This window comes from Melanotaenia boesemani, chromosome 6 (assembly GCF_017639745.1).
Source record: "Melanotaenia boesemani isolate fMelBoe1 chromosome 6, fMelBoe1.pri, whole genome shotgun sequence".
In the NCBI taxonomy this organism is placed as follows: Eukaryota; Metazoa; Chordata; class Actinopteri; order Atheriniformes; family Melanotaeniidae; genus Melanotaenia; species Melanotaenia boesemani.
In genome coordinates this window covers 2,236,350-2,343,202 of record NC_055687.1, presented here as the reverse complement: position 1 = coordinate 2,343,202, position 106,853 = coordinate 2,236,350, and the positions used below count along the sequence as shown (strand labels likewise).

The window sequence follows — 106,853 nt, the reverse complement described above, 5'->3', positions numbered from 1 at the left end:
ACTACTAAATATTTAAATTCTCATTATTTTCTCTTTATTTGTTGTTTTCAGTAGTGAAACAAATACAAGAGAAAACATATTGTTGATGTAAATTGGTGCTTTTTCAGGTTTTAGCTGCTCCAGAGTTTCTGGTGGAACAATTTAGTCTAAAAACACGTCAAACTGAAGTTTTATAACCAGAGAAAAGTTTTTCAGAAAGCCGAGAGACACATGAATTCTACATTTCATATTCTAAAACATCTAAAACTGACTTCATATGTTCAGAAAACCTCCTTCCTGTCAGAGGAATAATGTCAGTGGGCTTCATTCACAAATATCTTCTTCTGAATCTTCATAAATTTGTTCGTGTAAAGTTTTTTTTTTTACGAAAACATGAACATGGTTGTAAATTGTTTGCATATTTCCTCTTAGATTAGTGAACAACAATCTCTCATAAGTTGAAAGGACGGACCTGAGGCCTCATTTCTAAAGCTGGCGTAGGTACAAAAACCTGCAAACGCCAATTATAGTCAACTTTTGGGATAATATAAACCAAACTTGACAGGAAAGTGTTCCTACCCCCACACAAACTCTGACCCAGGTGTACTCACAAAACCTGGGAAAATGGTGGCGGGGATGATTAACGTTCTCGTGGATTTTACTTTAAACCAGAGGTGTTGAACACATTTTATTTCAGGCTCCACGTTCATAACAAGCTGGCCTCTGGTGGGTCGGATCAGTAAAAAAAAATCAGCTTTATAACCTTTAAATAATGTCTGAGTTCATTATCAACATCTTTATATTTAATGAATTATCCTTTTAGAAAAGACCGTGGACATCCTGACGTTTCTGGAGAAAAATATTATGTCTCAATTACACGTTTACATAATTTCGTTTTTATTTTAATTCATATTTATATCGTATATATTGTGTTAATCATGTACAAATGTATTTATATAAACATATAGATACATTTATAAAATAAATAATTTTTTATTTCATGATTTTTAAATGACATCTAAATATAAAAATCTTTCTAAATATTATAATAATTATAATTTATAATTTATTTCATTTACTATCTGGAATCTGGATACTATCAGGTATCTTGGGCCTCATTTCTAAAGCTGTCGTAGGAACAAAAACTGGTGTACGCCAATTATAATCAACTTTAGGGATTTATAAAAACCAAACTTACCAGGAGAATGTTCCTACCTCCACGGCAACTCTGACCCAGGTACGCACAAAATCTGGTAAAACAAGAAACAGCGACACCAACGGTCCAGAATAAAACCAAGGAGATGATGAGGTGGAGAGTCTGCTGCCAACATTTACAGTCAGTAAAAGAAGATGTGAAAAGTAAACTTTGGTTATTTATTCTGAGATCCAGCAGAGTGGGACAGACTGGAGGTCTAGAAGTGATGCAACGCTTATAAAACACACAAGAGGAGGATTTCCTTTATTTATTTATTTATTTATTTATTTATTTATTTATTTATTTATTTATTTATTTATTTATTTATTCTAACACAATCCTTTTGTATCAAATTAAATCAAATTTATTTATTTGATAGGGACAAGTATGTTTCATGAGTCCTGTCACACACCTGTGACGGGACCAGGCGTTTGTAATTGTTGTCCCAATTTCCGTGAAGACCGTCTCCATTTCCTGCAGCTCCTTGTCCACCTGGTTAATAGTGATGGTGTCCCTCTGCACCTGCAGGACGTCCTCTGAGGACACGGCTGCTCTCCGACCACAGCTGCAGCACCGCCCACCCAGCTGGAGCACCCAGGAACTAGAAAGAGATATTATTTAACACTAATTAACTGCTACCAATCTTACATCTGTACATGTTTATTTTATACATTAAAACAAAAGACTACATCAGGGATGGCCAGTGTCGGTCAGGTTTAAGTCAGGCGTGTTGGAGCAGGGAAATTTGGAAAACCTGCTGGATTGTGGCTCTCGAGCACCAACATTGGCCACCTCTGGACTACATTACCGGCATCATTACTGTCATTTAGCAGCTTTTCTCCAGAATGATTTACTGTGGGCTGCAGCGTCCTGCCGAAGGCCCCGACTGGAAGGTGTTACTGTTCACTCCTGTGGGATTCGAACTTCAGTCTCCTACGTGGACGACGGATTTATACCGACTGAGATATCCAGCCGCAATGTCCGACTCCTCTGGTGTGTCTTCCCTTCTGACACTGTGATGACAGCATCTCCACCTGCTGCCACTATTCTGTCTTTCTGACAGCAGTGATGTCCATGCCGTGCCCACCAGTTAACCCTTTAAGCCCGAGGGCTTTTGGAGGTGTGGTTTGCCTGAACAGACCTACCCAAATTAAATCAACAATAAGTCTGTCATTTTTAGGTCAATGTACATAAGCGTGGTCTCAATGGATAAATAAGACCCTGTGGAATATAAATTCAGTGTCAGAAACATTGTGAATGTTAATATGCTTGTGCAAATTGTCATAAACCCTAGGTAAAAAAAAATATCCTCGGCATTTTTTTGTTTTGTTTTTTTGTACACAGATGAAAACATCATGACAGAAATCATTCTGTGCATAAAAATACTTCTGCATGGATTCAGTAACTCCTTGACAACAACTGTACAAAGTTTAATGAGAACATAACAAAGCTCGTAGCTTTTATGCAGGTTTTAGTGTGGATAGAACCAGGCGGACTTTCTATTTGGCCACTTGGCCACTGTGCCAAATTGTGCTGTGTCTGTATTTCCTCCAGGACTTCCAACACTTGGTTCTTTGTAATTTCTTGGACATGTTCATGGCTTTTATCCTTCGTTCTAAATGGATAAAAGTTATAATGAAGCAAAGAAATGAAGCTGTTGGATATCCGCTCTTTCCACGTGCGTAACTGCAGCAAAATGGCAACGATGCTCCTTTGTTTACGCGCACGTATTTATACCTGACAGATAAAGTGACGTTCAAGGGTAAGATATCGTTGGAAAGCTTGTAAGATGTAGAATTCGACCAAACTTTACTTACACTACCAACACCCACAACAAGACAACAAAATGGCTGTGAATGGGAGCATATGACATGTTAGAGCATGGCACAGTTTCACCATTATGGATTACTACGCTGTGGGTTTAGGTTAAAGAACAATGTGGATAGACTGAAAATGACCACAAAAAGGTAAGGAAATAAAACATGCGGCTGTTTGTGAGAATATCTTTGGGATTTGGTGTATTTGGTGATAAACATGCTGTCTGTTAAGGCTGCTGTGATATGCAACGGTTAGCTTTGTGTTTGTTTTGAGACTGACGTGAGGTGCTTGGCAAATATCTTTATATGCTTGGTATCATATGAAAGTGCAGCTTCTCTAGTTTCATTTGATACCAAATAAGTTTGGGTGGAGTGAACGGATCACGCGTTGTGTTGCATTTTGTTTCGGGTGTTACTGGTTATAGTGGCGCTGTTGTTAGTGGCATACGTATTTTAAAGTTGTTGTTAAACAAATTCTTTGTTGACTAAATGCACTTGAAGAGTTGATTTAGTGGCATTAGGTATTCTTCTTTAAGACACATTATAAATAAAATATCCTAACATCACTAAAGTAACTTTTTTACACACATGAACTTGTGTTTACACCTGTTGGACCCACCGGTGGGTCCGTTAACAGGTTAAACACTTTTTTGTTTTCCAACGTGGTTCATCAGGATCTGTCTCACAACTCGAAAAATTCCACTTCTTAACTCCTTTCCCTCCTGAGCCATCATGCAAATGATGTGATGAATATTTTTTACAGGTATCCACCTGACCATTTATAGCCACCATGTGGGCGGGGCAAGGTGTTCCCTCACCTTTAGAGTTGATTCTGATTAATAAATGGAAACAGGCAGGGGGCGTGTGTGCGCACGCTTTAATAAATCTGAAAGTTGAAATGCGCAGGATTTCCTTCTTGCGCCGCAGATGCCATCTGTAGTTTGCTTGACTACGCACAGTTTGATAAACGAGGGCCATGGTCCTATTTTGCAGGTTAACGCCCTGGACTCTGGTGGAGATCCATGTGTGGAAACGATGTCTCCTGTTCCATGAACCACTCTTTCACAGTCTGAGCCCCATGAATCCTGGTACCGTGTCCTCAGGGAAGCTGGAATAACCTGCTCATTCAGGATATTCAGGAGTCAGCTGATCTCATTCTTTGGACACATAACGTTGCTGAACCTAGACCTGAACCTAGACCTGACCCACTGCAGCAACCCCAGAACATAGACTTCCCCCACAGGCTTGTACAGTAGCTCTAGACATGATCCTGCATCCCTTCATCCTCCTCTCTTCTTACCCTGATGCTCCATCACTCTGGACCAGGGTAGATCTGGACTCATCAGACCACATGACCTTCTTCCATGGCTCCAGAGTCCAGTCTTTATGCTCCCTAGCAACCTGAAGCCTTTTTCTCCGGTTAGCTTCACTGGTTCGTGGTTTTCTTCTGGCTCCACAGCTGTTCAGTCCCTTGAGTTCCTTCACATCGTTCATGTGGAAAAGTTCCAACTTTCACTATTAAACATGGTCCTGAGCTCTACTGCTGTTTTTCTTCCATCTGGTTTCACCAAACCTTTAATTAATCACCATCATTCAGGAAGTTTTTCTGACCACGTTTCTTCCTGGAAGACGATGGTTCCCACCATCCTTCCAGTTTTTAATGATGTGTTGGACAGTTCTGGACCCAGTTCTAGTTTCTGCTTCTCCTGAGATGTTTTCTCTGCTTGATGCCGACGATCTGACCCGTCTTAAACAGACTAACATCTTCTCCACCAACACAGATGCGTGTTTGTGGTTGTTTAGAAATGAGAAGCTGCTCATTGCATCAGTTGGAGTTGAATAGCTAGTTGCACCAACAGTCTCAAAGTAAACACAACAAACCACCACATGAATCAACATCCTCGATTTCCCGTCAGAAGACGTCAACTGTGCAATAATGCTGATATGATGTCACATGATACCACTTCCTCTGTTATTTATATGTCCTAATCTCATTAGAGGTGATAAAAACAGAGAAGATAAAAATTCTACCAGATATAAAAATAATTTCATCTCTTCTTTCTTAACTCATTTGTGTCTTTCTGAGCAGACAGCATTAAACCTAAAGATGTCCTCCTCCTTCTGATAGAAGGCTGAGGAAATACGTACTTCCTGAAATTTGAAGAGGAAGTTAAGAAATAAGTGAAGAAGTGTTAAGCAGTCTAATTCGGTTTGACAGTCTTTATGTTTACAGAATAAAATAGTTAAACCTAAAGATGTCCTCCTCCTTCTGATAGAAGGCTGAGGAAATACGTACTTCCTGAAATTTGAAGAGGAAGTTAAGAAATAAGTGAAGAAGTGTTAAACAGTCTAAATCGGTTTGACAGTCTTTATGTTTACAGAATAAAATAGTTAAACCTAAAGATGGCCTGGTGGGACAAAAAGACTTTCTGGGCTCTACTGGCACTCCTGACAGTAGCAGGTACGTCACAACCTTCATCTCGGTTATTTTTCTACTCAGTCTAGAAGATTTTTGGGTGGGAAGGGAGCGGCAGGTGGTCGAGGCACAGATGTGAAAATCTTCTTCATGTAAAATGAGTCAAAAGATGTTTTAAACAAAATACCACATGCTTATTTTGTCCATATGTAAAACCTCCCAGTTCATCTTTTAGCTCTATAATCTGCTGTAATTTCCTACCAAGAAGTTTTCAAACATGAGTTTCTGATCTACTGTTAATCATTTTCTTAGTGCTCACGAGTTATAAATAATGAATCTGTTCTCAGTAATAACTGCTGTGTTTCCAGGTGCTGAAGTTCCATCAGTGATTCATCCTTTTATAAGAACCTGTGCTGTAAGAGGGTCGACCGTCACCCTCCCCTGCACCTTCACACCTCTGAAGTCTTTCATTCAGAATGGAAGAGAGGTTCCTCTGAGGATCATCAGAGTCGGCTGGTGTGTGAAACATGAGATCTGCCACAACCTCCAACCCCATTCTGTGTATGACAGCAACTCTACAAAGAACGACCCTCGCTATCAGTACCTGGGAGACATGAAGGGAAACTGTACTTTACAGATCAGAGACATCCAGATGAAGGATAATGAAACCTTTCGCTTCAAAATGGAAGCAGATAATCCTGCTGGACATTTTACCAACCGAACAGGAGTGTCCATCAGAGTTGTTGGTAAGAATGACACACATCCTAAAATCTGATGACTGTGCCTGAAATACGCTCGTTTCTACTGTATCAACGGAAAGAGCTGAAGCTTATGGTTATTTAAAGTTAACTGACCTTCACTTGGGTCAACATCAGATGTCCAAGCATCAGTAAATGTGATAATTTACCATGGTGATGATATCTCACATAAAAGCAGCAGATGTGATGACTGACGTTAAACTGATGAAGAAACTCTGATAAAACTGGTGATCTGGATAAAAACAGTTTTTCCTTTTATCATTGAAGTGTGAGTGTTTGTCCAGTAGTGATGAAAGTCCTACAGCAGCATCACCCAAAGTAAACACCAGCTGGTTAAATAGATTTTATTCACTTTTCTACATTACTGAGCTGCTGCTGTCATCAACAGCTTTCAGTCTTCAGCTTCAGGTGATGTTGGGTCTGATTGACAGACTGCTAAAACACTTTGGGGTAAATATGTGCCGGTGTGAACCATGAACTGCTGGTTTCCTCCTTCTCAGCTGAACCATAAACAAAAGCAACGAGATAAAACTGCAGGGAAAGCTTTTGTTTGCATCCCTGCTCATTAGGTTCCATTTTGCCTCTTAACACGTTATTTTTGACATTCTTAATATTAATCATCAACATCAACGAGCTTAAATAAAACAAATGTTTATTTTTATTTTAGATGGAGAAAAAATGTCAATAAAAAGCTCCAGAGATGACGGACAGTTCAGACGTGGTGAAACAGTCTCCCTGCAGTGCACCTCTTCAGCCTGCACCACCCACCAACTAAACATCGCCTGGTTCAGAGATGGCCACGCCCTCTCAGAGACTGGCTCCACCCTCCAGCTCGGCCCTCTGGCTGAAGGGCATTCTGGGAACTACTCATGTGGTCTGGGGACCTACAAGAAGACCCTCTCTAAACCGTACAGCCTGCAGGTGGAGGCTGCAGAGGAAGGTTGGTCTAAACATTTTCCTGTAAAGTTTCCTGTTAAACTGTACGAGGTCAGGCTGTTTTCTGTCTTATGGCAGCATGATGCCCACTGCTCGTCCTCAGAGTATCACTTCATGCTCATGTCAGCACAAGCTGCTTTTCTCACATGGACAAAGAGCAGCTCTGGAGACAGTAAAAGACGAGTTCAGCATCACTTCACCTCCAGGGTTTCACATTTTTTCAGGCTTTAGTCATCAGAACTGTCGAACGTAAACTAAAAGTCTCCGTGTAAAATGTAAATAAAACAGAAATGCAATGATTTCCAAATCTCACCAACTCATATTTTATTCCCAGTAGAAGTTAAACAACATGTCAGGCGATGAAACTGAGACATTTCACCATCTGATGATGAAATATGAGCTGATAGTGAATCTGATGCAGCAACACGTCTGGAAAAAAGTAGTTCCAGGGTGATGTTCAGCATGGTGTAAAAAGTAGATCCAGGGTGATGTTCAGCATGGTGTAAAAAGTAGATCCAGGGTGATGTTCAGCACGGTGTAAAAATTAGTTCCAGGGTGACGTTCAGCATGGTGTAAAAAGTAGATCCAGGGTGATGTTCAGCATGGTGTAAAAAGTAGATCCAGGGTGATGTTCAGCACGGTGTAAAAAGTAGTTCCAGGGTGACGTTCAGCATGGTGTAAAAAGTAGTTCCAGGGTGATGTTCAGCACGGTGTAAAAAGTAGTTCCAGGGTGATGTTCAGCACGGTGTAAAAAGTAGTTCCAGGGTGATGTTCAGCACGGTGTAAAAAGTAGTTCCAGGGTGATGTTCAGCACGGTGTAAAAAGTAGTTCCAGGGTGGTGTTCAGCATGGTGTAAAAAGTAGTTCCAGGGTGACGTTCAGCATGGTGTAAAAAGTAGTTCCAGGGTGATGTTCAGCATGGTGTAAAAAGTAGTTCCAGGGTGACGTTCAGCATGGTGTAAAAAGCAGTTCCAGGGTGGTGTTCAGCACGGTGTAAAAAGTAGTTCCAGGGTGGTGTTCATCATGGTGTAAAAAGTAGTTCCAGGGTGGTGTTCAGCACGGTGTAAAAAGCAGTTCCAGGGTGGTGTTCAGCACGGTGTAAAAAGTAGTTCCAGGGTGGTGTTCAGCACGGTGTAAAAAGTAGTTCCACGGTGGTGTTAAGCACGGTGTAAAAAGTAGTTCCAGGGTGGTGTTCAGCACGGTGTAAAAAGTAGTTCCAGGGTGGTGTTCAGCACGATGTAAAAAGTAGTTCCAGGGTGGTGTTCAGCACGGTGTAAAAAGTAGTTCCAGGGTGGTGTTCAGCACAGTGTAAAAAGTAGTTCCAGGGTGATGTTCAGCATGGTGTAAAAAGTAGTTCCAGGGTGACGTTCAGCATGGTGTAAAAAGCAGTTCCAGGGTGGTGTTCAGCACGGTGTAAAAAATAGTTCCAGGGTGGTGTTAAGCATGGTGTAAAAAGTAGTTCCAGGGTGGTGTTCAGCATGGTGTAAAAAGTAGTTCCAGGGTGACGTTCAGCATGGTGTAAAAAGTAGTTCCAGGGTGATGTTCAGCATGGTGTAAAAAGCAGTTCCAGGGTGGTGTTCAGCACGGTGTAAAAAGTAGTTCCAGGGTGATGTTCATCATGGTGTAAAAAGTAGTTCCAGGGTGGTGTTCAGCACGGTGTAAAAAGTAGTTCCAGGGTGGTGTTCAGCACGGTGTAAAAAGCAGTTCCAGGGTGGTGTTGTTCAGCATGGTGTAAAAAGTAGTTCCAGGGTGATGTTCAGCACGGTGGGAAAAGTAGTTCCAGGGTGATGTTCAGCACGGTGGAAAAAGTAGTTCCAGGGTGGTGTTCAGCATGGTGTGAAAAGTAGTTCCAGGGTGATGTTCAGCACGGTGTAAAAAGTAGTTCCAGGGTGGTGTTCAGCACGGTGTAAAAAGTAGTTCCAGGGTGGTGTTCAGCATGGTGTGAAAAGTAGTTCCAGGGTGATGTTCAGCATGGTGTAAAAAGTAGTTCCAGGGTGGTGTTCAGCACGGTGTAAAAAGTAGTTCCAGGGTGGTGTTCAGCACGGTGTGAAAAGTAGTTCCAGGGTGATGTTCAGCACGGTGTAAAAAGTAGTTCCAGGGTGGTGTTCAGCACGGTGTAAAAAGTAGTTCCAGGGTGGTGTTCAGCATGGTGTGAAAAGTAGTTCCAGGGTGATGTTCAGCATGGTGTAAAAAGTAGTTCCAGGGTGGTGTTCAGCACGGTGTAAAAAGTAGTTCCAGGGTGGTGTTCATCATGGTGCAAAAAGTAGTTCCAGGGTGATGTTCAGCATGGTGTAAAAAGTAGTTCCAGGGTGATGTTCAGCATGGTGTAAAAAGTAGTTCCAGGGTGGTGTTCAGCATGGTGTAAAAAGTAGTTCCAGGGTGGTGTTCATCATGTTGCAAAAAGTAGTTCCAGGGTGATGTTCAGCATGGTGTAAAAAGTAGTTCCAGGGTGGTGTTCAGCACGGTGTAAAAAGTAGTTCCAGGGTGGTGTTCAGCATGGTGTAGCATCTCTTCTTCTAACGTGTCTGGAAACATCTGGGAAGTGAGGAGACCAGTTGCTGGAGTTTTAGGAGAGGAATGTCGTCCCATTCTGGTCTGATGCAGGATTCTAGCTGCTCTACAGTCCTGGACCTTGGTTGCTGGATTTCTGCTTCCATGATGCTCCAGATGTTGTGTACTGGTGAAAGGTCTGGACTGCAGGCAGGCCAGTTCAGCAGCCGGACTCTTCTCCTGTGAAGCCATGCTGCTGTGATGGATGCAGGATGTGGTTCAGCATCATCTTGCTGAAATCTGCAAGGTCTTCCCTGAAAGAGACGTTGTCTGGATGGAGCAGATGTTGCTCTAAAACCTCCATGTACTTTTCAGCATTGATGGAGCTTCACAGATGTGGAAGCTGCCCACGCCATAGACACTAATGCAGCCCCATCCCATCAGAGATGCAGCTTTTCACCTGTCCACTGATAACAAGCTGGATGCTCCCTCTCCTCTTTAGTCTGCAGGACACGCCGTCCATGCTTTCCACAAACTAGTTCACATCTTCATCCAGGTTTCCACTTTGCCTCAGACCGTTTCAAATGAGCTTTGGTCCAGAGAAGATGGAAGAAGCTAGTTCTGGATCTTGTTCACATCTGGCTTCTTCTCTGCATGATGGAGCTTTAACCTGCATTTGTGGGTTTCAGGGTGAACTGTGTTCACAGACAGTGGTTTCTGGAAGTCTTCCTGAGTCCATGCAGTGGTTTCCAGTACACTTCCTGCTTTGCTGCTGTACAGACTCTCCCTGCTTTTGCTCTCCCTTCTGCTGCATTCTTCCTCTTTTTTCCTTGATTTGTATACCGATTTTTCCTCTTTTTTACCTACAAACCCACCCACAGTAGTTTTTTTACAGTAGTAGCGGTTTAAAAGTTCCCATCCAAGCTGAAAGCCAGCCGAATACCAGCCCAGTTCCATTCCAGTTCCAGCCAGCTGCCTTCCAACTTCCAGCCGCCAGAGAGGCCCCCTCCTTCTCCTGGGAGTGTCGATGTTTTAATCAAACTCCACCCATTCCTTGTAATATAGGGTAGACCCAGAAGATGGCGCTTCTCTCACAGACTTCTCATCGCCCGTAGTCTGTCAGATTTTATCTGAATTTACACTGACCGGCAGAGGCGCCACTCAAAGCACCTCTGATGGCCAGTCACAATTCATAAAAATGCATAAAACTTAATACATAATCATCGTTTGACGTGGAATGTGAAATTGTAACATGCTTGTGCGCTGCCAATTGTTTTATTCAGAAATGAATGCTAGTAGGTTAATAAAACCTTTCAAATACTGGATCACAGCCCCTAGCTCTATTCTCAATAGGATGTATTTATCATACTGATTAATCTTTTAATATTAGCATTATTAACATAGACAAATCAGATTTGGATCAAGCAACACAGAATGTGTTTGAGGTAGCTAGGAAGGGTTATTTTATTCTCATATTATTTATTTCACCTCCATAAGAAGACAGGGCAACAGATAAAAGCCCCACGCAGGATCGGAGATAATTTCTTCCACTTCAATGTGTCTAATCGCGGGGGGACATCCAACACTCGCTGTGCTGCGACTTCCTGCTCGCCGGGAATCCCGATTACGTCACCCCTCCAGGTGGGCTATTCCCCGACACGCTCTGATTACCATTCCAAAAGGTACTGTATGCAGCCCCCAACTTGAACATGCGCCTTCTTCAACATTCGCACTTGCTCCAGAAAATTACCATCTCTTAGGCTCCTCCACCACCACTTTGACTGTGAATTGATACGTAAATGAGCCGCAATGAGGCAGCTGAACAAGTGACCCAGTTTTGTGATTGTTGCACATTGGGTAAGAGTGGTCAAACGAGTCCAGTTTGTGTTGTCATGCTACCAGAAATTCAGTAGGCTAGTCGGTCCTAATGCAGTGAATTTCCATGTTAATGTTGCCAAATTCAATAGCATAGCAAGAGATGAAAAAAGAAACAACGATATTTCTTCAACATGTTAACCAAAATATTTACCTCTTAAAGCATAAACCAAGTATTTACAACAAGCAGTGTGCTTTTTAACGTTAACGTGTGCCATAGCCTACTGCACCGCTGTTCCTCCTTCCAAGTCTTCTTTTTTATTATATTGTTGTTTTATCATCTGAATATACTACAACAACACAGAGAAAATATATGAAAGTTTATTTTACGCTGGTATTTGCGCAGCAGAGTTTTCTGCCGCCGGATTTAGGCTATAATAATGGAAAAGAAGCGGTGCAGCATGGCAATGATGCGTTAATGGCTCGGGTCGCGGGTTAAACATCAGTCTGGTTCGGATTTAAATGGAATAAATACATTGGTGACGAGTCGGGTTCGGGAGTCATTCTAACGGGTTAGAGCAGGTATGCGTAGCAAAACAGAACCTTGCAGGACTCTGCTCTAAGCAGTTCGGACTTGGTTGACCTGGAACCATTTGACAATAAAATCTGGAGCCATCCTGCAACGCGCTCGCTTAGGCGTCCAGTTAAACCGTGTTTATTCAACCAGTCCCTACTTCATTGCATTCATTCTTTCCTCATAGCCTACGTGCACATTTTTTTTCAAGATTGTTTATGTCAGTTTTGTTTTGGAAAATGAAAAAGGAGTCTTTGCGCAGAACTTATAACATTATTCTAATCTTGCCACTTGCCTATTTTATTATTGTGTATTTTTGTAATAACATGTAAATTCACTGCATAGGAACCAACTAGTCTACTGAATTTTGTGTGACAACACTAACAGAACTGTTTTGACAATGCAACAATTACAAAACTGCGGCTCATTTACTTATCAATCCATAGTCAAAGTGGTGGTGGAGGAGCCTTGGAGATGGTAATTTTATGGAGCAAGTGCGAATGTTGAGGAATTTAGCCTTTGTTCAAGTTGTGGGCTGCATAACTTGGTATACCTTTCAGAATGATAATAAACAGAACAAGACACACCAAACCAGGAGCTAAGACCACGAAGTTCAGCATCATGCTTATCTATCTTTGGCGTTTTTACACCAACATTTTTATACACTGGATAATGATAATAATTATCGATTAAAGTCACGGATAAAACTGCTGTTGTTAAAACACACCCATCTCTTACAAAATCTAAAATGTAAAACAAAAAAAACAACAAACAAAAAATCTGGATCACTGTAGAAATATCTTTATTCATTGCTGATCATCTGGCCATTGAAGCGTTTTTATTTGGAATTGGGAACAAATATTTTCCACCCTGTTATATTCTGTTCCACTCTGTTATGTTCCATTCCACCCTGTTAGTAAGGTGTTTTTTAATTTTTTAATTTTTTTACTAAAAACATTGAGGACTGTGAACCTTGTTGCACCATATTAGGAAGTGAGGAACATTAAATTGATTTTGCTTTTCTGTTCCCAGGTCAAAAGGAATGTAATTATCTCTCATTTGAAATACTTGATTATGCTTTCCTTCTTGCCTTTGTGGAAACAGAAACGTGATAATCTCTCACTTGAAAGCAAGCTGGGCGTACAATAGTGTGATGACGATGAAAACTCACATGACCAATGCTCAATAAAGGGTACATGAAAATGTGAGAAATGGTCAAAAGCACAAATACCGTTTGTGGTGAGTGAAACTATACAGCACAGTCCCTAGCTCTTTTCAAGCACACTCCTCCCCCCAAGGAGTATGCTTGAACAGCTAAGGGCAGGTAATGGCTGTGTTTACAAATGTAAAGGTGCTAATTGTTGGCCATTGAATTGTTAATTTCAAACCGGGCAGCCTTTTGGTTGTACTCTGGGCATGGTAGAGGGATAAGAAATCTCTGGGTTTTCTAGTGTTAAACACTGGAAGCGTCGCCAGCGGTCTTTTGATGACCGCCAGTCACGCTACCATGCTTATAGTGTATTAAAAACTAAACGGCTGAACCTGGTATTTTAGGACTTTTATTATATAGTTGTTGTCTATAGTTTTACCTGCTTACTTGTTTGGAAAAGTAAACACATCAATATTTACGAGCAGTTTAGCACGTCTAAACTTCCACAGAGCCGCTCAGGGAGACTCTTTCTCAGCCAAACTGTCGTATATCACGGCTATGGAGTTGTAATAAATGGCCGCCCTACTCTGCTTCTGATTGGCTGTAAGATCACAAACCCTGTGTGATGATAGGCTGCTGGTTCCTGTCGTTCCTACCAGCCTTTGCGCATGTGCCTGCTTCAGACAGCGGGCAGGCAGCTGTCCCACCGCTGAGACACAGTTGTATGACGTTTTATCACGTTTTATCACTAGATCGCTATGAATAAAATCCAGGGACACTTCATTTCACAGTATAAACCATTTATTTACTTATCTACTTAGGATAATAGCACTTTGAGGCCTAATTCAGAATATAGGTTGGGCTGGGTCCGGACTTTTGTGATCCCTGCTTTACACATTATCAGTATTATGTTATTTTTACCTGCCGATATTACGTTATGATTTTGTCAATATTCAGTTATGCAGCAGCTGTATCAACCCCCACTGTGAATAACTTACGTTGCAGTCAAATGACCGCTGGCGGCGCTCCTCGGGATGTTTAGAAAGCTCGCTGCTAGTGACATTCACCACTTAGCCGACTTGAGGAGGTTGTGCTTTGCCTCATAACACCATTAGCTACACATGTCGGCTTTTTTGATACATTTATTTGACGCCATTTTCAAATCAAATCATTTTTTAAATGTTGGCAAAAATGCAACAAATGAGCGACACAGCTCATTATAAACTGTTTAGAGAGCAGCAAGATCAAATCACTGCTCCTCCCCGTGGACAAAAGAGGGATTGCAGCTGTTTTTTTACTTGGGCTGCTTAGGGGCAGAGCCTCGCTGACGACGTCATTGCGGGGGATTACATTACCCCCACAGACCTGTGAAGGATCGGCCAAGGATCAGTCAAGGACCAGTCAAGGACCAGTCAAGAACCAGTCAAGGACCCATCATGGAAACAGGGGAACTTTTAAACCGCTACTACTGTATACCTACAAGTCGCTGGGACTAAAGAACTTTAACCAGAAACCACAACATTTTTCATAGCCCTTTTATCTGCAGCGCTCCGTGGCCTACACACAGCTAGGCCTGCAAGTAGCACTCAGGTAAAGTTAAGTAGCCTGGAAAGGTGCTAACGCTAGGCTAACAAGCAGCAAGATGCCTTCCTTCACCACAGACGACTACTTGTGCAAAGCCAAAAAGTAAATCATGCCTTCTGGAAAAGGGAGGACAACGTATCACAGGCCGGGTGCAGCCAGCTGAAGTCTATGATGAGGCTGACTGGCCTCCTCTCCCTACAAAACAAAGGTCCACTTTTACCCTCTACATGGTAGGAAACAGGACTGGACACCCCAGACTGGAAAGGTTAACAACAAACATCCAAAGCGCCTGAATGTGGAACTACAGAACAGATTTGCTCCACTATCAGATGACTCGGGATCTTCATTGGATGGACTAAAAGCCGGTCAGAAAGGAAAAGGCCACGGGGAAAGCTAAAGGCTGGACCTGAAACTCTGATTATTGGTGATTCTACTGTAAATGATGTTCAGTGGATGTGTGGAAAGAACACCAAAGTCCTCTGCTTTCCTAAAGATATGATCAGTGACCTGCAGGAGAGAATTCTGGAAGCCGTGGTTGATCACCCAGATGTGAGAACCATGGTTCTACATACAGGGTCACATGATGTGTCCAAGCAACAATCTGAGGTTCTGAAGCAGGACGTTACTGGACTGTTAAACACAGCGAGCTGTTTTTATCAGTGGACCTGTGCCCCCCATCAGAAGAGGAAAGATTCAGTAGATTACTGGCACTAAATAATTGGCTTATTTCGGCATGTGATCAAAACAAACTGCATTTTATTAATAATTCTTACATCTTTTGGGAACACAGACATCTTTTTTTTTATAACATATGTTTATTGAATTTTGAATTTTCACAACACACACAACAAGAGAGAAGAAAAAAAAAAAAACAAAAAAAAAACACAGAACATATGATTGGCTCACATATCTAAATTGAAATCCATACAGGCTAGAGATTCAGAGGTCATCCTATCTTAATAGGACAGGCAAATTAAAAGGTACATCAAATACACCACTATACAAGACACATTAGCAAGGTCCGATGATGGTTTATGGGTTAAAAAAAAAAAAAAAAAAAAAAAAATAGAAGTGTCAAACAGTAAAGTGTTACAAGGCAGGGCATCCACAGTTGCTATGCAAGCCCTCTTAGAAGTATGGAAGAGATATTCAAACCAATATTACATAGAAACGGTTCCCATGTTTTATGGAAAACATCCTCTTTGCTATGTAGTTTACATGTCAGATAGTCCAAAGCAACATAGTCAAGTATCACCCTTTGCCATTGAGCCCTAGTGGGAACCTTATCTGTTGTCCAGTTCAAGAGAATGCATTTTCTAGCACAGAAGGCAAGTATTTGATGAAGCTTTCTTTTACATTTATTGGTGATAGATAAGTCAGAGACGCCAATTAGCAAGTGTAAGGGATTATTACTTATATTAGAAGATAGAATCCTGTTAATTTCCTGCCCAACGACCCACCAAAACTGCTGTATTTTTCCACACTGCCAGAGGCAATGTGTAAGACTACCAATTTCTATTTTACATTTGGGACATAGTGGGGATGAATTGGGATTGAATTTATGATGTTGGGAGGGGGATATGTGGGCTCTGTGTAGGACCTTTAATTGCAGGGCTCTCACTCGACTGCACACACTCAGCATCTTTGCATTCTTCCATGCATCCTCCCAGTCTTCATCTGCCACCTTAACATTAAGTTGTTTTTCCCATACGCTCCTCAGAGAGAGAGTGTCGGTGGTTTTATATTCCTTAAGGATGTCATAGAAAAGGCTAATGGACACGGCAGATTTCTGTACAAAGAGCTGTCTTTCGACACGTGAAACATCTTGACATTTAAGAATTGTAGTATTTTTCTTGATGAAGTTTCTTACTTGTAGATATCTAAAGAAATCCTGTTGCTGAACATCATATTTCCCTTTTAACTGACTAAAAGACATCACAGTTGAATCTGCTAAGAGTTTGTGTAATGTGGATATCCCTTTATGTGCCCAAATTCTGAAGTTATTGTCCATCATTCCAGGGGGGAAATCAGGATTGTCGCATATTGGGGTGAAGACAGAGGTGAAGTGTGATCTTCCTTCCAATTTCCTTACGACTTGCCATGCTTTTACTGTATTAGTTGTAACTGGATTAGAACATGCAGACTTCAGGTGTGCACTCTTTCTAATAAACAGAAGGTTACACAGAGGGTATTTGGACATTGAGCTTTCTAAATCCAACCAGAGAGATGCAGGGTTATTACATATCCAGTCAGCTATAGTACGCAGATGCGCACCAAGCTGAAACTTTCTAATGTCTGGGAGATCAACACCACCCTCCAAGGAGGGCAAGCATAGTGTAGCCAATTTAATGCGAGGTTTTTTCTTGGACCATATAAAAGAACTAAACCAGCTATTTAGCTGTTTGATGGTCTTATGGGCAAACATAACTGGGATCATTTGTATTGGGTAAAGTAACCTGGGAAGGATGCTCATTTTTAGCAGCGCAACACGACCTAACCAGGAAATTGGGAGAGAATTCCATCTCTCAAGATCCAGCCTTATACGCTCAAATATGGGCGGGAAATTTGCTTTATATAATTGATCATAGGACGGTGTAATATGTAACCCCAGATATACAAAGCCTCCTGGTGACCATTTAAAAGGGAAAGGAGACGGAGATTTAGGCATGTGTTTCAGACTACCCAGTGGCATCACTTCCGATTTATTAAAATTAATTTTATAGCCAGAAAAAATCCCAAATTTATTGATGGTGTCAATAAGAGCTGGGATAGATATCTCAGGTTCAGTCAGAACAATCAGGACATCGTCAGCGTACAAGGTGATCTTGTGTTGTCGTGATCCGCTGGCAAGACCATGTATATTTACATTTGACCTAATCGCTTCAGCAAGAGGCTCAACAGCCAGGGCAAAAAGCAGAGGGGATAGGGGACATCCCTGCCTTGTGCCTCTGAGAATGTCAAAATTAGGGGAGCACCGTCCATTGGTAAGCACTGCCGAGAGGGGATTTGTATAAAGAAGTTTTATCCAGTTTATAAATTTTTCACCCAGGTCAAATTTATGCAATGTATAGAACAGGTATGGCATTTCCACACGGTCAAATGCCTTTTCAGCATCTACAGAGAGCACCAGACCATCCAGAGACTGCTGTTGGAAGGCTTGGATTGTATTAAGTAATCTGCGCACATTATTGTATGAATGGCGGCCTTTAATGAATCCGGTTTGATCATTGTTTATTAGAGTAGGAAGTACTTTTTCCAGTCTTGTTGCCAAAATTTTCGAGAGGAGTTTCAGGTCTACATTTAATAGAGAAATGGGCCTGTACGATGCACAGTCTTCCGGGGCTTTGCCTTTTTTTCAGGATTAGGGAGATGTGTGCTTCTCTAAGGGACCGCGGTAAAGTGCCCCTCTTAAAGGAGTCGTTAAACATATCCAAAAGAGGGTCAATCAGTAAATCATGAAGTTCCTTGTAAAATTCGCTACTGAACCCATCCGGTCCAGGGCCTTTTCCAGATTGTAATCCTTTAATAGCATCAAAGACTTCTTTCTTGGTTATTGGAACTTGGAGAGATGTTTTCTGATCCGCAGACAAACTGGGAAAGTTAAGAGAGGAGAAAAAATCATCCATTTTTCTAGTTTCATCAGCTTCTAATTCAGATTTATATAAATTTTCATAGAAAGTTTTAAATATATTGTTAATCGTTATGGTGTCAAAAGCCTGTTTACCTGAACTGTCCTTAATTGAAGAGATGATTCGAGACTCTGTTTTTTTCTTTGTCAAATGTGATAAATATCTTCCTGCCTTATCTCCATGTTCATACATTTTTTGTTTGGCAAGCCTGATTTTACCTTCTGCATTTTTTGTCAATAGTAAGTTCAAGGCAGATCTAAGTGCAGAGATTTCTTTAAGCCTCTGAGCAGATGGGTTTTTAATATATTCTTTTTCCAGACATTTAAGTTTAGATTCTAAGATTTGTCTTTGTTCATTTTGTCTTCGCCTTTTGGTGGACATGTAAGACATAATAAGACCCCGTGAAAAAGCTTTTGATGTTTCCCACAGCAATGAGGGGTCATTAGTAGAGGCTGAGTTAATGTACAGGAAGGACTGGAATTCCTCTCTAAAGTAGGATATGAATTTCTGGTCTGTCAGGATTGAAGAGTTAAACCTCCAGTATTTAGTTTGGTTTGCTGAGTAGCCTAAATTATACTGCATGAATACAGCAGCGTGGTCAGAAATTACTATATTCCCTATAGAGCAGGATATAACTGATGACAACATAATTTTTGGAAGGAAGAAATAATCAATCCTGGTACAGGACTTGTGAACATTAGAAAAAAAGGTAAATTCTTTATCAGCCATGTGCTGGGCTCTCCAAACATCTACGTAATCCAGGTCCTCACAAAGTGCTGAAACAATTTTAGCTTGATGTGAGGGAGATAATTTTCCAGGAGGGGATTTATCCATGATGGGATTTAAATGACAATTAAAATCTCCTCCAATGAGCGTGTTTCTAACATTAAGGTCTTTCACTTTAGAGAAGGAAGTGGTCAATAACTCGCTTGGGTACCCTGGTGGGTTGTAGATATTCATAATAACAATTTCTTCTCCGTAGAGTGTGCCCCTGACAATCACACAACAACCTGTTGTGTCTTTTATGCAATTTAGTAATTTAAATGGTAAATTTTTCTGGATTAAAATTGCCACCCCTCTACTCCTTGAAGAAAAGGAGGAAAAAAAAACCTGTCCAAAGCCTCCCTGCTGCAACTTCAAATGTTCACTGTCGTTCAGATGGGTTTCTTGCAACAGCGCAACATCAACACATTCCTTTTTTAGGTAGGTTAGAATCATTTTCCGTTTAACAGGGGTATGAACACCATTCACATTCCAGGTACATAGCTTTAAAGCTGACATAGTTACTCAACACAAAATAAAGTGAAGCCTGAACATGTATAGCCTGTAAAGAAAACTAACAGATTGAGCCAAATAGAACCAAAACATCACACTATAACAATTATAACAAAAAACCATGCATCTGTGACACATCTTGGCCAACGCTGGCCTGGAACGTAAACACTATATGCTTCCTAAAGTAGGGAGCTCAAGTGAGCGGGTTCTCTAGCAACAAAAGAAAGATATCTTTCTGAGAGCACGGGAGGCACTGCGTATATTGAACCTACGAAGCTAACCTTTTCATTGCACCAGTCGCAATGTAACGCATCCGCTGCCCAACTGAGTGACAGAAGTCCGACAGACTCACTTATAAAGAAGCTTACAAGTCTATGCTCACCCGTCATCACGGGGAGGGGGGTCCTCCCCTCAGGTGGAGGATGTATTTCTCGACAGCGGCTGGCTCGTGGAATATCTTTGTGGATCCGCGACAGGTGACTCTCAGTGATGCAGGGTAGACGTAGCGGTAGTCCGCGCCGAGCGCTCTTAGCTGTCTTTTCACGGCATCGTATCCCTTTCTTCTACGCAGTACGGACGCAGAAAAGTCTTGGAATATCATGACCGTTGCATCTCCATGTTTCAGTGTTTTGTTCTTCCGTCCCATCTCCCACGCCGCGTTCATAACACGCTGTTTGTCCTGATAGTTATGGAACCTGACTATCACGGGCCGCGGTCTCTGGGTGGAAGGGGGCTTTGGGGCCAGCGACCGGTGTGCTCTTTCCAGCTTCACCCGACCCGTCCTCGTTTCGATGTGGAGAACTTGTGGAAACCAGGTCTCGAAGAACTGAGTCGGGTCTTTTCCCTCAGCCTCTTCTGGAAGCCCAACTATGCGGACATTTTTACGTCGTCCCGTTTTCCAGGTCGTCAGCTCGTTGACTCAGCTCACACACCATCTTCTCTAGTGTTTTCACTTTCCCCTCGACCGGGCTAGTGGCATCTTCCAGCGTCGAAATCCTCTGTTCAGCCTCAGTCAGACGCTTATCATGGTTGTCGAGCTCCTCTCGATGTATTTTCAGAAGCTCTGACAATGGGCTTAGCTTTTCGTCGATAACTCTGGAGATGTTGGCCGTTATTTCCCCTACGGCTTCACGAAGTGCCGTTAAGTTAGCATCTACGCTAACGTTAGCTATCGGGCTAGCTGCAGAGCAAGCATTGCCTGTCGGCTCGGTGTGCTCCAGTTCATTTCCAGCTTGCGTTTTCTTGCGTGGCATGTCCCCAGACTGTTTCAAAAAGTAACTGTCAATGCTCATGTTAGGTCACCAGACCATGAAAAGGGCTTAAGTACTGCTTCCGCAGGGTTAAGTGAACAAATCAACGTGTAAGCGCACCAGCACTCCCGAACACGACCTTCCCTCATGCCGCCATCTTGAAAACCCCCACAGACATCTTTTTAAGATAAATGGATTAAATTTGAGCAAGTCAGGGGTGAAATTTCACCTCCAACTTTTTCCACTTCCTGCGTCATCCCTCTGTATTTAGTACCAAGACTGAGATCCGAGAGGAGTCATCTCATAAGATAGACCAAACAAAACCCAGAGGAGGAGCTGCATCTGCTTCCACTCTGCCTCGACAAACAGAGACATCAGCGGAGGCAAGAGGATGGATCTTTATTTGCCCCCAATCCCCTCAACAGCACCAAAAACCAGGACCATGATCCTTCACCCCACCAAACCCCAAACAGGTCATCGTCGCCCCCCATCTGAAATTCACTAAAGAGATGATGGACCAGGTCCATGCCGGACTCAGATCTACCCCCCCCCCCATGCCAATATGTTGCTGTCCCCCATAAATCCCCCACCAGAGCAGCTAAAGGGAGGGCGCCCAGCCCTCAGTTCTGCTGCTGGTCTAGAAAGATCTGAATGGTTTAGGACCAACATACATCAGAGACCTCTTGACCCAGTATGAACCTACCAGAACCCTCAGGTCATCTGGTTCCAGTTTCTTATCAGTTCCCAGAGTCAGAACCAGACATGGAGAAGCTGCATTCAGCTTCTATGCTCCACATGTCTGGAACAAACTCCCAGAAAGCCTCAGATCAGCTGAAACACTCAGTTTATTTAGATCCAGGTTAAAGACCCACCTGTTCTCTGCTGCTGGACTAGTTTTTATTTACAGTCCAGATCTGGATCTGGTTCTTTAAACTGGAATCTTTACTTTTTCTCTTTATCTGAGCTTTTTTTCTTTTTTATGTAATTTTATCTTTTTTAATCTTTGCTTTTCTAATACACTTGTATTTATTTTTCTTCACTCTGCTTTAATGTTTTTATGTTTTGTGTGAAGCGCTTTGAATTGTCTTGTACATGAAATGTGCAATTCAAATAAATGTGCCTTGCCTTGCCTTCCAGTAGAGAATCATGTCTGCTTTTAATGCAGCCAATCATCAGCATCCAGCCTTGTCCCATGCACACAGAGATTCCTCCTGATTCTCTGAACCTTCTGATGATATTCTACACTGTGAATGGTGAATCTTCAAAGTTTGAGGAACATTTTTCTGAAATTATTCCACAGTTTTAGATCCAGTGTGTCTCAGATTGGTGAAGCTCTGTCCATCTTTCCATCTGAGAGACTCTGCCTCTCTGAAATGCTCCTTTTATACCAGTCATGTTACTGACCTGTTGCCAGGTAACCTGGTTAGTTGTCAAATGCTCCTCCAGGTGTTTCTGGTTTGTACCAGGTACTTTTCCAGCCTGTTCTTAATGTAGAAGGCTATCAGCATCCTGTTTAGACTTTTAGCCTAGTCCCATGCACACAGAGATTCCTCCTAATTTCCAGAATTGTGTTGTATTATAGATTTTGTTTTATTTTTTATTATGTAACCTTTTCTTTCTTCCAACTTTCTGGTAGATGATGCAAAACAACAAGCTCCATATTCTTTAAAGTTTACAAAATATAACTTTTTACTTTCATATGTTCTTTTGAGTGGAAATGATCATGTAAAATCAGCATGGGATGTCATCTCATATCTGTTTATCTGTAATCAAATATTATCATGGCTGAATACTGGCAGTATTTACTGTTATAGATTCTGTTTCAGAAAGTCTGATTTTCTTTACAGGAGTAAAAACGGGCGTGAAGACGATCGTCAGTCTGGTTGTGTTCACTGTGCTCACCGTCATATTTTTCATTGTGACGTCCAACATCATTAAAAGGTGACTTCCTCCCACAACAAGCCCAGACACCATAAAACTTCCTAATGGGAACAAACACTTCAAAATCAGAACAGCTGCCAGTTTTCACTGTATTTATATAAATTATTAAACCTGAAAATTTCTTCCTGACATCAAAACAGTGAAAATCTGGAACATTTTATGATGCGTGTTATTATTAGGAGTGTTGAATTTAATCGTTTCTACGACGTGATGCGGACGTGGACGATTCTGCACCAGAACGAGTCGATGCTGCAAATATTTCCCGTTAACTGAGCTTCTCTTGGGTAAACGTCAGGTGTCCAAGGGTCAGTAAATGTAGCATGTAACGTACTTCTGTTTGTTGTTCTATATCATCGCTACCGTGTTCTAGATTATAATTCAGAATTCAAATGTCAGCATCTCACCAACCGTCTCCATGGTGATAAATTCTGTCCTAAAAGCAGCAGATGTGACGACTGAAGTTAAACATCCGACACTGATGAAGAAACTTTGATAAAACTTCTGATCTAGATGAAAACAGCTTTTTCCTTTTATCATTGAAGTGTGTTTGTGCAGCCGTGATAAAAGTCCTAAAAATAGATAGACAGACAAATAGATAAAAACTTTATTAATCCCCAAAGGAGACATTCTGGTGTCCTGCAGCAAACACAATCACACAACCAAGCACACATATAATTAAGAATAGAAAAGTAAAATACAGAGATAAAATCTGTTGAACAGCCTAATAGCTGAAAGGATGAACGACTTTTTAAACCCTTTCTGCTCTGCAGCGCAGCGAGAGGAGCCTGTTGCTACGGTTACGCCGCTGATCATGCAGTGGGTGTTTGGAGTTGCTTAGGATGCCCTGCATTAGAGCGTCGTCCTCCTCTCCAACACAGCTCCCACAGAGTCCACTTTCCTCCCCATCACAGACACACATTTCTTAGTCAGCTTGTCCAGCCGGTTCCCTCGTGGTCATACTGCCGCCCCAACAGACAACCCCAAAGAAAACAGCACTCGCCACAACAGACTGATAGAAAATCAGCAACGTTTCACTGCTCACGTCAAAAGCCCTGATCCTCCTCAAGAAGAACAGCCTGCTCTGTCCCTCCTTATACACGACACATGCCTTTACCAACCAGTCCAGCTTGTGATCGAGGCGTACACCCAGATACTTGTATGTGCCGACCACCTCAGTGTTCTCCCCGTTGATGGTGACAGGTTGGTGAGAGGGCTTCCTGCCAAAGTCAATAATCATTTCCTTGGTCTTTGATGTATTAAGAATCAGACCATTGTCCCTGCTCCAGGTGGTGAATCCAGCAATGAGATCCCTGCACTCGCCCTCATCCCCACTCTTCATACATGCTACAATAGTGGTGTCATCGGAGTACTTCTGAACGCGGCACGCTGCAGATCTGTATGTAAAGTGTGTAGAGAGAGGGTGATGGAACAGGCCTCTCCGGTGGCCCAGTGTTACTCACCGAAGTCTGTGAAACACTTTTCCAGCTGAACATACTGTAACCTCTGAGTGAGATAGTTATGGATCCAGCTGACAAAAATGGATCCATCCCCACCCTCTCAAGCTTTCCCCTCAGTAACTGGGGCTGGATGGTATTAAAGGCGCTCGTAAAGTCAAAGAACATCAGCCTCACATAACCCCCCGCTCCGCCCAAGAAGGAAAGAGACCGGTGGAGCATAAAAAGGACTGCATCATCTACCCACATGCTTTCCTGGTGGGGGTAGATGCAGCCAACACATCACTGGCTGCTTGTTTCACATGTTTTTCCTGGTCAGTGCTCCTGGCCCCCCATCAGAACTTTTCTAGACCCGCCCCTGCATAGCTGAAGTTTAAACCCTGTGCTGTGTTAGTGAAGGTTGTGGGAGGAAATGAACTAATTAACTAAGTAATGTTGATTTTTGGGTTTTCATAAGCTGTAAGCCAAAATCATCACAATCATAACAAACTGATATATCTCACTTTGCATGTAATTAGTCTATATAACATTTTTAAGTTTTTATCTTTTTAAGTTGAATTACTAAAAATAAATTAAGTGTTGTGCAATATTCTATTTTTTCACCTGTAGTTAATAAATAGTTATCAAATAGTAATTGTTGCAATAATAATATTAGTGCTGATCTAATAATAATAATAATCATAATAAATGAAATGAGTGAATAAAAAATCTTTCTAGATCAGCCTTCTAGACTGTATTGTTTTTAAATTTTATTATTATTTTTATTTATTAATTGTTAGTTCTTCATTTGAGACTGGGTGAATCTGAATGAACTTATTAAACCAGGAACCCTCCTTCATGTTGTCTACAGGACATGTTGTCTGCAGGACAGCAGCAGGTCAGAAAACACAGCTAAGAGATACCTGCAGGTTCAGGTGAGTCCCAGATTTGACTTTAAATGGGATTTTTTTATCTTAAAAATTTCAGAGCAGCAGAACGTCTGAATGCAACCGTACCTCTGCTTTTAAAATTAACTACAGATTACTTTCATTTTTTTAAGGAATAAACCAAAAGAAGTCAAAACAATCTGTTTAATGAAACAACTGATGTTAACAAGATGTTAAACATTTACAAAACATTTAATCTTAAGATTTACTAAAGTTTCATTTTCATAATTTCCCTTAATTAATAAAACATCACTACATTCATCCAAGCACTGTGATTGGCTGGTGGACCCAACCAGATCATTTTTAGCAGATGAGGAACTCAAAAGTCCAATTTTTTAAATGTCCAGTGAACGTATCACACTTGCAGCCTCTCAGTCAGAAACTCTTGTTAGTCTGGCAGGTGTTTGCTGTGGAAGGAAAACCTAAAGATGCCACATCTGTAGTTTATTTAAATATAATGTCAGAGGGTACCAGGTCGCTAAAAGGAAAAGTGCTCAGTAACGTGCAGGCTACAGATTATTTGTTTAAATCCAGCTTTCTGTTGTTAGAATTTTTATAGTTTATTTCCTATCAGTACTATTAAAACACTGATCTCTGAGGCAGTAAATGTCTCTATAAAGTCTGAACATTTGATCAAACATGAGGAAACTGAACATCAATAACCTGAGAGAAGTAGTTTGACTTGTAATCCAGCAGAGGGCGCTCTAATACCAACTGAGCCCAATTTATGTCCTGTTATCCTCTGAGTAAAAGAAGATAGCAGGCTAATGTCGCTGTGCTTTAGTCAAGACATCCTGAGATTACTTAACGCAATAATTAAATCCCAACTAATCTTTGGTGTCACCTGCTAGCTTAGCTGTCATCATCTGAGACTCAGAGTTTAATTTATGATTTATCATCGTTTAGAGTTTAGTCCTGATCTGTTGTGTTTGTTCTCTGTTGTTATCCCATCAGAGCTGAATGAACTCTGCTTTCTGTTGCAGCCTACAGACGTCGCTGAGGAGCTGTGATGTCCATAAGAACCACGCTAACCATGCTAACCACGCTAACCACGCTAACCCTGCTAACCACGCTAACCCTGCTAACCACGCTAACCACGCTAACCCTGCTAACCATGCTAACCCTGCTAACCACGCTAACCACGCTAACCCTGCTAACCACGCTAACCATGCTAACCCTGCTAACCATAATAATCATGCTAACCACGCTAACCCTGCTAACCCTGCTAACCATGCTAACCATGATAACCACGCTAACCACGCTAACCATGCTAACCACGCTAACCATGCTAACCACGCTAACCCTGCTAACCATGCTAACCACGCTAACCCTGCTAACCATGCTAATCACGCTAACCACGCTAACCCTGCTAACCATGCTAACCACGCTAACCATGCTAACCATGCTAACCCTGCTAACCCTGCTAACCACGCTAACTATGCTACAGCTGGTAAACAGACTTTTGGCTGTAACCCAGGAAGAGGTCATAACACTGAAAATGTCTCAAACCAAACCAGGTTTGCCAAAAACTAAAGGACTAAACATGAGATGTGAACAAGGAAACTCTGCAATACAACGATAACGAAAGACTAACAGCAGGGAATCAGGACTGGATTCAGTTTTCCTTTAAGATTCCACAACATTCCCTATTAGAGACGGTGAGGACCATCAAAACCCTGATCCAACCCCACACCATGAAAACCATGAAAACCCTGATCCAACCCCAGACCATGAAAACCCTGATCCAACCCCACACCATGAAAACCCTGATCCAACCCCACACCATGAAAACCCTGATCCAAGCCCACACCATGAAAACCCTGATCGAACCCCAGACCATCAAAACCTGATCCAACCCCAGACCATCAAACCCTGATCCAACCCCACACCATCAAAACCCTGATCCAACCCCAGACCATGAAAACCCTGATCCAACCCCACACCATGAAAACCCTGATCCAACCCCACACCATGAGAACCCTGATCCAACCCCACACCATCAAAACCCTGATCCAACCCCACACCATGAGAACCCTGATCCAACCCCACACCATCAAAACCCTGATCCAACCCCACACCATGAGAACCCTGATCCAACCCCACACCATGAAAACCCTGATCCAACCCCACACCATGAGAACCCTGATCCAACCCCACACCATGAAAACCCTGATCCAACCCCACACTATCAAAACCCTGATCCAACCCCACACCATCAAAACCCTGATCCAACCCCGTATCATCAGAATGTGTTGGACCAGGTCTGAAAATAAATGTGTTTTAACAGAACAAGTGTTTCCTCCAGAATCAGACCAGTAATCTAGACTTTCCTCTGGACTTTATTACAGAATATTTTACAGCTTCTTACTGGTTTTTATGGGTTTAAAATGAGCTGGGACGTCTTATTGAGACAAAGATGTTTCTAAAGATGAGATGAATATTCTAACTAACACGTTTGATGAGATTTATTTCCTTTGTGGACAAATAATAAAGACATTTTCTACCAAAAAGGAAGTTTTTACTGCTTCTATGTTCTATTGTTGCCGTGTCTCTGAGCTTTTATCTCCTGCATGTGTTTATTAGAAACTAAGTTCCTGGTCTGCTCAGCAACGTTAGGAGGAGACACGACACAAAGGTATCTGAGGACGATGCAAATGAAAACGTCTGAATAAAAGATAAAGTTCAGACTGGAAATGATCCAGTTTGAACCGGTTCACCCTGATATGAAGAGAATTTTCATTTCAGCTCATTTGCTTCAGTTCATGGAAAATTATTCAAATGTTTTACTTTCTTCTGTTCTTAGCTGGCAGGAGGAACCCGGTGTGTCTTCTGCTGCATCCTGGTCCAGACAACTGCTGCTCTGGATGTTTTCTCTTCTTCAGACCATCTCTGGAAACCCTGGAGATGGTTGTGGGTGCAAATCCCAGTAAAGACCAACAACCATTCCACGTTCAAAGTGTCTTAAATCCTCTTTCTTATTCTTTCCATGAATGTTTTACCAACAGCATCTTCTTCCTCACCTTGTTAACCACAGATCATCAGAACCCTGATCTGAATTTAGATATTAGGTTCAAACAAGACTCAAACACTGGACCTTGAGGTCCAAGGGTCCAGATGTTTGCTGCTCCAACACACCGGATTCAGATTAAACGTCTCTCCTCAACAGCTTATTGTCTAGTTGTCCCCAAACATGTTGAGCCATTAACGTGATACAGGTGCTGCAGCAGGAAACATCTCAAACCTGCAGGACAGCGGCCCTGGAGGAGCTGCTCCATGCTTCCCTGCTGCAACACACCGGACTATGATCCTGTTATCAGACCAAACAAAGCTTCATTTCTTTGTCTCCCATAAACAGTGTGAATAAATGAGTAAATATTGTTTATTAATATTTGTTTTTATTATTTCCTGTCGTGTGAAAATAAATTCAGAGTTAAAAAAAAGCTCAAACTGCAGAAAAGAACAGATGATTTAGGATTTCTATGACAGGATGATGATCCTGCTGCAGCCTTCTGAACCACAGCTTCACTCCTCCTCTACAGACATGAGAATATTATCATTACATCATCCGTTAAAGCAGCAGAGCGGAACGATAACTGAGCGGACGGTCGTCCTGCTGCAGACTCAGACCTGTTGCTGCAGGTTCTTTGGATGCTGCTGAACCAAATACAGCCATTAAATGTGTTGGACCAGGTCTGAAAATAAATGTGTTTTAACAGAACAAGTGTTTCCTCCAGAATCAGACCAGTAATCTAGACTTTCCTCTGGACTTTATTACAGAATATTTTACAGCTTCTTACTGGTTTTTATGGGTTTAAAATGAGCTGGGACGTCTTATTGAGACAAAGATGTTTCTAAAGATGAGATGAATATTCTAACTAACACGTTTGAGGAGATTTATTTCCTTTGTGGATAAATAATAAAGATATTTTCTACCAAAAAGGAAGTTTTCACTGCTTCTATGTTCTATTGTTGCCGTGTCTCTGAGCTTTTATCTCCTGCATGTGTTTATTAGAAACTAAGTTCCTGGTCTGCTCAGCAACGTTAGGAGGAGACACGACACAAAGGTATCTGAGGACGATGCAAATGAAAACGTCTGAATAAAAGATAAAGTTCAGACTGGAAATGATCCAGTTTGAACCGGTTCACCCTGATATGAAGAGAATTTTCATTTCAGCTCATTTGCTTCAGTTCATGGAAAATTATTCAAATGTTTTACTTTCTTCTGTTCTTAGCTGGCAGGAGGAACCCGGTGTGTCTTCTGCTGCATCCTGGTCCAGACAACTGCTGATCTGGATGTTTTCTCTTCTTCAGACCATCTCTGGAAACCCTGGAGATGGTTGTGGGTGGAAATCCCAGTAAATACTCAGACCAACAACCATTCAGAGTCTCTTAAATCCTCTTTCTCATTCTTTCCATGAATGTTTTACCAACAGCATCTTCTTCCTCACCTTGTTATCAAACAACTTTAAAGCCCAAAAAGCAAAATAAAGACATTCTGATGTACATTTGTTTTAGTTATTTTCACTCAAATGATCCACTAGATAGAAACTTTTCCTCATTTCCCTTTTTTCTCTACCTTGTCTTGTCCAGCATGGTGGCGGCAGAATGATGGTCTGGCTGCTGTAATTTGCCAAGAGGAGCTTTATGGGTAGAAGGCTCCTCTTGATAATCTGATTATTTATTTATTTATGTAGAATTATGGATTTTATGTAATCGTGTGGGACATGAAGAGGGACATAAAAAAGGAGAACAGTGAAGAAAAGTGAAAAGGAAAGTAAAAAAAAGAAGGAAAGGAGACAAAGATCCAGCAGGTAGAAGCAACGAGCTTCAGTCCAACCAGACAACCAACAACTACACCTGTACAGAAACACAGCAGAGAATTTCCCGCAGCTTTTACAGGTAAACTAAGCAGACAATCATCAGGAGTTCCTAAAAAATAACCAAGACAACAACAACATGTATCACAACAACCAAAGAACCAGAAACACACACACCTGAACCAAAGCATCTCTTAGTGTATAAACTGGACACCTCAGTGCTGAGTCAGCATTTGGAGGATGAGGAAGGAGGAGGATCAGAGATGATCAACCCGGACCCACCCAGAGGGCAGCAGAGGAAGGCCCCAGCCAGAGCTCCCTGCGACCAGGGGGCTCAAGCCTGGATGGGCCAAGATGGACAGCCGTCCACCCCTCCAGGCACCGGCTATCCAGGCCGGCCAGAGCGAAGGGTCCAGTCTCCACACTTAGTTCCATGTTCCTGGTACGTAACTGCTCCAAAATAATGTGCCGGGAACACGTAAATAAGTGTTGAGACGTTCGTCATCATCTTACGTGTTTCTGTGAGATCAGGTTGATAAAATATGTCGGGCTGTTCAAATCCTCCCACTGGGCTCCAGAAAGTTCCTTATAAGACAAGAAACAAGCATGCCACATTCAAAGTCTCCTCCGTTAAATCCTCTTTCTTATTCTTTCCATGAATGTTTTACCAACAGCATCTTCTTCCTCACCTTGTAATTAAAACACTGTAAAGGCGTCCGGGGCGCTAATGCGTTGGGTTCTTGGCGGGGCCGGGCCTTTGCCCCTCTTCCCTCGGGTGGTCTTGGGGAGGCGGGGGCGCCTACAGCGGCCAGCTGAGGAGTTGGCTGCCTGGGACGGGGATCTCTCTCCCAGTTGTGCCCCGCCCCGCCCCTCTCCTCCCCCGCCACCCCACATCATACGCACTACACATAGGGCACTGTGGGGCGGGTGGAGGCGATGGGTTTGGCTGGGGGGTCCCCATTGCGGGATCCCCCGGTGGACCCCTGCGACTGCCTGCCCCACTAGATTTTAATCACAACCTAGACATCAATGTACATTTAGGGCCTCGGGGGGATGGGCACATGGGCTGTGGGTGGGCGGACAGGAGCCACAGAGGTGGCCCTTCCTCCATCCCCTCCCTTTGTGACCTCTCTCCCCCCGATTTTATTTACACGTTAGACACTACCACATTTAACATTACTGCACTACACACATAACACACACTCACACACACTGAGGGAGTCCTGAGGGGGTCCTGCTGCCTGGCAGCAGTGGGACCCATCACCATCTCATGGCTCCTTCCAGTTTTTAATTGCATTATAAATAGCCCATACGCATGCACACACAACCCAGGCTGGGGGGCAGGGGGGCCGGGGTCTTCCTACGTCCTCGTGTCCCAGGATGCACTCGGGGCTGTGGGAGGTGGAGGTTCGGTGCCTGCCTGGAGTCCTGTGCGGGGTGCTGCTGGGTGCCGTTTGCCCTGGGGGCTGCCCTCGGTGCCGCATCGGGGGGCTGGTGAGACCCCAGGGAGAATGCATGTGGTTGTGTGGGTGTGTGTATGTGGAGAGGGTCGGGTCTGGGGCCCACCAGGCACTAGACTCCCTGGGCTGCCCCTGGTGGGGGTGGGAGGGGGTGGGGAGGACCTGCGGACATGTTCGTGTCTCTGGGGTGCCTAGCCTTGGTTTTGGGTTGGCGTGGCCCGTGGTGGTTTTGCCTGGGGCGGTCGGGTCCCGTCAGGTTCCTGGGTGGGGTTCTGCTGGGGGGAAAGGGTGGCCCTTGGGCCTGTGGGGCGCCTGCCCTCCGTGCGGCCCGCGCCGCAGTGCCCGATGCCCTCTGGGCCTGCTCGCCATCGCCCTGGGCTGCCCGGTGCCCCTGCCCGCGCCGGGGGTTCCGGTCTGGGGGCCCCTCTGCTCTGGTCCGGGTGGGCCGCTGCTCTGTCTGCTTTGGCTGTCCCGGGCTTGGTACTCTGTGGACCTGCTTGGCCTTTGGGGCCTCGGGCTCCCCCCGTCCCCCGCTGATGCTTCGGGGTGCGGCGTGATCGCGGCCCCCTTGCGGGTACACATTTCCTCCCTGTTGCATGGCCACACATGCATGTTAACACGTGCATGCTCACAAACGTGCTCGTCTCTCCATCCTCTTCTCACTAGATGTAGCTGATGTTTGTGTGTTGGTACTTTCATCTGCAGGTACGTTTGATGACTATTGTAAACTTTGTATATTATCATCATTCTATCTTTCTTTCAGTATCATGTAGTACTGTGGTAGTTTTTATTGTTGTTTTTTATATGTTCTGGGCAGCATAGACAACTGTTATTTTCACATTTTAATCCTGTCCTTTTCTCCCTTTTTTTCTCTCTCTCTTCCTCTATCTCCCTGTCAAGTTTCGGCACTGACATATAAGACTAAAGAAAATAAGATTGCAATAAAAATGATGAAAATATCAAGGGCAGCCATGTATATAACATGTCTCCCTTGGTAGAGCAAATCTGTCAAGCAAAATATGGCACACAGACCACCGTTCTGTATGTTAGGATGCTGGACAGGACAGAGTAAAAAAAAAAGCTGTAAAACCCAAATAACACAAGTTCTCTGATGTACAACATTGTTTTAGTCATTTTCATTCAAATCATCCAGAGGATGGAAACTTCTCATTTTCTAACATAAACATGTATAAATACAATAAAACAGGAGGAACCTTCCACGTCGCTGTTGCTGGTGGTTTTCTGTCTCCTGCATTCGTGTCAGCAGCAGGAAAATCTGATAACAGAAACTTTGAAAAACAGAAGTAGTTTGTGTGGTTTGTGCTGATAAGCTTCCAGCAGGGTATTGGTCCTGCGAAGGCCGGCAGGACATGGAGAGCAGATTTAAAGCACCACGCTGAGACTCTGCTTCAGTCTGCAGAGGCTCGGTGGCAGCGATGGATCCTCCCACTTTTCTTCTTCTTCTGCTGTGTGTCGGTGAGTCCTCAGCTGTTAGACTTCACTCTGATCACACCTCCAGACTGATGGAAGATGTGTTTTTAGAAGAGTTTATTCCTGTTTCTGTCTCCTGCTGTTCTGACTCAATCACCTGAGGACGAGCTTCTCTTTCAGGAATCACCGTGAGCTCAGCTGTGGACCTGCAGAAGAGGATCTACGGTGGTCGAGACTGCAAAACAGATGAGCGTAAATATCACGTCCAAGTGATTTCAGAAGGTGTTGATGGACAGCAGTATCTGTGTGGAGGCTCTCTGATCAGTAAACAGTGGATTCTAACTGCAGCTCACTGCGAGAACAAGACGATGTAAGAAAAGTGTTTTTACTCTAAAATGTGGAGAAATTAGTCTGAAATCTACAAACCTTCACTGTGAAGGACCAGAGAATGTTTTACATTTTGTTATCATTTCCATCTTTTCTTCACATCTGTAAATGTGTGAATCCCTGCAGCTGTTTGTCTTTGTGAAAGAACATTTAGATGTCTCGTATTACTTGAGGTTTGTACCATATTTTTCCTCTAGGTACGCTGTTCTAGGTGTGAATCAAGTTCCACAACCAAAAGTAAAGATTGTAGAGAAAATACCTTATAAAGACTTCGACATCATGTTCCTGAAACTACCAAATCCCACCACGTATCCCTTTATATCTCTTCCATCTACTAAAGAGTGTCAGAGACCGGCCATGTGAGTTGATCCTTCTTCATCAGTTCCATCATTATTAGAGTTAAATGTTTTATATTAAAGACGTAAATGTGGAGGATGTAAAATCTCAGGCTGTAAGAAAGAAAACTCCTCATGTCGTGTTTAAAAACTCTAAACTGAGTAAAGACGGAGTGGAAAGGAAAAAGTCTGCAGCTCCTCCTCTAACTTATATTTTAATTCATGATGAACTCACAGTTCAGTCGGACCTGCTGGATTCATATTTTCTTTATTTTACAGAGGTGAAAGTGTGGAGGTGGCGGGCTTTGGTTGGTGTAAGGCAGACAAAAAAACTAAGTTAAAAGGTGAAAATGTGTGATTTATGTTTTATAACACACCGTGTTAGACTGTTTTTGTCTTTAACTCATCGTGTTGGTACATTTGGTGCTGAAATTTTTCCTGAATTAATTTATCTTGACTTGACATGCAGCTCTGTATCTGAACAAAGATGCTGAACCTGGTTAAAAATAACTAAAGTACATTATTACAGTTTTAATACGCAGTTAAACTGTTTTCATTTATTTTTTCCTTCAGTTTGCAGCACACCAAAAAAACTGCAGTGTGTAGAAATGAAGGTTGCTGATTGTCAGTTCGGAAAAGGGCAAGACGAGTGTTTAAGGGTAAAGATAGAACATATTTTCTGTGGCAGTGGAACTGAGGAGGACACTGGGCCAGTGAGTTTTTATTTCTACTGATACTTTTTTCATCTCATGATGGTTTTCAGTCGTTGACACATAACTTCTTTCTTCTTAAGGGAGACTCTGGTGGTGCAGTGGTTTACAACAAGAAGCTCTACGGTGTCGTCATGGGTGGTTACAAATATGTCTGTATAGGGCCTGCTATATTCGGAGATATCTGTGCTTTCCTTAACAAACACCCTGATTTCCTTAAAAACCACAACATTCCCAATTAACTGGAAATAAAGATTCCAAATAAAGGAAAATCTGAGAATTCAGATCTACAAGAAAAATGAACTTTTGTCTTTTGTGTTTTTATTCTTTAAAATATTAACATGATAAAAGCAAATCTTTAGTCGTGTTCTGAAGTAAAACTTTTTATTTGGTGTAAATGGAAAAATTGATGAGAACAAAACAGAGAAAAGATTTTACAATTTACCAGAAAAGCTGGAATGAAATCAAACAGTTTACATGTTTTCCTCGTTAGATTATTATCCTCCTAACTAAACACTTTCCACTCTTAGAAAACCAAAACCACATTTATAATCATTATTAATGAAAAAAATCCTCCAGTTTCTTTTTCTTTGACACTTTATCACCTTAAACTTGATATTTGATCAGTCAGAGCTGATAATCTGAGGAAAAACTCACTGGAACGAATGATTGGATAAAAAATATTTGTAGCATAAAGAACTAAAAACAAAAATCAGGTTAAAAAATGTCTGAAAAAAATTACCTGTGGGGAAAAAACGATCCTGACCCATAAAAAAGTCATAAAAGAAAAAAGAAGACTTGAAGAAATGAAGAATCCTGTTGGCTGGAAGTTGAGTAAAGAAAAGCCGGATGGTCTGAAAACCAGAAAAAACTAGAGAATCTTTCCATAAAAGACATGAAACTCCAGACGTCCTGTAACACAATAATAAACCTGCTGGTCCTCATGAAGTAAAAATAAAACTAAACTGGAGAAAATTAAACCACAGACTCAATTTCTGGCTCCTCCATGTAGAAATAAAAAGTCCTGTAAGGCTCCACCTCACACCCTCCATCCAGATGGATCAGCAGCTCGTTCAGACCCTTTAATATCAGATTCATCCTCCCACCAGCAAACGCTGATAGATTCATGTTTATTCCACAGGTGGACTGGAAGGTAACCAGTCTAATTCATGTTTTTATCCATGAGAAGCTCCAGTTCAGCCGGACCTGCAGATTATTTTCTGTTTGTGGAGGTAGAAAAGTAGAAAAGATTTACTTTACCAGGAACAAAGCTGTGTTTGATTTTCTGTTTTTATTTTAACACGACAGCGTTATTTTTCTCACCTGCAGCTCGACATCTTTATATATTTATTTTTGGTCTTATTAAATAAAACTTTGAAATGACTGAAGGAGGTCGTTGTTCTTTAAATTTACACTTAAACTGTGTTTGCATTTAAATTTTTTCAGCTCCTTTTGCATCAGACCGACTCCTGTGTAGAAAATGCTGCTGTTCCCAGAAGGAGAAACATTTTAACATGGAAGTTAAATAATTTACTGTGGAGGAAACAGAAAGAACGTTGGACCAGCGAGTTGGTTTTTCTACTCATTACGTGATGTTTTTCAGGCATTTCATGTAAATATCTGACACATAACATCTCGGTGATGACCAGAGACTCCGGTGGTGGACTGGTTTACAACAAGTTTCACTAAATTTAAATAAAAATACCAAATAAAATAAAATCTGAGGATTTAGATCTTATTTCCTTTTTTATTTAACCCTGTCCTGTCCAGCATCCTAACATACAGAACGTGGTGTGTGTGCCATATTTTGCTGGACAGATTTGCTCCAGGAACATGTTATAAACATGTTATATTCATGTTATAAACATGTTATATTCATGTTATATTCTTGTTATATACATGTTATATTCATGTTATATACATGTTATATTCATGTTATTTTCATGTTATATACATGTTATATTCATGTTATATACATGTTATATTCTTGTTATATACATGTTATATTCTTGTTATATACATGTTATATTCTTGTTATATACATGTTATATTCATGTTATATGCATGTTATATTCATGTTATATACATGTTATATACATGTTATATACATGTTATATTCATGTTATATTCATGTTATATACATGCTATATTCATGTTATATACATGTTATATTCATGTTATATACATGTTATATACATGTTATATACATGTTATATTTGTGTTATATTCATGTTATATATATGTTATATACATGTTCTATACATGTTATATTCATGTTATATTCTTGTTATATACATGTTATATTCATGTTATATACATGTTATATTCATGTTATATACATGTTATATACATGTTATATACATGTTATATTTGTGTTATATTCATGTTATATATATGTTATATTCATGTTATATGCATGTTATATTCATGTTATATTCATGTTATATTCATGTTATATTCTTGTTATATACATGTTATATTCATGTTATATACATGTTATATTCATGTTATATTCTTGTTATATACATGTTATATTCTTGTTATATTCATGTTATATTCATGTTATATTCTTGTTATATACATGTTATAAACATGTTATATACATGTTATATTCATGTTATATTCTTGTTATATACATGTTATATTCATGTTATATACATGTTATATTCATGTTATATGCATGTTATATTCATGTTATATTCATGTTATATACATGTTATATTCATGTTATATACATGTTATATTCATGTTATACACATTTTATATTCATGTTATATTCATGTTATATTCTTGTTATATTCTTGTTATATACATGTTATATACATGTTATATTCATGTTATATACATGTTATAAACATGTTATATTCATGTTATATTCATGTTATATACATGTTATATCCATGTAATATACATGTCATATGTCATATACTGTACATGTTATATACATGTTATATCCATGTAATATACATGTTATATCCATGTAATATACATGTTATATTCATGTAATAAACATGTTATATACATGTTATATCAATGTCATATTCATGTTATATACATGTTATATACATGTTATATCCATGTAATATACATGTCATATACATGTTATATACATGTTACATACATGTTATATCCATGTAATATCCATGTTATATACATGTCATATACATGTTATATACATGTTATAGCCATGTCATATACATGTTATATCCATGTCATATACATGTCATATACATGTCATATTCATGTTATATCCATGTTATATACATGTCATATACATGTTATATACATGTTATATTCATGTTTTAACATGTTATATCCATGTAATATACATGTTATATTCATGTTATATACATGTTATATCCATGTTACATACATGTTATATCCATGTAATATACATGTCATATACATGTTATATCCATGTAATATACATGTTATATCCATGTAATATACATGTTATATACATGTTATATCCATGTTATATACATGTTATATTCATGTTACATACATGTTATATCCATGTTATATACATGTTATATCCATGTAATATACATGTTATATCATGTAATATACATGTTATATTCATGTTATATACATGTTATATACATGTTATATCCATGTTATATACATGTTATATACATGTTATATCCATGCTATATTCATGAATGAATGAATGAATGAAATGAATGAAAAATACTTTATTAATCCCAAAGGGAAATTCAATATTGTAGTAGTAGTAATTTTTTTTTTTTTTTTTTTTTTTTTTTTAAACAATCACATTAATTAATTAAGGGCTTTGTTCTTCAGCCTGATAGCTGCTGGAAGGAAGGATCTTCTGTATCTCTCTGTCTTGCATCGGACTTGAACAAGCCTCCCACTGAACACACTTTGTTGTTTCGTCACGGCGTTGTGTAGAGGGTGTGAAGGATCTTCCATTATCTTCGTCAGCTTGTACAGAATTCTTTTTTTGATGATCACCTCCAGCGGCTCCAGAGTTACTCCAAGCACAGAACCGGCTTTCTTGATCAGTTTGTTAATTCTTTTCAAGTCTCTGGTTCTGATGCCGCTGCCCCAGCAGATTGCTGCAAAGCTGATTGCACTTTCAACAACAGACCTGTAGAACATTTGCAACATTTTGGTGCAGACGTTAAAAGATCTCAGCTTCCTTAAGAAGTAGAGTCTGCTCTGACCTTTCTTGTAAATGTACTCGGTGTTGCTTTTCCACTCAAGTCTGTTGTCCAGCTGAACTCCAAGGTACTTGTATTCCTCCACCACCTCCACCTCCTCTCCCATGATGGAAACACTTCTATGTGTGTTCTTGTTCCTCCTGAAGTCAACAATCATCTCCTTTGTTTTCTTGGTATTCAAGATGAGATGATTGTCACCGCACCATTTCACAAACTGACCGACCAGTTCTCTGTACTCTGCTTCTTGTCCATCACTGATACACCCAACAACTGCTGAGTCATCAGAGTATTTCTGCAGATGACAGAACTCAGAGTTGTACTGGAAGTCTGAGGTGTACAGCGTGAATAGAAATGGTGAAAGTACAGTCCCTTGTGGTGTTCCAGTGCAGCTGACCACCATCTCAGACACACAACCTTTCAGTCTCACAAACTGTGGTCTGTTTGTGAGGTAGTCGTAAATCCAGGTGGTTGTGGAGGGATCCACCTGGAATTTCTGCAGCTTCTCACACAGCAGAGCAGGCTGAATCGTATTAAAAGCACTTGAGAAATCAAAGAACATGACCCTCAAAGTGCTGCCTGACTGGTCCAGATCCAGATACATGTTATATCCATGCTATATTCATGTTATATTCATGTTATATAAATGTTATATTCATGCTATATTCATGTTATATTCATGTTATATACATGGCTGCCCTTCATATTTTTATATTTTTATAATTTTTATTGTAATCTTATTTCCTTTAGTCTTTATATGTCAGTGCTGAACCTGACAGGGAGGTAGAGGAAGAGGGAAAAAAGGGAGAAAAGGGCAGGAATAAAATGTGTAATAACAGGTGTCTAGGCCTAAAACACACCTTAAAAAAAACAATATAAACTACCACAGTAGTAGATGATACATAAAAAATAGGATAATGATGATATGAAAAAGTACAGCAGTCATCAAACGTACCTGCAGAGAAACGAACCAACACACAAACATCAGAGAGACGAGCACGTTTGTGAGCGTGCACGTGTGAACGTGCGTATGTGGCCATGTAACAAGGAAGAAATGTGTGCTTGCAGGGGGGCCGTGATCACACTGCACCCCGAAACATCAGCTTTGTTCCTTTTTCCAGAAGAGGATAGAAGCAGGGCTCTACTCAGTTGAAAAGTTATTCCAGTAAAGCTGGATGGAGAAGAGAGAGGACAGAAGTCAGGAAGCGATTAGGTTACTCTAAGTTTTTACTGTCTGCCTCAGAAACATCGTTTCCTTCTTAGATTAGCAGCTTTCTGGCAGAGAAAACAGAAAAACGGTTTCTAACCTTAAAATCATCATTTATACCAGCTGTTAAAGTAAATCAGTCCTTCATTAAAATCCTCCACATTCAGCCTCCAGGTTTCTCTGGGAACACAACAAGACCACCTCCAGAAAACAGACCAGGAGGAGCAGATTCTCAGAGGAGAAACTCACGAGGATGTAGGAATTATAAAAACAAACAAACAATAAAAACAGGAAATAATGAAACCTTATGGCCTGTAAAAAAGAAAATTTGTGTTGTGACTTAACTAAAAGATTTGTAATTTCAACTTTAAACCTCAATAAAATTATGAGTTTAATATTTTTTCACAATTTTTTATATTTTTCATGAGTTTTATTTTCTAAATGATATAATCACCACGAAGATTTAACCCCTTATCTACCTCTAGCAGCTGCTTGAAACCTGCACTATAACTTAATATTCTAACAACGAAGTAGATTTTAATTATCATTATTATCACCATCTGGCCCATCTGATTAATAGCTGAGAAGATTTATTTAGTCGGACTTTAACTTTTTAAAAAATGTCAGATGGTAGAAAAAAGTTACGTTGGTGCCGTTAACTGCCAGATTTGTACCATAGACTTCCATTATAATGACATTTTTAAAAACCCTTTAAATCAAAGTGAACAAACCTCTATGGTGACCTAACAAACTGCCATGATTTCATCATGGATGCAAACCAGATGACAAGAAGTTTATTTATTTATTTATTTATTCTTTTTTTACAAAACCCTTAAAATCTTTATTAAACTCATAGAAAACCATGTTATCAGTTTTTCCATCCCTGGTTAAAGCAGGTAAAAGTAGGATTTCTGTCACATCTTGAAGGCATCAAATGTTTTAAATCTGGTTTATTTTTCTTCTGGTTTGAGCATCATGTCCCAGTATTTCTGGTTCTGGTTTATCTCGTCTTCTCAACCTGGTTTACTTCTCCCACCGTGGAGGCTGCAGCTCTGAAACGTTATTTTCTGTGAAGTCGGAGGGATCGAACACGAACCGTTGACCTCAGACACACGACGCCATCATGTCAATATGCAGCGAATCTCTGAGACATGTTTCCTAAACCTTGTTGGGTCCAACCTGGTAGCAGGAAGGCAAACACGTCTGTGGTTAAACGAGGAATATTAAATAAAAGAGAGGAATTTATTTAAAATGAGTTTATTTGACAGCGTAGTGACATGTTCAGACTGAATGAGGCACAGAGGATCAGATATGTACACAAACAGCTTTTCTTTAAAAAGAATATGAAGATTAATCATGATAGAGAACAGCTTCATGGATTGTCTGAGCTGACAGGAAAACATCTAAAACACGGGCGTCCTCACATTTTCTGTCTGGTAAAAGAAAAGTTTCTTTCTTCCAACCAAACAAAGAAAACCACGTTTTCTACGCGTGTGCTGGTTTTAGGTCTGCAGGTTGTTTTCAGGCTTGTTTGTCTGGAGCTTTTTCTCTGTGAAACTGTTAAAAATGCCTCAGAAAGCCGTTAGTTTGGACCCAGTTCAACAAAAAGCAGAAATACACGAACAAAAAAAAACCTTCAACTTGCAGTCCGCTTCAGTTTTTGGGCATAAAACTTGAAATATGAAGCGAATGTTGGGTGAAGCTGCTCTTTGTTGTTGGAGGCGGCTGAGATTTAACTCGTCAGCATAAAAAGAAAATTCCACCAAACACGATGATTCAGACGAATCCTGAAGGCCTGCAGCTTCAGTTTGTCCCTCCTAAAAACTGCTATAAAAACACAGAAAATACTTTTTCTCCTTCATTTGCTCGGATATTTCAGTCATCTTTAAATTCCAAATGTGTAAAAATACAAACTATTTTAAACTCGTAAACGTCAATTTTCTAACACAAAGAAGATTTTTATAAAACAAAAAACATGTATTTTCCCATAAAAAAAGATTTTCTGTGTTTAGAGATAATATGTAAAATAAATAAATAAAAATGTATTTTTTCGTTGGGAAATTGGGTCTGTGGTAGAAAAATGGCACCATGTCATGGTAACCAGTAAAAATGACTCATTTTATTTTCTTTCTCTGAAATTAAACCCTGACATTCATGATGAACCATAATATTCTGTTAAAATGTGGTTTTAATGGGAGTTAATGGGACGTTTTTGTCCCCTGACGACCCGAAAGGGAAGAAAATCATTAATCTGACTTTCTGAAAAATAAAAAAAATGCAGCAAAATCCGTTTAAATTCCAGTTCTTAGTTTATCTTTATATAACCAACCACCCAAAATCTATTATATGGAAAAACATAAAGGACAAAGTGACTTTGTGTTAAGAAATTGGCACTTAAAGGGTTAAAATAACTTGAATGATTATAGATTTGATATTTTTGATTAGGACACAATATGATTAAAACATCTAAGTTAAAAAAATAAAGATGGAAAAAAATATTCTGACATTTTTTATAGCAGTTTTCTGGAGGGAACTTTTTTTTTTCTTCCAATGACTAAAAACATAAAAAAGCTGCAAAATGACACAAAATACACGTAACAGAGAAAATAACCACAACGATATGACGAACAACCTAAAAAAGGTTTAGAACAGGTCAGTGTGGGTGGACATAGGAACAGTTTTATAACCAAAATTACATTTACATTAATTAAAAAGAAAAAAACTCCATGAAAAAAGTAGAAAATGAAGCTCATCAGGACGGCTGGAAGTAAAAAATGAAATCTAGAAAATCTTCCATTTAAAAGTCTTAAATCATTTTAAAAAGAATCAGCATTTTTGGGTAAAATATTTTCAGGAATTCTTCCAAGCAAAGACCAACATGTAAGGATCAGTAAAATCCAGACAGGATGACAAACAGCTGATCATCGTTCCCACATTCAAAGATTCATCATCAAAGTTTTAAAACCCGACAAACAGCATCATTTCCTTCCTCCCACACACGATGAAACACGTTCAAACCTTCAGGAAGAGTCGGAACGAACCCACAGACGTGAAACTTCACAACAAAACACAGAATAAAACCCGAAAACACGTCAGACTAAACACACTCAAGAAGCAGGAAAAATAAAACCACTTCCTTCAATAAAATCCGTTTAATGCTCCGAGATCTGGAAAATAAAAACTTGGTCCAGAGGCGGTTTAAGAACAAGGTGCTTCAGCAAAGCATCATGGGAATGTTTCTGTTTGGCTTAAATGGAAGGAAAAAACTCACGAATGAGATCCTGAATCTACGGAGACTCAGAGGGTTGAGACTGACTTTCTGTTCCCTCTGACCCACAAATCCAGACGGAGAAACACCTCCACCTGCTGGACGACTTCAGCCATTACACCCACCAACCAAAAGGAGCTCATCTGGAGCACATGACCAGATTTATCATTAGATTTACCAGATTTACCAAGTAAAGGACCCTCTGACTGGCTTTTCTTTCACATTCAGACCACTTTAAACCGAGTCCGGTCCAGGAGCCCTGATGTTCAGACTGGTCAAGCATGGACCAGTTTATCCCAGATGTACAGGTACAGGTGCAGCATGGAGGTGAGCAGTAGAGGCGGGGGAGGGGAACATGGGACCAGATCATTGCTTTACGGGTCTTAACCCCTTCCCTTCCCTGTAAAACGTTTCAGGATCATCTTTCACTTCTACAAAACTTCAGGAAAAGTTCAGATGATTCATTTCATTTAAAATCTAGTAAAACCTTCAGGGCTGCAGATCTGAGGACCAGGGAGGGAAGACATCCTTCTCTGGCCTCCGAGTCCAGAATGTTTACATGTGAGCTGGACCTGGAGGTGGGGTTAGTGAACAAAGAGGCAGACCTGCTGCTCGGTGGAGATGGTGTAACATCAGTCAGTGGGATTATACCGAGGTCTTACTGATCTGGATCATCTAGAACCTGTTGGATGGTTTCAGGAAAGTACCAAATCAGTGGACTAAGAGGTTTTACAGGTTGGTCTGCTGGTTGTACTCACTGATGGACGACTGATGGTCTTTTAAAGAGTTAAACATCGTCTGTGATTTTGACAGTATGTGTCATGTGACACAGTTTGAGACCTTTTGCATCACTTTATGGTAAAAACCCTGTTGTTCATGATCTGATTTTTGTCTTCTGCCTCCTGGTGGAGAGAAGGTGCATTACAATAACTAACATATCACACGGTAATAAACGGTAAATATACAAAAAAAAGTTTCTTGATTTTTTTTTAAACATTTTATTAAAAGGACAAATAAAGACTTCAGATTAAATAAAACTGAATTATTTCTGCATTTTTCCTTGGGTCGGGCTTTAAAGGGTTAAAGTGTAATAAAGCCAATAACGTAATAACTTGTTAATAATATAAATAATATAATCATACCCATTTCTGAAGAGTAAACTAAATAAAATGCTAAAAAAATTTGACCAAACTTACATGATTGTCTGCAGTTTTCACATTTTCAAAGTATTTACGTTTGTTGGCTAATAACCAAATGAATAATTATTTATTACATTATTGGCTTTATTACATTAAAAATGGCCAAAATGATTCTATTAGTGGTGCTTTATGGTCCTTTTCTTCTTTTCTATTAAACAGCAGGTTGGCTGGAAATCACAAGCCAACTTCAGCATCTGGATTTTTATTTGTTTCTTTATTCAGTAAAAAAGATTCATCTGAAACTACGAGTGAACCTGAAGCATCGTGATGCATTCAGGGTCTGGAATAACTTCTCTTTTCTGGATTTTTAGGATTTAAAAACGTGAGTAGTAAATTAAACTGCTGGTTTTCTCTCTTTCATCTGTGACCTCTTTTTCTTTTCTTGGTTCATCTTTGTTGGTCCTGATAACCATAAAAACAACAACCAAACAGAAAACCGAAGGAATGCGCCTGAACTAAGCAAGTTTGCGTCGACAGAAGTTAAATAAAAAGCAGCTAAAAGAAGAGCTCGGGTCCCCGGATCATTTAAAATCTTTACAAATAAACTCAGAACATTTAGTGGTTTTAGGCTTTTAGTGTGTCTGTTAAAATCATTGTAGGTCTTTAAAAACCACCTGGAGCCCGTTTGTGTCTCAGGATTTAGCATCAAGCTTGGATAAGTTGTGGCAGGATTGATCAGGTGGGTGCAGCTACCTGCTGCTAAGCTCCGCCCCCTGTCGTCATGTGACGGGACATAAAATAATCTGTGACCTCTAATTTGAAGAAACGTGTCAGGACAGACTTAATCTGCTCCGTTAGACACCGAGTTGAGCTTGTCCGTTTCCTCCGGCGTCTCCACCGTCACCGGACCGCCGTTCCTGGACACCGGCTGCTCGTCCTTCTTGAAGGGAAACCCGCGAGTCTTCACGAAGAAGAAGACGTCAACGGCAAACGCAGCCATGGCCAAGAAACCAAACGCCTGGAGGAGGAGAGAAAAGAAACAGAGCGTCAATCTGTCCACCAGGGAGGAAAGGAGAGAAGGAAACAACCAGGGAGGAAAGGAGACAAGGAAACAACCAGGGAGGAAAGGAGAGAAGGAAACAACCAGGGAGGAAAGGAGAGAAGGAAACAACCAGGTAGGAAAGGAGAGAAGGAAACAACCAGGGAGGAAAGGAGAGGAGGAAACAACCAGGTAGGAAAGGAGAGGAGGAAACAACCAGGTAGGAAAGGAGAGGAGGAAACAACCAGGTAGGAAAGGAGAGGAGGAAACAACCAGGGAGGAAAGGAGAGGAGGAAACAACCAGGTAGGAAAGGAGAGGAGGAAACAACCAGGGAGGAAAGGAGAGAAGGAAACAACCAGGGAGGAAAGGAGAGGAGGAAACAACCAGGGAGGAAAGGAGAGGAGGAAACAACCAGGGAGGAAAGGAGAGAAGGAAACAACCAGGGAGGAAAGGAGAGGAGGAAACAACCAGGGAGGAAAGGAGAGGAGGAAACAACCAGGGAGGAAAGGAGAGGAGGAAACAACCAGGGAGGAAAGGAGAGGAGGAAACAACCAGGTAGGAAAGGAGAGGAGGAAACAACCAGGGAGGAAAGGAGAGGAGGAAACAACCAGGGAGGAAAGGAGAGAAAGAAACAACCAGGTAGGAAAGGAGAGAAGGAAACAACCAGGGAGGAAAGGAGAGAAGGAAACAACCAGGGAGGAAAGGAGAGAAGAAAACAACCAGGTAGGAAAGGAGAGGAGGAAACAACCAGGGAGGAAAGGAGAGGAGGAAACAACCAGGTAGGAAAGGAGAGGAGGAAACAACCAGGGAGGAAAGGAGAGGAGGAAACAACCAGGTAGGAAAGGAGAGGAGGAAACAACCAGGGAGGAAAGGAGAGGAGGAAACAACCAGGTAGGAAAGGAGAGGAGGAAACAACCAGGGAGGAAAGGAGAGAAGGAAACAACCAGGTAGGAAAGGAGAGAAGGAAACAACCAGGTAGGAAAGGAGAGAAGGAAACAACCAGGGAGGAAAGGAGAGAAGGAAACAACCAGGTAGGAAAGGAGAGAAGGAAACAACCAGGGAGGAAAGGAGAGAAGGAAACAAACAGGTAGGAAAGGAGAGGAGGAAACAACCAGGGAGGAAAGGAGAGAAGGAAACAACCAGGGAGGAAAGGAGAGAAGGAAACAACCAGGGAGGAAAGAAGGAAACAACCAGGGAGGAAAGGAGAGGAGGAAACAACCAGGGAGGAAAGAAGGAAACAACCAGGGAGGAAAGGAGAGAAGGAAACAACCAGGTAGGAAAGGAGAGAAGGAAACAACCAGGTAGGAAGGAGAGAAGGAAACAACCAGGTAGGAAAGGAGAGGAGGAAACAACCAGGGAGGAAAGGAGGGAAGGAAACAACCAGGTAGGAAAGGAGAGGAGGAAACAACCAGGTAGGAAAGGAGAGGAGGAAACAACCAGGGAGGAAAGGAGAGGAGGAAACACCCAGGGAGGAAAGGAGAGAAGGAAACAACCAGGGAGGAAAGGAGAGGAGGAAACAACCAGGGAGGAAAGGAGAGAAAGAAACAACCAGGTAGGAAAGGAGAGAAGGAAACAACCAGGGAGGAAAGGAGAGAAGGAAACAACCAGGGAGGAAAGGAGAGAAGAAAACAACCAGGTAGGAAAGGAGAGGAGGAAACAACCAGGTAGGAAAGGAGAGGAGGAAACAACCAGGTAGGAAAGGAGAGGAGGAAACAACCAGGTAGGAAAGGAGAGGAGGAAACAACCAGGGAGGAAAGGAGAGAAGGAAACAACCAGGTAGGAAAGGAGAGAAAGAAACAACCAGGTAGGAAAGGAGAGAAGGAAACAACCAGGGAGGAAAGGAGAGGAGGAAACAACCAGGTAGGAAAGGAGAGGAGGAAACAACCAGGGAGGAAAGGAGAGGAGGAAACAACCAGGGAGGAAAGGAGAGAAGGAAACAACCAGGTAGGAAAGGAGAGAAAGAAACAACCAGGTAGGAAAGGAGAGAAGGAAACAACCAGGGAGGAAAGGAGAGAAGGAAACAACCAGGTAGGAAAGGAGAGGAGGAAACAACCAGGGAGGAAAGGAGAGAAGGAAACAACCAGGTAGGAAAGGAGAGAAGGAAACAACCAGGTAGGAAAGGAGAGAAGGAAACAACCAGGGAGGAAAGGAGAGAAGGAAACAACCAGGTAGGAAAGGAGAGAAGGAAACAACCAGGGAGGAAAGGAGAGAAGGAAACAAACAGGTAGGAAAGGAGAGGAGGAAACAACCGGGGAGGAAAGGAGAGAAGGAAACAACCAGGGAGGAAAGGAGAGAAGGAAACAACCAGGGAGGAAAGAAGGAAACAACCAGGGAGGAAAGGAGAGGAGGAAACAACCAGGGAGGAAAGAAGGAAACAACCAGGGAGGAAAGGAGAGAAGGAAACAACCAGGTAGGAAAGGAGAGAAGGAAACAACCAGGTAGGAAAGGAGAGAAGGAAACAACCAGGTAGGAAAGGAGAGGAGGAAACAACCAGGGAGGAAAGGAGGGAAGGAAACAACCAGGTAGGAAAGGAGAGGAGGAAACAACCAGGTAGGAAAGGAGAGGAGGAAACAACCAGGGAGGAAAGGAGAGAAGGAAACAACCAGGGAGGAAAGGAGGGAAGGAAACAACCAGGAAGGGAAAGGAGAGAAGGAAACAACCAGGTAGGAAAGGAGAGGAGGAAACAACCAGGGAGGAAAGGAGAGAAGGAAACAACCAGGGAGGAAAGGAGGGAAGGAAACAACCAGGGAGGAAAGGAGGGAAGGAAACAACCAGGAAGGGAAAGGAGAGGAGGAAACAACCAGGGAGGAAAGGAGGGAAGGAAACAACCAGGGAGGAAAGGAGAGGAGGAAACAACCAGGGAGGAAAGGAGAGAAGGAAACAACCAGGGAGGAAAGGAGAGAAGGAAACAACCAGGTAGGAAAGGAGAGGAGGAAACAACCAGGTAGGAAAGGAGAGAAGGAAACAACCAGGTAGGAAAGGAGAGAAGGAAACAACCAGGGAGGAAAGGAGAGAAGGAAACAACCAGGTAGGAAAGGAGAGGAGGAAACAACCAGGGAGGAAAGGAGAGAAGGAAACAACCAGGAGAGAAGGAAACAACCAGGTAGGAAAGGAGAGAAGGAAACAACCAGGTAGGTGATTCAAAGAGTTTAACAGAAAACAAGAAGCTTAATTTAACATTAAATAGAAAAGATAAAGATAAAGGACAAAGAATGTTAGATGAAAACTGTACTAAAACATGATCCAGTTTAAAGAACCAGATCCAGATCTGGACTGTAAATAAAAACTAGTCCAGCAGCAGAGAACAGGTGGGTCTTTAACCTGGATCTAAATAAACTGAGTGTTTCAGCTGATCTGAGGCTTTCTGGGAGTTTGTTCCAGACATGTGGAGCATAGAAACTGAATGCAGCTTCTCCATGTCTGGTTCTGACTCTGGAACTGATAAGAACCTGGATCCAGATGACCTGAGGGTTCTGGTAGGTTCATACTGGGTCAAGAGGTCTCTGATGTATGTTGGTCCTAAACCATTCAGATCTTTCTAGACCAGCAGCAGAACTTTAAAGTCTATCCTCTGACGGACCAGCAGCCAGTGTAAAGACCTCAGAGCTGGACTGATGTGGTTCACTTTCTTGGTCTTAGTGAGGACTGGAGCAGCAGAGTTCTGGATCAGCTGCAGGTGTCTGACTGATGTTTTAGGTAGAACCTGTAAAAACTCTGTTACAATAATCAAGCCGACTAAAGATGGAAGCTGGACTAGTTTTTCCAGGTCCTGCTGAGACATCACATCTTTTAACCTTGATATGTTCTTAAGCTGATAGTAGACTGACTTTGTGGTTCCCTTCATGTGGTTCTCAAAGTTTAGGTCTGAGTCCATCACTAGACCAGATTTCTGGTCTGGTTGGTGGTTTTTAGGTCTGAGTCCATCACTAGACCCAGATTTCTGGTCTGGTTGGTGGTTTTTAGGTCTGAGTCCATCACTAGACCAGATTTCTGGCCTGGTTGGTGGTTTTTAGGTGTACAGACTGAAGCTCTGTGGTGACCTTTAATCGTTTCTCTTTGGCTCCAAATAAAATCACCTCAGTTTAGTTTTTGTTCAACTGGAGAAAGTTCAGACACATCCAGTCATTAATCTCCTCATTACATTTACCAAGAACCTGTACGGGGCCTCGATCTCCTGGTGACATTGTAATATATACCTGTGTGTCATCTGCGTAGCCATGGTAACTAATGTTGTTCTTTATAATCTGTGCCAGTGGGAGAAAGTAGATGTTAAACAGAAGAGGCTCCAGGATGGAACCTTGGGGAACTCCACATGTAATTCTTGTCTGCTCAGATGTAAAGTTACCTACTGACACAAAGTACTTTTTATTCTCTAATAAGATTTAAACCAGTGCAGCACCAGAGAGACCACCCAGTTCTCCAGTCGTTTTAGTAATATAATGTGGTCAGCTGACAGGAAGTAAGATGAAGAAGATGTTTACCACAGAACTGGACTCCAGACCCGATCCAGTGTTGTTTACTGCGAAGATGATGGAGGAGATGAGGAAGAGGACGGCGATGGCGGCCGTGTAAATGAAGTCCTGCAGACAGAAGAACACGAGGTTTTAACCCTTTAAACTCCTCCCCCAGGAGGTCCCAACCCCGCCTCCACCCCCCAGGCAGCAGGGAACCAGCTTCTTACCAGTTTGGCCCAGCAGCTGATCCCAACCTTGGTGTGTAACTTTGTGGAGAGGAGGATGAGGAGGAGCAGAGTGAAGAGGAAGGCCGTACAGCTGACAAACTCGAAGAAGTAGAGAGCCTTGCAGCTGATGCAGTTGGCGACCACCTCTTCCAGGATGAAGGCCAGGAATGACAGCACCTGAAGAAGAAGAACCGATCAGCTGATTATGTTCTCCATCTTCATCACAACAGAAAACCAAAGCAGGACATCACAGCTTCTCATTTAGTCCAATACTTTGTCTTAAAATGGTCAGAAAACGATCATAAAAACAAATCCTAACTCGGTCTCTCAGCCCACAGACGGCTGATCATGAAGACAAACCGTCTCCATGCACCTGATAACTCATCAATAACCAGCTGATCAGAGAAATTCATGTTTCAGCAAAACCTTAACACGGCAACAAGAAGTTCAAATATCAGAAATCATGTTTGGGAGACATTTCTTTTCATTTCCTGCTGGTTTGTGTTTCACCTGCTCACACACAATCATGAGCAGTACTGAAACTGACCACCAGGGGGCGGCACAGGTGTTTATACTGAGGAACAATAAATTATAAATACAAATAAATCATATTAATAAATAGTTAAAAGCTATAATATTTGTTATTCAACAACATGGTTGATATTTATCTCTTTAAATTCTTAGTTTAAATATTTAATAGAATATTTAATGTTTAATTTATAATGAATATGTTCCCCCTTCTTTTAAGCCTGTTTATTTCTGGAAACTCTGCAGATATTTTCCACCTGCAGCCTGAAGCGTCCGAGTGAGGAACAAACATGGACATGGAAGTAAAAACAGGTGAAACTCTGAGCTGACGGCTGGATGTAAAACCAGGATGGAAACATTAAAATTAAAAATTGTGTCATCTGTTGTGGTAAAAACCCCGACGGCTCTCCATGAAGGCAGGACGGAGCGTCCCAGCCGCCATCAGCTGAGGAAGAGGAGGGAGGAAGCCGTCCAGCTGACAGGAGACACGAGAGCAAAACTCATCCAGACTAGAGAAAAAACTCACCGAGACGACAAAACGTCCCACAGGAGAACAAATAAACTAAATCCCTGGAAACGCTGAACTCTCCAGGAATCTAAATATTTCCATGAGACCAAAATCAGCAGAAAAACAGACGAAACTCCCACGAAGGAAAAGTCACATTAACGGGAAGTTCGGACAATAAAAGCTTCATTTCCACGACTGTCTGACACCGAGGACGAGGACGGGTTCAGGACTCAAACTCCAGCAGGACGGAGGAAACCAGGAAAATAAAATACACCCCGGAGGAAAATTAAGATTAAATTTAAATTAAAGATAAAATAAAATAGAAATAAAAATAGAAAAAATATAAAGTTAAAATAAAGAAAAATCATTTCTGAAAATTAGTTTCAAACTGCAAAAATCCTCCACCTGAAACCTCCACCATCACTCCACCTCCACCTGAAACCTCCACCATGACTCCACCTCCACCTGAAACCTCCACCATCTCTCCACCTCCACCTGAAACCTCCACCATCACTCCACCTCCACCTGAAACCTCTATCACACCACCTCCACCTGAAACCTCCACCATCTCTCCACCTCCACCTGAAACCTCCACCATCACTCCACCTCCACCTGAAACCTCCACCATCACTCCACCTCCACCTGAAACCTCCACCATCTCTCCACCTCCACCTGAAACCTCCACCATCACTCCACCTCCACCCAAAACCTCTATCACACCACATCCACCTGAAACCTCCACCATCACTCCACCTCCACCGAAAACCTCCACCATGACTCCACCTCCACCTGAAACCTCCACCATCACTCCACCTCCACCATCTCACCACCTCCACCTGAAACCTCCACCATCTCTCCACCTCCACCTGAAACCTCCACCATCACTCCACCTCCACCTGAAACCTCTATCACACCACCTCCACCTGAAACCTCCACCATCTCTCCACCTCCACCTGAAACCTCCACCATCACTCCACCTCCACCTGAAACCTCTATCACACCACCTCCACCTAAAAACCTCCACCATCTCACCACCTCCACCTGAAACCTCCACCATCTCTCCACCTCCACCTGAAACCTCCACCATCTCTCCACCTCCACCTGAAACCTCCACCATCACTCCACCTCCACCTGAAACCTCCACCATCTCTCCACCTCCACCTGAAACCTCCACCATCACTCCACCTCCACCCACTTACTTAGTTACTTACCATTAGCCATTGCTTCCTCTACTATGTTTACTCCAAAGTATCACTAAATGTTCGCACCGGAGAACGTAAGCGTACAACTGAACGTAGTACCATTTGCTTGTCCTTTTTATCCCCTTGGCACAGAGCACTCAGGGACCACTGATCTAGTCGCCCCCTAGTGGCAGGGACCACTCATCACAGTGGTCCTGACCACTGATGTGGTACCCCCTGGTGGCAGGGACCAGTCATTACAGTGGTCCTGACCACTGATGTGGTACCCCCTGGTGGCAGGGACCAGTCATTACAGTGGCCCAGTGCAGGGACAATTTATTTATAGACCGCTTCACTCAAAGACGCGTTACGATAAGATACAAGCTAACGGAAGCGTGGAACTGAAAAAACAGACCATATCACGTTATGACGTCATAGTTTTATTGTAAAAACGTGAAACGTATCATGTTATAACGTGATAAGTTGTAGGAACATAGTCTGTACTCTATGTTGTGATCTATATTGGAGCAAAATACATTTTATGGAAAATATACTCATCAAGTACTAACATTTGAGTTATTTTTACCAACGATTAACTGTTGTACTCTGGTTTATTGTTGTACACACAGAAATGTGGGACAGTTGTGAACAATGCAGTGCGTCACCTGCCTGCGCACAGTAAGACGGTGTGTGCGTATACCTGAATTGCCATAGAGCAGGCATCATCAACTCGGGACCTCTTGAGCCAGTGTCCTGCAGGTTTTTAATATAGCGACTCAAATAATGGGTCGTTCAGAGACTGGTGCAACAACAGTGGCAGGGACCACTCATTACAGTGGTCCGGACCATGGTCTGGACCAGACCACTATTTTCGCTACAACCCCCTCTCCTGTTAGGTGTGCAAAGGTTTTTACCTCACTACAGTCTACACAAGCCCTGCTTGTAGGCCGGGAGACGAGACTTTAACTAATATCACCCTTATTTTTAGGCTTTATCCCGAATGTGTAAATGTTCAGTTTAACATTATGGTCCATGAAGAGACGCCAGCAGCATTTCAGTTAACTCTGCTAAAAGAAAAAATCACCAAGACATTTAATTTAACTTTTTATTTAGAACCAGGAACCTGCACTTAGCAAACACTGAATTCATATTCAACCACTGTGTTAACATCACTGAAAGTTCCTAAAAAAGAAAAAGAACTTGAGACGACGTCAGTAAATACTGAAACATTCTGAATAAAATGACCAGAAAATCTGATAAATAAATATTTAAACAACCTTTTGATGAAAATAAATCAAAACAAACAATCAGTTTCCACCGTTTCAATCCGACCTCCAACACGTCCAGAACACGTCCCGCTCAGCAGTTTAGACAAAGCCAGACAGGAAATCACAGGACATCAGAGAAGTACAGCATCAAGTGAATTTCAAAACAAAAGCCCCGGTGCAGCTGAACTATGTAAATGTGTCATTAATGGTCCGGATGTCTCAGTGTTTTTTTTTCCATCTTGGATGGCGGCTCATTTATCCTGATGTGTTCTCACAGATCCAGCTACACGGAAGCTCTGCATCTGTTGGTTGGGGGGTGCAACCCTACGCCGGGTGGTTGTCCTCCTAGGCATGGTGCGGGCCCTCTACCTTTGGGGGGTGGGGCGGCCGCCTCTGGGCTCCTGGGGCCCTGGGCCCTTCGCTTGGGCTGCCCTGGGTGGCCGGTCCCTGGCGGGGCCGGCGGCTGCTGATCTTGGCCCACTGGGACCTGTGCCCCGGGACCGTGGGGGGCTCTTGTTGGGGCTCTCCTCTGCCGCCCTTCGGGTGGGGCTGGAGTCGTCTTCGTGGTGGGGTGGCTTGGGTTGGTGCTCCGGGGCTGCTGCTGAGGGCCCGGGCTTCTGGCCCTGGTCTGCCTCTGGCCTCCGTGGAGGCGTGGTCGCATTTGCATGATCTCACTCCCCACTCTTCATCACTGATCACTCCTCTTCCTCATCCTCTGCATGCTGACACAGTCACTGAGTTGTCCAGTGGGTTTTTATACTAAGAGATAATTCTTTTTTTTATTTTTCCTGTGAGTTAGTATCTGGTCGCTGTTTTGTCTTTTTGATTTGGTTATTATTTAAAAACTCTTAATGACTAGCAGCCCTGTTTTTTCTGTGTGTGTGTTTCTGCTTTTGTAAAAGTTGTAGGAAGTTTTCTGGTGTGTTCATGTACAGGTGGAACAGTTTGTTGTCTGGTGATGGTGGATTGAAGGTTGTTTCCTTCTGTCTGTGATCTTTTTGTCTCCTTTCTTCTTTCCCTTTTGCTCTTTTTGCTATTTTCCATCCTACTCTGTCCCCTCCGGTCAGGTCCAGCGAGATTACATAGATTCTGTGATTCAAAATAAATAAATAAATAAATTAATTAATCACATTATCAAGAGGAGCCTTACCCATAGGCCTCCCCTTGGCAGAGCAAATTTGTTCAGCACGATACAGAAACCAGATTATCATTTTGCTGCTATGATGCTGGACAGGACAAGTTAAAAAAAACAAACAAACAAAAAAACAAACATCACTAACTCCGCCCACCATCTATTCCATCCACACCCCTCAGCCTCCACTGTTGTAATACACGCAGGTACAAATGATCTCAAGTTCCAACTGTCAGAGACTAAAAATGGATTTTATCAACAGCATCAAACAGGTAAATAAACACTGCATTATCTCTGGTCCACTTCAGAGACGTCAAATTCAGCCTCATCCGCCAACTTCATATCTGGTTAAAGGTTACCGTCACTCCATCAGTCTTCCATACATCTACAACTTTACCACTTGCTACAACAGACCACACCTTTTCAAATCGGATGGCTTACACCCAAATCACACAGGTTGTCATCTTTTCACCTTGAACGTTGATCTCACCCTACAATCCTGCAAAGCTTTCTCAGATTGACGGTCCAGCCAGTACACACCTCCCCCAGTTAAAACTTCCTCTCAGACACATCACATTACCAGTACACATCACCAGCAGACAGTACAGACATGTCCATCCACATCCACAAACCTTGACCGTTGGATGTCTCTGTCCCATACATACAGCTCCTAGTACAGAACCCATATCCAAAACTTTACTACCAAACTTTCCTGCAACACCAAACATGGCTCTTTTAAACATCAGATCACTGTCAAACAAGTCTTTTATTATTAATGATCTGATTATAGAGAATAACATTGACTGTGGCTTTTTAATGGAAACCTGGCTTGGTATTGATGCATCAGTAATTCTCACGGAGGCATCTCCCCCAAATTTTAATCTTTTATTTTCTATCAGGGGAGGTAAAAAAAGGCGATGGAACAGCTTCGATTGCTCAACAGTTCATATCAGCACAAATAATTTAATTGAAAAACTATTCTTCAGTGACTAACTAGTGATTGTTACGTCCTCGTATTACTAGGGGTTAAAGGACACAACACAAAGCAAGTCAAATACCGGATTAAAAAAAGAACAGAACACATAACTTGTTCAGAAACAAACACGACCATCCGGTGTCGACTATGACCACAAATAATATTACTGGTAACTCAAAAACAACAAACAAACAGAAAATGTCCCAAAAACAGGATGCACGCTCTAAGGCGGAATCCTAGAAAGAAATCAAAGCTCTATAACAAACCAAAGCTACTTCACCTCAAGCAGGGAAAAGATATGTCAATCTCAAACACAAATAACTTACTAATTATCCAAAATTTAGCAAACAAACCCACACAGGGTAACTTCCACAACCAACAAGTTTAACAACACTCCCGGTCCTGCCGAGCTGTGTCCCGCTGTCCACAGCTGCCCCGAATGAAGTGGATGATGAGGCTTAATAGGCGCATGGGCGACGTCATTGGCCAGCCGATTCGAATCCAGGAAGTATATCGACCAATCCTGGTGGAGGAAGGGCAGCTTCCGGTGAGGCACTCGTTGTCAGTCATCAGGGAAAGCTGCAGTCTTGTCCTGCCTGTAGGCCGGCACGCAGGTGTCCATAACAGGGATGTTTATAACAACTGTACCTGAATGTATTTTTAAAATATAACTTAACTTTAATGGTTACATTAAGGTCTCAATGTATTTAGTTTATATTTTAAAAATCCATTGTTGCTCCACACAAACAAATCTGCTTTAGTTACTGGTGCTGCTGCCATGTGGTAGATTAACCAGTTTCTCTTTAACTAGGTTAACTAAGTTGTGTGCATATGGTATTTTATGTATGTTCCTCTTGTATGTTAAATAGGGATGCATGTTTATTACAGCTTTATGGAGCCTAATTAACACTTTCTATGTAATAATGTTACACAATAATAAATGTGTTCATTGGTAATAAAGCATTTTAAGCTTTAAGTAAAACTAACTGCTTTTTAATCACCACTTTACTAAAAACCACGACACAAAATAAAACACACCACTGCTGCAGGTTCTCCACCCCACGGGAGTCTGGCCGTGGTGGTCATGGTCCTCGGGCGCTGTGGTTGGCGTCCATTATTTTCTCTTTGAAAGTTGGCATCCTAGCGGTCACTCATTAGGCAGTTATTCATGACAAGTGAACCGATGGATGCAGATATGGATGTTTAGGGTTGCTGTGTATTTTTAACCCTTTATTTAGCCTCTGTGGAGGTTAAATGTCCCTGGTGGGATAATTAAGTGGTTCTTATCTTAGATTCTCCAGTGTGGTGTAGACCAGAGCCTGCCAGAGTTCACAGTTGGAGGTGATGCTGTCAGCTGGTGGGCAGATGTCTTTCAAACGGGAAGGTACCCAGCGCTCACCACAGCGGTACAGGCAGCATAGTCAGTGTCCCATGGACCACAGGTAGCGTCATCTTTTAGTTATATGTCGGAAATTATCGGCTCATAAAGTGGCAGCATGAGCATCAACAGTCTTAGCACCATTCAAACTGTCAAACACACCATGCTGACCCGAAAGAAGACGGCAATAGAGATGTTTAACAGAGTAGACATAAAGTATGGGCCAGTAGATCGCTAGAAGGTCGGCTGGAAGCAAGGACAAAGCCTTAAGAAAGCAGGAAACCTTGATGGAGATGGAAAGACGGAGGGTGTTCGACTGCCAGCATCCACAAGCTCTGCCGCAGCCAGAAGAACCAAAGCAGAAGAAGAAGTTCTGGCCAGAAGGAGGCAGGCGGACAAACAACGAAACGAGCTTGTAAAACCTTGTCCAGGATAAGAAGACAAAAATAAATAAATGTTTTTAAGTATAATGTCATGTCTGTCTGTGGTTGTTTTGTTTAAAAGAGTTGTCCAGCGAGTCGTCCCGAGCCACCCGTTCACCACCGCCGGACACCTTTTTTTCTGAGTAGTTTGCAGGTCTGCATGAGTGCTGACAGAACGTCGGAGAGAGCAAGTCCACCTCTGCCCTTCTTTCTGCAGCAGACCACCTCGGACTAAAGTTGTTGTTTTGGTCTGGAGCTCAAAGAGGGATGTGGTGACGTGTTTAGGTCCCATTGCAATGTATCATAGAGTGTCACCTTTAATGAGACAATATGTATGGAGCGCTGTTGGTGGGCCAGGTCCGGTAGACTATCAAGTAGCTCATTTTTTAATGGAAGTTCATCAGTGAGCTTGTGGATATCTTCTTTGAGGTAAGTAGTTAGCTTATCAGTGTTTGTAGATTCCATGTTGTAAGTGAACAGGTGCTGAGGCAGCCATTTCAACTCAGTCCAGGACTCAAGGCAGATAAAACCTTTTTCTGTATTAAAATCCCCTTTAAAAATAATGCAAGCTTAAAATACAATGTTTTCAAAAGGCTTTAGTGCTGGTAAAAACAAGAAAAAACAAGAAATAAATCTATAATATAATATAAAATAAAAAAATCTATAATATAATATAAAATAAAAAAATCTATAATATAATATAAAATAAAAAAATCTATAATATAATATAAAATAAATAAATCTATAATATAATATAAAATAAATAAATCTATAATATAATATAAAATAAATAAATCTATAATATAATATAAAATAAAAAAATCTATAATATAATATAAAATAAATAAATCTATAATATAATATAAAATTTATCTGTAAAAACATGAAAACTGTCAGATTCGTCAGAACGTCTTGGAAGCAAAAACGCCACAAATGTACACCTTTCCTATTAGAGACCTACCAGGAATTCAGACAGAAACCTGATCCAACCCCAGACCCCCACAGAACCCTGATCCAACCCCAGACCCCCACAAAACCCTGATCCAACCCCAGTGCATCACAGAACCCTGATCCAACCCAGACCCCCACAGAACCCTGATCCAACCCCAGTCCATCACAGAACCCTGATACAACCCCAGACCCCCACAGAACCCTGATCCAACCCCAGACCATCACAGAACCCTGATACAACCCCAGACCCCCACAGAACCCTGATCCAACCCCAGACCATCATAGAACCCTGATCCAACCCCAGACCCCACAGAACCCTGATCCAACCCCAGACCCCCACAGAACCCTGATCCAACCCCAGACCATCACAGAACCCTGATCCAACACCAAACCCTAACAGAACCCTGATCCAACCCCAGAACCTCACAGAACCCTGATCCAACCCCAGACCCTCACAGAACCCTGATCCAACCCCAGACCCTCACAGAACCCTGATCCAACCCCAGACCCTCACAGAACCCTGATCCAACACCAAACCCTCACAGAACCCTGATCCAACCCCAGACCCTAACAGAACCCTGATCAAACCCCAGACCCCCACAGAACCCTGATACAACACCAGACCCCCACAGAAACCTGATCCAACCCCAGACCATCAGAACCCTGATCCATCTGTAATGGAAAATTTTCATGTGATTATGTACTCAGTATTTAAATATTGTGTACTCATAGTTAATCTAACTTCTTGTGAAGGAAGATGACCGTCAACCTGCTTACTACATTTACATATTAAGTAAGTTCTTCTTTGTGAATGACTTCTGTTTTTCAGAACTCTGCAGGCTGAGTGTTGATGTCTCATGATTTCAATCATTATTTAATAAATGTCCATCCATCCATTATCTTGACCGCTTATTCCATTTCAGGTCGCGGGTGAGCTGGAGCCTATCCCAGCATTTTAACAGGTGAGAGGCAGGTCACCAGTCTGTCGCAGGGCCAACACAGATAGACAAACAACCATTCACACGCACACTCACTCCTAGGGAGAATTTAGTGTCCAATTAACCTAACATGCATGTCTTTGGACGGTGGGAGGAAGCCGGAGAACCCGGAGAGAACCCACGCATACCACGGGGAGAACATGCAAACTCCACACAGAAAGGCCACCGCCCTCAAGGTTCGAACCTCCCCCAGCCAAGATTCAAACCGGTGACCTTCTTGCTGTGAGGGTGCGGTGCTAACCACCACACCACCGTGCAGCCTATTTTTTGCAGCTATTTAATAAATGTACTTATTTTAATCCCCTGATTGAGCATTTGATTAAAATTTTTGCTTAAAACATCCCCATACCATCAGAACCCTGATCCAACACCAGACTATCAGAACCCTGATCCAACACCAGACCATCAGAACCCTGATCCAACACCAGACCATCAGAACCCTGATCCAACACCAGACCATCAGAACCCTGATCCAACACCAGACAATCAGAACCCTGATCCAACACCAGACTATCAGAACCCTGATCCAACACCAGACCATCAGAACCCTGATCCAACACCAGACAATCAGAAACCTAATCAATCCATAACATACAGAGTTCCAAGATGGCCGCTGAGTTAGTCTGTGAGTGGTGTGTTAATGTTTGAGAACTGAGTCTTGTGTTTATGTGAGATCTATTTTTTAAGTTGGACGAGTAGAAATTTACAAGTAGAAGAATACTATTTGCAACAACTAATTGCAGTTGGAATATTACCACCTTGAGCATCTTTTCTGGGATTATACTGGTTGATTCCACTAGATTGCACTTTAGCTAGAGCTACTTGCTAGCTCTAGCTTACGGCCCTACCAAACAACAGCTATCATCTAGGCCCTGTTAGCTAGCTGGCTAGCCAGCTTTTAAATACTGGGCCTTGCCATCCATTCTTCAGTTCCAGGATTCATTTGGATTCATCTGATCCTGAACAAACTGAACGTCTTCCAAGCTGTCCTGAACCAGTCCTCCATTTGTATCCTCCACCTGGGCCCTGGCTGCTAGTTTTGCTAGCTCTTGGATCGGATGCTGATTTTCTGGAGCTGGACTTGCCTGCTGGTCCGTGAGTTTTGGCCTTTGTCTGCTTCTGGCCTTCGGCCTCATTTGCTAGCTGTTCAGCCTCTGGGTCTGGATGTTATCAACATGGGGTGTGGTGGACGGTTTGATGCCATTGGATTGTGCTTCGGGCATTGGCCTACCTGCTGTCTTTTTTGGATTTTGGCTTTGCCGGCTGACATCTGTTTTCTGGGCCCTGCCAGTGAGTCTTCAGTCTTTGGATTCTGTCTAGACACTCTTCGATCATGAAGCTGCTGCTGTTTGGGCTCTTGCTGTGGAACTTTGGAGGTTTTGATCATCATTTGGTGCCCCAAAGAGCTAATTCTCCACTGGTTTTACCCAGTATGTGCACCAGCACACCTTTCCACCAAACAGCATGTATTGACACAGGATTTTTTGTCACTTTGTATAATTAACATGCTGCTGCCTTGCCTATCATGTTTAATAGTGTTGAGAAGTTGTTTTATATATGAAGACAGCTTATATACTGACTCTATAGATAATATTAGCTCAAGACATGACACACCAAATTTAATGAGACGGAAACTACTGGTTCTCATGCTATTATTAATTTCTGGAGATGTGCAGCCAAATCCTGGACCTGATGAAAGTACAACTTGTAATTCTGAGGAAATCGTAGGTTTTAATACCCCAGCTGAATTTAAACCACGGACTGGACTAGGTTTTATTCATTTGAACATTAGAAGCCTAACCTCAAAGACTGATATGATGGATATTTGGGCGCATTCAACTGACGCTGATGTTATTGTCGTGTGAGAATCTTGGTTGAATAAATCTGTCGGTGATAAGGAAATCTGTATTGATGGTTATAATGTGTACTAGACTGACAGCCCTAACAGAGGTGGGGTGTTGCCATATTTATTTAAAAAAACAAATCAAGTTAAAGTCCTTTTACCAAAATCCATCCATCCATCCATCCATCCATCCATCCATTCTCTTCCGCTTATCCGGAGTCGGGTCGCAGGGGCAGCTTCCTAAGCAGGGAACCCAGACTTCCCTCTCCCCGGCCACATTCACCAGCTCATCCGAAGGGATCCCGAGGCGTTCCCAGGCCAGCCGAGAGATGTAGTCTGTCCAGCGTGTCCTGGGTCTGCCCCGGGGCCTCCTTCCGGTGGGACGTGCCAGGAACACCTCACCAGGGAGGCGTCCAGGAGGCATCCTAACCAGATGCCCGAGCCACCTTATCTGGCTCCTCTCGATGTGGAGGAGCAGCGGCTCTACTCTGAGCCCCTTCCGGATCAACGAGCTTCTCACCCTATCTCTAAGGGAGAGCCCGGCCACCCTGCGGAGGAAACTCATTTCGACCGCTTGTATTCGAGATCTCGTTCTTTCGGTCATTACCCACAGCTCATGACCATAGGTGAGGGTAGGAACGTAGATTGACCAGTAAATCGAGAGCTTTGCCTTTCGGCTCAGCTCCTTCTTCACCACGACAGACCGATGCAGAGTCCGCATCACTGCGGACGCCGCACTGATCCGCCTGTCGATCTCTCGCTCCATCCCTCCCTCACTCGTGAACAAGACCCCGAGATATGTAAACTCCTCCACTTGGGGCAGGACCCCATCGCAGACCCGGAGAGAGCACTCCACCCTTTTCAGGCTGAGGACCATGGTCTCGGATTTGGAGGTGCTGATTCTCTTCCCAGCCGCTTCACACTCGGCTGCGAATCGCTCCAGTGCGAGCTGAAGATCACGTCCCGATGAAGCCAACAGATTTACCAAAATCAATAAGCAAACTATTTGAAATTCTGGCCCTGGATCTGGAAGTTTCTAAAAGGCTACATACCACAGTGGTTGGCTGTTATAGGCCACCTTCAGCAGTTAGTGATACACTCTTCTTCTTATTCAATCTTATATCAGAGCTAAAATATAGTGAGCTTATTTTATTTGGTGATTTAAACTGAAACTGGCTAAATCCAGTGTCTGATAATCTTAAAGCTCAGTGAGATTCTTTGAGTCTTTTTCAGATTGTTGATAAGCCGACTCGGCCTAACTTGAAGAGTCCTGATAAATCCTCGTTAGCTGACCTCATTTTAACTAATGTTCCCCATAGATACTCCACAGCTGCAGTTTTAGCAAACATCAGTGATCACCTGTCGTTGCAACAATGAGAAGTAGTAAAATTCCCAAAGCAAAACCACGTATCATCTTAAAACGTAGCATGAAGAGCTTTGTGGAACAAGGTTTTTTTCATGATCTCTATGCTTTTGATTGGGAGAAAATGTAAATGGTAAATGGTCTGTACTTATATAGAGCTTTTATCCAAAGCACTTTACATCATACATCACATTCACCCACTGATGGCGGAAGCTGCCATGCAAGGCGCTAACATGACCCATCAGGAGTAATTCAGGGTTCGGTGTCTTGCTCAGGGACACCTCGACAAAAACCATTGGCACATCTTCAATAAGGTAATATTAAATCTGCTTCCCTCATACTTATTTAATGCTATCTAATCTAAAACAAACAGTAGCTACAGTCTTCGTTCTGTGACTCAGGATGTATTTTTACTCTCTAAATCCAAAGTCAGGCTTGAAATGGGAAAAAGAAGTTTAGATATGCTGCTCCAACAGCTTGAATTTGCTGCAGGAAAAGCTGTGTCTGGGGGAACCGGCCTCCTTACACCTTTTTTTTTTTTCTTTCCCAGTATGTTTATTGGTTTTTAAGTTTCAACATAAAAACAGAACAAACACCAAACAACACCCCAGCTCACAAATAAGATGAGTGGCAAAACTCAGAGACTTAAATTACAAAAAAAAAAAAAAAAAAAAAAAGATCCACAGTACATGTATAAGACCAAAGCGGAACGGTTGCATCATACAAACCCTCGTGAGAAAATAGCAGACGATATCCTAACCCGACATAGCACATAAAAGGGTCCCATATTCTATGGAACACATCATCTCTATTGTTTAGCTTATTTGTTAGGTAGTCCAACGACACATAGTCAAGTACACTCCGCTGCCATTGTGCCTTAGATGGGGCTTTGTCTGTGATCCAGTTCAATAGCACACATTTCCTTGCACAGAATGTAAGTAACCTGTACAGATGTCTTTCATATGTCCCCTTGATGTTATCATTTGTCATTCCAAGTAGCATACACAAAGGGTTAAATTCAGTTATAGTAGAAAAGATCTTATCTATGTCACCTTTTATATCAACCCAAAATTGTTGTATTTTTCTACAGAACCACAGACAGTGAGTAAGGTTACCCACCTCTATTTTACATTTGGGGCAGAGCGGAGAAAGGTCTGAGTTAAATCGATGGCGGTGAAGAGGGAGATATATGAGCTCGATGTAAAATTTTAAGTTGCATAGCTTTAATTCTATTGCAAACGCTCAAAGATTTTGCATTCTCCCAAGCCTGATCCCAGGCCTAGTCACTGATCCTCATATCTAATTCTTTTTCCCACGTCCCTTTTACCGAGACTGTGTTTGCAATCCCATAGTCTTTTTAGTACACCATAGCAAATTCTCATAGAGGTTCTGAGTTTCGGCTTGAATAGCAGGTTCTCACAATCAGAGACGGTTTGATTATTTTGTATTGTTGTGTTCCTTTGGATATAGTCTCTCACTTGTAAGTACCGAAAAAAATCATGTCTATGAATGTCATATTTATTAAGTAACTGTTCAAAAGACATCAGATTAGGTCCGTCCATTAAGTCCGAAAGGGTGGAGACCCCTTTTTCTGCCCAAAACTCGAAAACCGGAGTCAGTAGTCCCAGGCAGAAAAAGTGGGGTTATCACACAGTGGAGTGAAAAGAGATGTTAATTGAGACCTGCCTTCAAGCTTTTGTACTATTTGCCAAGCTCTTACAGTAGATAATGTTAATGGGTTTACTACAGGACATCCTTAAGGTTTTGAGTTTTTTCACAAAAAGCAGGTTTTTTAAGGGGAAATTGGACATGGCACTCTCTATATCAAGCCAGAGAGAAACAGGTTCTTGCACCCAGTCGGCAGCTACACGCATGTGGGCACTAAGCTGATATTTCCTTATGTGTGGGAGGTCAAGGCCCCCCTTTGATGATGGAAGACATAACGTAGCTATTTTAAGTCGAGGTTTCCTCCCTGCCCAAATAAACGAACTAAACCAGCCATTCAGAGTTTTAATAGTTTTTCGTGCGAAAAAGAGTCGGAACCATCTGTATTGGATATAGTAGCCTGGGTAGGACGTTCATTTTCAGAAGAGCAATACGGCCAATCCACGACAGGGGTAAGGTTTTCCATCTCTCTAAATCCAATTTTACACGCTCAAATAAAGGAGTGAAGTTACTTTTATACATCTGATCAAAAGCGGGTGTAACCTTGATCCCCAAATACACAAATCCCTCTGGTGACCAATTAAAGGGAAATGGAGAAGGAGTCTGAGGTTTTTGCGTAAAGGCACCCAGTGGCATCACTTCTGATTTATTGAAATTGATTTTATAACCTGAAATGTCGCCGAATTTATTAATAATTTCAATTAGAGAAGGGATTGATGTTTCAGGCTGGGTCAACACAACCAGAACATCATCCGCATACAAAGTAATCTTATGTTGTCTTTGGCCTATGGTTAGACCGTGTATGTCCTACCGAGATCGAACCGCCTCTGCCAGTGGCTCCACAGCCAAAGCAAAAAGCAGAGGGGAGAGTGGACAGCCCTGTCTGGTCCCCCTCAGAACCGGAAAGTTAGGTGATCGCAACCCATTTGTAAGAACTGAAGAGCAAGGATCAGTATACAAAATCTTAATCCAATTTATAAAGTTTTCACTTAAACCAAATTGACATAATGTATAAAACAAGTAAGGCCATTCGACGCGGTCAAATGCCTTTTCGGCATCAAGAGAGACCACTACGCCAGGCACTGAGTTTTGTTTGAAGAACTGGATTGTATTCAACAACCTGCGCACATTGTTATATGAGTTGCAACCCCTAATGAAACCCGTCTGGTCTTCATTAATTAACAGGGGGAGTGAGCGTTCTAGGCGTTTAGCAAGTATTTTGGAAAGGAGTTTCAAATCCACGTTCAATAGAGAAATCGGCCTATAAGAGGCACAGTCTTCAGGTAATTTACCTTTTTTTAATATAAGAGAAATATTTGCCTCCCTTAAAGAATTGGGTAAAAGACCTTTTCTAAAGGAGTCCTTATACATTTGTAGCACACGGGTCGACCAGTATTTCTCGAAATTCTTTATAAAACTCAGCACAAAGTCCATCAGGCCCAGCTACTTTACCTGACTGCTAACTCTTTAATGGCATCTAACACCTCTTTCTTTGATATGGGGAGTCAAGATTCAATTTTTGGGCTTCCGGTCAGCCTGGGAAGATTGAGAGAAGAGAAGAAAGAATCCATTAAGCCTGGAGCATTTTTATGTGTTTGTGATTTATACAGGTTTTCGTAGAATTTTGTAAATATCTCATTAATAGTGGCAGTATCAAAAAATTGTTTTCCATTTGTGTCTTTAATTGAAGAAATATTTTGGGAGTCCGACTTCTTCTTCGTCAATACGCCAAATATTTCCCAGGTTTGTCGCCATGTTCGTATAACCTTTGCCTTGCAAATCTAATTTTAGTCTCTGCCTCTTTTGTCAGAAGACAATCTAATGATGAACGGAGAGCAAAAATTTCCTTAAGTTTACCAGTAGACGATTTTCTCAGATAATCTTCTTCAGCACGCTTTAATTTGGATTCTAAAATCTTTCTCTGTTCCGCTTGTCTACGCCTTTTACTTTTGTATAGGAAGTGATGAGGCCTCTTGAATAAGCTTTCGATGTCTCCCATAGTAATGAAGGGTTATCTGTAGAGGGTGTGTTAATTAACAGAAACTGTCTAAATTCCTCTGTAAAATAGTCTATAAATTTTTGATCATAAAGAATGGAGGAGTCAAAATACCAACGTCTAGTTTGTGGGGCCGGGTTTCCAACACTGCAATGAAGGAAGACCGCAGCCATGGTCAGACACTACTATGTTACCAATTGAGCTGGACATAATTGATGGTAGTATATGGTTTGGGACAAAAAAATAATCTATTCTCGTATAACATGTATGCACTTTGGAAAAGAACGTAAATTCTTTATCTGCCAAATGTTGTGCCCTCCACACGTCCACATAGTCCCAACTCTTCACATAAGGTAGTAAGAGTTTTGGCCTGAGGTAGGAGAAACAATTTACCTTGAGGAGATTTATCCATAATTGGGTTTAAGTGACAATTGAAATCCCCCCCAACAAAGGAATTCCTGACATTTAGATCTACAAATTTTGTAAAGGCGGGTGACTAGAAAATCTACTGGATGGCCAGGAGGGTAATACATATTCATAATTGCAATTTCCTCTCCATATAGAACACCTCTCACAATCACATAACGGCCACCCGTATCCTTTATACAGTCAAGAAATTTGAATGGTAGATTTTTTCTGATTAGGATAGCTGTACCTCTACTCCTTGATGTAAACGAAGAGAAAAAGACATGTCCAAACCCCCCCCTGCGCTAGTTTAGAATGTTCTATAGAGTCCAAATGAGTCTCCTGTAGTAGTGCTATGTGAACCTGTTCTCTCTTGAGATAATTCAAGACCTTTCTCCGCTTAACATGTGTATGGATGCCATTTACATTCCAAGTGCATATAGGCAAGGCAAGGCAAGGCAGTTTATTTGTATAACACATTTCATGTACAGGACAATTCAAAGTGCTTTACATAAAACAAAGACATTACAGATATTTAGAATAGTAAAAGGCATCAACTCATAATCAACACATAATCACAATAAAATAATAAATTACATTAAAATGATTAAAAGCAAGATAAGTTAAAAAAAAGGTACCGTGCAGATTTCATGCATAGGCGCATGAGAAAAGAAAAGTTTTTAACCTGGATTTAAAAATGTCTACATTTGGGGAAAGTTTAATCTCCACTGGCAGTTTGTTCCATTTGTTTGCAGCATAACAGCTAAATGCTGCTTCTCCATGTTTAGTCTGGACTCTGGCCTGGACTAGTTGACCAGAGTCTTTGGATCTAAGAGCTCTGCTAGGTTTATATTCTCTGAACATATCACAGATGTATTCTGGGCCTAAACCATTCTGGGATTTGTAAACAAGCAGAAGGGTTTTAAAATCTATTCTGTAACTGACTGGAAGCCAGTGTAAAGATTTTAAAACTGGTGTGATGTGTTCAGATCTCTTAGTCCTGGTTAAAACTCTAGCAGCAGCGTTCTGGATGAGCTGCAGATGTTTAATGCTCTTTTTAGGAAGTCCTGTTAAAAGACCATTACAGTAATCCAGCCTACTGGAGATGAATGCATGGATGAGTTTCTCTTGGTCTTTCTGGGAGACTAAACTTTTAATTCTGTTGATGTTTCTGAGCTGGTAAAAAGCTTCTTAGTGAAGGTTTGATGTGGCTGCTGAAAGTCAGATCTGAGTCTATCAACACTCCCAGGTAACGAACTTGGTCGGTGATTTTAAGAGCCCGAGTCTCCAGGTGTTTACCAATGCTGACCCTCTTCTCTTTGCTACCAAACAGAATAATCTCAGTTTTTGTCTTCATTTAATTGTAGGAAATTCTCCCTCATCCAGGTGTTTATTTGCTCCAGACACTGACACATTAAAGGTCCCATATTATACACTTTATTCCCAATCTGAGACCATTCATTAATATCTAAATGAAATATTTCCGCCATGGTATGGACAAATCGACCCTCAGTTTGAGTGCAGCGGCTTCTCTTCACCTCCCTCTTTTTAGCAGCTTCAGAAATGTGCCGTTTATGGTGGGCGGAACCCTGGTGGAGCAGCTCAGCTGTTGGCTCCGCCCATCGCATCGCCCGTCATGAGGTGATTGACAGGTTAGGCCTTAGCGGTAACTAGACGCTGATTACAGCGTAGTGAAGGATAAACAAACGCCGGAACACCGGAACCCATTCCTGAAGCCCCCATTACCGACCCAAACCGCGACGCACGGAGAACACAGCTAGCTACGCTCATCAATCTGATGCACAATGGCACCGGATACAAACAGTAGAAACAGTGACTTGGCTACATTTACAACAGTGCTAGTATATTTTCAAGCTATCAGACTAATAAGGCCGAAACGATAAAATAACTGCCAGCTCTTACCTCTCCAGCTGTGTCACGGACAGTTGGTATTGAACCTGGCTTCAGCTTCAAACGGTTGGCGAAGCCTGCTTTCCATGCCCCCATGTTGTGGAAACAGTCCTCTTTGAAATGCTGGCCACAGACATGCAAAACCTTTGGAAGTTTTCCGGGTACATTTCCTCCAAAAATAAAATTAATCCACTCAGTCCTCGTGGGTTCAGTGGATGGAAGTAAAAAAACGTTTTCGTGTTCATTTATGCAGCCACAAACAGAACAGTGCTTCTGTCGCTTAGCCATGTCCGCTAACGAGGGTTGCCGAAAAGGATAAAACACTGGGCGCTAGGTGATTTTTAGAGGGCGGGCTTTGAGAGCCGGTAAGCGGGTCCATCGCTCTGTGGGAGTGGTTATTGTCCCTTATGACGTCTTAACGTACAGGCTTTCAAACTCGCTCAATTCAGCGCTTACTTCCCTAGAGGTGGAGCAGGGGGGAGAGAGAGCGCCTGAAAGAGTTTCACACTTACGGGTCTCCTACACATGCGGGGGGACCAGTATGACTGTTCCAAAACCATTAAAAAGTGAATTTTGCATAATATGGGACCTTTAAGTCTATTGGACTGCAGTCATCTGGTGACAGAGACACATAAAGTTGTGTATCATCTGCATAACTTTGATAACTAATGCTATAGTTTTGTAATATTTTACCCAAAGGGAGCATATACAAGTTGAACAGAAGAGGTCCAAGGACTGACCCCTGGGGGACTCCACAAGTCATGGCCACTCGCTCGGATTCATAGCTGCCGATCGTAACAAAATAACTCCGGCCTTCTAAATAGGACCTGAACCAGTTAAGAACCGCTCCAGAAAGTCCAACCCAGTTTCCAGCCTGTGCAACAGGATTCTGTGATCTACAGTATCAAACGCAGCACTGAGATCCAACAGAACCAGGACTGATACTTGACCAGAATCGGTATTCAACCTAATGTCAATTTAACACTGTGACCAGAGCTGTTTCAGTGCTGTGATGAGGTCGGAAGCCGGACTGAAATTTATCAAGATTTCCACTTTCATTTAAAAAGTCATGAAGCTGGTGAAATACAACTTTCTCAATAATCTTGGAAATAAAAGAGAGGTTAGAGACAGGTCTATAGTTGTTCATTATAGAGGCGTCTAGAGTCCTTTTCTTTAGGAGTGGCTTAATAGCAGCTATCTTTAGTGACTGGGGAAAAATGCCTGATGCCAGTGAGCTGTTAACTATCAAAGGTCGGATGGTATCATGTCCAGAGTGCATGTTGCTGATTTCAAATGCCAAACTGTTTCTTGTAGGACTTTTAGATTCACCATTTTAAATTGTGACATGACATCAGAATTATTTCCGGGTTTTAGACACAGACTAATTTTCTTGTTTGACTGTGTGGAATTAATATTTTGCCTAATTGTTTTAATTTTTTGGCTAAGAAAGTTTGCAAATTGGTTGCATTTGTCAGTGGAAAGGAGCTCAGGGCTTATCTGTTTAGGAGGATTTGTAAGTTTTTCAATCATAGCAAACAGAGTGCGAGAATTGTTGACATTCCTGTTAATCATTTCAGATAAATGCAGCTCTCTGGCCTTACACAGCTCATTGTTATAGTTACGTAGGCTTTGTTTGTACAGCTCATAGTAAATTTGAAGTTTATTTTTCCGCCATTTCCGCTCAGTTTTTCTGCATTCTCTTTTTAGGCTGGTAACCACAGTGGTGTTTCTCCATGGTGTTTTCTGTTTGCTCAAGTTGCTCTTGATTCTTATCGGTGAATATATATTCAATTTAGACATATTTTTATTATATTATGTAGGTAAAGCATGGTGTCTTCTGAGTCCCTTTCCACAGTTGGATAAAAATAGCAAGAATAGTAAACATAAAAAAGAGCTGGGGCAGCACAACAGGTGAACAAACAAACAATAACAAAACAAACAATGCCTAACATCGGCAAAAGAGAAAACACTGTCCTTCTCCTAATATAAAGGAGCTCGAGTGTAAAGGTTTCTAGCCGCAGAAGATAACTTCTTACTCAAAAAAAAAAGAAGTAAAAAAAAAGGGTAGCAGCAACGCCCATAGTGTATCACAAACAATCAACATAACATTTCTTGACAAAACAAAAAGATAGTGGCAGTAAATGCAATTTTAGCAGGGCAGTACTCAATAAAATGAAATAAAATAAAAAAAAAAGTAGACTGCAAGCAGCAAACACTTACTCACGGTATAGAAGAAATCTCAACTAAAACCAGAAGAGCGAACACAGTCCGCCGATCACTCGCTATCAACAGCAGGGGTTGAGACCAAAGACTCAATAAAGTCTTTCACCTCGGTGGCGTCCTTGAAAATCTTAGTAGATCCGCAGTGGGTCACTTTCAGCAAAGCGGGGTAGATCTGTCTGTAGTCAGCTCCAATGGACCTAAGGCGTTTCTTAACTTCGTCAAAACGTTTCCGTTTACGCACAACAGCAGCCGAGTAATCCTGAAAGATCATCACCGTGGCGTTCTCATACTTCAAGGGCTGGTTATTCCTGCTCATTTCCCACGCTGCGTTCATAACCCGCTGTTTGTCTTGGTAGTTGTGTAGCCTCACCAATGCAGGATGTGATCTCTGGCCAGGGGACGGGGCCTGTGTCGCCGTGCGGTGCGCCCTTTCCACCTTAAGCCTGCCTGCTTTTGTCTTTATGTTTAAAAGTTCAGGCAGCCAACTCTCGAAAAAGTGTGTGGGATCGTTACCTTCAGCGCCCTCCGGGAGACCAATAATGCGAATATTTTTACGTCGTCCTCTGTTTTCTAAGTCGTCAGCGCGCTCCGCCAGCTCTTGCACCCGCTTCTCCAGTGATTTTAGTTTCTCTTCGGTCGGCGCCGTGGCATCCTCCACAGCCGAGAGCCGGGCTTCAACCTCTTGTATACGCCCCTCATGGTCCTCTAGTTGTGTCCCCTGAGCTTGTAGTAGCAGGGAGACCGGGCCGAGCTTCTCTACAATGACTTTAGTGAGGTTCACGGTCACTTCACGTATCACCTCGCGGACTGCTGGGTCCATTACATCCTCCGACTCGGCGCTGCTAGCTCCCATGCTAGCTCCTTCGTTAGCCTCGCTGCTTTGCAGACTGGGATCCTCCGCGGATACTGTGACTTTCCTGCGCGGCATGTTGTCAGACTGTCTCAAAAAGTAGCTGCTAATACTCATCGCACACTTACAGAAAAAAAAAAAAAAGCGCCCGTTCTGTAGATTTATTTGTGGGTTATAAGTGTAAGATCAGTGAAATGGCGTGCTGGTACTCCCAGATGCGACCTCACTTCAAGCCGCCATCTTGAAACCCCTCCTTACACCTTTTTAAAAGTAAGTTAAGAACATTAAATGATGAGTCTTTAGCTTGTAAATGTTTTGACTAATATTATTTTGTAACTTGAAGTGTTGACGTATGTTTGTGATTTTATATGTAATTTTATTGGTGGTTGTGACTGATTTGTAACTTGGTTTGCTGTCTTGGCCAGAACACTTTTGTAAATGAGATTCCTGATCTCAATGAGCTTTTTCCTGGTTAAATAAAATAAATAAAATAAAATCCTCAAATAATCGGAACTCTGATCCAACACCAGACCATCAGAACCCTGATCCATCTGTAATGGAAAATTTTCATGTGATAATGTACTCAGTATTTGAATATTGTGTACTCATAGTTAATCTAACTTCTTGTGAAGGAAGATGACCGTCAACCTGCTTACTACATTTACATATTAAGTAAGTTCCTCTTTGTGAATAACTTCTGTTTTTCAGAACTCTGCAGTCAGTCTGCAGGCGGAGTGTTGATGTCTCATGATTTCAATCATTATTTAATAAATGTCCATCCATCCATTATCTTGACCGCTTATTCCATTTCGGGTCGCGGTTGAGCTGGAGCCTATCCCAGCATTTTAACAGGTGAGAGGCAGGTCACCAGTCTGTCACAGGGCCAACACAGATAGACAAACAACCATTCACACGCACACTCACTCCTAGGGAGAATTTAGTGTCCAATTAACCTAACATGCATGTCTTTGGACGGTGGGAGGAAGCCTGAGAACCCGGAGAGAACCCACGCATACACGGGGAGAACATGCAAACTCCACACAGAAAGGCCACCACCCCCAAGGTTCGAACCTCCCCCCAGCCAAGATTCAAACCGGTGACCTTCTTGCTGTCGTGCAGCCTATTTTTTGCAGCTATTTAATAAATGTACTTATTTTAATCCCCTGATTGAGCATTTGATTATAATTTTTCCTTAAACCATCCCCATATCATCAGAACCCTGATCCAACACCAGACCATCAGAACCCTGATCCAACACCAGACCATCAGAACCCTGATCCAACACCATATCATCAGAACCCTGATCCAACACCAGACCATCAGAACCCTGATCCAACACCAGACCATCAGAAACCTAATCAATCCATACCATACAGAGTTCCAAGAGTTGAGTTAGTCTGTTATATGTCGGAAATTATCGACTTGAAAAGTGGCAGCATGAGCATCAACAGAGCTGCATTTTGAATATAAATATCGTTGACTATCAGGTTCATTTAATTGTGGCCACCAAAATCATGCTCACGATCAAAATCCGATTAATTCTGCATCCCTACTTAGTTGTCAGCCCAGGGACTTGAACCCAGGTTCTCCAGACCCACCAAGCCCACCTCTGTAACCACTTCAACTTTTCATACTTTAAGCAGTTTAATTTAATATCCTGGTTCCACTTTAACACAGTAATATTCTCTAAATTCATCCATCCAAGATCTGTTTCTACTGAAACTGTAAATCTTTAGTTGGTGTCTACATCCACCGTCCTCTTCATCAGGACCACCTTCTAGTACCGGGTCGTCCTCTTCATCAGGACCGCCTTCTAGTACCGGGTCGTCCTCTACATCACGACCACCTTCTAGTACCGTGTCGTCCTCTTCATCAGGACCACCTTGTAGTACCGTGTCGTCCTCTTCATCAGGACCACCTTCTAGTACCGGGTCGTCCTCTTCATCAGGACCACCTTTTAGTACCGGGTCGTCCTCTTCATCAGGACCACCTTCTAGTACCGTGTCGTCCTCTTCATCAGGACCACCTTCTAGTACCGGGTCGTCCTCTTCATCAGGAACACCTTTTAGTACCGGGTCGTCCTCTTCATCAGGACCACCTTCTAGTACCGTGTCGTCCTCTTCATCAGGACCACCTTCTAGTACCGGGTCGTCCTCTTCATCAGGACCACCTTCTAGTACGGGGTCGTCCTCTTCATCAGCTCCACCTTCTAGTACCGTGTCGTCCTCTTCATCAGGACCACCTTCTAGTACCGTGTCGTCCTCTTCATCAGGACCACCTTCTAGTACCGTGTCGTCCTCTTCATCACGACCACCTTCTAGTACCGTGTCGTCCTCTTCATCAGGACCACCTTGTAGTACCGTGTCGTCCTCTTCATCAGGACCACCTTCGAGTCCCGGGTCGTCCTCATCATCACGACAACCTTCGAGTCCCGGGTCGTCCTCTTCATCACGACCACCTTCTAGTACCGTGTCGTCCTCTTCATCAGGACCACCTTCGAGTCCCGGGTCGTCCTCATCATCACGACAACCTTCGAGTCCCGGGTCGTCCTCTTCATCACGACCACCTTCTAGTACCGGGTCGTCCTCTTCAACAGGAACACCTTATATTACCGGGTCGTCCTCTTCATCAGGACCACCTTCTAGTACCGGGTGGTCCTCTTCATCAGGACCACCTTCTAGTACTGGGTCGTCCTCTTAATCAGGTCCACCTTCTAGTACCGGGTCGTCCTCTTCATCAGGTCCACCTTCTAGTACCGGGTCGTCCTCTTCATCAGGTCCACCTTCTAGTACCGGGTGGTCCTCTTCATCAGGACCACCTTCTAGTACTGGGTCGTCCTCTTCATCAGGTCCACCTTCTAGTACCGGGTCGTCCTCTTCATCAGGTCCACCTTCTAGTACCGGGTGGTCCTCTTCATCAGGACCACCTTCTAGTACTGGGTCGTCCTCTTCATCAGGTCCACCTTCATCTCACGTGTTTCTGTGAGATCAGGTTGATAAAATATGTCAGGCTGTTCAAATCCTCCCACTGGGCTCCAGAAAGTTCCTTATAAGACAACAAACAACCATGCCCTCCGTTAAATCCTCTTTCTTATTCTTTCCATGAATGTTTTACCAACAGCATCTTCTTCCTCACCTTGTAATTAAAACACTGTAAAACCCAAATAACACAAGTTCTCTGATGTACAACATTGTTTTAGTCATTTTCATTCAAATCATCCAGAGGACGGAAACTTCTCATTTTCTAACATAAACATGTATAAATACAATAAAACAGGAGGAACCTTCCACGTCGCTGTTGCTGGTGGTTTTCTGTCTCCTGCATTCGTGTCAGCAGCAGGAAAATCTGATAACAGAAACTTTGAAAAACAGAAGTAGTTTGTGTGGTTTGTGCTGATAAGCTTCCAGCAGGGTATTGGTCCTGCGAAGGCCGGCAGGACATGGAGAGCAGATTTAAAGCACCACGCTGAGACTCTGCTTCAGTCTGCAGAGGCTCGGTGGCAGCGATGGATCCTCCCACTTTTCTTCTTCTTCTGCTGTGTGTCGGTGAGTCCTCAGCTGTTAGACTTCACTCTGATCACACCTCCAGACTGATGGAAGATGTGTTTTTAGAAGAGTTTATTCCTGTTTCTGTCTCCTGCTGGTCTGACTCCATCACCTGAGGACGAGCTTCTCTTTCAGGAATCACCGTGAGCTCAGCTGTGGACCTGCAGAAGAGGATCTACGGTGGTCGAGACTGCGAACAAGATGAGCGTAAATATCACGTCCAAGTGATTTCAGAAGGTGTTGATGGACAGCAGTATCGGTGTGGAGGCTCTCTGATCAGTGATCAGTGGATTCTAACTGCAGCTCACTGCGAGAACAACACCATGTAAGAAAAGTGTTTTTACTCTAAAATGTGGAGAAATTAGTCTGAAATCTACAAACCTTCACTGTGAAGGACCAGAGAATGTTTTACATTTTGTTATCATTTCCATCTTTTCTTCACATCTGTAAATGTGTGAATCCCTGCAGCTGTTTGTCTTTGTGAAAGAACATTTAGATGTCTCGTATTACTTGAGGTTTGTACCATATTTTTCCTCTAGGTACGCTGTTCTAGGTGTGAATCAAGTTCCACAACCAAAAGTAAAGATTGTAGAGAAAATACCTTATAAAGACTTCGACATCATGTTCCTGAAACTACCAAATCCCACCACGTATCCCTTTATATCTCTTCCATCTACTAAAGAGTGTCAGAGACCGGCCATGTGAGTTGATCCTTCTTCATCAGTTCCATCATTATTAGAGTTAAATGTTTTATATTAAAGACGTAAATGTGGAGGATGTAAAATCTCAGGCTGTAAGAAAGAAAACTCCTCATGTCGTGTTTAAAAACTCTAAACTGAGTAAAGACGGAGTGGAAAGGAAAAAGTCTGCAGCTCCTCCTCTAACTTATATTTTAATTCATGATGAACTCACAGTTCAGTCGGACCTGCTGGATTCATATTTTCTTTATTTTACAGAGGTGAAAGTGTGGAGGTGGCGGGCTTTGGTTGGTGTAAGGCAGACAAAAAAACTAAGTTAAAAGGTGAAAATGTGTGATTTATGTTTTATAACACACCGTGTTAGACTGTTTTTGTCTTTAACTCATCGTGTTGGTACATTTGGTGCTGAAATTTTTCCTGAATTAATTTATCTTGACTTGACATGCAGCTCTGTATCTGAACAAAGATGCTGAACCTGGTTAAAAATAACTAAAGTACATTATTACAGTTTTAATACGCAGTTAAACTGTTTTCATTTATTTTTTCCTTCAGTTTGCAGCACACCAAAAAAACTGCAGTGTGTAGAAATGAAGGTTGCTGATTGTCAGTTCGGAAAAGGGCAAGACGAGTGTTTAAGGGTAAAGATAGAACATATTTTCTGTGGCAGTGGAACTGAGGAGGACACTGGGCCAGTGAGTTTTTATTTCTACTGATACTTTTTTCATCTCATGATGGTTTTCAGTCGTTGACACATAACTTCTTTCTTCTTAAGGGAGACTCTGGTGGTGCAGTGGTTTACAACAAGAAGCTCTACGGTGTCGTCATGGGTGGTTACAAATATGTCTGTATAGGGCCTGCTATATTCGGAGATATCTGTGCTTTCCTTAACAAACACCCTGATTTCCTTAAAAACCACAACATTCCCAATTAACTGGAAATAAAGATTCCAAATAAAGGAAAATCTGAGAATTCAGATCTACAAGAAAAATGAACTTTTGTCTTTTGTGTTTTTATTCTTTAAAATATTAACATGATAAAAGCAAATCTTTAGTCGTGTTCTGAAGTAAAACTTTTTATTTGGTGTAAATGGAAAAATTGATGAGAACAAAACAGAGAAAAGATTTTACAATTTACCAGAAAAGCTGGAATGAAATCAAACAGTTTACATGTTTTCCTCGTTAGATTATTATCCTCCTAACTAAACACTTTCCACTCTTAGAAAACCAAAACCACATTTATAATCATTATTAATGAAAAAAATCCTCCAGTTTCTTTTTCTTTGACACTTTATCACCTTAAACTTGATATTTGATCAGTCAGAGCTGATAATCTGAGGAAAAACTCACTGGAACGAATGATTGGATAAAAAATATTTGTAGCATAAAGAACTAAAAACAAAAATCAGGTTAAAAAATGTCTGAAAAAAATTACCTGTGGGGAAAAAACGATCCTGACCCATAAAAAAGTCATAAAAGAAAAAAGAAGACTTGAAGAAATGAAGAATCCTGTTGGCTGGAAGTTGAGTAAAGAAAAGCCGGATGGTCTGAAAACCAGAAAAAACTAGAGAATCTTTCCATAAAAGACATGAAACTCCAGACGTCCTGTAACACAATAATAAACCTGCTGGTCCTCATGAAGTAAAAATAAAACTAAACTGGAGAAAATTAAACCACAGACTCAATTTCTGGCTCCTCCATGTAGAAATAAAAAGTCCTGTAAGGCTCCACCTCACACCCTCCATCCAGATGGATCAGCAGCTCGTTCAGACCCTTTAATACCAGATTCATCCTCCCACCAGCAAACGCTGATAGATTCATGTTTATTCCACAGGTGGACTGGAAGGTAACCAGTCTAATTCATGTTTTTATCCATGAGAAGCTCCAGTTCAGCCGGACCTGCAGATTATTTTCTGTTTCTGGAGGTAGAAAAGTAGAAAAGATTTACTTTACCAGGAACAAAGCTGTGTTTGATTTTCTGTTTTTATTTTAACACGACAGCGTTATTTTTCTCACCTGCAGCTCGACATCTTTATATATTTATTTTTGGTCTTATTAAATAAAACTTTGAAATGACTGAAGGAGGTCGTTGTTCTTTAAATTTACACTTAAACTGTGTTTGCATTTAAATTTTTTCAGCTCCTTTTGCATCAGACCGACTCCTGTGTAGAAAATGCTGCTGTTCCCAGAAGGAGAAACATTTTAACATGGAAGTTAAATAATTTACTGTGGAGGAAACAGAAAGAACGTTGGACCAGCGAGTTGGTTTTTCTACTCATTACGTGATGTTTTTCAGGCATTTCATGTAAATATCTGACACATAACATCTCGGTGATGACCAGAGACTCCGGTGGTGGACTGGTTTACAACAAGTTTCACTAAATTTAAATAAAAATACCAAATAAAATAAAATCTGAGGATTTAGATCTTATTTCCTTTTTTATTTAACCCTGTCCTGTCCAGCATCCTAACATACAGAACGTGGTGTGTGTGCCATATTTTGCTGGACAGATTTGCTCCAGGAACATGTTATAAACATGTTATATTCATGTTATAAACATGTTATATTCATGTTATATTCTTGTTATATACATGTTATATTCATGTTATATACATGTTATATTCATGTTATTTTCATGTTATATACATGTTATATTCATGTTATATACATGTTATATTCTTGTTATATACATGTTATATTCTTGTTATATACATGTTATATTCATGTTATATGCATGTTATATTCATGTTATATACATGTTATATACATGTTATATACATGTTATATTTGTGTTATATTCATGTTATATATATGTTATATTCATGTTATATACATGTTATATTCATGTTATATACATGTTATATACATGTTATATACATGTTATATTTGTGTTATATTCATGTTATATATATGTTATATACATGTTCTATACATGTTATATTCATGTTATATTCTTGTTATATACATGTTATATTCATGTTATATACATGTTATATTCATGTTATATACATGTTATATACATGTTATATACATGTTATATTTGTGTTATATTCATGTTATATATATGTTATATTCATGTTATATGCATGTTATATTCATGTTATATTCATGTTATATTCATGTTATATTCTTGTTATATACATGTTATATTCATGTTATATACATGTTATATTCATGTTATATTCTTGTTATATACATGTTATATTCTTGTTATATTCATGTTATATTCATGTTATATTCTTGTTATATACATGTTATAAACATGTTATATACATGTTATATTCATGTTATATTCTTGTTATATACATGTTATATTCATGTTATATGCATGTTATATTCATGTTATATTCATGTTATATACATGTTATATTCATGTTATATACATGTTATATTCATGTTATACACATTTTATATTCATGTTATATTCATGTTATATTCTTGTTATATTCTTGTTATATACATGTTATATACATGTTATATTCATGTTATATACATGTTATAAACATGTTATATTCATGTTATATTCATGTTATATACATGTTATATCCATGTAATATACATGTCATATGTCATATACTGTACATGTTATATACATGTTATATCCATGTAATATACATGTTATATCCATGTAATATACATGTTATATTCATGTAATAAACATGTTATATACATGTTATATCAATGTCATATTCATGTTATATACATGTTATATACATGTTATATACATGTTATATCCATGTAATATACATGTCATATACATGTTATATACATGTTACATACATGTTATATCCATGTAATATCCATGTTATATACATGTCATATACATGTTATATACATGTTATAGCCATGTCATATACATGTTATATCCATGTCATATACATGTCATATACATGTCATATTCATGTTATATCCATGTTATATACATGTCATATACATGTTATATACATGTTATATTCATGTTTTAACATGTTATATCCATGTAATATACATGTTATATTCATGTTATATACATGTTATATCCATGTTACATACATGTTATATCCATGTAATATACATGTCATATACATGTTATATCCATGTAATATACATGTTATATCCATGTAATATACATGTTATATACATGTTATATCCATGTTATATACATGTTATATTCATGTTACATACATGTTATATCCATGTTATATACATGTTATATCCATGTAATATACATGTTATATCATGTAATATACATGTTATATTCATGTTATATACATGTTATATACATGTTATATCCATGTTATATACATGTTATATACATGTTATATCCATGCTATATTCATGAATGAATGAATGAATGAAATGAATGAAAAATACTTTATTAATCCCAAAGGGAAATTCAATATTGTAGTAGTAGTAATTTTTTTTTTTTTTTTTTTTTTTTTAAACAATCACATTAATTAATTAAGGGCTTTGTTCTTCAGCCTGATAGCTGCTGGAAGGAAGGATCTTCTGTATCTCTCTGTCTTGCATCGGACTTGAACAAGCCTCCCACTGAACACACTTTGTTGTTTCGTCACGGCGTTGTGTAGAGGGTGTGAAGGATCTTCCATTATCTTCGTCAGCTTGTACAGAATTCTTTTTTGATGATCACCTCCAGCGGCTCCAGAGTTACTCCAAGCACAGAACCGGCTTTCTTGATCAGTTTGTTAATTCTTTTCAAGTCTCTGGTTCTGATGCCGCTGCCCCAGCAGATTGCTGCAAAGCTGATTGCACTTTCAACAACAGACCTGTAGAACATTTGCAACATTTTGGTGCAGACGTTAAAAGATCTCAGCTTCCTTAAGAAGTAGAGTCTGCTCTGACCTTTCTTGTAAATGTACTCGGTGTTGCTTTTCCACTCAAGTCTGTTGTCCAGCTGAACTCCAAGGTACTTGTATTCCTCCACCACCTCCACCTCCTCTCCCATGATGGAAACACTTCTATGTGTGTTCTTGTTCCTCCTGAAGTCAACAATCATCTCCTTTGTTTTCTTGGTATTCAAGATGAGATGATTGTCACTGCACCATTTCACAAACTGACCGACCAGTTCTCTGTACTCTGCTTCTTGTCCATCACTGATACACCCAACAACTGCTGAGTCATCAGAGTATTTCTGCAGATGACAGAACTCAGAGTTGTACTGGAAGTCTGAGGTGTACAGCGTGAATAGAAATGGTGAAAGTACAGTCCCTTGTGGTGTTCCAGTGCAGCTGACCACCATCTCAGACACACAACCTTTCAGTCTCACAAACTGTGGTCTGTTTGTGAGGTAGTCGTAAATCCAGGTGGTTGTGGAGGGATCCACCTGGAATTTCTGCAGCTTCTCACACAGCAGAGCAGGCTGAATCGTATTAAAAGCACTTGAGAAATCAAAGAACATGACCCTCAAAGTGCTGCCTGACTGGTCCAGATCCAGATACATGTTATATCCATGCTATATTCATGTTATATTCATGTTATATAAATGTTATATTCATGCTATATTCATGTTATATTCATGTTATATACATGGCTGCCCTTCATATTTTTATATTTTTATAATTTTTATTGTAATCTTATTTCCTTTAGTCTTTATATGTCAGTGCTGAACCTGACAGGGAGGTAGAGGAAGAGGGAAAAAAGGGAGAAAAGGGCAGGAATAAAATGTGTAATAACAGGTGTCTAGGCCTAAAACACACCTTAAAAAAAACAATATAAACTACCACAGTAGTAGATGATACATAAAAAATAGGATAATGATGATATGAAAAAGTACAGCAGTCATCAAACGTACCTGCAGAGAAACGAACCAACACACAAACATCAGAGAGACGAGCACGTTTGTGAGCGTGCACGTGTGAACGTGCGTATGTGGCCATGTAACAAGGAAGAAATGTGTGCTTGCAGGGGGGCCGTGATCACACTGCACCCCGAAACATCAGCTTTGTTCCTTTTTCCAGAAGAGGATAGAAGCAGGGCTCTACTCAGTTGAAAAGTTATTCCAGTAAAGCTGGATGGAGAAGAGAGAGGACAGAAGTCAGGAAGCGATTAGGTTACTCTAAGTTTTTACTGTCTGCCTCAGAAACATCGTTTCCTTCTTAGATTAGCAGCTTTCTGGCAGAGAAAACAGAAAAACGGTTTCTAACCTTAAAATCATCATTTATACCAGCTGTTAAAGTAAATCAGTCCTTCATTAAAATCCTCCACATTCAGCCTCCAGGTTTCTCTGGGAACACAACAAGACCACCTCCAGAAAACAGACCAGGAGGAGCAGATTCTCAGAGGAGAAACTCACGAGGATGTAGGAATTATAAAAACAAACAAACAATAAAAACAGGAAATAATGAAACCTTATGGCCTGTAAAAAAGAAAATTTGTGTTGTGACTTAACTAAAAGATTTGTAATTTCAACTTTAAACCTCAATAAAATTATGAGTTTAATATTTTTTCACAATTTTTTATATTTTTCATGAGTTTTATTTCTAAATGATATAATCACCACGAAGATTTAACCCCTTATCTACCTCTAGCAGCTGCTTGAAAACCTGCACTATAACTTAATATTCTAACAACGAAGTAGATTTTAATTATCATTATTATCACCATCTGGCCCATCTGATTAATAGCTGAGAAGATTTATTTAGTCGGACTTTAACTTTTTAAAAAATGTCAGATGGTAGAAAAAAGTTACGTTGGTGCCGTTAACTGCCAGATTTGTACCATAGACTTCCATTATAATGACATTTTTAAAACCCTTTAAATCAAAGTGAACAAACCTCTATGGTGACCTAACAAACTGCCATGATTTCATCATGGATGCAAACCAGATGACAAGAAGTTTATTTATTTATTTATTTATTCTTTTTTACAAAACCCTTAAAATCTTTATTAAACTCATAGAAAACCATGTTATCAGTTTTTCCATCCCTGGTTAAAGCAGGTAAAAGTAGGATTTCTGTCACATCTTGAAGGCATCAAATGTTTTAAATCTAGTTTATTTTTCTTCTGGTTTGAGCATCATGTCCCAGTATTTCTGGTTCTGGTTTATCTCGTCTTCTCAACCTGGTTACTTCTCCCACCGTGGAGGCTGCAGCTCTGAAACGTTATTTTCTGTGAAGTCGGAGGGATCGAACACGAACCGTTGACCTCAGACACACGACGCCATCATGTCAATATGCAGCGAATCTCTGAGACATGTTTCCTAAACCTTGTTGGGTCCAACCTGGTAGCAGGAAGGCAAACACGTCTGTGGTTAAACGAGGAATATTAAATAAAAGAGAGGAATTTATTTAAAATGAGTTTATTTGACAGCGTAGTGACATGTTCAGACTGAATGAGGCACAGAGGATCAGATATGTACACAAACAGCTTTTCTTTAAAAAGAATATGAAGATTAATCATGATAGAGAACAGCTTCATGGATTGTCTGAGCTGACAGGAAAACATCTAAAACACGGGCGTCCTCACATTTTCTGTCTGGTAAAAGAAAAGTTTCTTTCTTCCAACCAAACAAAGAAAACCACGTTTTCTACGCGTGTGCTGGTTTTAGGTCTGCAGGTTGTTTTCAGGCTTGTTTGTCTGGAGCTTTTTCTCTGTGAAACTGTTAAAAATGCCTCAGAAAGCCGTTAGTTTGGACCCAGTTCAACAAAAAGCAGAAATACACGAACAAAAAATACCTTCAACTTGCAGTCCGCTTCAGTTTTTGGGCATAAAACTTGAAATATGAAGCGAATGTTGGGTGAAGCTGCTCTTTGTTGTTGGAGGCGGCTGAGATTTAACTCGTCAGCATAAAAAGAAAATTCCACCAAACACGATGATTCAGACGAATCCTGAAGGCCTGCAGCTTCAGTTTGTCCCTCCTAAAAACTGCTATAAAAACACAGAAAATACTTTTTCTCCTTCATTTGCTCGGATATTTCAGTCATCTTTAAATTCCAAATGTGTAAAAATACAAACTATTTTAAACTCGTAAACGTCAATTTTCTAACACAAAGAAGATTTTTATAAAACAAAAAACATGTATTTTCCCATAAAAAAAGATTTTCTGTGTTTAGAGATAATATGTAAAATAAATAAATAAAAATGTATTTTTTCGTTGGGAAATTGGGTCTGTGGTAGAAAAATGGCACCATGTCATGGTAACCAGTAAAAATGACTCATTTTATTTTCTTTCTCTGAAATTAAACCCTGACATTCATGATGAACCATAATATTCTGTTAAAATGTGGTTTTAATGGGAGTTAATGGGACGTTTTTGTCCCCTGACGACCCGAAAGGGAAGAAAATCATTAATCTGACTTTCTGAAAAATAAAAAAAATGCAGCAAAATCCGTTTAAATTCCAGTTCTTAGTTTATCTTTATATAACCAACCACCCAAAATCTATTATATGGAAAAACATAAAGGACAAAGTGACTTTGTGTTAAGAAATTGGCACTTAAAGGGTTAAAATAACTTGAATGATTATAGATTTGATATTTTTGATTAGGACACAATATGATTAAAACATCTAAGTTAAAAAAATAAAGATGGAAAAAAATATTCTGACATTTTTTATAGCAGTTTTCTGGAGGGAACTTTTTTTTTTCTTCCAATGACTAAAAACATAAAAAAGCTGCAAAATGACACAAAATACACGTAACAGAGAAAATAACCACAACGATATGACGAACAACCTAAAAAAGGTTTAGAACAGGTCAGTGTGGGTGGACATAGGAACAGTTTTATAACCAAAATTACATTTACATTAATTAAAAAGAAAAAAAACTCCATGAAAAAAGTAGAAAAATGAAGCTCATCAGGACGGCTGGAAGTAAAAAATGAAATCTAGAAAATCTTCCATTTAAAAGTCTTAAATCATTTTAAAAAGAATCAGCATTTTTGGGTAAAATATTTTCAGGAATTCTTCCAAGCAAAGACCAACATGTAAGGATCAGTAAAATCCAGACAGGATGACAAACAGCTGATCATCGTTCCCACATTCAAAGATTCATCATCAAAGTTTTAAAACCCGACAAACAGCATCATTTCCTTCCTCCCACACACGATGAAACACGTTCAAACCTTCAGGAAGAGTCGGAACGAACCCACAGACGTGAAACTTCACAACAAAACACAGAATAAAACCCGAAAACACGTCAGACTAAACACACTCAAGAAGCAGGAAAAATAAAACCACTTCCTTCAATAAAATCCGTTTAATGCTCCGAGATCTGGAAAATAAAAACTTGGTCCAGAGGCGGTTTAAGAACAAGGTGCTTCAGCAAAGCATCATGGGAATGTTTCTGTTTGGCTTAAATGGAAGGAAAAAACTCACGAATGAGATCCTGAATCTACGGAGACTCAGAGGGTTGAGACTGACTTTCTGTTCCCTCTGACCCACAAATCCAGACGGAGAAACACCTCCACCTGCTGGACGACTTCAGCCATTACACCGACCAACCAAAAGGAGCTCATCTGGAGCACATGACCAGATTTATCATTAGATTTACCAGATTTACCAAGTAAAGGACCCTCTGACTGGCTTTTCTTTCACATTCAGACCACTTTAAACCGAGTCCGGTCCAGGAGCCCTGATGTTCAGACTGGTCAAGCATGGACCAGTTTATCCCAGATGTACAGGTACAGGTGCAGCATGGAGGTGAGCAGTAGAGGCGGGGGAGGGGAACATGGGACCAGATCATTGCTTTACGGGTCTTAACCCCTTCCCTTCCCTGTAAAACGTTTCAGGATCATCTTTCACTTCTACAAAACTTCAGGAAAAGTTCAGATGATTCATTTCATTTAAAATCTAGTAAAACCTTCAGGGCTGCAGATCTGAGGACCAGGGAGGGAAGACATCCTTCTCTGGCCTCCGAGTCCAGAATGTTTACATGTGAGCTGGACCTGGAGGTGGGGTTAGTGAACAAAGAGGCAGACCTGCTGCTCGGTGGAGATGGTGTAACATCAGTCAGTGGGATTATACCGAGGTCTTACTGATCTGGATCATCTAGAACCTGTTGGATGGTTTCAGGAAAGTACCAAATCAGTGGACTAAGAGGTTTTACAGGTTGGTCTGCTGGTTGTACTCACTGATGGACGACTGATGGTCTTTTAAAGAGTTAAACATCGTCTGTGATTTTGACAGTATGTGTCATGTGACACAGTTTGAGACCTTTTGCATCACTTTATGGTAAAAACCCTGTTGTTCATGATCTGATTTTTGTCTTCTGCCTCCTGGTGGAGAGAAGGTGCATTACAATAACTAACATATCACACGGTAATAAACGGTAAATATACAAAAAAAAGTTTCTTGATTTTTTTTAAACATTTTATTAAAAGGACAAATAAAGACTTCAGATTAAATAAAACTGAATTATTTCTGCATTTTTCCTTGGGTCGGGCTTTAAAGGGTTAAAGTGTAATAAAGCCAATAACGTAATAACTTGTTAATAATATAAATAATATAATCATACCCATTTCTGAAGAGTAAACTAAATAAAATGCTAAAAAAATTTGACCAAACTTACATGATTGTCTGCAGTTTTCACATTTTCAAAGTATTTACGTTTGTTGGCTAATAACCAAATGAATAATTATTTATTACATTATTGGCTTTATTACATTAAAAATGGCCAAAATGATTCTATTAGTGGTGCTTTATGGTCCTTTTCTTCTTTTCTATTAAACAGCAGGTTGGCTGGAAATCACAAGCCAACTTCAGCATCTGGATTTTTATTTGTTTCTTTATTCAGTAAAAAAGATTCATCTGAAACTACGAGTGAACCTGAAGCATCGTGATGCATTCAGGGTCTGGAATAACTTCTCTTTTCTGGATTTTTAGGATTTAAAAACGTGAGTAGTAAATTAAACTGCTGGTTTTCTCTCTTTCATCTGTGACCTCTTTTTCTTTTCTTGGTTCATCTTTGTTGGTCCTGATAACCATAAAAACAACAACCAAACAGAAAACCGAAGGAATGCGCCTGAACTAAGCAAGTTTGCGTCGACAGAAGTTAAATAAAAAGCAGCTAAAAGAAGAGCTCGGGTCCCCGGATCATTTAAAATCTTTACAAATAAACTCAGAACATTTAGTGGTTTTAGGCTTTTAGTGTGTCTGTTAAAATCATTGTAGGTCTTTAAAAACCACCTGGAGCCCGTTTGTGTCTCAGGATTTAGCATCAAGCTTGGATAAGTTGTGGCAGGATTGATCAGGTGGGTGCAGCTACCTGCTGCTAAGCTCCGCCCCCTGTCGTCATGTGACGGGACATAAAATAATCTGTGACCTCTAATTTGAAGAAACGTGTCAGGACAGACTTAATCTGCTCCGTTAGACACCGAGTTGAGCTTGTCCGTTTCCTCCGGCGTCTCCACCGTCACCGGACCGCCGTTCCTGGACACCGGCTGCTCGTCCTTCTTGAAGGGAAACCCGCGAGTCTTCACGAAGAAGAAGACGTCAACGGCAAACGCAGCCATGGCCAAGAAACCAAACGCCTGGAGGAGGAGAGAAAAGAAACAGAGCGTCAATCTGTCCACCAGGGAGGAAAGGAGAGAAGGAAACAACCAGGGAGGAAAGGAGACAAGGAAACAACCAGGGAGGAAAGGAGAGAAGGAAACAACCAGGGAGGAAAGGAGAGAAGGAAACAACCAGGTAGGAAAGGAGAGAAGGAAACAACCAGGGAGGAAAGGAGAGGAGGAAACAACCAGGTAGGAAAGGAGAGGAGGAAACAACCAGGTAGGAAAGGAGAGGAGGAAACAACCAGGTAGGAAAGGAGAGGAGGAAACAACCAGGGAGGAAAGGAGAGGAGGAAACAACCAGGTAGGAAAGGAGAGGAGGAAACAACCAGGGAGGAAAGGAGAGAAGGAAACAACCAGGGAGGAAAGGAGAGGAGGAAACAACCAGGGAGGAAAGGAGAGGAGGAAACAACCAGGGAGGAAAGGAGAGAAGGAAACAACCAGGGAGGAAAGGAGAGAAGGAAACAACCAGGGAGGAAAGGAGAGGAGGAAACAACCAGGGAGGAAAGGAGAGGAGGAAACAACCAGGGAGGAAAGGAGAGGAGGAAACAACCAGGTAGGAAAGGAGAGGAGGAAACAACCAGGGAGGAAAGGAGAGGAGGAAACAACCAGGGAGGAAAGGAGAGAAAGAAACAACCAGGTAGGAAAGGAGAGAAGGAAACAACCAGGGAGGAAAGGAGAGAAGGAAACAACCAGGGAGGAAAGGAGAGAAGAAAACAACCAGGTAGGAAAGGAGAGGAGGAAACAACCAGGGAGGAAAGGAGAGGAGGAAACAACCAGGTAGGAAAGGAGAGGAGGAAACAACCAGGGAGGAAAGGAGAGGAGGAAACAACCAGGTAGGAAAGGAGAGGAGGAAACAACCAGGGAGGAAAGGAGAGGAGGAAACAACCAGGTAGGAAAGGAGAGGAGGAAACAACCAGGGAGGAAAGGAGAGAAGGAAACAACCAGGTAGGAAAGGAGAGAAGGAAACAACCAGGTAGGAAAGGAGAGAAGGAAACAACCAGGGAGGAAAGGAGAGAAGGAAACAACCAGGTAGGAAAGGAGAGAAGGAAACAACCAGGGAGGAAAGGAGAGAAGGAAACAAACAGGTAGGAAAGGAGAGGAGGAAACAACCAGGGAGGAAAGGAGAGAAGGAAACAACCAGGGAGGAAAGGAGAGAAGGAAACAACCAGGGAGGAAAGAAGGAAACAACCAGGGAGGAAAGGAGAGGAGGAAACAACCAGGGAGGAAAGAAGGAAACAACCAGGGAGGAAAGGAGAGAAGGAAACAACCAGGTAGGAAAGGAGAGAAGGAAACAACCAGGTAGGAAAGGAGAGAAGGAAACAACCAGGTAGGAAAGGAGAGGAGGAAACAACCAGGGAGGAAAGGAGGGAAGGAAACAACCAGGTAGGAAAGGAGAGGAGGAAACAACCAGGTAGGAAAGGAGAGGAGGAAACAACCAGGGAGGAAAGGAGAGGAGGAAACACCCAGGGAGGAAAGGAGAGAAGGAAACAACCAGGGAGGAAAGGAGAGGAGGAAACAACCAGGGAGGAAAGGAGAGAAAGAAACAACCAGGTAGGAAAGGAGAGAAGGAAACAACCAGGGAGGAAAGGAGAGAAGGAAACAACCAGGGAGGAAAGGAGAGAAGAAAACAACCAGGTAGGAAAGGAGAGGAGGAAACAACCAGGTAGGAAAGGAGAGGAGGAAACAACCAGGTAGGAAAGGAGAGGAGGAAACAACCAGGTAGGAAAGGAGAGGAGGAAACAACCAGGGAGGAAAGGAGAGAAGGAAACAACCAGGTAGGAAAGGAGAGAAAGAAACAACCAGGTAGGAAAGGAGAGAAGGAAACAACCAGGGAGGAAAGGAGAGGAGGAAACAACCAGGTAGGAAAGGAGAGGAGGAAACAACCAGGGAGGAAAGGAGAGGAGGAAACAACCAGGGAGGAAAGGAGAGAAGGAAACAACCAGGTAGGAAAGGAGAGAAAGAAACAACCAGGTAGGAAAGGAGAGAAGGAAACAACCAGGGAGGAAAGGAGAGAAGGAAACAACCAGGTAGGAAAGGAGAGGAGGAAACAACCAGGGAGGAAAGGAGAGAAGGAAACAACCAGGTAGGAAAGGAGAGAAGGAAACAACCAGGTAGGAAAGGAGAGAAGGAAACAACCAGGGAGGAAAGGAGAGAAGGAAACAACCAGGTAGGAAAGGAGAGAAGGAAACAACCAGGGAGGAAAGGAGAGAAGGAAACAAACAGGGAGGAAAGGAGAGGAGGAAACAACCGGGGAGGAAAGGAGAGAAGGAAACAACCAGGGAGGAAAGGAGAGAAGGAAACAACCAGGGAGGAAAGAAGGAAACAACCAGGGAGGAAAGGAGAGGAGGAAACAACCAGGGAGGAAAGAAGGAAACAACCAGGGAGGAAAGGAGAGAAGGAAACAACCAGGTAGGAAAGGAGAGAAGGAAACAACCAGGTAGGAAAGGAGAGAAGGAAACAACCAGGTAGGAAAGGAGAGGAGGAAACAACCAGGGAGGAAAGGAGGGAAGGAAACAACCAGGTAGGAAAGGAGAGGAGGAAACAACCAGGTAGGAAAGGAGAGGAGGAAACAACCAGGGAGGAAAGGAGAGAAGGAAACAACCAGGGAGGAAAGGAGGGAAGGAAACAACCAGGAAGGGAAAGGAGAGAAGGAAACAACCAGGTAGGAAAGGAGAGGAGGAAACAACCAGGGAGGAAAGGAGAGAAGGAAACAACCAGGGAGGAAAGGAGGGAAGGAAACAACCAGGGAGGAAAGGAGGGAAGGAAACAACCAGGAAGGGAAAGGAGAGGAGGAAACAACCAGGGAGGAAAGGAGGGAAGGAAACAACCAGGGAGGAAAGGAGAGGAGGAAACAACCAGGGAGGAAAGGAGAGAAGGAAACAACCAGGGAGGAAAGGAGAGAAGGAAACAACCAGGTAGGAAAGGAGAGGAGGAAACAACCAGGTAGGAAAGGAGAGAAGGAAACAACCAGGTAGGAAAGGAGAGAAGGAAACAACCAGGGAGGAAAGGAGAGAAGGAAACAACCAGGTAGGAAAGGAGAGGAGGAAACAACCAGGGAGGAAAGGAGAGAAGGAAACAACCAGGAGAGAAGGAAACAACCAGGTAGGAAAGGAGAGAAGGAAACAACCAGGTAGGTGATTCAAAGAGTTTAACAGAAAACAAGAAGCTTAATTTAACATTAAATAGAAAAGATAAAGATAAAGGACAAAGAATGTTAGATGAAAACTGTACTAAAACATGATCCAGTTTAAAGAACCAGATCCAGATCTGGACTGTAAATAAAAACTAGTCCAGCAGCAGAGAACAGGTGGGTCTTTAACCTGGATCTAAATAAACTGAGTGTTTCAGCTGATCTGAGGCTTTCTGGGAGTTTGTTCCAGACATGTGGAGCATAGAAACTGAATGCAGCTTCTCCATGTCTGGTTCTGACTCTGGAACTGATAAGAACCTGGATCCAGATGACCTGAGGGTTCTGGTAGGTTCATACTGGGTCAAGAGGTCTCTGATGTATGTTGGTCCTAAACCATTCAGATCTTTCTAGACCAGCAGCAGAACTTTAAAGTCTATCCTCTGACGGACCAGCAGCCAGTGTAAAGACCTCAGAGCTGGACTGATGTGGTTCACTTTCTTGGTCTTAGTGAGGACTGGAGCAGCAGAGTTCTGGATCAGCTGCAGGTGTCTGACTGATGTTTTAGGTAGAACCTGTAAAAACTCTGTTACAATAATCAAGCCGACTAAAGATGGAAGCTGGACTAGTTTTTCCAGGTCCTGCTGAGACATCACATCTTTTAACCTTGATATGTTCTTAAGCTGATAGTAGACTGACTTTGTGGTTCCCTTCATGTGGTTCTCAAAGTTTAGGTCTGAGTCCATCACTAGACCAGATTTCTGGTCTGGTTGGTGGTTTTTAGGTCTGAGTCCATCACTAGACCCAGATTTCTGGTCTGGTTGGTGGTTTTTAGGTCTGAGTCCATCACTAGACCAGATTTCTGGCCTGGTTGGTGGTTTTTAGGTGTACAGACTGAAGCTCTGTGGTGACCTTTAATCGTTTCTCTTTGGCTCCAAATAAAATCACCTCAGTTTAGTTTTTGTTCAACTGGAGAAAGTTCAGACACATCCAGTCATTAATCTCCTCATTACATTTACCAAGAACCTGTACGGGGCCTCGATCTCCTGGTGACATTGTAATATATACCTGTGTGTCATCTGCGTAGCCATGATAACTAATGTTGTTCTTTATAATCTGTGCCAGTGGGAGAAAGTAGATGTTAAACAGAAGAGGCTCCAGGATGGAACCTTGGGGAACTCCACATGTAATTCTTGTCTGCTCAGATGTAAAGTTACCTACTGACACAAAGTACTTTTTATTCTCTAATAAGATTTAAACCAGTGCAGCACCAGAGAGACCACCCAGTTCTCCAGTCGTTTTAGTAATATAATGTGGTCAGCTGACAGGAAGTAAGATGAAGAAGATGTTTACCACAGAACTGGACTCCAGACCCGATCCAGTGTTGTTTACTGCGAAGATGATGGAGGAGATGAGGAAGAGGACGGCGATGGCGGCCGTGTAAATGAAGTCCTGCAGACAGAAGAACACGAGGTTTTAACCCTTTAAACTCCTCCCCCAGGAGGTCCCAACCCCGCCTCCACCCCCCAGGCAGCAGGGAACCAGCTTCTTACCAGTTTGGCCCAGCAGCTGATCCCAACCTTGGTGTGTAACTTTGTGGAGAGGAGGATGAGGAGGAGCAGAGTGAAGAGGAAGGCCGTACAGCTGACAAACTCGAAGAAGTAGAGAGCCTTGCAGCTGATGCAGTTGGCGACCACCTCTTCCAGGATGAAGGCCAGGAATGACAGCACCTGAAGAAGAAGAACCGATCAGCTGATTATGTTCTCCATCTTCATCACAACAGAAAACCAAAGCAGGACATCACAGCTTCTCATTTAGTCCAATACTTTGTCTTAAAATGGTCAGAAAACGATCATAAAAACAAATCCTAACTCGGTCTCTCAGCCCACAGACGGCTGATCATGAAGACAAACCGTCTCCATGCACCTGATAACTCATCAATAACCAGCTGATCAGAGAAATTCATGTTTCAGCAAAACCTTAACACGGCAACAAGAAGTTCAAATATCAGAAATCATGTTTGGGAGACATTTCTTTTCATTTCCTGCTGGTTTGTGTTTCACCTGCTCACACACAATCATGAGCAGTACTGAAACTGACCACCAGGGGGCGGCACAGGTGTTTATACTGAGGAACAATAAATTATAAATACAAATAAATCATATTAATAAATAGTTAAAAGCTATAATATTTGTTATTCAACAACATGGTTGATATTTATCTCTTTAAATTCTTAGTTTAAATATTTAATAGAATATTTAATGTTTAATTTATAATGAATATGTTCCCCCTTCTTTTAAGCCTGTTTATTTCTGGAAACTCTGCAGATATTTTCCACCTGCAGCCTGAAGCGTCCGAGTGAGGAACAAACATGGACATGGAAGTAAAAACAGGTGAAACTCTGAGCTGACGGCTGGATGTAAAACCAGGATGGAAACATTAAAATTAAAAATTGTGTCATCTGTTGTGGTAAAAACCCCGACGGCTCTCCATGAAGGCAGGACGGAGCGTCCCAGCCGCCATCAGCTGAGGAAGAGGAGGGAGGAAGCCGTCCAGCTGACAGGAGACACGAGAGCAAAACTCATCCAGACTAGAGAAAAAACTCACCGAGACGACAAAACGTCCCACAGGAGAACAAATAAACTAAATCCCTGGAAACGCTGAACTCTCCAGGAATCTAAATATTTCCATGAGACCAAAATCAGCAGAAAAACAGACGAAACTCCCACGAAGGAAAAGTCACATTAACGGGAAGTTCGGACAATAAAAGCTTCATTTCCACGACTGTCTGACACCGAGGACGAGGACGGGTTCAGGACTCAAACTCCAGCAGGACGGAGGAAACCAGGAAAATAAAATACACCCCGGAGGAAAATTAAGATTAAATTTAAATTAAAGATAAAATAAAATAGAAATAAAAATAGAAAAAATATAAAGTTAAAATAAAGAAAAATCATTTCTGAAAATTAGTTTCAAACTGCAAAAATCCTCCACCTGAAACCTCCACCATCACTCCACCTCCACCTGAAACCTCCACCATGACTCCACCTCCACCTGAAACCTCCACCATCTCTCCACCTCCACCTGAAACCTCCACCATCACTCCACCTCCACCTGAAACCTCTATCACACCACCTCCACCTGAAACCTCCACCATCTCTCCACCTCCACCTGAAACCTCCACCATCACTCCACCTCCACCTGAAACCTCCACCATCACTCCACCTCCACCTGAAACCTCCACCATCTCTCCACCTCCACCTGAAACTTCCACCATCACTCCACCTCCACCCAAAACCTCTATCACACCACATCCACCTGAAACCTCCACCATCACTCCACCTCCACCGAAAACCTCCACCATGACTCCACCTCCACCTGAAACCTCCACCATCACTCCACCTCCACCATCTCACCACCTCCACCTGAAACCTCCACCATCTCTCCACCTCCACCTGAAACCTCCACCATCACTCCACCTCCACCTGAAACCTCTATCACACCACCTCCACCTGAAACCTCCACCATCTCTCCACCTCCACCTGAAACCTCCACCATCACTCCACCTCCACCTGAAACCTCTATCACACCACCTCCACCTAAAAACCTCCACCATCTCACCACCTCCACCTGAAACCTCCACCATCTCTCCACCTCCACCTGAAACCTCCACCATCTCTCCACCTCCACCTGAAACCTCCACCATCACTCCACCTCCACCTGAAACCTCCACCATCTCTCCACCTCCACCTGAAACCTCCAACATCACTCCACCTCCACCCACTTACTTAGTTACTTACCATTAGCCATTGCTTCCTCTACTATGTTTACTCCAAAGTATCACTAAATGTTCGCACCGGAGAACGTAAGCGTACAACTGAACGTAGTACCATTTGCTTGTCCTTTTTATCCCTTGGCACAGAGCACTCAGGGACCACTGATCTAGTCGCCCCCTAGTGGCAGGGACCACTCATCACAGTGGTCCTGACCACTGATGTGGTACCCCCTGGTGGCAGGGACCAGTCATTACAGTGGTCCTGACCACTGATGTGGTACCCCCTGGTGGCAGGGACCAGTCATTACAGTGGCCCAGTGCAGGGACAATTTATTTATAGACCGCTTCACTCAAAGACGCGTTACGATAAGATACAAGCTAACGGAAGCGTGGAACTGAAAAAACAGACCATATCACGTTATGACGTCATAGTTTTATTGTAAAAACGTGAAACGTATCATGTTATAACGTGATAAGTTGTAGGAACATAGTCTGTACTCTATGTTGTGATCTATATTGGAGCAAAATACATTTTATGGAAAATATACTCATCAAGTACTAACATTTGAGTTATTTTTACCAACGATTAACTGTTGTACTCTGGTTTATTGTTGTACACACAGAAATGTGGGACAGTTGTGAACAATGCAGTGCGTCACCTGCCTGCGCACAGTAAGACGGTGTGTGCGTATACCTGAATTGCCATAGAGCAGGCATCATCAACTCGGGACCTCTTGAGCCAGTGTCCTGCAGGTTTTTAATATAGCGACTCAAATAATGGGTCGTTCAGAGACTGGTGCAACAACAGTGGCAGGGACCACTCATTACAGTGGTCCGGACCATGGTCTGGACCAGACCACTATTTTCGCTACAACCCCCTCTCCTGTTAGGTGTGCAAAGGTTTTTACCTCACTACAGTCTACACAAGCCCTGCTTGTAGGCCGGGAGACGAGACTTTAACTAATATCACCTTATTTTTAGGCTTTATCCCGAATGTGTAAATGTTCAGTTTAACATTATGGTCCATGAAGAGACGCCAGCAGCATTTCAGTTAACTCTGCTAAAAGAAAAAATCACCAAGACATTTAATTTAACTTTTTATTTAGAACCAGGAACCTGCACTTAGCAAACACTGAATTCATATTCAACCACTGTGTTAACATCACTGAAAGTTCCTAAAAAAGAAAAAGAACTTGAGACGACGTCAGTAAATACTGAAACATTCTGAATAAAATGACCAGAAAATCTGATAAATAAATATTTAAACAACCTTTTGATGAAAATAAATCAAAACAAACAATCAGTTTCCACCGTTTCAATCCGACCTCCAACACGTCCAGAACACGTCCCGCTCAGCAGTTTAGACAAAGCCAGACAGGAAATCACAGGACATCAGAGAAGTACAGCATCAAGTGAATTTCAAAACAAAAGCCCCGGTGCAGCTGAACTATGTAAATGTGTCATTAATGGTCCGGATGTCTCAGTGTTTTTTTTTCCATCTTGGATGGCGGCTCATTTATCCTGATGTGTTCTCACAGATCCAGCTACACGGAAGCTCTGCATCTGTTGGTTGGGGGGTGCAACCCTACGCCGGGTGGTTGTCCTCCTAGGCATGGTGCGGGCCCTCTACCTTTGGGGGGTGGGGCGGCCGCCTCTGGGCTCCTGGGGCCCTGGGCCCTTCGCTTGGGCTGCCCTGGGTGGCCGGTCCCTGGCGGGGCCGGCGGCTGCTGATCTTGGCCCACTGGGACCTGTGCCCCGGGACCGTGGGGGGCTCTTGTTGGGGCTCTCCTCTGCCGCCCTTCGGGTGGGGTTGGAGTCGTCTTCGTGGTGGGGTGGCTTGGGTTGGTGCTCCGGGGCTGCTGCTGAGGGCCCGGGCTTCTGGCCCTGGTCTGCCTCTGGCCTCCGTGGAGGCGAGGTCGCATTTGCATGATCTCACTCCCCACTCTTCATCACTGATCACTCCTCTTCCTCATCCTCTGCATGCTGACACAGTCACTGAGTTGTCCAGTGGGTTTTAATACTAAGAGATAATTCTTTTTTTTATTTTTCCTGTGAGTTAGTATCTGGTCGCTGTTTTGTCTTTTTGATTTGGTTATTATTTAAAAACTCTTAATGACTAGCAGCCCTGTTTTTTCTGTGTGTGTGTTTCTGCTTTTGTAAAAGTTGTAGGAAGTTTTCTGGTGTGTTCATGTACAGGTGGAACAGTTTGTTGTCTGGTGATGGTGGATTGAAGGTTGTTTCCTTCTGTCTGTGATCTTTTTGTCTCCTTTCTTCTTTCCCTTTTGCTCTTTTTGCTATTTTCCATCCTACTCTGTCCCCTCCGGTCAGGTCCAGCGAGATTACATAGATTCTGTGATTCAAAATAAATAAATAAATAAATTAATTAATCACATTATCAAGAGGAGCCTTACCCATAGGCCTCCCCTTGGCAGAGCAAATTTGTTCAGCACGATACAGAAACCAGATTATCATTTTGCTGCTATGATGCTGGACAGGACAAGTTAAAAAAAACAAACAAACAAAAAAACAAACATCACTAACTCCGCCCACCATCTATTCCATCCACACCCCTCAGCCTCCACTGTTGTAATACACGCAGGTACAAATGATCTCAAGTTCCAACTGTCAGAGACTAAAAATGGATTTTATCAACAGCATCAAACAGGTAAATAAACACTGCATTATCTCTGGTCCACTTCAGAGACGTCAAATTCAGCCTCATCCGCCAACTTCATATCTGGTTAAAGGTTACCGTCACTCCATCAGTCTTCCATACATCTACAACTTTACCACTTGCTACAACAGACCACACCTTTTCAAATCGGATGGCTTACACCCAAATCACACAGGTTGTCATCTTTTCACCTTGAACGTTGATCTCACCCTACAATCCTGCAAAGCTTTCTCAGATTGACGGTCCAGCCAGTACACACCTCCCCCAGTTAAAACTTCCTCTCAGACACATCACATTACCAGTACACATCACCAGCAGACAGTACAGACATGTCCATCCACATCCACAAACCTTGACCGTTGGATGTCTCTGTCCCATACATACAGCTCCTAGTACAGAACCCATATCCAAAACTTTACTACCAAACTTTCCTGCAACACCAAACATGGCTCTTTTAAACATCAGATCACTGTCAAACAAGTCTTTTATTATTAATGATCTGATTATAGAGAATAACATTGACTGTGGCTTTTTAATGGAAACCTGGCTTGGTATTGATGCATCAGTAATTCTCACGGAGGCATCTCCCCCAAATTTTAATCTTTTATTTTCTATCAGGGGAGGTAAAAAAGGCGATGGAACAGCTTCGATTGCTCAACAGTTCATATCAGCACAAATAATTTAATTGAAAAACTATTCTTCAGTGACTAACTAGTGATTGTTACGTCCTCGTATTACTAGGGGTTAAAGGACACAACACAAAGCAAGTCAAATACCGGATTAAAAAAAGAACAGAACACATAACTTGTTCAGAAACAAACACGACCATCCGGTGTCGACTATGACCACAAATAATATTACTGGTAACTCAAAAACAACAAACAAACAGAAAATGTCCCAAAAACAGGATGCACGCTCTAAGGCGGAATCCTAGAAAGAAATCAAAGCTCTATAACAAACCAAAGCTACTTCACCTCAAGCAGGGAAAAGATATGTCAATCTCAAACACAAATAACTTACTAATTATCCAAAATTTAGCAAACAAACCCACACAGGGTAACTTCCACAACCAACAAGTTTAACAACACTCCCGGTCTGCCGAGCTGTGTCCCGCTGTCCACAGCTGCCCCGAATGAAGTGGATGATGAGGCTTAATAGGCGCATGGGCGACGTCATTGGCCAGCCGATTCGAATCCAGGAAGTATATCGACCAATCCTGGTGGAGGAAGGGCAGCTTCCGGTGAGGCACTCGTTGTCAGTCATCAGGGAAAGCTGCAGTCTTGTCCTGCCTGTAGGCCGGCACGCAGGTGTCCATAACAGGGATGTTTATAACAACTGTACCTGAATGTATTTTTAAAATATAACTTAACTTTAATGGTTACATTAAGGTCTCAATGTATTTAGTTTATATTTTAAAAATCCATTGTTGCTCCACACAAACAAATCTGCTTTAGTTACTGGTGCTGCTGCCATGTGGTAGATTAACCAGTTTCTCTTTAACTAGGTTAACTAAGTTGTGTGCATATGGTATTTTATGTATGTTCCTCTTGTATGTTAAATAGGGATGCATGTTATTACAGCTTTATGGAGCCTAATTAACACTTTCTATGTAATAATGTTACACAATAATAAATGTGTTCATTGGTAATAAAGCATTTTAAGCTTTAAGTAAAACTAACTGCTTTTTAATCACCACTTTACTAAAAACACGACACAAAATAAAACACACCACTGCTGCAGGTTCTCCACCCCACGGGAGTCTGGCCGTGGTGGTCATGGTCCTCGGGCGCTGTGGTTGGCGTCCATTATTTTCTCTTTGAAAGTTGGCATCCTAGCGGTCACTCATTAGGCAGTTATTCATGACAAGTGAACCGATGGATGCAGATATGGATGTTTAGGGTTGCTGTGTATTTTTAACCCTTTATTTAGCCTCTGTGGAGGTTAAATGTCCCTGGTGGGATAATTAAGTGGTTCTTATCTTAGATTCTCCAGTGTGGTGTAGACCAGAGCCTGCCAGAGTTCACAGTTGGAGGTGATGCTGTCAGCTGGTGGGCAGATGTCTTTCAAACGGGAAGGTACCCAGCGCTCACCACAGCGGTACAGGCAGCATAGTCAGTGTCCCATGGACCACAGGTAGCGTCATCTTTTAGTTATATGTCGGAAATTATCGGCTCATAAAGTGGCAGCATGAGCATCAACAGTCTTAGCACCATTCAAACTGTCAAACACACCATGCTGACCCGAAAGAAGACGGCAATAGAGATGTTTAACAGAGTAGACATAAAGTATGGGCCAGTAGATCGCTAGAAGGTCGGCTGGAAGCAAGGACAAAGCCTTAAGAAAGCAGGAAACCTTGATGGAGATGGAAAGACGGAGGGTGTTCGACTGCCAGCATCCACAAGCTCTGCCGCAGCCAGAAGAACCAAAGCAGAAGAAGAAGTTCTGGCCAGAAGGAGGCAGGCGGACAAACAACGAAACGAGCTTGTAAAACCTTGTCCAGGATAAGAAGACAAAAATAAATAAATGTTTTTAAGTATAATGTCATGTCTGTCTGTGGTTGTTTTGTTAAAAGAGTTGTCCAGCGAGTCGTCCCGAGCCACCCGTTCACCACCGCCGGACACCTTTTTTCTGAGTAGTTTGCAGGTCTGCATGAGTGCTGACAGAACGTCGGAGAGAGCAAGTCCACCTCTGCCCTTCTTTCTGCAGCAGACCACCTCGGACTAAAGTTGTTGTTTTGGTCTGGAGCTCAAAGAGGGATGTGGTGACGTGTTTAGGTCCCATTGCAATGTATCATAGAGTGTCACCTTTAATGAGACAATATGTATGGAGCGCTGTTGGTGGGCCAGGTCCGGTAGACTATCAAGTAGCTCATTTTTTAATGGAAGTTCATCAGTGAGCTTGTGGATATCTTCTTTGAGGTAAGTAGTTAGCTTATCAGTGTTTGTAGATTCCATGTTGTAGTGAACAGGTGCTGAGGCAGCCATTTCAACTCAGTCCAGGACTCAAGGCAGATAAAACCTTTTTCTGTATTAAAATCCCCTTTAAAAATAATGCAAGCTTAAAATACAATGTTTTCAAAAGGCTTTAGTGCTGGTAAAAACAAGAAAAAACAAGAAATAAATCTATAATATAATATAAAATAAAAAAATCTATAATATAATATAAAATAAAAAAATCTATAATATAATATAAAATAAAAAAATCTATAATATAATATAAAATAAATAAATCTATAATATAATATAAAATAAATAAATCTATAATATAATATAAAATAAATAAATCTATAATATAATATAAAATAAAAAAATCTATAATATAATATAAAATAAATAAATCTATAATATAATATAAAATTTATCTGTAAAAACATGAAAACTGTCAGATTCGTCAGAACGTCTTGGAAGCAAAAACGCCACAAATGTACACCTTTCCTATTAGAGACCTACCAGGAATTCAGACAGAAACCTGATCCAACCCCAGACCCCCACAGAACCCTGATCCAACCCCAGACCCCCACAAAACCCTGATCCAACCCCAGTGCATCACAGAACCCTGATCCAACCCCAGACCCCCACAGAACCCTGATCCAACCCCAGTCCATCACAGAACCCTGATACAACCCCAGACCCCCACAGAACCCTGATCCAACCCCAGACCATCACAGAACCCTGATACAACCCCAGACCCCCACAGAACCCTGATCCAACCCCAGACCATCATAGAACCCTGATCCAACCCCAGACCCCACAGAACCCTGATCCAACCCCAGACCCCCACAGAACCCTGATCCAACCCCAGACCATCACAGAACCCTGATCCAACACCAAACCCTAACAGAACCCTGATCCAACCCCAGAACCTCACAGAACCCTGATCCAACCCCAGACCCTCACAGAACCCTGATCCAACCCCAGACCCTCACAGAACCCTGATCCAACCCCAGACCCTCACAGAACCCTGATCCAACCCCAGACCCTAACAGAACCCTGATCAAACCCCAGACCCCCACAGAACCCTGATACAACACCAGACCCCCACAGAAACCTGATCCAACCCCAGACCATCAGAACCCTGATCCATCTGTAATGGAAAATTTTCATGTGATTATGTACTCAGTATTTAAATATTGTGTACTCATAGTTAATCTAACTTCTTGTGAAGGAAGATGACCGTCAACCTGCTTACTACATTTACATATTAAGTAAGTTCTTCTTTGTGAATGACTTCTGTTTTTCAGAACTCTGCAGGCTGAGTGTTGATGTCTCATGATTTCAATCATTATTTAATAAATGTCCATCCATCCATTATCTTGACCGCTTATTCCATTTCAGGTCGCGGGTGAGCTGGAGCCTATCCCAGCATTTTAACAGGTGAGAGGCAGGTCACCAGTCTGTCGCAGGGCCAACACAGATAGACAAACAACCATTCACACGCACACTCACTCCTAGGGAGAATTTAGTGTCCAATTAACCTAACATGCATGTCTTTGGACGGTGGGAGGAAGCCGGAGAACCCGGAGAGAACCCACGCATACCACGGGGAGAACATGCAAACTCCACACAGAAAGGCCACCGCCCTCAAGGTTCGAACCTCCCCCCAGCCAAGATTCAAACCGGTGACCTTCTTGCTGTGAGGGTGCGGTGCTAACCACCACACCACCGTGCAGCCTATTTTTTGCAGCTATTTAATAAATGTACTTATTTTAATCCCCTGATTGAGCATTTGATTAAAATTTTTGCTTAAAACATCCCCATACCATCAGAACCCTGATCCAACACCAGACTATCAGAACCCTGATCCAACACCAGACCATCAGAACCCTGATCCAACACCAGACCATCAGAACCCTGATCCAACACCAGACCATCAGAACCCTGATCCAACACCAGACAATCAGAACCCTGATCCAACACCAGACTATCAGAACCCTGATCCAACACCAGACCATCAGAACCCTGATCCAACACCAGACCATCAGAACCCTGATCCAACACCAGACAATCAGAAACCTAATCAATCCATAACATACAGAGTTCCAAGATGGCCGCTGAGTTAGTCTGTGAGTGGTGTGTTAATGTTTGAGAACTGAGTCTTGTGTTTATGTGAGATCTATTTTTTAAGTTGGACGAGTAGAAATTTACAAGTAGAAGAATACTATTTGCAACAACTAATTGCAGTTGGAATATTACCACCTTGAGCATCTTTTCTGGGATTATACTGGTTGATTCCACTAGATTGCACTTTAGCTAGAGCTACTTGCTAGCTCTAGCTTACGGCCCTACCAAACAACAGCTATCATCTAGGCCCTGTTAGCTAGCTGGCTAGCCAGCTTTTAAATACTGGGCCTTGCCATCCATTCTTCAGTTCCAGGATTCATTTGGATTCATCTGATCCTGAACAAACTGAACGTCTTCCAAGCTGTCCTGAACCAGTCCTCCATTTGTATCCTCCACCTGGGCCCTGGCTGCTAGTTTTGCTAGCTCTTGGATCGGATGCTGATTTTCTGGAGCTGGACTTGCCTGCTGGTCCGTGAGTTTTGGCCTTTGTCTGCTTCTGGCCTTCGGCCTCATTTGCTAGCTGTTCAGCCTCTGGGTCTGGATGTTATCAACATGGGGTGTGGTGGACGGTTTGATGCCATTGGATTGTGCTTCGGGCATTGGCCTACCTGCTGTCTTTTTTGGATTTTGGCTTTGCCGGCTGACATCTGTTTTCTGGGCCCTGCCAGTGAGTCTTCAGTCTTTGGATTCTGTCTAGACACTCTTCGATCATGAAGCTGCTGCTGTTTGGGCTCTTGCTGTGGAACTTTGGAGGTTTTGATCATCATTTGGTGCCCCAAAGAGCTAATTCTCCACTGGTTTTACCCAGTATGTGCACCAGCACACCTTTCCACAAACAGCATGTATTGACACAGGATTTTTTGTCACTTTGTATAATTAACATGCTGCTGCCTTGCCTATCATGTTTAATAGTGTTGAGAAGTTGTTTTATATATGAAGACAGCTTATATACTGACTCTATAGATAATATTAGCTCAAGACATGACACACCAAATTTAATGAGACGGAAACTACTGGTTCTCATGCTATTATTAATTTCTGGAGATGTGCAGCCAAATCCTGGACCTGATGAAAGTACAACTTGTAATTCTGAGGAAATCGTAGGTTTTAATACCCCAGCTGAATTTAAACCACGGACTGGACTAGGTTTTATTCATTTGAACATTAGAAGCCTAACCTCAAAGACTGATATGATGGATATTTGGGCGCATTCAACTGACGCTGATGTTATTGTCGTGTGAGAATCTTGGTTGAATAAATCTGTCGGTGATAAGGAAATCTGTATTGATGGTTATAATGTGTACTAGACTGACAGCCCTAACAGAGGTGGGGTGTTGCCATATTTATTTAAAAAAACAAATCAAGTTAAAGTCCTTTTACCAAAATCCATCCATCCATCCATCCATCCATCCATCCATTCTCTTCCGCTTATCCGGAGTCGGGTCGCAGGGGCAGCTTCCTAAGCAGGGAAACCCAGACTTCCCTCTCCCCGGCCACATTCACCAGCTCATCCGAAGGGATCCCGAGGCGTTCCCAGGCCAGCCGAGAGATGTAGTCTGTCCAGCGTGTCCTGGGTCTGCCCCGGGGCCTCCTTCCGGTGGGACGTGCCAGGAACACCTCACCAGGGAGGCGTCCAGGAGGCATCCTAACCAGATGCCCGAGCCACCTTATCTGGCTCCTCTCGATGTGGAGGAGCAGCGGCTCTACTCTGAGCCCCTTCCGGATCAACGAGCTTCTCACCCTATCTCTAAGGGAGAGCCCGGCCACCCTGCGGAGGAAACTCATTTCGACCGCTTGTATTCGAGATCTCGTTCTTTCGGTCATTACCCACAGCTCATGACCATAGGTGAGGGTAGGAACGTAGATTGACCGGTAAATCGAGAGCTTTGCCTTTCGGCTCAGCTCCTTCTTCACCACGACAGACCGATGCAGAGTCCGCATCACTGCGGACGCCGCACCGATCCGCCTGTCGATCTCTCGCTCCATCCCTCCCTCACTCGTGAACAAGACCCCGAGATATGTAAACTCCTCCACTTGGGGCAGGACCCCATCGCAGACCCGGAGAGAGCACTCCACCCTTTTCAGGCTGAGGACCATGGTCTCGGATTTGGAGGTGCTGATTCTCTTCCCAGCCGCTTCACACTCGGCTGCGAATCGCTCCAGTGCGAGCTGAAGATCACGTCCCGATGAAGCCAACAGATTTACCAAAATCAATAAGCAAACTATTTGAAATTCTGGCCCTGGATCTGGAAGTTTCTAAAAGGCTACATACCACAGTGGTTGGCTGTTATAGGCCACCTTCAGCAGTTAGTGATACACTCTTCTTCTTATTCAATCTTATATCAGAGCTAAAATATAGTGAGCTTATTTTATTTGGTGATTTAAACTGAAACTGGCTAAATCCAGTGTCTGATAATCTTAAAGCTCAGTGAGATTCTTTGAGTCTTTTTCAGATTGTTGATAAGCCGACTCGGCCTAACTTGAAGAGTCCTGATAAATCCTCGTTAGCTGACCTCATTTTAACTAATGTTCCCCATAGATACTCCACAGCTGCAGTTTTAGCAAACATCAGTGATCACTGTCGTTGCAACAATGAGAAGTAGTAAAATTCCCAAAGCAAAACCACGTATCATCTTAAAACGTAGCATGAAGAGCTTTGTGGAACAAGGTTTTTTTCATGATCTCTATGCTTTTGATTGGGAGAAAATGTAAATGGTAAATGGTCTGTACTTATATAGAGCTTTTATCCAAAGCACTTTACATCATACATCACATTCACCCACTGATGGCGGAAGCTGCCATGCAAGGCGCTAACATGACCCATCAGGAGTAATTCAGGGTTCGGTGTCTTGCTCAGGGACACCTCGACAAAAACCATTGGCACATCTTCATAAGGTAATATTAAATCTGCTTCCCTCATACTTATTTAATGCTATCTAATCTAAAACAAACAGTAGCTACAGTCTTCGTTCTGTGACTCAGGATGTATTTTTACTCTCTAAATCCAAAGTCAGGCTTGAAATGGGAAAAAGAAGTTTAGATATGCTGCTCCAACAGCTTGGAATTTGCTGCAGGAAAAGCTGTGTCTGGGGGAACCGGCCTCCTTACACCTTTTTTTTTTTCTTTCCCAAGTATGTTTATTGGTTTTTAAGTTTCAACATAAAAAACAGAACAAACACCAAACAACACCCCAGCTCACAAATAAGATGAGTGGCAAACTCAGAGACTTAAATTACAAAAAAAAAAAAAAAAAAAAAAAAAGATCCACAGTACATGTATAAGACCAAAGCGGAACGGTTGCATCATACAAACCCTCGTGAGAAAATAGCAGAGATATCCAACCCGACATAGCACATAAAAGGGTCCCATATTCTATGGAACACATCATCTCTATTGTTTAGCTTATTTGTTAGGTAGTCCAACGACACATAGTCAAGTACACTCCGCTGCCATTGTGCCTTAGATGGGGCTTTGTCTGTGATCCAGTTCAATAGCACACATTTCCTTGCACAGAATGTAAGTAACCTGTACAGATGTCTTTCATATGTCCCCTTGATGTTATCATTTGTCATTCCAAGTAGCATACACAAAGGGTTAAATTCAGTTATAGTAGAAAAGATCTTATCTATGTCACCTTTTATATCAACCCAAAATTGTTGTATTTTTCTACAGAACCACAGACAGTGAGTAAGGTTACCCACCTCTATTTTACATTTGGGGCAGAGCGGAGAAAGGTCTGAGTTAAATCGATGGCGTTGAGAGGGAGATATATGAGCTCGATGTAAAATTTTAAGTTGCATAGCTTTAATTCTATTGCAAACGCTCAAAGATTTTGCATTCTCCCAAGCCTGATCCCAGGCCTAGTCACTGATCCTCATATCTAATTCTTTTTCCCACGTCCCTTTTAACGAGACTGTGTTTGCAATCCCATAGTCTTTTAGTACACCATAGCAAATTCTCATAGAGGTTCTGAGTTTCGGCTTGAATAGCAGGTTCTCACAATCAGAGACGGTTTGATTATTTTGTATTGTTGTGTTCCTTTGGATATAGTCTCTCACTTGTAAGTACCGAAAAAAATCATGTCTATGAATGTCATATTTATTAAGTAACTGTTCAAAAGACATCAGATTAGGTCCGTCCATTAAGTCCGAAAGGGTGGAGATCCCTTTTGCTGCCCAAACTCGAAAACCGGAGTCAGTAGTCCCAGGCAGAAAAAGGGGGTTATCACACAGTGGAGTGAAAAGAGATGTTAATTGAGACCTGCCTTCAAGCTTTTGTACTATTTGCCAAGCTCTTACAGTAGATAATGTTAATGGGTTACTACAGGACATCCTTAAGGTTTTGAGTTTTTTCACAAAAAGCAGGTTTTTTAAGGGGAAATTGGACATGGCACTCTCTATATCAAGCCAGAGAGAAACAGGTTCTTGCACCCAGTCGGCAGCTACACGCATGTGGGCACTAAGCTGATATTTCCTTATGTGTGGGAGGTCAAGGCCCCCCTTTGATGATGGAAGACATAACGTAGCTATTTTAAGTCGAGGTTTCCTCCCTGCCCAAATAAACGAACTAAACCAGCCATTCAGAGTTTTAATAGTTTTGTGCGAAAAAAGAGTCGGAACCATCTGTATTGGATATAGTAGCCTGGGTAGGACGTTCATTTTCAGAAGAGCAATACGGCCAATCCACGACAGGGGTAAGGTTTTCCATCTCTCTAAATCCAATTTTACACGCTCAAATAAAGGAGTGAAGTTACTTTTATACATCTGATCAAAAGCGGGTGTAACCTTGATCCCCAAATACACAAATCCCTCTGGTGACCAATTAAAGGGAAATGGAGAAGGAGTCTGAGGTTTTTGCGTAAAGGCACCCAGTGGCATCACTTCTGATTTATTGAAATTGATTTTATAACCTGAAATGTCGCCGAATTTATTAATAATTTCAATTAGAGAAGGGATTGATGTTTCAGGCTGGGTCAACACAACCAGAACATCATCCGCATACAAAGTAATCTTATGTTGTCTTTGGCCTATGGTTAGACCGTGTATG

The 106,853-nt window shown here is 41.8% G+C and overlaps 5 protein-coding genes across 6 annotated transcripts; 3 read left to right on the top strand and 2 right to left on the bottom strand.

Moving 5' to 3' along the window:
* Positions 1–5,330: 5,330 nt before the first annotated feature.
* LOC121640941 lies at positions 5,331–28,836 on the top strand. Of its 2 annotated transcripts, XR_006010624.1 has the most exons (8): positions 5,331–5,452; positions 5,776–6,153; positions 6,833–7,105; positions 22,715–22,808; positions 25,113–25,176; positions 26,172–26,846; positions 27,772–27,823; positions 27,992–28,836. XR_006010624.1 is itself a non-coding variant. In XM_041986756.1 (6 exons), the coding sequence occupies exons 1-6, from the start codon at positions 5,395–5,397 to the stop codon at positions 26,196–26,198; spliced, it is 894 nt and encodes a 297-aa protein (XP_041842690.1). In that variant the 5' UTR covers positions 5,331–5,394; the 3' UTR covers positions 26,199–27,146. The 2 variants fall into 2 exon arrangements, 1 of the variants encoding a protein (XP_041842690.1); XM_041986756.1 differs by lacking the exons at positions 27,772–27,823; positions 27,992–28,836 and having other exon boundaries at positions 26,172–27,146.
* A 3,950-nt stretch (positions 28,837–32,786) lies between these two features.
* Positions 32,787–34,623, top strand: LOC121642028 (anionic trypsin-2-like). Its single transcript, XM_041988495.1, has 6 exons — positions 32,787–32,941; positions 33,077–33,266; positions 33,481–33,642; positions 33,898–33,962; positions 34,192–34,331; positions 34,412–34,623. Exons 1-6 carry the CDS (start codon positions 32,902–32,904, stop codon positions 34,568–34,570), a joined length of 756 nt encoding a protein of 251 aa, XP_041844429.1. The 5' UTR covers positions 32,787–32,901; the 3' UTR covers positions 34,571–34,623.
* A 6,817-nt stretch (positions 34,624–41,440) lies between these two features.
* On the bottom strand, positions 41,441–60,576 carry LOC121641299 (CKLF-like MARVEL transmembrane domain-containing protein 6). Its single transcript, XM_041987368.1, has 4 exons — positions 60,418–60,576; positions 49,845–50,021; positions 49,645–49,743; positions 41,441–45,141 (listed from the first exon to the last, which is right to left on the bottom strand). The coding sequence occupies exons 1-4, from the start codon at positions 60,574–60,576 to the stop codon at positions 44,965–44,967; spliced, it is 612 nt and encodes a 203-aa protein (XP_041843302.1). The 3' UTR covers positions 41,441–44,964.
* Positions 60,577–75,401: 14,825 nt separating this feature from the next.
* Positions 75,402–76,669, top strand: LOC121642062 (kallikrein-13-like). Its single transcript, XM_041988538.1, has 4 exons — positions 75,402–75,688; positions 75,944–76,008; positions 76,238–76,377; positions 76,458–76,669. The coding sequence occupies exons 1-4, from the start codon at positions 75,438–75,440 to the stop codon at positions 76,614–76,616; spliced, it is 615 nt and encodes a 204-aa protein (XP_041844472.1). The 5' UTR covers positions 75,402–75,437; the 3' UTR covers positions 76,617–76,669.
* Positions 76,670–83,445: 6,776 nt separating this feature from the next.
* Positions 83,446–98,010, bottom strand: LOC121641298 (CKLF-like MARVEL transmembrane domain-containing protein 6). Its single transcript, XM_041987367.1, has 4 exons — positions 97,795–98,010; positions 91,852–92,028; positions 91,652–91,750; positions 83,446–87,147 (listed from the first exon to the last, which is right to left on the bottom strand). Exons 1-4 carry the CDS (start codon positions 98,008–98,010, stop codon positions 86,971–86,973), a joined length of 669 nt encoding a protein of 222 aa, XP_041843301.1. The 3' UTR covers positions 83,446–86,970.
* Positions 98,011–106,853: the final 8,843 nt, after the last annotated feature.

Coding starts and splice junctions, on each gene's coding strand:
- LOC121640941 (XM_041986756.1), top strand. CDS start 5,395: ATGGCCTGGTGGGACAAAAAGACTTTCTGGGCTCTACTGGCACTCCTG. Junction 5,453..5,775: donor GGCACTCCTGACAGTAGCAG/GTACGTCACAAC, acceptor CTGTGTTTCCAG/GTGCTGAAGTTCCATCAGTG. Junction 22,809..25,112: donor ACGTCCAACATCATTAAAAG/GTGACTTCCTCC, acceptor TGTTGTCTACAG/GACATGTTGTCTGCAGGACA.
- LOC121642028 (XM_041988495.1), top strand. CDS start 32,902: ATGGATCCTCCCACTTTTCTTCTTCTTCTGCTGTGTGTCG. Junction 33,963..34,191: donor CAAAAAAACTAAGTTAAAAG/GTGAAAATGTGT, acceptor TTTTTCCTTCAG/TTTGCAGCACACCAAAAAAA. Junction 34,332..34,411: donor CTGAGGAGGACACTGGGCCA/GTGAGTTTTTAT, acceptor TTTCTTCTTAAG/GGAGACTCTGGTGGTGCAGT.
- LOC121641299 (XM_041987368.1), bottom strand. CDS start 60,576: ATGATGATCAAAACCTCCAAAGTTCCACAGCAAGAGCCCAAACAGCAG. Junction 49,744..49,844: donor TCAGCTGCTGGGCCAAACTG/GTAAGAAGCTGG, acceptor TTCTGTCTGCAG/GACTTCATTTACACGGCCGC. Junction 45,142..49,644: donor GTCTGGAGTCCAGTTCTGTG/GTAAACATCTTC, acceptor CTCCTCCTCCAG/GCGTTTGGTTTCTTGGCCAT.
- LOC121642062 (XM_041988538.1), top strand. CDS start 75,438: ATGTGTGAATCCCTGCAGCTGTTTGTCTTTGTGAAAGAACATTTAGAT. Junction 75,689..75,943: donor GAGTGTCAGAGACCGGCCAT/GTGAGTTGATCC, acceptor TTTATTTTACAG/AGGTGAAAGTGTGGAGGTGG. Junction 76,378..76,457: donor CTGAGGAGGACACTGGGCCA/GTGAGTTTTTAT, acceptor TTTCTTCTTAAG/GGAGACTCTGGTGGTGCAGT.
- LOC121641298 (XM_041987367.1), bottom strand. CDS start 98,010: ATGACTGACAACGAGTGCCTCACCGGAAGCTGCCCTTCCTCCACCAGG. Junction 91,751..91,851: donor TCAGCTGCTGGGCCAAACTG/GTAAGAAGCTGG, acceptor TTCTGTCTGCAG/GACTTCATTTACACGGCCGC. Junction 87,148..91,651: donor GTCTGGAGTCCAGTTCTGTG/GTAAACATCTTC, acceptor CTCCTCCTCCAG/GCGTTTGGTTTCTTGGCCAT.